The following is a 144179-nucleotide window of genomic DNA, read 5'->3' on the forward strand; positions in this document are numbered from 1 at the left end:
TTATTGATTACTAATGTCCATGCCCTGCACTCAGCTTTATCCCAGTCCGGGTCCCCTGAGGTCCATCGTATTAATGTTAAAATCCAGGACAGAACACAATGTTTTTCTCCTGCTTCTTTCTCTGTATTGAACGGAAATCTTAATTTCACAAAAACAGCATCTAGAAGTGGGTCGGGGGGGGTAAAAACAACACAAAGAGCTTATTGCGATGGATTAAAAATTCTGGCTGGATTTTCTATAACGAACATGAATGATGGCGCAATACAGCACCGTTCACTTTAAAGTCTGCTTCAAATCCAAAATGACCGTTTACTCAAGCTTTTGATTTGACGTTACTGGGAATTTACTGGACTGTGAGAAGTGAGTGCTCGGTATGGTGCTAAATGTGAATATGACTCCTGAATATCGATTGCCTATCGGTTTGAATTATAATATTTAACATCAGCCCGTGACCACAGCCTTTAACATCGACTTAAAGTGACGTCGGTGAAAATGAAAAGCCAGTCGCAAGTGGAAAATAAACTGAGCATGGACAGATTTGATTCGATGCTGAAATAAGCATTTTTTGGCTGACATAACCAATCTCTCTTATTTTTAATTAACTTCTTCCCTCCACCCTACCTGTTTGAGACCGCTTTGCGCAAACCTAATAATTCCAGGGAGATAAAAATCAACATTTTTAATCACTGGATGGTTTCCCGTGTTATGCAAGTACGTTGTTTCGTGTCCTTTTTTAATTCTGTTAGTGATATTTTCTCTCTGTAGGACAAACACGTGGACAAGATCTCTCAGCGACAGTGACAGTCCACCCTGTGACCGTGTTCTGCTTGAAAACAACAACCGCACGCCAATCTAGCAACTGTTCTGAAGCACCGTCCAGAAAAAAAAAGAGCAAAAGAGAGAGAGAGAGAGAGAGAGGACACTTGTCTCATACTGATGTGTTTCCAGTAGCACTGGATATACACTGTACACACAAACACCACCAGGCTCTAGGACCCTGCGGTATACTGAAGCTCTACTGAGAAGAGAGGGGGAAAAGTGGGGGGTGGAGTGGAGCGCAAAAAAGACAGTGGAGGAGGGAAAGAGAGATGTGGAGAGAGAAGAGGAGAGGAGGATGCAAGGATCCGCTTCGCTGCTGTAGTTTGAAAGTCTCGCCAAGGGGACTTAGAAGAGCATTGGTGGTATAAATACCCAGCATAAACAGGATTAAAAGAGCAACTACTGACTCCATCAGAGAAGTGTTGAAGTGAGAGAGACAAGCAGAGAGAGAGAGAGCATAAAGTGTAAGCATCAGGAGCGCTGTGTGCTGCGGTGTGTCTCTACACGCTCGCTTTACTATAGCACCTAACTTGGGAGACAACAAGCGTCACTTCTCAACTCTTTTACTGGAACACCATCCCATCTCTCTCTCTCTCTCTCTCTCTCTCTCTCTCTCTCTCTCTCTCCATCAGACACACTCGTACACACAAATGGAGGATATGTGTTGGCGCTGAAGTATTGCTGAAGTTCAAACTGGGCCACTGGATTCATCTGTTTTGCTCCACTCATTTGGTCGAGTCCCGCTGGACACGCACCCAGATACAGACACCACCAAAGAATACAGGATCAATGGAAGAGGTGGGTTTGGCTTTTATCTTTGTGTGAGAAAAACAGATTTGAATGTCTTTATCTTTAAATAATAATCATTTATTTTAAAATAAATGGTCATTTTTAGAATGTTAAAGAAATAAAGATAAATATTTTCATATTTAAATAAATTTTTACTATTTTTTTACATAGTATTATATGTATTAATTAATATTTAAAACATGAAAACATTTAGTAAATGGTATTATCCAAATATATATGTATACGCACTTAATAAAAATGAACATATTACATAATTTTAGTTTGCAAATATGTCCAATTGTTAGTTAATATACACATATATATATATATATATATATATATATATATATATATATATATATATATATATATATATATATATATTGCTAAAACTGTACCGGTATTGTCCAGTGTATTTCAATTGTACAGTTTCTTTAAGGGTGGTCTGTGTGTAAATCTTTATCTGCATTCCTCTCCGGACGTATAATATTTCATGTCACATCCTGGACGAGCAGATGTGTGGAACATTTTTCAATTTTGCTGTGATGTTATTCAGACCTGTGACCTGTTCTCTTGCTGCTCAAAACACACACAACAAGATTTCAAACAATCCTTTTGATTTTCCGTACACATCTGGTGCTTGTATCAAACAAATTCTGTGCCTCTTGTATGGCGTGCAATGATATTTCTAGCACTCATAACACACGTAAGCCTTGCCGTTATCATTGTGTCACCGACTTCATTGACACAAGGACGTTGTTGCTCAGCGTTACGTGGGGCTGGTTTGGGCAAGGACGCACTTTCTGCTATTGTTCGGAAGAACTGCTGCAGTTCCCATTAGAGAGAGAGATTTCTATTGTTAGTCACTGTATCTGCAATCCACTGTTGTGCCTCTGTAGTGATTCATGTAGTAGATGCTCCCAAGAGATTGCGAGAATAAATTAATTCCCATGTTTAGATACGCATCGAGACGGTTACAGTTCACATTTATTAAAAAGCAGGAAAAAGCGACACCCTCTATTCAGCTTGCTCCTCAACCAAAACCATTAAATTCGGTCTACAAATCATACTTCCAGATTACAATAAAAAGGAGATTATTTCATGACATACGGTCTTGTGAGTTATTATCCTTAAAGTCTCTCTGCACACCCTCTGATGCACGGATCTCACTACTAATCTGAACTGTCCTGTACAGGCGCACACACACACACACACACACACACACTACAGCTCCTGTTGTTTATCAGCGCTGTGCTGTCACATGCAGTGTGTTGCCATATTCCCCTGCCTGCTGCATGCTGGCGAGATAACCTTTTACTTAGCTTGAGTAATAAACAATTAGCCGGTGATTATGTGCGACATGTGAGAGGAATTCTCAATTGATTAAACGCATTCTCACAGGATCTTGCAGACAAGTTGTTGTACTTGCGTCTCTTGTATTGCCATTATGAAGTGCAAAGAAGCAGTTTTTTAGATTATTTCAAGTGTTAAATATTGCATGTGTTGCGAGTCAGTGGGGTGTGCGCGTGCGTGTGTGTGTGTGTGTGTGTTGTGGTCTCTGACTCAGATGATGGAGGAGAAGGCCAGTAAGAGGTCAGGCCACTGAGAGCTCTTTCATTCTTTGCTCTAGGTCTGTTTCACACTGCTTGCATATGAAGCATGCGAGATCGTGTCGTGTTTTCATATTGTGTAACCCTCACTGCGTCTTTATAACGTAAATCAAGTGATACTAGTATGTATTTGAAATACATTTATTTCATGCTAAGTATAGTACAAATACCTGATTTATATATTTATGCATATAATAAAAATTGAATAGTATACTTGAAGTCTGCAAAACCGGAACTGATTTTATACTTAAAGGGCCTTGATTGTGTCCAAATGAGATATGGTCAAATATATTTGGTTGTGCCGAAGTGGAACAATTGCAAGTATGCAATCTTCATCAACAGTGACAGTAAAAATGTGCGCAGTTTTTATGTCAGTTTTGAGCAAATATTCGCATATTTAAATACTTAGTATGTAAATCTTTTTTACTTGGGGTGACACTGACCCTAAACATTTCCTGCTCGTCGTCGAACAATTTCAAAACAGTTACAGGTGCTTCAGTCATTAAACGCCGCTGTCATAACTTGTTTTTATGAAAATATGGACGTTTTTTAGATTTTCAGTTATAAGTTATGAAGGGAAAAAGGGTAAAACTAGAAATATGTAAACCTAAATGTATACACACGCCACAGTTTTTAAATTCTAGTTTAGAAAATGATGATATAATATTACAAGAACTCAGGAGTTAAACTGTGAACAAATTCAACACGATAATGTCAGATGACTTTGATAGAAATGTATGCACTGAATAGCTGTCGGCTGGTAAGTTTAAGTACTTAATTACATGATACCAGTTTAGAACTTACTTTTGTCAGTTTGTGGTCTTAGCAATTAAAGAAAAACACTTAGCAAAACATGATCAGGTCAATGCAGGTATGTCCTACCTTTGTTATCCTTACTTACATAAACTATATTGACCGGACACACTAGGAAAAAAACTGCAAAAATTATTTCCGATGTCTGGTATGACTGTATATTTGATGGTATATTTGATTCACAGATTTATGGTGCGTCATTCATATATATATCATTCATACGGCGAGTGATGAAATAAGCTTAGAATGTAACTCTAATGCTAAGCTTCTACTAGCAGTGAATGCTGTAACCTGCTCATATCTGACTGAAATAAATGTGTCACATGCGCAGTGCAAAACCTAAGCTCGATCTCAAACGTGTTCCCCTATCACATCCAACTCGAGCATCAGCAAAATAAGCCCGGAGGCTTGTTTGGTTCCTTGATGCACCATCGTAAGCCTTTTAATTTATAAAATGCCCTCTAGCAGTAGAAAGCTGCTTGTGTAGTACAGTACATACACCTCGACGTGTACTCAACGTGCAGCTGGAAGTGTCATAAGAGCACAATACACCGGCAGTTCTGATTGATGGGATTATACTCCCTATGCACAGCACAGCTATAGCGTTTTGTGGCCGTCTCAGTTAACAAGCACTGGCATGAGATGAAGAGACCCGTCTCACACCAAATGAAAATGAAATGGATGTCTGAACCAGTGGCTGAGTCCGAAGCTCAACTGTCCAGTCAGCTGGAGACTAAACATAAATAAGGTTATTCTGAACTGGAACATCAATGTTATTATATTACATTATATATTAGTAGCCTATTGTAATTTCACAGTTGTACTTAAAATTATTATTATTTTTATTATTATTAATTATCGGTATATGTGATCTTGGACCACAAAACCAGTCATAAGTGTCATTTTTTTTTGTATTTGAGATTTATACATACTCTCAAAGCTGAATAAATAAGCTTTCCATTGATATGTTGGAATGGACAATATTTGGCCGAGATACAACTATTTTAAAAATCTAGAATCTGAGGATGCAAAAATCTAAATACTAAGAAAAACACCTTTAAAGTTCTTAGCAATGCATATTACTAATACAAAATGACGTTTTAATATATTTATGGTAGGAAGTGTACAAAATAACTTAATGGAACTTAATCTTTAATGAACTTGATTGACTTAATAGTATTGGCATGAAAGAAAAATGTATAGTTTTGAGCCATACAATGTATTTTTGGCTATTGCTATAAACATACCGCAGATTTGGTGATCCAGTGTCTCGTTGTAATGGGGCAAATGGGACGAGTGAAGTGTGGATCCATGTAAAGAGCTGTTATTAACAGACGTGGTCGCAAACAAGGGGTCAAACAATGGCAAATAGGTATATTGTGGGCTTGACAATAGGGTTATCCAACAAACAATAGTCCGGGCATGGCAAACAGAATCCAAACAGTAAGACGATAGAACAATGTAAAATACACTGGCAAATATAAAGACACAAATAACTGAGGAAAAACAAACAGGAAAAAAAATAGACTTACACAATGGAATGGCTCTGTATAGTTGCTGTCGCTGTAAACACAGACTGGATGCAGCTGTGTAATCAGGAGAGTGTGTAATTGAATGCAGGTGAAACCAATCTGTGCAATGGAGTATGGGAAATGAAGTCCAGGGCGATGTCTGCGTGGTGTGATAGTCCATGTGGTGAACAAATGGAAGTTCATTGACCAAATTCATGACGCTCGTACTTTTTTGTTTTACTTGTTTATTGAACTTTCAGTATTTTTTAAAAATAAAACAGGATACAGATACAGGGGGATGATGGAAAAAATATTTTTTAACCCAACCACCCTCCAGAAATACTTTTTTTTTTGTTTTACTGTAATATATTTTGCTATAATAATAATAATACACAGAAATATTAAACTAAATAAGTAATATTACTGTATTTATTTATTAATTTGGTTAATGTAATTTTTTTGTGCAGTTTTATAAACAAGCACCGCAAACGCTTTTATCGTTTTTTTTTTATTAGCAGAAATGTTGCAATGAGATATTTTCCCCTAAAATCATGGAGCCTTAAGGGCCATTTTTGGCCCGTTCAAACCAAGGATGATAGCTATAAATATAAAGATAGATATAGTTCAAAAAATCGTGATAAAAGCACCGCGAAACAATACAACTGAAATAAATTTCAGAATGATTTTTTTCACATTTGATGAACAATAAAAACATTGCCACCCAATCCAAAATTGAAGAGAATTTAGCGGCAGACGATATTGTTCACTGGCATGCATGCTAATATTTTTTACCTTTATAGTTATCCTTATTGTTATCGTTCTCGGTGTGAACGGGGCAGACATAAAAATAGACATTATAAATGTAATTGCTTTTTTTCAACGGCTCCACTGAACGTCACTTTTATTAATGTTTGTTCAGTCAACCTTTGAATTGCATGCCAGGTTTGCGAGATATCATAAGCAGCGAAGGATATCTGTGTTGACTTCAACCAACCTTACGAAAGCATCTCGGTCAACAGGATGTTATGCAAACATCGCATTCGGACATGGTTTGATGCTTTCGTACCGCCTGCGAAGGCAACATTTCTCATCGTTTGGACACCACAGCGACTAGAGCAACGTGCGCAAAGATTTCAGACGCGCAACCGGAAATCAAACCCAAACAGAAGACATTCGGTGCAATTAGATGAAAGAAGTCCATTTTTTATCTTCACTTGGCTCTGATTCTCTCTCATTCTTTATTGTCACCCGTATAGATCTGTCAAGCCCCGGTGCCCTTTTCTGCTCCCAAGTGGATCAGCAAGAATAATGAGATGTCCCATTATAAACAGATTACAGATAATGAGAAAGAGCCGCACACATAGACGCAGAGAGTTCACGGCTCATAGACAAACATGTAAAGTCTGAAGCACACATCAGTCTGTGGAAGGGAAATGCCCCTACAGCGTCTGTATGTTCACTGTCTGTCTCCCTCTCTCAGGCACAGCTGGTGTGGGGCAGAGTGGGGCCTGAGGGATGAGAGAAATCACCCAGCTAAGATATGTGCAAATGGCTCCTCTGAAACACTGACTGCTCGTGCCAACTCAAGGGAGAGAAGGAGAGAAGGAGAGAAGGGGAAGTGACAGGGAAAAGAATGGAGGAGAAGGCAGGGAGGACAAAAGTACCAGGGAAGTACCTGGAATCGCCGGGTTTTTTGATGTATGGCCGTGGTAAAACGGTAGCTTTTGGACATTTACGCCTAAAAAAATAAATAAATAAATAATGCAGTCGTCTTATATCAAACTTTATCTGCTTTTTTTGCCCTGGGAAGGCAAAAAAAAGTGAGTTGCCACAACAGAGCCTAAAGATCGCTTTTAAGCATTTTCGGCAACAAATAAAGAATTAAATGTAACATTACAAACCCCTTGTTTTGGTCAACAAACATTTTAGCTCATTTAAAACATTTAAAATAAGATTTTAAAAAAGATTATTTTAAAATAGATTTGTTTGGGTTTACCGTGACGTCTACATGAATTTAATAAATATATTTATGATAGATTTATTGAATAATTAAGTTTATCATGTTCTATTTGTTCTTTCTTTTTCCTTTTTGTCTTCAAAGCACAAGTTGTTACATATTTTTAAATGCTTTAATTTTATTCAAATATTTGCTGACAAAAACAAAGGTTTGACATTTTGCCATGTTACATTTATTTAGTGGCGTGTCTGTCTACATTGGTTGCGGCATGTTTTTTTTTTGGCATAATTTTAAATGTTTTAAATGAACTAAAATGTTTGTTGACCGAAACAAGAGTTCAATGTTAGACTTGTTTATTAGTTTGTTGCTGAAAATGGTAAAATGCAATCTTTTTTAAAAGTAGGCTCCATTGCGTCAACAATTCTGTGATAGTATCACCTCATTCATTTACATGTATCCATCAACTTTTATCCACAGCGACTTACAAAATGCATTTAAAACACGAGATAAAAGCGGAATATAAAAACAGAGCACAACCTCAACTGACCCGTTTACATAGAAAAACAATAGAGAAGGAGGTGCAATGCCAAGCATGTCTTATAAACCGCCTCATGCAGTGAAAACAGCATCGCTATACCATTGTATAGATATAATACTGTAACCCTGGTTACAGAAGCAAGAACAGTCAGCTAGAAAGAAAGAAGGTAGGAACAATTGAACTTGAAAGATGATTGATAAATGAGCTCATTTCTAAACACACGCACAGGATGCTGGGATGTAAAAGCATTCCTTTTTCCATTACAATGTCATTTAGGGAGGAATTATGCATCTTTCCATCCTGAGCATAATGTGACACCGTTGGGCTCGAGGAACGATTGTGCTGGAATTATCGAGGCTCGCTTATATAAGCAGAGACGTACAGCACAGAAATGACAAACGAGACTTGGGCTCATTAATCTCCAGAGCTACATGAAATATGTTTTCGTATGGATCCAGTCCTATGGACTCAGTTAATTTCTGCTTTAATTAGCAAAGCGCAGCTGTTCTCTACCATGCTTCATCATGCTTCAGTCACGGAGGGTATAGTGAAGGGTGCTGCCTTTCCACTCAGAACGCCATCTCTCTTGTGCTATCAGTGCAATATCTGTCGTCCATCGGCCTGTTCATTGGCACTTACAGTAGCTGCTTCCTCCTGCTGCCGTTTGCCGAGTCTGGTCCGCATCCTCTTCTGTTTCGCATTCTGAAAGATTAAGACGCAGAAATGAATAGAATATTAGCAAATATGTTTTCCTCTTGAAAGCGAGTTTCCTGTCTGAACTTAATCGGGGAACATTGCACAGATTAGTCTTTAAAATTAGTCGTGTTGTCATAAATAAAGGTACAAAAGCTGTCACTGGGACACTTTTGTACCTTTTAGGTCCTAATAATACGTAATAATAAATACTGATACGTACTTTTATGTAATAATAAATACTGATATGCACCTTTAAGGTACAAAAATGCACCCTTTATGTACAAAAGTCCATTTTAAAAAGGTATCACCCAAGCGACAGCTTTTGTAAGTTTATTTATGTGTTGATAATAATAAGCATGATTTCTGAATAATCTGACACTGAAAAATGAGCAAGCAAACAAAAACTACACTCTTAAAAAATAAAGCTGCTTTATGATATCATAAAAGAACGTTTTTGTATTAATGGTTCATTTAACATTTAAAGGGTAAGAAAGAGATGGTTCGAACGAAAAAATGATCTTTATGGCATTGCTGTGAACCGTTTAATCACCTTTATTTTTAAGAGCGTAGAAAACAGATCAATTGTACTAAAATGCATTATTCACAATATTACTGTTTTTACCGTAGCTGTGTTTTTTCATATAAACTATCACGTTGCATACAATTAATAAACTTCAATTAATCATCCATGTTAAAAAATTAAAACACTGCAATAGAAATTTTGACAGAATGAATTGGTGGTAAAACTTGAAAACAATGAATAGATTACTTAAAAATGGTAACCTAAAGAACCCGGTGTAATTTAGTAAAAAATACCACATTTAAATCCACGGTGGATGCACATTATCTGTGACCGTTTTTTTGGCTTTCAAAGCACATTTATAAAAGGACCCTGAATTTGTGGGTTAAGCTAGAATAATGCTGAACAGGCTAAAGGAATCAAATAAAAGACAGAGGTCAGTAATAAACAGCGCAAAAAGAAGATAAAGTAGCCAGAGTTGTAAAATAAAGAAAAAAAAGAAACAGAGCAAAAGAGAGTGAAGCAGTTCTCTGTAAATGTGCTGGTGCTGATTTGCTGTGCTGTCCTTGTAGAGCTCCGTCCAACTGACCGGGTGTTTTATGTGTGAGGCAGAAATCAGAAAGGGAGGCAGGCTTATAATGCAGCTGACAGCAGTCCTTTTATGGAGACTGGGGTTGGGGGGTTAGCAATAAAGCTAAGTGCATCTCCTCTGGAAGCAAGCCATCGTGGCTTAAAGAGATAGTTCACCCTGAAAATTAAATAATGCCATCGTTTACTCACCCTCGCATGACTTTTCAATTCAGATTCAGATATTTAACTGAAATTATTTTGTTATTTAATGTTGTTGTTGTTTATCAGAGCCGCTTTTAAAGCAAAATCAATATATAAGCAGTAACACAGCGAAATATTATTGCAACTTAAAATCACATATTTTCTATTTGAATATATTTAAAAAAAAGAGGTAATTTATCCCTGTGATGGCAAATCTGAATTTTCAGCATCATTGCTTCGGTCTTCAATGTCAAATGATCATTCAGAAATCAAGCTAATTTTGTGCATTAGAAACATTATTGTGATTAATGCTGAAAACTAATTTTAAAGAGGTTTTTTTGGGGGTTATGGTTTCAGTTTTGTCATTACAGCAATATTTAAAATATATTAAAATAGCTTTAAAAAATGTGTATAGTCTTACTGCATGACCTGGTCTTAATTTTCATGGGTATATTTGTAGAAATAGCCAAAAATACATTGTCAAAATGATCATTTTTTGTGAATTATATACCATAAATATATGATTAAGGACTTTATTTTGACAAAATTTTGTCAGTATTTAGATTATTTTGCACCCTAAGATTGCAGGTTTTCAAATAGTCTGCCATACATTAATGAAAACCTTATTTATTTAGCTTTCAGGTGATAATGTATACATCTTTATTTCAAATATTCGACCCTTAAGGCTGTTTTTTGCGTTCCAGGGTCACATATTATTATTATTTTTCTGTTACAATAATTGGTTACATTCAGATGCAAGCCAAAAAAACGAAAAAAACTTTTTCCACATAAAAAAAGTGCGAGTGGCACGAGTGTGAGTAAATGATGACATAATTCTCATTTTTGTGCGAACTTCCCCTTTAAGAGCCATAAACAATGTGAGTGTGTGTGGGTGCAGGTCTGTTCATCTCTTTTTCCTGATGTTTGTGGCCCTCTCCATCCTGCCTGTTCTCCCGTGCACTGCAGTAACGTTGATGTCAGGGAGAGCAGGGATCTGCTCCTGAATTATCACCCTGGCGTTCCGTCTGCACTCAAGAGCACGACCGAGAGTGGAGGAGGAGAAAGACAGGAGAGCACAGCAAAGCAATACGAAGCAGAGTAATGCAGGCTTCAGCACTCGCAGCCACTATCCAGACCACCATTATGTTGGCAGATCTGCACTCGACCGGAACAGTCTCATACCGTGCTCCATATATCTTCATGATTCTCTGTGCGGTAATGGATAGTGTATAAAATCAGATGCAATTCAATTTTGCTCCTGCTTTATTGATCTAAGTGCACCGCTATAGAGTCAATTTCTTTCTTCATAATGCCACTCTATGTGCTGCTGCAATCAGATTTCCTGTTTTACTTTCTATTTGAGGCAAAGCAGCTGGCTATAAAACAGTAGGCATTGACTATTTTTGATTGAGAATAGTTTGAAATATTCCTTTGCCAGTGAATACACAAATACGAAACAGAAAACTGTCTTTAACCAGAAATGACTCATCTGCTTTGCCTTGAACAAAAAAAAAAACCTCATAATGATCTATGAGTGGGCAACCGTATGAATCACTTCATCATCTCTATTTGTCAGCTTTATTTTTCAAAGCTGCATTCGTGCTGCATTCAAATGTTTCCTACAGTGTAAAATAAGCATGTATTTGAAATACATTTATTTCATGCTAAATATATTACGAATACAACTGTAATATATGCTTAATAAAATGAATTAGAACAACTTACTTCGTACTTATGTGAGGAAGCAATGCCAAAACCCAACTATAGACTATAGTATATTTGAGTGTATTGCAAGTATACTTCAGGTGACTTTAAATATCTTGCATTTTAAGATATTATTCAAAGATTGTACAATCCTCTTCAATAGTCACATTAAAACACATTTTAGATTTAGTGTTCAAAAATGCGCAAGTAGCACTCCAAAATAAAAGTTTAATTATAGTCTTTTAAATCAGTAAGTAATGTCATTGAATATGTTTATACTTCTGTAACTGTTTTCTATTGCTATAATTATTATAAGTCGGCATCATTTACTTAATCTCATTCTGATCAAAGATACTCATTGAAAACATGCTCTGAAGTCACACGGTAGGTTTGTGGGAGGATGAGACAGTAGTTATTCACCAAAACAATCTTGCTTGATAGATGTGGCCACCATTCACTTTCATTATACGACCTTCTGCCGAATGTTTCACAATGCTTGGCTGAACTATCGCTTTACTTCATATTTATTTTACACTCGCTCGCACACTCACACACTGCAGAGGACAAATGATTGCCTTGAGGAAATCGTTAAAACCTAAATTCAAATGAAAATGTATTTTTTTCTAACGCAGTATTCTTGCATATCATTAATATTAAGTATGCTGGATCCTTTTATCAAAGTTTCCACTAACACTTAGCAGAATCGGTTTAAAGGATGCGAGGTGAATCCTAAACCTAAATCCATTTACATAATAAATTAGAAAATAATCAGCTGTGCCTCAGGTAATCTCCAGCAGCTACATAATGCCACTGACAGAGATGATTTCAGGTGTGTTAGACTGGTGCAGACAGGCATGTAGAGGACTGATCGAAAACAGCGTAAGGTTAGCAATGAGAGACAGACGCTCACCTGCACCAGATGCCTATCGTTCTGAGACTGTCATCCTGGTTTTTTAGGGGCTGACTGACTGACAGGGCGGCCCCTGGGAAATGTGACAGCAGATTTTGATCAGTCTTTTTTAGACTGAGACTCTTTAGCCAATAACGATTGATCAAATAAAGGTCTACATCAAGTGTAATGTCATAGAAATGGAGACTCTAGACCGTCAAACTGCACTTTTTCCACCCTTAAAGGTCACTGCAGTAAGGGGACTCTACTCATAAGGTCACTCTAAGCTCAAGTGAGTAACTGAAGCTCTTCACGAAAGCCTCATTTTATAATGCTGTTAGTGAAATTTTAGTGAGTAATTGGGACTTTTATGATCATCTGAATTATTTTGAACTTACTCAGCTTTCTCGAGCGTTCAAATTGGCTTTGTTTGACAGTATTCTCAAGCTTGCAGTCACAGTGACATCACAAAGCCCCGGAAAACAGCCAGGATCCTCTTGCTTGCACAGGGAGAATGTCAGACTATTTTCCGCAGGCTCTGTATGACATCACTGCGCCTTCCTTGATTATTACGGCGGAATGGGAGTATAGTTCCTTATCATATTGACCTAGAAAATCACAGCTTTTCATTTTCCGCCGGTCTTAGTACACAATATAAAAATTAGCAAAACTCTTTGGTCATTTTTGAACGTGATGCTACTGGTCTAATTGGATTCAGTTGTCTATGCTAAGCTATGCTAAAAGTTCTATTGCCAGACCCAGCGATTGACTGAATTGATTCCAAAACACTAAAACCTAACTCTATTCCCAATAAAAGCGGAGTGTTCCTTTAAGTATCTGAATATGATAATTCTATAGAGTGTCTACTGATAATGTATTTTAAGCAAGCAGTCTGAGTTACAGATAGAAAATTTAATTACACTAATAATTGTGTTGTCAAATTAACATTCTTAGTTAAATAAAAAGCGCTGACGCTTAAGTAGCAGGTATGGTGTCCCGTAATTATAAATTGGCCACCCAATAATTAGAAATTGTCCACCAAATATCTGACATTCTTTCTCTGCTCTACTGCTTTGGTACACAAGGGTTTGTTTATTGTAAGGATGTCAAAAAGGTTTAAAAGTTATATTTTTAGTCCGTTCTGCCTCAACGGTCTAACAGCACTTGTCAATGTCAAAATGACTGAGATGGACAAATCAAATCAAAGTAAGCAGGGTTTACTGTTCAGAGAAACAGGGCATGTCCTGTTGAAAAAAACAACGTATGCAATTATACCTAACATTCCCTTTACCGTTCTGTTCCTTTAAAATGCCTCACAAAACGCTCAAAATTGTCACACTGTAAATCTGTTCAGCATACAGCGGCAGACAGTTACAATAAAACCAAGATGTATGTACATGACAAGATACACATCACAATATACAGTGCATTCAAGAGCAATTAGTTTATTAAACCAGAGGCTATTGTGGAGAAGAAAAGCGGTCACCAGTTGATGAATAATCAAGATGGCTCACGTCCTGATGACAAATGAGTCTGACTGACAGAATAAACAAATTGAAGGGCATATCGTAGAGGGAGGACGTCACCACATCATAAGCTCCATTTCACACTGACTATCTTATATAACTAGGCATTCGTCCAGGTGTTTACATTGGAAATATTTTATGAATACACCGCCTGGAGCCGCAGACCTCTGCTGGACCTCAATTTCCCTCTGGCGATAGATTCAGATGCCGCTACCAAGGCTTTTTGGGTGTTTTTAGGTGAAGGCCACAGGGATTTGTATGCAGAGCGAGTAAGTGGACTAGTTGACGTGAAACACGTCCAGAGGGTGTGCTCTTGAGCCGTCATGGCCATCTAACATTTTTAAAAAGAACTTGGGCCGCTGCCCTCCGACTGCGGACCATATTTCCAAACCAACGAGCCTTCTGCCCTCTCACTGATGCTCTTTGCCTTTGAGACAGGCGCGCTCCTGGAATAGACCGCTTAGAAGTGTTCGGAGACAGATGTTGAGTTCATTAGTGTCCGTTCCTTGGCACATACTATCCTGCCACTCAAGCATTGTAGCAGTGCTGCCTTATAAAATAGAGACACTTGGGGATCACTGGGCTGCTCTGTGTGCACTGAAGCTAAACGCTCTTTCTGACTTTGTTCTCTTCTTTTGGCAGCACAGTCCAAGTACCTCCATGAGAGGTGAGGGGCACCGGACACGACTCTGAGACACTTACACAGCTGGGAGAGCATGGCGCATTAAAGATACAGGTCCCCACAAGAGCTTTCTGGTCTCAGCTAGTGCTATAAATCAATAGCCGCGCACTCTGATTTCTTCATCAAGAAATTTCTCCTCAGCTACAAACAGAATGGCTTTCTTGAGCACTTGCTGACCAGAAACCGCACTCCAGAGGATACTATTTTTGTGGACGTCTGAAGTCTATTTCGCACTGCGGCTCTGAAAACCCACCGGATGACTAAAACGATATATTTATATATATGTGCGCATAGCTGATAAAGCTGATAAGTCTTTCAACCACCTGTCAATGTTCTTTTTTTACGCTTACGCTGACACTTCCTTCAAAGCTTCTGGCACTTCAGAGAACATTCCTATCAGCTTTGGACTGTCTAAATCGCAGCTATTTTTATTCCACTACATATTTAGATAAAAGTCTCCCACTACAGAATTCTGTTGAAAACATTTCATCTGAATGAGTGAGAGCAGAAGGGCGTTTCACGCTTAAAATCTTCACTATTTCACAACCTGTCTACAGTCTGTTGCTAATCATGGTTTCCCATCATCAGAAGTGACTTCCATTTTTTTTCATGCAAAATGAAGGCCATTAGCATATTTATGGGCTGAGATACATCCAATCGTGCGCTACATGGATCTTGCATTCAGTCATCGAGCAAAGAAACAAATAGCTTCTGACATGTGAAGGAAATGGAATATTCAAAAGCTTTTCGCATTTAAACACATGGACTAAAATGAAGGAGATGGAGGAGCACACGAGTTAGTTTCCCTGTTAAGGTTAATGCTTGTATCTGTGTGAAATCAAACAAAAAACTATTTAAACTGTTGTTACTGCTTTCTTATGAAAGACATATTCGGAAGAGTAAAATTGTTGGCCCTATCAGCCGGAAAGCATTAGTTGATGTCAGATCTAGGTCTTGGAAAATGGAGAATCTGGATGAGCTAGAACATCCATTGTTGGGTGACAGCAGCCCTAAAAACTCAAGTGGAACAGGCTCAGGTAGCGGACTGTTTAAAAGCATGTTGATGAGAAATGAGGAGGACAAAAGACTGCCCCCTCTGGACTGGAGGAATTACTGCAGTTCTACAGACATTCAACAGCAGCAGTTACTGGATCCATGTTCATTGCCTAGCACTCTAGAGACCCTTTATCCTCCCACTACCATTTGGGCCGCTGCTGACTCCCTGGGCATCCACAGTAAGGAGTATCTGGAAACCACTTTTGTGGACATTGGCCCTGGTTCACCATTGGAAAGGAAGTTGCTGGCAGAGACAAGAGATGTCCATAGTGTATCCTACAGCATAGAAGATGGGGATGACCTTTTGCCAGACTTTGAGGTAAGATTTTTCCTCAAGAATACAATACATGAGTGTTTCAGAAAATGTTTACCCTATGTTCTTTGACCCTGTGTTAAAACACATGTAAATAAATACCGAAATGGTTTATGCTCTCTATCGGTTTTAAACTGGGTTATGGGTAACGAACGATTCATATTTTGGTTTTGGGAGTCCCCAACAACAAGTTGAAAAACATTTTTATTGTCTTATGCATTTATTTTGACCTTAATTGCTCAGCGACTCCCAAATGATTTGTTTATCAAATCATTTTTCCAAACCTAATCTGAAGTGATTGGTCAGATTGATTTTATTTTTATTTTATCATGCCGGTAATGTCTGATAGTATGCCAGCGTTGCTTTGTGTATGGCGTTACCGGGAAAACAGTGATTTTTACTGCTCGAAAAGCAGCACCTAGTGGAAAATAATGAAGTTGCAAGACAATTTTGCAAGAAATATGCAATATGCTAATGTTTCAACATGAAACAGCTTGAGATTTCTTTAAAAAACTTGTTTCGATGATTCAGAGCCGACTCTTTCTTTTCAGAGACAATAACGTTATACACAGTGCACTTTGTATGATGGATGTTTTCATTCACTTAGAGCTGTTATACACACTACATGAAAGTAAATGTTGAAAAATCCATAATAGGGGCATTTTAATGAAATAAATCACATTTTTAAGAAATATTGAGACACAATAAAAACTAAATGTATAATTTCTTTAGCTAGAGATAGAGATAGAAGACTCACACACACACACACACACACGAACACATAACTACTAAAAGTGAAGAAAAGAGATTTTAGTTGTGTTTTTTACTTTTTATTCATCAAAAAAGTAAACCCAAATAAAAAGTGTTCAGTTAAAATTCATAGTTCTGAAGGATCACGTCGATGAAGAGTGGAATGATGGCTGTTGAAAATTCAGCTTTGTCATCAGATGAAAAAATTATATTTAAGAAATATTCAGTTATTTATATTTAAATTTATTAGTAACAATATCTACAGTACCAATATACTTATATACTTTCAGCCTGTTGTTTTCATCTCGATTTGGTCTTGCCAAAAATCCACCAACGGTGGCAATGGCTGCTTGTTAGATTTTCTTGCTTCCTTTCATTTCCTCATTGTTGTTGCATCTGAACTCTGCGGAGAAGACATAACAGAGTTTGTGCCAAGTCACTCTCTGTTTACTGGCATCGCAGTTGTTCATTCACAGTCCAAATCCTCATAGCTTCCTGCATCGGAAAAATAGAAACTCACCTAGCCGTTAAGCCATGCATTTTCTCTAATGCTCTGGATATTGCAGCACAAATTCAAATGCAGTACAGTCAGTGATAGGAGAATGAGCTTTTAAATTGAAAAATCAAAAGGCATGAATAGCAGGGGGGATGTTGAGCGCGGACACTGGCCTTCAAACCCAGCATGATTATTGAAAGCTCTGTGTCCACTGACGTGTGAATAATAATGCCACTATGCTGATGAGCTCATGCCAACTTCTATTTCATACACCAGCAAACAAGATCTAGGCCGAAACAGCAAAGATTCAGATTACAGATTCGACTTGCCCTCTAATCATCTTGAGCGATAGCTTAAAAAAAGCATTTCTATACCTGCATGTGACAGCCGAGAACAAAGTATCAGGCTATTTATGTCCGTCAAAAAAAAATCCGCCGCGATTTATGTTGCGCCGCCAACAAAACGTACTCAGACACTTAGCATTCTGCGTCAGAGCACAAAAGCATTCCTCTGAAAAGCGGCTTGTCACATAGCACAAACACTCAGTCCCTTTAAAAGAGCACTCGAGGTTCTCTCTGTCAGCACTGATTACACATGCTGTCATGCCATCAGCGCTTTTCATCAGGAGGTCAAGTGTAAAACTGCTGCCATTGAAATATTTAAAAACCCGTTCCGAGCAGAGGCAGGGCTAACGAAGAGAAGAGACGAATGTGAGGTCGGAAAGACCGGAGCGAGTGACTGCAGTGTTTTATGAGGAACCTGCTCGACTATGACACAGCATTAATAAAATATCATTCTATTTAAATACCAGAATGCGCTTAAAAGTGACGCGGGATGTGGTAACATGATTGCGAGGCTACTCTTTTAAAAATGCATAGCCTTTATGTCATTTTCGGATGGCTGTGAGGTTTACGTATCATTTAAAATGCCCCGTGAGATGTCAAACTTTCATTGGTGACTGTAAAGTAGATTTGACAGGAACCTGGGCATTGTTAAAGATACTCTGGCTCGTCAGCCTCCATAAAGTGCTGGGTGATGGATTATATAATTGGATTTTAGTAATTAGGTGCTTGTGTTTATTATGTTAAAATACTCTTAATCAGATTGGTTACAATTTAATGACTGAATGATTACATTACATTCATAAAATGGTGGTAAATCGTTCATAATTGACTGATTCTCCATAAACTATTTGTGATATACACTTCAGAAAAAGTGTTTGAATGTGGAAACATCAAATTCTCCAAAACCGTTCGCCAATTAAATTTCATATTTAGAATAACCAATGAAAACTGACAACACATGTCTTGTAAATGTTGTTTCTTTTGCTCAAACACTGAAATATGTTTCTGTAGCAACCAATATTCTAATGGCAGCTGCATAGATACGATGACTTTTCCTTTTAGTGATTGGCTCTTTTACTGAGAAGGCGGGGCTTCTTTTGATAAAGCGGCCATATTGAACATTGCATTTTTTCCTATTTAGAACTACAAGTTATTCATTTAATAATCTCGGTTATTAATTGATAATCCACATAATACTAATTTTATTGTTCTCTGCTTCAAATATTTACACAAAATACGCTTTTACTTTTTTGATAACTTTTAGGGCTGTTTATGTATTTGGGAACTATAACTGACATATCTTGTTACCTTCATTAATTATTGATTCTGGAAAACCTGACAAAACCCCCCCACAAAATATTTAAAACCTAGCTCTAGCTGTTTTGATGAATGCTTTTTCATTGAACCGCTTTGTTTTTAATATTTTATATATAATATTTATGTTTAATATTTTAATATTTTAATAAAATACATATAAACAATTTCTATTCAAATTATAATTATATTTAAATCTATGTAATAAACACCTTATGGTAAATGTAATCTAACCTAACATAGATCAAATTACAGACTACAATTTAAATCATTTAATTGGGAATTAGTAACAATTTATAAGTTTTCTAGTCTAGTTTTAAACTATAAATAATTTAAAATCATTAAAGTATTTTTTTTTTAACTACACTGTAAAAAACTTCAATTTTTCAACTTCAATAACTTGTTACCCCACTGCCTTTTTTTTTTTGTTTAGTCAACTAAAATATTCCAGTTGTCACTTAAATTAACATTAAATAACTTAAAATTTCAAGTGGAAACAACTATTTTGCAACAGGTTAAAATGAATCTGTAGTCATTTATTTGATCTGTGATTTAATTTTTATTGGAATGCATAAGACCTAATGCTATGGAAGTGAGTCTGCTCATATGGCTGAATGGCCACAATGTAATAAAATGTGATGAAAAATATAGCAATATAACATTTTGTCATGCTTCCCCCCTGTGTTGAAAAAAGTAGTAGTAGTTGCATCATGCTTTTATTGCTGAAAAATAATCCTGACTGGGTCATATATATATATATATATATATATATATATATATATATATATATATATATATATATATATATATATATATATATATAAAGAGAATAAAAAATATCATATCAGAATGGAACGCTTAGTAAGCGACCTAAATGTTTCCTAAACGACCTAAACGATGGCTAACCGCTTCCTTTCTTTATACATTTTACTCCACGAATGCTTTTTGTGTAGAGAAGCAGTCAACTAAGTACAAAGTACATGACACACATCTGGAGGACGTGAACACTACGGTTGTAGAGAGAGCGAAACGAGCAGTTGTCAGACACAGTCCTAGAGAAAGAGACAGAACACCGCTCTTTTTTTATTTTAACATGAGTCAGAATTTGCCTGTAGGCAGCACTATAGTGCACATTTGGCATAACCTCATTCAGTCACATTATCTTACAGGAACCAGAATAACCTGCAACAGATACATTTATACAGCACAGCAAAAGTAAATGCAAGTCATCGCCTTCGTTGGATAAAGCCTAATTACATTTGAAGTTCACATGTTACAAAAGCTATTTATATAACGTACAAATTTAGACTAGTCAGGTTTAAAGTCAATTTTAGACCCCTGAAACTCCCAGCAAATAAACATGCAGTCAAATAAATGAATGAAACGTTTTAGCCCATGACAAATGTCATTTCTGACCAGTAAATCATTTCCATTGACATTACGTAACCTCGACTGTGAAATGTACCGCAGGACTCCTCCAGTGATGACTTCAGTGATACAGACAGCGAAAGCAACTTTCCCATCATGATCCCTCAAGATTACCTGGGCCTGGCTTTCTTCTCCATGCTCTGCTGTTTCTGGCCTCTGGGCATTGCTGCGTTCTACCTTTCCCAAAAGGTACGGGACAGTATTTCTTTTTCATTCTCTTGGTCTCTGTTTTACGTTTCTTATAACCAATCGCTAGGATGGCACTTTCATCTAATTGGAGCTTTTTTTATGTGTTAGAAATTCAACTCTGACAGAAGTTTAATGTATTTATTTTCTATTAGCCTACGCGCTTTCGTGAGACTTCGGTGAGACTCTTCAGAACAAATGAACAGCGAGAACAACGCGTTTCGAGTGTTTTCAAAACTTGAAAATGACACAGGAGACCGTTTAGCAAACACGTTCTGCCAATTCGCTGAAGAAAAGAGAACTGAGCGAAAATAATGATTAATTCACAAATTGTTGGCATCGCCGGTTCAGCTGTCAGAAACACAGGACACGTGCATAAAGCCTGCTGAAATATTTGTATGGAAAACGCACAGTGCGTACAGCTGTACGGCTACAGGAACCACTGCCAATCACTGTCATTTTATTCTGAACATATTGTTCTAGCGGTTTCAACAATGTTTGCATATCAATACTTCTCAGTAGGAGTCACAAGCGACGCTTTAATGCTTGCGCTGATCTCTCAATAGACTCCTCCAATCTGACTGACAGCACTATTGTCATTATCCTTTACTCATAACCTTGCACCGTTTGTGAGTAAGAAAGAATTCTGATGTCATCCATGTCCTTCAGCGAAATATTATGAAAATGGCAGATGATACATTGGAGACAACAGTTAGGAATGCCAACTAATGGAGAGGACAAGAAAAAGGACACAACCCATAAATCATACACTTAGAAGTCATTATATAGAAGACTGTAGGTCGCAACGATTATTGTGTATTTATTGTGTATGCATAAAGACACACTCATACAGTGTATATTTGGAACAAAAAATAACTAAATATATACACGCATGCATGTGTATTCATATATGCATAATAAATATGCACAGTGCACACAAAACTTTAATTAATTATTTGACAGAACTAGTTTTTGGACTATGAAGAACCAAATTGGTAACACATAACTGATGTAATCAGATTACTAGTAACTAGTAAAGGAACACATTACTTTACGAAATACCTCAGTTATGAATACGAGTATGCAAGAGCAACATAATGCATTACTCTCCATGAAAAGTAATGCAATGTCATTTTTTTCACGCAATATAACGCATCTTTCCCCAACACTGCAGTTAGTTATTACATAAGACCTGTTGATACTTCCGTGTCAAAAGGCCAAAAGGTCAGTTGGACTGAAAGTGACAGAGATTAGCAGTAAAGGCAAGTGCTCTTTTAAGGGCGAGTGTGGACATTAGACAGGATTACGTCAGGATTTGCAGGATTATGCCACCAGCGAATCAAAGTTCCACGCATAAGAACAACACGGCACTTGTATTATTACGCTTTGTCTCAGACGAAAACTTACCGCCTGTTAAACAAAACTCAAAACAACAGCTTCTTTTTCAATAAGGAAAGCTGTAATCTGATTTGCTATCTAGGCTTTTTTAGGCTTATTTAACAACCTTAAAGCGAATGTTATTATTCTATTCAAGGCCGTTTTCGGTGGACGAGGCACTGCAGATGTTCAGCCTACACAGCTGACAAGACTCTGATCAATGGATTTCATTCAGACTTTAATTAGTGTCATAATGAGAGGCCTCAGGTGATCGATTTCCAATAGAGCATGAGGTGTTGTCTGAAATGAGGGTATCAAAGTTGAAAGGAGAAGAGAAACGGAAAGATGGTGTACTGACAGAAAATGAGCAGGCCTTTGACCGATCCTCAAGACAGCGGAGGTCATCATACACTATATAACTAATGCTAGCTTTTACCTTCCCTTCTCTCCACTCCAGACGAACAAAGCATCAGCACAAGGAGATTTCCAGGGTGCTAGTGCGGCGTCTCGCCAGGCTCTGTGGCTCTCTATCCTTTCGATCGTGTTCGGCATCGTCACTTACATCTGTGCCATCGCTGCCCTGATCTCCTATCTGTCCGGGAAGCCACCTTAAAGACTACTGTATCGGTATCTACTCTCAATTCTTCCAGAAACGCACCTCCCTGGTTCCTAATTACACAATCCGCTGCTCCTTACATACGTACGTTCATCTTCACCTGTAATAAGTACATTCATTTTGCAGATACGCCACCTTCACGGCTGTCATATTAGATTTAAAAAAATGCAAAACACTACATAGTTTCAGCTGAAATCTTAGTATTTGGGTCAAACACATATGACACCCACTTTAGAAAGAGAGACCTGCGATCTGCCTTGGCGCTCGCGTCGAAGTTGGCAGGGGAGGGAGTGACTGAGGCCTAAGGGTTTGTTAGAAGGGAACTAGACAAGGGCCGCGAGATCAGGAGATCACAACGGACTTGGCTGCGAGACAGCGGGACGCGTCCACCGAGACGCATGACTTAAACGAACTGGGTCATTTTCTAGCCGAGCTCCGAAGCCGGTCATCGTAATTCACTCTCCAAATTGAAAACACCAGAGTAAATGACTTTAGAGCTCGGTCGGAAACTGCGAGGTAGGAAACAAGTACAAGTTCAGGCAGATACTGCAAATATGAGGATGCATATCAAGCACGCACAGGCAAAAGTTCAATGCGATGAGGGAAAGACACACGTATATAAGCCGCAGCTTTCACTGAGTCATGCTGTTATGAGAAGCTTCTCCCGCAGAACTCTATTCATAGCTTGATAAATGTAGACTCTTCATTTTCCACCTACTGTACCAACAAACCGTATGGAGACGCTTCATACGATTCAGCCGAACCATGCCTGCAAACTCTGGACTGGTGAAAAGGTGGTAAATCGGGACTCGGGCCACAATGCTATTTTCTTATTTTTTCCTATCATTTATTAATCAATTTAAGATGGAAAAACATCAGAACAATTTGAATTGCTGAAAAGAAAAACAATGGCACATAGACGTTTCATACATTTTGTGGGTCATTTCATGTATCAAGCATTATAACATAACATTATTCATTATAATTATGATTCTTTCAGTAACCCGCATTTGCCTTTGTGGTGTCGATCAGCAAGTCTTTGCATAAACTTAGCACTTAAGAACATTTTCACGAACTTGGATTTTATCTTAAGAAATTTCTCCGCTATCTCACGACCGAATTGTGCATATTGCTAATTCTTACCACTTCACTTGTAGTTTTGTATGATTTTTGCAACTCGTAAAATACGTATGATTTAGGAAAAACAGCTCCACAGTTCAAATGATGAAGCCTTTTTAAGGATTTCATCCTTCGAACCGCGTTTTTAAGAAAAGGGATGAATCAAAATGATAAAGTTATGTAATAATATAACTATCCTGAACAAAAAACAGCAAAAAGGCTGAATGAAAATTCCAATTATAGGTGCCGCTTATGAAAAGCAGAAATTCAGCGGTTAGCCCTGTACACAAAGCAGATGTGCTTTTTAAACACCACTGCATTGACATTATGATGAAAAAACTGTCAAAAACACTCAGCTCATGTTAAAGATACATTCAGTTTTGTGCCAAAGCATAGAGTTTGCAGGTATGTAAACATCTTTAAACGACAAGCCTGTAATTTATATTCATCCTGAAGTACGGAACAAATAATATGTGTTATTTGTAAATGTGAAATAAAGAGTATTTGCCTGTCTGGGCAGTTATTATCTTAAAGCTGCATTCATGCGGTTGAAGGCGTTTGTATTAAAGCTAACACTGTAGTCAGTGACTTTCTACCACTAGGCACTTTTTTTTTTGTAGCGCTCTACTCTGTACTTAAACCCCTTTCGCGGGCCTACATTTCCCCTGATAACCTCGCAGGTGAGTGATAAGCAGTGCCAAACACAACGCTTCGACTCAAGCGCTTTAGTTGCTGCTATAGGAAGCATCTCTGACACGAAACACATCACCTCGCATTCATGCACAATTAATGGCGCTACCTTTTTTTAAGCAGTATATTCACTTACTTTGCAAATGTTCTGTTCATTAATTTGGCTGGTAAACTGTTAACAACCCATACAACAAACAGATACAGACCGGTCTAGAATCGGTATACAAATGCACCCGGGATTCGCTAAACTACACAATATATAAAAACCTGAAATACACTACCGTTCAAAAGTTTGAGGTCAGCTTTTGAAAGAAATATCAAGAAAGGAGACGTTTAACCGATCAAAAGACATTCAGTTAATGCTGCTCTGGGTAAATGCTTTCACAAAAATATATCTATTTGCAACATTTTAAAATATAATTAAAGGCCATTAAAGAAATGAATAAAATTTTAATATGTCCAAATAGATAACATTTATTTCACACTTTAACAGATCTCAGTTACTAATGAAACCAATGTTGTGAGGGTGAGTCTTTCAAAAACATCATAAAAATCTTACAGACCCCAAACATTCGAAAGGTACAATATCCGTTACAGATAAAGTCTACATTCAAATGCTAAGTGCACAGTATTACAATCAGAAAACCACATGTGATTTAAAGGTTGAAATGTGCCCCGTTCCAAAAGATTAAACCACAAAACAGCGGTCAGCATAAACTGCCTCGGCAGGTGCCCTTCGAGCTCCCTGCAGTTAGAAACTGGGTCACATCATGGTAGGAAATTATGTATTAGTTTTACAACAAGCTGCCCCGTGGAGCAGAGGAGAGGAGCGATAGCGCAGCCCCCTCCGGTAGGCTATCATCTCCTGTGTGGGACGGCAGAAGAGCACCGCAAACAATCCTCCAGCGCACGGGTCAAAGTCTCGGTGCAGGAACACGGACCAGAGAAATCCTCTCCTGACGTTATTCCAGTCCTCCTCTACGTTAATCTTGTGCAAATGTGTATGTAAATCTTGCAGGTAACCGTTATGGACAAATAAATGCACTTGATTGAAAATTTCGTTCGGTTTTTCCTTGCGGCTGCATTGATGTTGTGGAAAGAGCTTACATGTTTTAATGTTACTCATTACAATACACGTCTCTAGAGGAACCAAATGGAAGATCAAGCGCAACTGCGGTGAACAGCAATTAATGATAATGCATATTAATATACTATGCAATTTTCTCACTGACCCAGCTCACGGAGTCTAATGGAAATCTGTATCACTTTTTCATTTTGAAAGCTACGGTTCCCAAGACAGTGCTCAAACGTGCTTTGGGTTTCACAAAAAAACAGCATTGTGGTCTATTTTATTTAATGAGTTAGGCTTTTTTTTTTTTTTTAACATTTGGCTATTTGTTAGCTTTTTATGAACACAAACTATAACACCTGGGTAGCAAATGGGTAACTTTTCATTATTAGCACAGCATAACAAAAAACACGTTTTATGATGTTTTGGGGTATTATGTGACTATGAAAATTAATATGTAAGCTACAAAATTAAATCCTGAAGTGATAATCCATCTTGGGAGTAATAGAATTGCTCTGATAAGATTTGTGGGCAAGCACACACACACTATAATAATAATAAAAATAACACATAATAGAGATATATAGATATATATATAGCACATATACAGAGAGAAAGAGAAGAAATGATGATGCAAACTCAGTAAAAATCCCAAAAAGCGTTTTTATTTTATCTTTGAATATCGTCGTTTCACAGAATCCCTATAAAACTGGAAAATCTGTTCAGAAGCCTTTTGACTGATTGCGATGCACTGCTGCAGCTGTGTAGGAAGAAAACACATTTATGTCACTGCCTTGTAGAAAATTCAAGCAGGTTATGAAACGCACACAAGTACCTATGTATCATCTCCACAAACAGAACATTGAATCACACGCAAGAATGAAAAGCCGCATCCGATCTCACCTCCTGGACTGAAAAAGAGCCCGTGGTTGATGACATCAAAACATTGCGCTCAACGCTATCAATAGCAAACGTTAACAATGCTCGACTTTCCTGGAGAAGATAACATGAAAGACACAGATCAAGAGCTTAACCTGCACGCTATGCTTTGTCGCCAGCCGTGGGCAACGGGAAATGCGGTGTGTACCTTTTCCTGCCGAGCCGTAGGATCGGTGATTATCTGGCCCTCTTTGCTAATTGCACAGGTCACACTGCAAAAAAGGTGGCTCATGGGCAGCCCGGCATCCATTAGAGCCATACAGGCGGCATTCAGGCAACACGACAGCAGCTGACGGTTAGATAAGGACCCAAACTGTTGATGGACACGGCGAGAATCTGCTGCTCAAGAAACATTTCTCGTTATTAAAAATGTTGAAAAAAGTTGTGTAGTTTAATATTTGTGGAATATGCGGAAAATGGGATACATTTGAAAGATTCTTGGATAAAAATGTTAAAATAAAAAAGCATTCCCTACTGAAAAAAAAAAGCTAACACTTGCCTAGGCTGTTTGGCTGGTCTTAGCTGGTTTAGGCTGGAAGTAGCTGGTCTCTGAGCCTGACTAGGCTGGTTTTAGCTGGTTGTACCAAGCTACCAAGCTAAGAAATGTGGTTAAACCCCTCTAAATCCAGACTGCCGACCAGTTTAAACCAGCTAAGACCAGGCTGGTCTCCCAGCTAATACCGGCCAACCAGCCTAGGCTAGTTTCAGCAGGGTTTGTTTAAAAAAAATTTATATATGGCTACTTTTCATTAAATTAAAACAGCCTAAATGAAAAAAAAAACCCTATGATTTCTTTGCTGAACCCAAAGCTAACTTTGAACAAATTAAATCTTGTAGTTGTTCAGATGAACACACTCATCGCATTCATGTTTACTCGCTCTCTTCTGCAGCGAGCGATCAACCGAGAGTGGTCAAACTGTTTTACTTAAATGAAGACGCACTAGAAGTGGTTTGGCCGGTGTTTAGGATACAGAGCCGTCATCGTGGATGACCTGCAGGATGACCGTGACGGAGGAGCGAGGATGAAGCGTCAACAGAAGCGCGGCCTCGCACGTCTCGCGCACGCACTGCTCTCGCGCGCGCTCGCGGACTCCTGGTCAAACACAAGAACGTGACGAGAGTGTGAGTCTGTGCCACACCGACCCCTAGCGGGGAGAACCGGCGGTGCAGGTCGACAGGAGCGTATGAATAATGTAATTACCGAAATGAAAAACACTTATTAAACACCTGCTAGGAATATTAGTCATGCGGTTACAGTCCGTAAAATGTCATTTTAATTTTTAAAAGCTGTTTAAACCATTTCTGTGTAAAAACCTTACGACTAATGCATGTCATATAAGCAAATGAAAGCAAATAAAAACATATGCCACAATTGTGAAATGCTAATTTAGTAGCACGCTTTCCTGAAATGTAGTTTTAAGATTCTTTCCCATTTCTAAAACATTAATATTTAACTTATTTACATTATATGTATTACAGTATCATTTAATATATATAGTCACAAAATGTATACATTTAAATTCTAATTCTTACACAAGGAATTTACTGTGTGTGTGTGTGTGTGTATAAACAGTTAAAAACAAAAAGGAGAAATCCCATTTTAGCATACTTATCAATTCAAATTTATTAAATTCATTTTATATACAAAGTGTCTACTTTAATATTTAAAATAACTTGTGAAAACAAGTGAAAATAAAACGTCAAAATGTAAGTGAAGCAATGTTCATAACAACGTTTGCTTAACATTATGTAAAAAAAAAAATACTCTGACTTGTACATATTTAAAATATATGTAAAAGTGATCACATAAAATAATTATACTTCTTGCTGACAAATTAGTAAACCTAGCACGTTGAAAGATTGGTAAAGATTTAGCATTACAGTTAATTAGGTTTTGGGGGGGCTTTTATTAATATCATTTAATGTTTCAAAGATGTTTTGGTATATAAACAGCGTTACACTGGTAGGTGTCTTCTGTAAATTATGGTAAACATGCATGATTATTATTTTGATTCACTTAAATATAATTAAACATGACAGATGTCCGTGTAAGCTGTATTAATGTTTTTTTACAGATTTAACGGCTGAAAAGCATTTTAGTTAAAAAAAAAAACATACCCGGAAGCCTCATTTTAGGCTGGATAAGAATCTCTACAGTAGCTCGATCATAGATTTCCTTGCTAACTTTCACTTCAGCTGGTCCATAAACTCCTGCCAGGATACTGGTATCACCTGAAGACACATTTATGAATACAGAACCATACGAAATATAAACAGATTTCCGGACTTGTCAGTCAACTACGCGCCGAACAAAAGAAACAAATCTGTTGCAAACCGCCATAAATACCTTGAACAAAAGTGGAAGATCCATCAGGTTTAGATAACAAAGTCTGCTCACTTCCATATTCTCTTAAATTTAAACAACTTTGATCTATCTCCATCATGGTCCCCGTGCACAATCCTCTCGTCGCGCTCATATGTGCGTCATTGTTTTGAGCGCGTGATAATGACGACATAGTGGTAAACTATCGCAAGGACCAAGTTGCCAGAAAGCCCCGTCCAAATGTACCAGGTGCTTAATTATAGTTATACGGAGGAATTTGTGTTCAATAAAATGCAAAATGTAATTAAAACGATACATTTCCCAGATAAAAAGGTAAAAGGTATATCAAAAATGGGATGAATGTTTGTGTTGGACGACATTGTCCAGCAGGGGGCGCGCTGCACGGGCTTCTCACAGGCTGGGCATTAGAGGCGAGAAGAGACGCAAGACACGCACTTGACGTAAAGATGGCGGCTGCTAGAGGTTTAAAGAAATTATACGGAATCGGGCTTCACGCGATTCGACAAAATGCTACTTTAAAAACAACAACGTTTCTTCAACGAAGAGCGTTTCGCGTGAATGTAAGTTTAACACGTGTTCGGTTTGCATGTTGTCCGCGAGTGGACTTTCTCTTTAGCAAAAGTTGCTAATCAGATGTATGAACCGTGCAGCTGCACGAACCTCAAAATATCGGTGGGATTTGGATTCTACATTTACACCGATATTAAACACATTAACGAAAGGCGCGATGTTAGTCGTAAGCTCATGTGAAATCCTTGAATGCTCGTAATGCTTATGTGCCTATAGGTATTCCTCTTCTGACCCAGAAACAGTAAACAATTGTGTTCGAACCGACTGATCATGTAACATCTAGTAATTGTTTTGATGTAATAATTCCAGAGATCTCTGTGTATTGTTGTGGGTAATGGGCTGTTCACCCTTCAGAAGGCTGTAGATTTGTACTGAGAGCCGATTGGCTGGTTCTGAGGGGTGTGTGGAGGAAAAACACAATTCTAATTCCTGCAACCATGTGTCACTGAAATATATTCACTCTTTCATATCTTCCCAGCATTAGACGATCTTGCACAAAACGCGTGCATTAAGTATGAGTATTTTTAAATCTTAAATCCAGCAGCTGATACAAAGGTGTGCTTCAATAAGCAAACCATGCACTTAAAATATTGTGACGTTTACAGTTTTACGCATTCGTTTTCATGAAAAGCGCACTAACAAATTCTTCTCAAAGGTGCATTTATTTTTAAGGCATTATATTATATGCATGCTTTACTGTGTTTCTTAATTTTTAATCTTGCCTTTATTCAATTTAGCACTGCTTTTTAAAGGATCAATATTTCCCTCCTTACCTCTTGTTTATATTTCTGCATCAAAATCATAAGATGACCTGCATTACCTTTGAATCAAAATAAAGATCTCATCATTAGTAAAACTTCCTGGTCAGGAATTTGCTATAAAAAGTCTTTGAGTGATTGATGTAAGTTATATAAGTTTTTATTTATTAAATAATTTATAGTTTTAATAATTTTGTTTTGTCATTTTTATATATATATATATATATATATATATATATATATATATATATATATATATATATATATATATATATATATACACACACATTTTTTTTTTTTTTTTTTTAATATATTAGTTAAAATATGTAATCAGATCTCATGACTTTCACTCCCTGGCCTGATCCTCTGTGTCCGTCTCCAGGGAGCTCTTCGCCAGCAGCCGTTTGATTCTTCAGCGGAGAAACCTCAGTTTCCCGGGGCCTCGGCGGAGTTTATCGATCACCTGGAATTTATCCAGCCCAATGTGATCTCAGGAATCCCTGTGTACCGGGTGATGGACAGGCAGGGCCAGATCATCAATCCGTCTGAGGATCCTAATGTGTGAAAACTTTTATGGCGCGATGATAATGTGTGGAAGTGGTATTCCCAAGTTTTTACGCGGCTTTTATTTGTCCGTTTCAGCTTCCAAAAGAGACGGTTTTGAATTTCTATCAGAAGATGACATTACTCAACACGATGGATCGAATCCTTTATGAGTCTCAGAGGCAGGTGAGGGGTTCAATGTAGGTTTATTCCATCATAAAATAAAGTTAAAATGACATCTCAACGTTTATAACGTTTAAATTTGGTTTGCTTTTGCGTTCCAGGGCCGTATCTCTTTCTACATGACCAATTACGGAGAGGAAGGCACGCACGTTGGAAGCGCTGCGGCTCTTGAACCAACTGATTTGGTCTTCGGCCAATACCGAGAAGCTGGTGAGCTTGTTCACACAAGCCGCAATAGTGGCTCTCGGTGCATACACACTACACATACAAGCCTTGTAACTTGCTTAGGTACGATTGTAGTCCCTCTTTGCACTTTAACAAGAAAAGGGTAAGAAAAGCACCCCCGATAACCATAGTGGAGTTCATCATAATGTTAACAAAAGAGATGAAATCTCTCACTTAGGGCTGAGCAATTAATCAAATTTCTAATTGCAATTACAAATACAGATGCCAGAATTACATCACATTACATTACGCTCATAGCAGCAATTAATGTTATTCTGTTCGCTCGCTTATTGCTTAAGATGTATTATTTTCTTTCTATGTAATATCTTAATGGTTTTTGCGTCGTATTAATTGAAGTTTTTATATAGCATTATCAGTGTTTTCCACAGACTTATACTCAGTTTGTGGCTGCATATACATTGCCTTGCGAAAGTATTCATACCCCTTCATATATATATATATTTTGCTGCCTTATGGTAAACTGCACTCCATACACTATAACTGTACAGCAAAAAAAAATGTTTTTTGTAAATTTATTAAAAATAAATGAGTGTATTGCATAAGTATTCATACCCTAAACTAAATATTTAGCTGAAGTATCTTTAGTTTTTTTTTTTGTTTGATGCGAAAAGCTTTGCTCATCAGCAATTTGTCAATTATCTGCCACTCTTCTCCTCTCTTCACCTCTCAAGCTCTGTCAGGTTGGACGAGGGCCAATGCACATGTTCAGGTTTCTCCAGAAACATTTGATTGGGTTCGATCAGGCTGTGGCTGGGCCACTATAAGTCACTCTTGCTGTGTGCTTAGGATCATTGTAGTGTTGAAAGGTGAACTTCTGCCCAGTCTGAGTTTCTGAATGCTCTGGACCGGGTTTCCTTTAAACCTATCTCTATATTTTGCTGCACTGAGCATTTCTTCTACTCTGATGAGTCCCTCAGCCCCACAGCATGCGGCTGCTGTCAGCACACATTACTTTTGGGACGGTACTCTGCAGGTGATGAGAAAAGCTGGTTTCCTTCAAACATGATGCTTAGAATCGAGGTTAATCAGAACAGAGAGTCTTGTGTCTCAGAACCTAAGGGTCCTGAGGTGCTTTTTTTTGCAAATTCCGAGTGTTTTTTCGCGTGTCTTAACTGAAGAGAGGATTGAGTCTTACAACACTGCCATAAAGCCTAGATCAGTGAAGTGTTGCAGTAATATTTGCCCTTCTGTAAATTTCTTCTACCTCCACAAATGTCCGTGAAGCTCTACTAGAGTGACCATCAGATTCTTGGTCACCCCTCTAACCAAAACCCTTCTCCATCAGTTGCTCAGTTTGGCTCAAGTTGAGTTTAGATCAAGAAAGAGGTTCTTCCTTGAAGGTTTCTGACGACTACATGCTTCTGTTGACCCTTCAGTGAAGCAGAATTTGTTTCTGAACTCTTCCACAGACGTGTGGCTTGGCACAAACTTATTTCTCAGTTCTTCAGGCAGTTTCTATTCACTTTAATGTATGGTTTTTGCTCTGATATGCATTATCAGCTGTTAGACATTTTATTAAGCCTGTGTCCCTTTCCGAATCATACCCATTCAGTTGCAATATGAATGCAATATGCATTCATGAATGCTCCCGAGCTAAATATCAATTGTCCCAGATAAGGGTATAAATATTTATGCAATGTACTTATTTTAGTTTTTTTATTTGTAATTTGCAAACATGTTAAAAACCTGTGTTTTTGCTGTACAGTTATGGTGTGTAGAAATTATTTTTATTTATTTATTTATTTTTTTAAAGCAGTTTAACATAAGGCAGCAGCATAACAAAAGGAGGGAAAAAATGAAGGTATGAATACTTTTGCAAAGGCACGTATATGCAAATTATCTCTCTGCCAGCGGGAGGCACTGTTGAAGTGGTAGATGATGTTTCCTCTGCAAAATGAAATGAAAATGACATCCAGAATTCTATAAAGACAGCCGGGTTCCTTTAGAAATACAGTGATACAAAAACATCCGAACCGGGTTTCGATTTTGAAACGTGCAGGGCTCATGTTCAACAGAGTCAAAGACTTTTGAAAGATCTATTTGTGGCAGTTTTGATATTGTGGCCAGCCACCACAAATAAATCAATTTATGGGAAATGCTAGCAATATAATACTATGCACATTTTTACTTTTTTATTTAAAGAAGAAACCAATCTGATGTGCAGTTCAGATTTTAGGCTTAATACTGTAGAAAAGAGATGCGTTTATTCAGTTGGTTTCAGCTTATTTTCATCTAAAAGTATGGCATGCGTTGCTTCAAGCAATGGTATAAACATTATTTAGTGTAAATTGTGATGGCCGTATTTAAAAATCGCAAGGGAATAATCAACAGTTATGATTTTTGTCATAATCATGTAGCGCTGCTCTTGACTAAATCACTTTAGTAAGAAGAAACATTGACTTAACTTGTATAGAATGTTTTTTATACATTTGATTACTTTATACAACATTTCTACTGTAGTTACTTTGTTCTATCACTTGTAATTAGTTTATTATTTAATTGCTGACAGTTCACCTGTCCTCAGTAAACTGTATGAAACTGGTGACAAGAATATATTTCTATATTTTATACATTTATTAACATTTTCTTAAACACAAATGTGTATTTCCTGAAATGTTCTAGGAGTGTTGATGTACAGAGGCTTTCCCTTGGATCTGTTTATGGCGCAGTGCTACGCCAACGCCGATGACCTTGGCAAGGGTAGACAAATGCCAGTTCACTACGGCTGCAAGGATCTCAATTTTGTAACCATCTCCTCACCGCTTGCCACTCAGATCCCCCAAGGTAGGGTGAAGCACAGTAAAACAAGAACAGCCTTCATTTTATATAGATGTGTCACTTTTTGATTCATTTAATTTACTAGTGCTCTCAAAATAATTATCCGCGAGTAACCACATCCAAAATAAAAGGTTTGATATATATAATGTATACATGTTCTGTGTATATTTATGGATATGTAAAGACCCACACATACGGGACATATTTTGAAAATACATACATGTGGGTCAAAGACGTTAAGATGTCTTCGTCACAAGAAATTCACAAAAGCGATTTTATGTCCGAGAAAACTGTCTTTCAGTGTTACACAATATTTATGTAAAAATTCATATTCTGACTAAAATCTAAAAATATAAGAATATAAAACTGTAAAAAAAAAAAAAAAAAAATATTTATATTTATATTTATATATATATATATATATATATATATATATATATATATATATATATATATATATATATATATATATATCTTACTGACAAATAGGCAAAACCTACATTTAAAAAAAAAAAAAAAGTTAACTAGTGTTTGGGGTGAAACTAATCTTTTAATGTTTAAAATAGATTTTTCTTGCAAATATGTCTGATGAGTGTTAAACTGAAGTGGAAAAGGGGCTTTAAACAAATATTAAAAGGTAACACTTCATCTTTGACCCACGTATATATTTCTATTCATATACTTTATTATATAATCTAAATATATTTATTATATAAACATAACATATTTTGCTGAATCCTATACATAAGCATGCGTGCGTCTTTATACGTACATGATTAATAAACGCAGTACACATACATATTATGTTAACAAAAACTTGCGATTAATTGTTTGGCAGCACTTGCTAAATGAAGGTGTGCATTTCTCTGCGTCCAAAAAAATGAGAATAATAGCTTTGTGTCACTCGTGCTGTAGCTGCCGGGGCGGCGTACGCGGTCAAGAGGGAGAACTCAAACCGCGTGGTGATCTGTTACTTCCGAGAGGGGGCCGCCAGTGAGGGGGACGCACATGCCGGATTTAATTTTTCTGCCACCCTTGAGTGTCCTCTCATATTCTTCTGCCGCAACAACGGTTATGCCATCTCCACACCGACCAACGAGCAGTACAGAGGAGATGGTATCGGTAAGCGTGCGTGTCTCCCATGTGAGCTTCTGCGTTTAATTTATCTAAAGCTTTCCTTCTCTGTCCGCAGCTGCTCGAGGTCCAGGATATGGACTGATGTCGATACGCGTCGATGGAAACGATGTCTTCGCCGTGTACAATGCCACGAAGGAGGCACGACGCAGAGCGGTGGCCGAAAACCAGCCCTTCCTTATCGAGGCCATGACCTACAGGTAGAGTTTATGCTTATGCAAAGCTCGTGAGTTGAACTAGAAAGCAAAACACCCACAGAATCGTATTGCCTGTAAACAGCCTATGAGGCACAGCGTTAGAACTGGAGGAGACCGCTGGGGTGCCGTTTGGGCTTAGGTCTATTTTTGCTGTGCGTATGGGTGGCAAACTCAGCAGAAAAGGCCGCGAGATGCACTGTAAACCTATTTATCAACACAATATTTTGCAGCGTAGGCTTTTATGAAACGGCATAAAATGCGTGGGGGAGGACTACTTGCCTATTGGTCGAAAACCAAAAAAGTTTCTCACACTGAAACAGCGTTTTCGATGCAGCGAATTGTTTTTCATCCGCAATGTTTAAACAGATTATTTTCTGTTGCATTCTTTACGTAGGTTTGATTTCTTGAGTCAAGTTTCTGAAAAAAAGCCAACTTATAATATATGACCGTTGTTCAAGGGACAGAAATACCCAGAAATAATTTAAAAAATCCTTCAGAAATCATTGGAATATGCTGATTTGGTGCTAAAGAACAAATCTAATTATTCGATTTTAATAATAGTGTATTGTTTAATGATTAATTTCAGTATTTTCTTTCTTTTTTTTTTGAAAGAATACAGCATTAAAAAATAGTTATTTGAAGTTAATGTAAATGTCACTTTGATCACTTTATTTTATGGTTAAACCTATTAGCATGCATATTACTAGAATATTAGATATTTATTAGTGTTATTTAAGCACATAATAATGCCTTATTCTACATCTCTAATCCTACCCAATACCTGAACTTAGCAGCTATTAAAAATACAGATTTAAATGAGTAGAATTCATTTTAATAGATGGTTTCAACAAACCATATGCCATCAGTTAAAAACCTTTAAGCTTACATTAGGTGTTTTTTTTTTTAATAAGTTATCGTAAAAAAAAAAAAAAAAAAAAAAAAAATTAAAATGATTTCTCTACCTACTGCTGCACTCAACAACAGACCTCGCATATATTTGTGCTTTTTCATGCTCAACGGTCCAACACATAGTTGTTGATTTATTTCTGTTTTATCATGTTTTTCCAGCGAGGCAGGAAACATCTGTTGAAAAGGCTGTTAAAAGTCACAGTCAGTAGTTCATCCAGATAAAGAGATACAAAGAGGGGAATGTTTTCAGGCAACTTTTAACGTCGATTGCGGTCTCTTACGTGCCGCAAAGCATTGGTTGGAACTAGGGCAGAGATCAAAGACAGCTTCTTTTTAGTTTAAACTTAGTTCAGATTTAAACGCCCATCTTCCCCAATAATTAGAATATTGCAGTGAAAAGCAGAATGGAAAAAAATGAAAAAACAAACGCTGCTGATTCAATTACAGATCTTACTTTTTTGACATGTTATGATGTGCTGCACACAGAACTCTGGAACTGATTTTTACACAACTCAAGCGCATCTTTACCTTAAAATTTAGCCTAGCACGTGAGACGTCGTTAGCCTGAGTGCTTATTTCGCCTTTCGCCCAAACATTTCCCGAACACCCTCAGTGTTACGAAACAAACAAAGGGTTTATTTCCTCTCCCCCCCCCCTCCAGGATCGGTCATCACAGCACTAGTGACGACAGCTCAGCGTACCGTTCAGTGGACGAGGTCAACTACTGGGACAAGCAGGACCACCCCATCTCTCGCCTGCGACACTACATGACCGCTCGAAGCTGGTGGGGCGAGGACGAGGAGCGGGCCTGGAGGAAGCAGTCGCGAAAACTCGTCATGGAGGCCTTCGAAAAAGCCGAGAAACGTCTGAAACCCAACCCCGAGCTGCTGTTCACCGACGTCTACGATGAGATGACTCCTTCTATAGCCAAGCAGAGAGAAGCCATGTGGCGTCACGTCCAGCAGTATAAAGAGCATTACCCACTCGATCTCTATGAGAAATAATCCAGGAGCCGTGGACACGTCCGGGAAGTTCTTGCACATGTCTGTTTGTTTGAATTGGGTTTTTGTTTTTTTCTTCCGTTTCTACGTTTTTATTGCATTAGAAAGCACAAGTGGCGAAAGTGTTGTTGTTCTGCATATTTGCCACTAGAGGCCTCCGTACTGTCATTTTGTGCCTTGGAAAAGGATGTGGTGGGTCTTCTACACCGGCCTAATGTAGCAAATTGTTCTAACAGCCCTTAAATACAGTATCAGTACATTGGCATAGTACTATCAATCTAGTCACTACGGTACTTTATTTAAAGCATGAAAATCGTAATGATTCCATACGTTTTTTTGGAACTTTATGAAGTGTCATTTTTAAGTGTTCTTCATTCAGTATCTTTGCAATATTGGGTTTCACCATTGGTTTGTCGTTTCTCCACCAACAACGCTAATATTCAGTGAAGGTGATGTGATTGTGTGTGTTATTACCCTCAAACCTTTCCACTCCAAAACCAGCTATTAATAATTATACTGTTTCCGTAATAATAAATGGTTTGTGTCTTGTTAAATCCCCCCCCCCCCCACACAGATGATGATGATCATGATACTGTTAATAATGAAATATTCTTTAGCTGCGATTTTTCTGATTGTTAATGAACTGAGCAAACTTTGTGTGTGAGACTGACTCAACTGTTACATGATGACATGATGATTGTCGTGTTTGAGATCTGTCTGGATTAGCTTTAGGGGTTTGTAAATTGTATTTTAAACAATAAAAAAAAAAATGCTCACAAAATGTAATCACTGATATAGCGATGTGCTTACTGAACATAGACTATAATAAAATGTTGTACTGTCTTGAGGCCTGTTTTATGGAGAGCACGGTGAGTTTAAGTATGTAATAACCGCTGGCTTTTCAAGCGTTATGCAGACTAATAATGTTCAGTCTGTTGTGAAGAGTTCATTATGAACGAGGGTTGAACGAACTGGTAACTTTAATGAAATTGGAGGTCAGTAAAAAAAATATATTTTTAATATGAATCTTGGTTGTCAATGTCAATATAATTTACATATATTATAGTTTATTATTATATATATTATATTTTATAATATTTCTTAGTTTTTTGAGGATCATGTGACCAGCATTGGGGTATTATTATTATTATTATTATTATTATAATGCATTAAAAGATACCATTACTTAATGAATTAATAAATGCATTTATTCACTTATTTTTATTACATACTTTTTTATCTAAAGTAATGTTATAAAAATAATGTAATTATTACTTTTGAGTTACTTTTTAAGTCTGGACTTGGCTCATTTGTTTTTAAATTATAATTTGTCATACATTTGTTCTTCTACAAATGTAAAAGCACTTTTACACCAAAAGTGAAATGAATAGCTTTGTATAGCTGAATTGGATGAATGAAGGTCAAACACAAGGGATAATAAAACGGTATTAAGCCATATGGTCCATGGTTTAAACATATACATGTATGTGTCATGTAAGTATTGTAGGTTTGCATAATATTCAGAATTTGCATCTGACTGTTCTTATTGATTTTGAGGAACACTTTTTTTTTTTTTTGCAGGTGAGAAGAGTAAAGACGTGTTCACATTTAGTCAGGAACTACATCATGTAGCTCTTCTGCACTTACGGTTTCTCTCAACATGGCAACAAAAGAGCTGTCAGTCAAGACGTCGGAAACAAAGTAAGTGGTGTGATTTCTTTGACAAATTCGCTTAGATTAAAACGCTACTTCGCTAGTTGCCTTAAAAAGTAACCTGATTACACAACTCTCGTCTCTTGTTATGCGTTAAACCCAACACTAGCTCCCTTTCCGGGAACCCCGTGACTCAACCCTAATTATACAATAATGTAAAACGCAAATGGTAACCTCAGTTATCAGTTTTGTCCTGTAGGGGATGCAATCGTCACGATCAATTTTTGACCCCGTTTGTATGTTACATTCAGCGTGATATTATTAAACTCTCCAACCAATTACACTCACGCAAAGGTCAAGACTGCCAGAGTCCGTTTTTAGGCAATTTGCTCATAGCGGTTCAAGCTCCCTCCCTCCATTTATCACTCAAGTAATCACTGACCTTTCGAGGGGGTCGGATAAATTTCATCCTCTCCTAACGGCGAAGCTAATGTATTCGTAGGTTTTTATATATAACGATAACAATATCATCTGCGTTTACCGCCACTCAATGAAACGTATACACAGTAGGCTATAGTCAGAATTTGAAATACTGATTGGTTTCGAAGAACGTACTGTTCAAGTTAGTATGTGCCTTAGCTGTGGGTCTGATCAGCATAAATGACGAGTACAAACAGGAACATCATGCCCAATTTGATGAAATCTGCCACAACAACAGCTTGCGTCTGACTGTTAAAGACCACCAGCCTGGTGTCGGGCGATGCAACGGATCTTGAGAATATTTTCATAGGCCTTGACATTTTCTGTGGCGTTCAGAAGCATGTTGTTCTAATGGCTCTTTCGGATATATATTGGTTTTCTTCTAGCAACAGCATATTAAAATTTCATTCATGTCACATGCTCCCCCACTTACAGCTGCTGGGTCTGTGTAAAATGGAGCCCCTAAAGGGACGCGGCCATGGTAAAAATAGGAGGGGAGGAAAATTATTTTTAAATGGTTTTGCATTTCACGGGGGAGAAGAATTCCATAGTTTTGCTAGAGAATGCATATTTTGCGAGTAAATCATATAAAGTTTCTCAAGAGAAAACGCTAAAGTGTTTTTTTAATTTATTTTTTTAATTCTCTGGTTTCAGTTACCTTCAATAATTTTCAAAAATTGATTGCTGCCAAGTCGTTCCCGTTATACAGAGACTTTTCTGTCTCTTTGATGTGTTCGTATTTATAAGAAATGGCTGAAATTCTATATTTAAGTCTTACTTGGTACTGAAACAGAGATAATAGGTATTAAAAATGCAATTTTGTATTTTACACACTTTTTTATTGATATACGCATTCAATTGTGCTGTGCCACAAGAAATATAAACCATGAAATGATAAATTAAAAGGCTAAACAAGCCTTAATTATACATATAAATTATGTAAAACTATAACTCTGAATATTTTAGCATGGATCTGATATGTTCATGAACAGATCTGCTACGCTGCTGCTGTTGATTACTGTTGCAGTTCCACACTGTTAGTACGTACTTTCTCACCTTCCAAGTAAGCGTCAACTCTCACTCTTACCATTTTCTTACCATTTTCGTTTCAATTTTTCAAATGTTATCCTGCTTGTCACTCGAAAATTTCCACCCTGTTAGGCTATAATATGGAGAATGTTTCTTTTTTTCTGGTCAAAAGCTGTAAAAACACCTCACATAGTTATAAAAGTAATTTTTATCTGTAGAAGTTTAGCTGCGAATTATTTAACTCAAAACGTTCCACCCTGCTGAGTTTGGTGAACCTAACAGGGTGGAATCTGCATAATCTGCCGATTTGAATGCGACTGAATAAACTGAATGAATAGTAACTATTGTATATCGCAAATTTCTCTCTCTCTATAAATATATATATATATATAAAAAAAGAAAAAATAATTTATTGTTAGAGTTACATATAGCTTGTTAGTTATTTTAAATTTCTTTCCCTTTTTTTAATACCATAGGACACGTCAAGGACCCATATACAGAGAACGCAAGCTTGGAGGAAGAAAAACGACCAACCACCAAGGTATGCGTGGAAATATCAATGCTGTAATTCTGTTACATAGGTAACAGAGATAACTGTAGCTATAATATGGATTAGTCTGTATTTGATTTATAATTTATACAGTTAAGGCAATAAAGTGTAATAACTATGTCCCTAACAGGGTTGAATACTTTTAATAGCCAGCGTCTACACAATCTTCTCATAATTTATTTGTTTGTTTATTTTTTGTTATTAGGAAATCAAATATGTTTTCCTAATAGGTAAATGTCATTGGTAGAACGCTAAAAACATGAAGATGAAGCCAAAATGTCACTGAATGCCAGGAACGACCCAATTACTTTAAACATTAACATATTATGAAACAGTATTCAAATGTGACTGGCCCGAGCTGCTTTCCAAGAGGGAGACATTTTGCACAGTTTTTTTTTTTATCGCGTCGTTTGTGTGTTCACGCCGTTCCAAACTGTAATACGCGGCGTTGAGCGGAAACGGAGCGGGGGCCTTATTGTTTTTTCATTTTTATGCAAACCGAATCAATTCCGTGTGATTTGCAGAGCGGCTGTTTCAAAGTAATGGCGGCCCGTGTTTTCTTTTGCTCAGATGACAGCTCGAAACAGGTTTCACTTGCCAATGAGAAAATATAAAACGTGGAGTGTAACCAAACGGGGTTGACGTATCGCTCGGCATGCATTGACTGGTAACCGGAACTTCACTCCTCTCCAAACATATCCGATGCTCCAGTCCAGCTTATATACGCTCCGCTCTGTGATACTGCATGCAATTACAAACAATCCGCTCTCTTCATTGGGAAATGACGGCTTTGTTGTGAAAGGAAATTATGGAACAAAATGTGCCTCCGAAGAAAACATCGCAGCTGAATGAAAGCGTTTTTTGAATTTGACAGAATGACTGAAGGCTCTACCAACCTAAAATGCACGTCTTTGAAAACAAATCATTACAGGTTAAACATTTTCTCACTTAAGGCAAGATGCCACTGGTGGATACGCTAAAACTGACTTAATAGATATCACCCCAGCTGATTATTCACATTAGACAACTTTTTCAAATCTAATTAAACGAATGTTTGGTGTAAGTGATAGTATAGAGATTTCTAGCTCAGTGCAGGAGAAATAACTCATATTGAGAAAGCCATTGAGAGATGTAAAGGTTCAAACAGATTGAGCATAATAAAACAAAGGTTTGCTTGGTGTCTTGTCCAAAAATTCTGTTATTATTTACTCGCCCTCAATTAGTTTCTTTGTTCTAACCAACACAGAGGAAGATATTTTAAAGAAGGTTTATTACCAGGCTGTTGTGGGTCACCACTGACTTCCGTAGTGTGGAAAAAAAAACCCGCTATGGAAATCAACGGTGACCCAAAACAGCCTGGTTATAGATACGTTCTTCAAAATATCTTTCTTTGTGTTCATGTAGATTTGGAACTGCTCGAGGGTCGAGTAAACGCTGGTAGAATCTGCATTTTACTATTCCTTTAAGTGGCAAGAAGATAAAGCTGCGGCGAAATCGTAATGGATACCCAAACACACAATCAATGACTCAAAACCCGTTCTTTTTTTTTTTTCCTAACACATTTATTATTTTCTGACATTTTTATTCTCTTTCGTTCTGAGATGACCCGTGGAACAAAAAAGAAGAACATTTACAAGAGCAACATGCAGAAATGTTTCGTCTTGCAAGTAAGAGAGAAGATGAAGGTGGGTGTTTTTCGGGCAAACATACTAATTTCAGCAAAAGCACTTAGTGGGCAATATGTAAAATCTGATCACTTTTACAAAAATAGATGAGCAAACAGCCTGGCGTGGTTTCTGGATGGTTATACAACGATGCCGGTGCGGCTTGGAATCAGATTCGGAATCAGGAGAGACGTCCTTGATTACTGGAGGCTTGTGTGCGCAGGTCATAACCTACGTCAGTTTCGTCAACAGCTTTTTAATGAGCCGCCTGTTTGTTAGTCCATCAATCAAGTCCCAGTTCAGTAGCAATGTGAGGAAAAACAACAGTGGGGCCTGTGCCGTTTGTGAGCTCAGCCAGTGTTTCACCAAATAAGAAAGAAACAGACGTAGGCGTTTTATATTCGAGCGGAAGTTCAGCCTCATAAGAAAAGGCTTTGTAATGTAAATAAATACATAAATATATCAATATAGAATAAATACATAAACCTCGTACAACAGTTGTTTTTCTTCAACGATACATTAAGCGGGGATTTTGTGGCAGCGTCTGACACAAAACAGATGCAGCTGTGAAAAAGAAACAGGCTAGAAGGCAGTTTTTTTGACGAATGAATTCACATGTATGTCGTCTTTACGGTTCACTTTGCTGCGCCTCAGCTATCGTCTCCGGCGTCTACAGCAAACAGCTTCACCTCAGCCTCACCGTTTAAGCAAACAAACGGGTGTCGTGGTAATTGTCTCGCAGTGTTCGTGTACATGCTCTGGAGGCGAATGCGGAAAGAAGGGATGAACAGAGCGCCAAAAGAAAAGAACGACACACTGACGAAACGCGAATCAAATAAAAGCCATCGCAAGAGTCTCCAGAAAGACGCCGTTGCATTTCAGACATTCGAAACGCTAGAATAATACCCCCTTCTTTTTCTACGGTTTTAATGGACCGAGCCTGCTAATTGCACAATAAAAGAAAGATGCGAGTCTTTCAGTTTAACGACGGTCCCTTGTCCTTCATTAGTCTGCGTGTGCATTGTTTGGCTGCTCTGAAGGCCCCCGTGAGCTCAAGAGGCTTTTGAAACTGAGTAGGGATGCGGTACTTTGCTAGCCGTAGATAAGAGCGCGGAGCCGTGTGTTATTACGTGTGTGTTCACTGAAGACTTTGATTCGCACAAACTTCAGAAATTACAAAGAAACGAGGAGTCGCTTTTACTCAAACGTCCTACAGCCATAATCCGTCACGTCCCAGAAGGAGGAGGTTGCGTTCCCGAAAGTTTGAAAAGTTTTATCCCATTAAACATGTGCCACGCACCCTAAGCCTCGCAGCTGATTGATGAGCTAATTATGGGTTGTTAAAGAGACAGTACCAGAATTACTAACCCTTTCGAATCTTTCGGCGACACCAAATGAAGCGAGAATGAACCGGCAGGGGAAAACGTGAGATCCTGATAATGTCAGACGTATGAACTATTTGTGCTTGGCCGTGTTTTTTTTTGTTTTGTTTTTTTAAACACTGCTTACGTATAGCTACAAGTAACGCAGCAAAACCCCACATCTACCCGTAAATGCTTTTCCAGATGAAACATGAAGCTACTGGAGGGCTTGCTTGCTTTCTGGCCTTTTTTTTTTCTTCACTTTTTGTGCTCAGGGTTAAGAAGTGTATGCATTTTTCATGATAGCGAAGTGTTGCATTGAACTGTTGCTTCTTTTAAAACTAAAAAAGAAGCAACAGCTCATTTTAAGCCAGTCTAAAGCCTCACTTTCGATACAGACATGCACACTAGAATGTTTAAGCCTTGTATAGTGTCTGCGAGACTAGAGTCTATTCATTTCCTCACACACGCGCTTGTCTATTGTTGCTGTGTCTCTGGACTTAAAGGGATAGTTCACCAAAAATGAAAATTCTCTCATTAATTACTCATCCTAATTTCATTTCAAATTCCTTTGTTCGTCTTCGGAAAACAAATTATGAACTGTAAATAGCGATAGATTCTGTTTACACTAACTGAAAAATACAACTATTATGTAAGCGCAAATAGCATTTTCTGCTATTTATACTACTTGTTGCAGGCGGCAATTATCTGCACCTCAGTATTGAATTACATTATAAAATTATGACAACTTATTGAGTGTACATTTTAATTTGAATTCAAATTATTTTTTGGTTTGGAACGTCATGGGGATAAGTGATTAATGACAAATTGATTTCGGGGTGGAGTAACTCTTTAAAGCTGCCTTTTCATTGTAAACGCACTTGTCCTCCAATCTGTAGTTTAAATAAACTGTGCATTTCTTTGCGAAGCTGTTATGTTTCTGTAAAGGAGCGTCACACCGTAAGCATTTACTTTATGTTTAATGAACAGCTGAAAACTCTCACTTGCTGAAACAACATTACTTTTGGAAAATAGAGACAGCGTAAATAATTATATTTATTTCTTCAGATCGTTTGTTCTACAGAAGCAGGAGGTATTTAGGAGAGATTCTTTTCGAAATATTGATCGTTTACGTTCTTCTGTTTGGTTTTGTTCTGTTTTTTTTGTTCAGTGGATCGCAGTGCCTGTCATGAGAAATCAAACCTACCAACTATCCCTTAAAGGATAACTTCAGTCAACTTTATATTGTTACAATAGTGTTTTATATGTAAATATACATTATTTGTGCTCTTTATCCATGTTATGTCCATCCTGACATTCATATACTGTCTGCAAAGTCCTTTTGGATGACTTAAAAAGTGTTATCCGGCTATTAAATATACATATCCTGTAATAAAACTGAGAATTTCAAATGTTACCCCGCTGCTTAACTTTTCTTTTTGTTGAGTCAACATGAAATTTTAAGTTACTTATAGTTCATTTCAGTGACAACAGGAATATTTTAGTTGACTAAACTAAGAAGGGATAACAAGGCATTTCAAACAATTTTTTTTCTCTTACAGTGCAGTTTGCTATGCTAGTATGTAGGCTAACCAAAGCAGACATCAGTGGTCATTATAACATACTTCAAATGTCATGTAATCTTTTCGTAGCGATTGTAATCGGGTGCTATATATTCTTTAAAACTATGCTATCACTAATAGAGGCCTTAATTTTTCATGACACCGGATTTCATAAATGATTGGACCGTTGCGAATGAATTTGGGTCTGTAATCTGACGTAAGCAGTGAAAAGGCGGCTTTAGTCTTTAGTCTAATGCTAATCAGGCCGGATTTATGGTAATATTAGTACAGGTTTTGTGCACATGTAATGTCAGTGATGTGCCTTGAGTATTCTATTAATATGCTTTTAGCGAGCAGACATTTTGTTCGTTCCGAATTCCCAGGTGTCTCAGTATTAGCTTCATTAGTACAGCAACATGTCTTCATGACAGATCCCCTCTGCAAAGCCCAAAGCTACGGTTTGACATATAAATACATCTGAATATTTACTGAGGCAAGCTCTGTGTTGTTCTCGGAGGCTAACCCAATTAATACCGAATGCTAACACGTTGAAGCCCTACCCATCCATCTCCTTTGCTTGAAACCACCGTGAACGCGTGTGAGTTTTCATGGACGCTGTAATAGTAAACTATGGTTTCTTACTTTAAACTGAAGTACAAATACAGTAGTTACATTGCTTGTTCTGTTGAATGCTAGATCACTTTATTTTAAAGTCTCTGATTGTTCATCTTTAAGTTAATATTTACAAAGCATGTCCTAACAGGAACAATGGACACACAGGAACAAATTCAAGTGCTATTCATATCATTTAGGTCTTAGTCATGAGAACCGTGTTACAACTTTGTAATCGCTAAATCCAGTATAGCAGCTAGCCCTGGTATATGATAGAACTGGTTTAATACGGCAAAGTGACGCTGAATTTGAACTGAGGCAAAATATCAGTAGTGCTGTGCTAGCAAGACAGTAATGTAAACGACAAAAACTTAAAACACACATCATGTAAATAAAAAAGAAGACATTCCCTTCTTTATGTTTCAGTATCAGTCCGTTAGACGTGAAGGAACATCGACGTTCATAAACGGATGACCGTTTGCTCTTGGTCAGCCTTTGAGACTGTTGCAACCATTTTTTTGTGTCTCTTCTTAATGCAGAGTTTATAAAATCGTGGAGGTGAGCGGTATTATCAGTTCTCAAATGTTCTCTCGTCAATATACGTCTCAATTTTCTTTCTGTTTAGCGCCCTCTGGTTTTGTTCTTGCAAAATACTGATGATATTGCCTTAAAAAAGACTAATCTGTGCTTTAGAATAATAGGTCCATATTGTTGAGCTTGTTTAGTTGTGGTTTACAGGAAAAAGCATCCGAACTGTTCAAAAATGTGGTAGTAGGTAATATCTCCCTGCCATCCCCCTTTTGGGTCCTGCTGGAAGCATCCCTGTAACACAAAGTAAGAGTAACGTTCAGAGGTACATCTGTACAGAGAAACACTTCTGCTGCTTAGCATGGCTCATGTCCTTCAATGACCCCATATTTGCTCGGTGAAACCCAAGATGATTAAGTCGGAACAGATTGCTTTTTCATTACCAACACTGAAGCAGATGTCAGATCTCCACGTTTGGGTCTGTAAAGCCTTTCTTGCCTTCGTTCACCAGCACAGGTTTTTCCGTCCGTGTGTGCCACACAAGAATCTGTAATTAAAAAATCCAAACATTGTGGTTTTATGGAGTGGAAAGAAGAGAGTTTGATTTGGTAATGACGAACTGTTCTTCTTAGCTAGGTCGACATTATAGTCATAGTCTGGATCTACTTGTGCATATTTATTTTAAATGACACTGAAATAGCAATTTATACCCCTTCTATGAGCATGTTTCTCATTTCTGTATGACCATACCAGGTGCCGTTCCTGTCAGCAAAAAAACGGGAATCTGATGCTACAATTTGTACAGGCTCACTAAAATTGGAAAATATAAAAAAGTTGCCTGGTCTGATGAGCCTCAATTTCTGCTGCAATATTTGGATGGTAGGGTCAGTATTTGGTGTAAACAACATAAAAGCATGCCATGGATCCATCCTGTCTTGTATCAACAGTTCTGCCTGCTTCTAGTGGTGTAATAGTGTGGGAGATATTTTCTTGGCACACTCTGGACCCCTTAGTACTAAGTACTGACCGTTGTTTTTATCCTCCACAGCCTATACCTGAGTATTTTTGCTGACCATATCCAACCCTTTAAGTACCAAACTTGTGATCTCTACTTCCAGCAGGATGTCATAAAGCTCAAATCATCTCAAAATAGATTCTTGAACAATGAGTTCACTATACATAGTACATTACACTATACTGTGTTTCCAGCACCTTGTTAAAACCAGAGAAACCAGAAAGAATTAAGGCAGTTCTCACGGCAAAAAAAGTACAACTAGTACTATAAATATGTACACAATAAAGGGGTTAGAAATAATATATATAATAATTCAAATCCATACTGAATTGAAACTACATGAAACCAACAGGAAGTACTGCCGGTCTTTGTGCCTTTTGTTTCTTAGATTCCTGTTCCCTGTCCTTATTTTGTAGTTGTGTTCTTAAGCACTCTTCATGTCATTGACTCAACTGTTAAAGCTGTTCTTTTAGTTAAGTCTTGTTTTTAGAATAGTTTGTAAGTCTGTAAGTTCACTTTTTGTTCTATCATCTGCTGTTAGCCTCCTCCTACACGGTAGTGCTCACAAACACTCACAGATATAAAGTTTCTCCTCAGCAACAGTGTACCATCCACAGTACATCTCCAAATTTAGCATGGTGGTCCTCACGGAGCGTAGAACATCTCCATTAGAACATCTCTCTGGGTAGAGATCTGAAGTACTAAAATATACATCAGCTATAGCTACTGTGCGTGTTTGTCTACATGTGTTTCGTGGCAGAGAGATAAGAGACAATGTGTGTTATATATTTTACTCTACCTATTTATGCTATTAAGATAGTAATCAGTACAATAAATATGATCTGCCTCATTACACTTCCAGGAAATGCTTGTTAATGTCTAGTGGTAGAAACACTCATCTTTTCCCTTCCACTTCCCTTGTTGCTGTCTTTTAGAAAACACTGTCACTCTGCTCAACGCCTCATGAATAATTTCTAATAGTGTTGAGATGGGTCTGGAGGCCCCACTTCCACTTGAGCAGCTCACGGAGGTTAACAGTCCCACTTGAAATAATGGTGCGTCTGTTGAATTCCTCCAGCGGATGCAGTTCACGGAATCTCATCTTTTCCAGAAACAAGATGCGACGTGTATGCAGGTGTAGTTATGCACCTGTTCTATTCTTTGGGGTAAACAGACATCGAGTCCACGAGTTGGTTTTGTTTGCCTCCAAATGGTTAAATTTTGGTTGAGTACCATTTTAAATAAAGCATCCCTAAGCTCAGTAACATCAATTAATACATCGATTAGTCATGTATATTTAGTCATACATATTTTTGTGCAATTGTATCATGCATTTACATGTATAAGATTTTTTTTTTTCTTCAAAGTGACTAATGATGAATGCTACAGCAGTAGTGATTCATCCTGGCAAGCCAGTAATGTGAGAAGTGCCACAACAAATTGTTCCAGAATTACTCAGAAAGTACAAGCTAGTAGAAAGAGCGAGACACTGTGATACAACAGTGGGAGAATAGTATTTTTTTAATAGTTGTCCTTGGGTGTTTTTAAGAGGAGAGATTTGGATTCAAGTACTAAATGAATAGTTCACCCATGAAAGCATATTCTTTATCTAGCCTAGTAGTTTGTCTGAATGCTCAAAACTTTAAGAAAACCACCGGGTCTCATTCAATAATAACAGTGTAGATTATTTGTGCGTACTGGAGAACATCTTATAAAACATTTCCACCTGCTTCACTTAACCTCATTAAATCCAATCATTAATTTGGAGTATTCTAAATGAGTAACCACTGAGTTTAGGCATTCATACAAAACTTTCATAAACCATCTTCATGCAAGGGCTTTCTATGAACAATTTCCTTTACAGCCTTTTTTATGAGGGCAGGTTCTAGTCTGTGAGTATGTGCGGAAAGTGTTTAAACGCAATAAACATCCAGATTACAGACCTCTCATTAGCAGCTGAACATAAAGGTATCTGCGCTGTACAGAGAGACCTTGCAGATTGAGATATAATGCAGTCTTCTTACTGTTTGATTGTATATGATAAAACATGTTTAAAATGAAATATCTACGTATACAATTGATGTCAGGTTTATGTTGTTTTGATTTGTTTCATGACTTCCCAGTTTCGTTTTAAGTCAGTTTCAATAGTTTTTTTCTGTTCCTGTGTCTTGATCTCTCTCCTGAGTAATTGTTAATTTGAGTTATTGTTAATAAAATTTTTACTGCTGCAACTACATCCTGCTCAAACGCATCCTCAATGCTTTACCCCTATGTAAAGTTGGCGTGAAACAGAAGTTGTGATGGTCTTTTCTTCCCTGGTGTGACCTCACCTGTGAAAACCAGGCAAAAGTTGTATAATCTTTAATCTCTAATGTGTTATTCAATCAATAAAAAGAGGGAATCAATTGCTGCTCTTCAATTAACAATTTTTACGGCTTTAAAGGAAAAGTTCACCAAAAAATAAAAATTACGGCATATTTTATACTATGACTTTCAGACGAGTTTTGAAAAAAAATATCCTGGCTCATCCAAGCTTTGTAATGCTCGAGGACAGCGGCCATTATTTTGAAGAAAACCCATCAATCTGCTTCAGAGGACTTGTGATATCCACCCTGAAGGCGTATAGGTTAGTTTCACGATGCATATATCCGATTTGTGGAGCTCGAAAGTAATGGCCGCTATCCACAAGCATTGGAAGAGCCAGGATACATTTTAAAAAACCTTTTTCAAAAAGAAAGTCATATACACCTATGATAGCTTGGGGCGTGAGTAAAATCATTTTAGATATTAATTTATAGATTAATGCCTTACTGATATTTTAATTTACTAATAAAGTTACACAAATAATTTCAGTGAACTGACTCGTTAATTGTTTCTTTAATCAAGCTCTTGTGGTTCCCCCATTTGCTTTCAATGTTTTTACGCTTTTTTAGACAAAAACATTGTCAATAATAAAGATATCAAAGTTGTATTTTCTTTACATTACTTGCAGCAGATGATTTTATGTAGAAATCACGAATACTGGTTTTCACAGAGGTGGTCACAAATATCTGAGTGAAACAGCATCTTAAACAAGAAAAAATGTAAGGCAGGACTTGGTTTTGTAATTCAGTCGTTCCCAACGTTCATTAGTGGAGACTCCAAGACCTTAAATCGTAAAGGAGACAAGCAAAATGTGCCTCTAGGACCAGGGGGGGAATTTCCTTCTTGTACACATGCTTTGTCAATGAGATCAATTGTGTAAAAAAATCAATAACGTATGTTATGTTTCTCCAGAGAAACTGCACATAGGTTATTGGCACATAGGTATAGAGTCATTATTGGCATAGTCAGAGCAATGTTTCCTCACCTTAGTGCAGTTGGCCGCTTTGGGTTCCAGGTCATTGAGAGTGACCAGCTCTCTGAGCAGGCTGCTCTCCTGGTAGCCTCCCTTCACCCCTCGCAACTTGAAGTAGGCCTGAGGCTTAAACAGAATGAGCCGCAGGTTGATGGCAAACCCTGCCATGTCGATGGCGAAGGGCCGGTGAGGGTCGAATACTGTCTTCCACCCGTATACTTTTCCTGCTGCATTGACCTTTGGAGACTCGTATCGTAAACCTCCAACAAAAGCTACAGGCCACACTGATACTTTACGAGTTGATCGCATCTGCACAAAAGAAAGAGTATTTGTTTAGTATTTCATTATTTTACAGTATTTTCGATCAAAAATGCTGAACAAAAGTGACTTCCTTTAAAACAATAAAGGTGAACTTTGCCGCATCAACGAGTGATTCCCAAAAGCTAGTTTTAAATGCGTTTAAATGTCCTGATGTTTTTAAAACAAATGACCTGAAATGTACTCTTATATAATATAATCTATTCTATGTATACAAGGAAGTCAAGAATCAAAAAACTGTATTCAAGGACATAAGCGCAACCGTTCAGGAAAGACAACAAAGGCCTGATTGGCTCCTTAGGATCATGTTTTGGACACTGTAGTGACTCAGACACAAACAAATAGATCTTAACAGCAGGAATTATCCTGAGCAGGTCAAGGGATGCGCACACAAATCAGAAGCGAGACAGTGAAAGACAGAGAACAAGTGAGAGAGAGGAAGAGAGACAGATTCTGCTTTAATCTTCCTGCTTCAAACACTCCCCACACTCCTACATCCAAATGCTTTGTGTGCCGCCCCGAGCAAGTGGTCCACATCATAAAAGGAAACTGCCTAATGAATAGTGAAGGCTAGAATGGGAGAGTGAAGCTGTTGTCTTTATACCCATAATGCATCGCCCACTGTATCCAAGGGAAGCTTTTACAAAGAACCACAAAAGGACTGAGGATGGAAAGAAACGCTGTGCCTTTTTCTCATTTACGAAAACCACTCGCTCTCTATATGCTTGTTAAAATAAATAAATAAACTGATTAAGACCCAGCTAAATGTAAAGGGTGGTTTTGCTGACTGAACTGTTACTGGCTGTCCACATTGATCCAAATGTAGCTCCAGGTAATTGACTGTGACTCTTCTTCACCATATCAGGCTTTAAGTGAACAGTCCTGGCCAAAATGTCACCCTCTATCTGATTACTTCCGCAGAGACTAATATTATATTGTGCCACTGCCATTTTTTATTAAAGTAAGAGAGGGACCATTTATGTACCTGTTGGTGGAAATAAAAACAAGTGGAAATGGGAAAGTGTTGAAAGGGATGCATGCTCGTTGCAGATTCAGAATGACATTAATCTTTTCTAAACTAGCTGTCATTGGGGAGGGCTGCTGAAGCTAGGCTGCCCTAGTTTAGCATAATGAACGGCTGTTTTCTGCTTTTTGCCTCCCATTTAAAGTGCCTTCTGCTAAATTCTGAACTGAAGAAAATGTGAGAACCTATAGATGGTTGTGAGTGGTGGACTTATAACTTCCTAGAATTTTTATTAGGGTTGCAAGGGGGTGCTATACAATCTGCGGAACAAGATAGAAAAATGCATTTTGTTTATGGCTGTCAGAATTAGCTGAAAATAATTTAAATACACAGTATTTTTTATATTGAAAAAACACTATGCCAGTAAATATGAATTTATTGTTTGCAATGCTTCTCTTTAGCCTAATACACCTAGCATTGACCTTTTTTTTACTAAAAAGACAGTCAGCTGAATACCACTGTTAAGATATAATATTTGAACGATTTGAATTGTCATCAGTCAGGGGTGGGGTGATTTTATAGCAGTTGAAATGCAATCAGCCGCTAATGAGATCTTCTTTCGCTATATGTGCTCTCTTTCAGAGGGACTGTTTATAAGCGCTGTCAGAGAGGCACAAGCACATGAAGACGGCGCTCGCGGAGCGTGGGAGTATTGAACAGAGTTATTTTTGCTGCTTTATAGGCCTTGAGAGGTTAAATACACACCTGCGCGTGTTTAGGTCTTAAGTGAAATCAAGCAGCTGAGAAAGAAAAGAATTTTGGATTCAGACAGCTCTTAAAGTGATGTTTCTTCTGCCTGCCATTCATGTTAAAGGGCTACTTCACCCCAAAATGAAAATGTGGTCATTAATTACTTACCCTCATGTCGTTCCAAACCCACAAGTAGCCTTTCTTATTTCTTTTGCTGTAGTTTTTGTCCTACTACTTTTAATTAGTCTCTCATTCTTATTTAAACACCGACTGTTTAATTGTCTTCAGTGATCTTCATTTTTTTTATTTATTTAGGCTAGCATTAGTTTTTGTTGCATAGCCTATATTGTTAGCGCGGAATAAAATGACTCGTACCGTGACAAGGTGTTAGTCATATCGCCCATCCTCAGCATCGAAAGAGCAACAGTAAATAAGCAATTTACTTATGATTTGTATTTATAGTATTCAAATTTTTCATCGCACACTGTAAATGATGAAATTACGATAACATTTTTGCAAAAAAGTCCAATGAATGTGAAGTTCCTGTCTTTTGAATTTATGCTGTTTATCATGTGACCAAAAGTGATTGATGTCTGTTTGTTTAGTCTGTAATGAATCAGTCTTTCCATCAGTTCGACCTTGGTAGAGGTGGAGGTCAGTATTGCATTACAAGATTAATTAGCCAATCACAGCAATGTAGAGACACTAGCTTCTTTAGTGTGACAATTTCCTGGGTTTTGTGTGGTTACCCCACAATATATTTTTTTTTAAACATTGCAGTATGTTTTGTTTTATTTTTGTACAGTAGTCATCCATGCAGATGACTCATTATTCAGAATAGGACATGTTGAAATGATTCTGTCAAGTCAAAGTAGTCACAGAGGAAAGAGAAAAGTGGTCTGTGTCCCTTGAGCTCAGAGCACTTACAGCGAGTCAATAGTGTAAAAGTAAGCCAGGAGAATGGGGGTAAAAATACACAGCATCTGTAAATAAACCCTGTCATTCAGAGTGCCTGCCTAAGCATTTTTAATAAGAGCTTAATAATTAATTCACCCTGGCAGGAATGGTTGTTTTAAACAAGGCCAAATGCATAATTCATGAACTGTTACTATATCTTCATTTTAAGAGGTAAAAGGGATTACCGACTCTTCTTGAGATGTTTTTTCCTTGTGGGTCACTGATTTTAGGCCACACAGAGCTATAACTCTTCTAAGTTAGATAGGATTGGATAGATAAGATTTCTATTTAAATACATTATATATGATGCATTTAATATTTAGAACAAGCGTTTTCAACAAAGTCTACAGACCATAGGGGATCTGAGGGCGGCACTGCAGGGGGTCTGCCAATTAAGGCTTGATCCCAAACTAATTTGTTTAAAAATTAAAATATGCATCAAACAATGATATAATATTAAGTTAGCTTTCATTACAGCTAGAGATAGGAAGCCAGTCTCTTCCACATGAAAATATATTATAAGAAAATTTAAATGTAATGAAATGACTCTACAGATCAACACCGACTTATGTAAACAAATATTATACGTTAAAATGATACAATACTTTTTTTATTAAAGACCAGGTTGTACAAAGACCAGAGTTGTACAATCTGCATCTTACAGTGTCTGTCCATGGAAAGTACCGTGCTACTGAAAGTATGTTAAGTAGGAATATTAATCTTTTAAAATATACAACCCACATATATCAACAAAAAATGGCAGCTTTTGTTCTCCCCTAATTATAGTCTTGTGTCTTTTGTTGCCAGTGTTTCAGAAGTACGTGCCTGATCATTTTTCACCACCCACCATCAATAATTTTTCATTTCAGAGCAGCATCTCAAAGTTCAGAGAATCTGAGAGGTGTTTCGTGTTAAGAAAGTCCTGACAGGAAGAACATGAAATATTTAGAAAATATTTTGAAAAATGTTTCAGCTGTTTTTGTCCTTGTGATGAAATATTATCTGTTATTCATACAAATTGAGCATTTTGCTTTAGAAGACTTTAGAATACTGGTTGAGGCATATGGATTATTTTTATGCTACTTTTAATGTCTTTTTTGGACTTAAAAGTCTGAAGTCCCATTGAAATGACCAAAAGCAGCTGAAACAACATTCTACATACTGATTCCAATAGCAGGTACCGATCAGACAGTAACAATTAAAAATCTGCTGAATTATACTAATAAACCATATGCATCCCTGTGACCAACCACGTTCCATACGCAACAATCTGTACAGATGAAGTTTTTAGCTTCGAAATTGCAATTTTTAAATTCTTGCGTGCAATAATGATGTTTATATTGATAAAGGGTCAATTCATTTAAATATTTTAGCATTTTAAAATTGTCATTCTTTAAAAAATGTTATTTTTTGTTATTTCAGTCAACGTTTCATTCAGAAAGTAATGTTACGTTGACTGTCCTCATATAAACACATTACACAGTGTAAATAGGGCGCGCAGAAAGTGAACACGTTCATTTCTAGTTTTGGTACTTTGTAATTAGTTTAGTAGCAAATAAGCTCATTGTAAATGCATTGTGCCCTTTGTTACTAAGCTGGTTTGAGCCACTACAGTCATTTAAGCATGCAAAATGACACAATTAAAATAACATGGTATTTTTGGTTCATGGAACCAACAGTTATGGTGAATAGGATACAATAATAACACAAACTGTTAATGAAACGTGAAACTGCTCCAGAAAAGAATGAATATAATAACTCCATGCAAATCCTTCTCAGCTAACAACGCAGTACCTTTTATGGGATTTATTGGTACTATACTTTTATTTTACGTGTTGCATAGATTCTGCTCTTTTTTAAACAATTGTACAAATGGTGAGCATGACAAGAAAAAAATGCCTCGTGCATTTGCAGAGTTGCACGTGCAGCTGTGGAGCCAGGCAAAAGGGGTTAATGAAGTGATATTCAGCGAGGTGCTGCATGTCCGCTATGAACACGGTAACATCTGGCATGGCACGGTAGTTCGCTTTTTTTTTTTTTGAGGTGCCAGACTTTTTATTGCATAGGTTACAAAAAATAATAACTGAATAAAAAACACTGACTTTAAGCCTGTCAACATCTCATCTGACCGCAGATACTGAATCGTGATATCGCGTGTTTCTCAGGCACCTGTCTGAAGTGTTGACAGCTTTCATGTACGTATTTTTAAATAAATATAATTAATTAATAAATATATCTACGGTATCTGCCACTAAATATCACAAAAACGCAGATATTCTTCTAGGTCGCTCCCTGCTGTTAGCTTGATTAGTACGGAGCACGTTGCTAGCACATGATGCCACACACTGCACAGCCACAGTGCGAAAGCATTGCCTAGCAGGAATTATAAGTAACACCGGGTCAATTGTCATTGATACACGGTCTAGAAATGCATTCAATATCGACGTCGATGCCCGACACAAATACAGGATCGGAGTAACCCTAATAATTACGCCTGCCTCAACTCACCTCCTCAAACAGCTCCAAGCTGTATGTATTATCATCGTCTGCAAAGTAGACGATTCCTGTCTGGCTGTTGTTGGAGTTGAAGGTCTCCCGTAGCCATCTCAGAGCCAGGTTCCTCTGCATGGTGCCACGTGGAATCCTGGGATCTCTCGTGTCCCCTCGCAGCTTGTAGTTCCTTGGGGTCTCCACATTGAGGTGTGTGTAGTTCAGCCCCGTTTCCCTCAGAAGCCTCGTGACCAGAGGAGTTCTCCTCTGAGAGTCTTCCACTAGAATCCAGTGCAGGTTGGGAACGTGGAGGAAGGTGTTAGCCAATCGCGTGAGCTCGGCCTTCTGCACTGGGCGGCTGTACGTTGGAGTGATGACGTGGATGGTGGGCAACACGTCAGACCAGGGCGGAGGTCTTGTGTAGACGTATTCTGTGCGGACCACCTCCACTATGTCCTTGTCCTGTGAGCAGTATTCCTTTGAGTCTGTGGCTGGGCCCGTCTCGTGCCTTGTCTCCGTCCCATCATCTGCCAGACAGAGAAAGAGAATTAAGACATTAGCACACCCCAGGGCTGCTCTCTTTATGTCTGACGCATGCCACAAACCTTAGAGGAGTACCTGCTAGCCGTTGCCGGTGGATGGTTAGACGCTCTGGTATGATTAAGATCTCTTTTACTAGATGGTGACAGACTGGAGAGGGTGAGAGCGGGAACCGTGAGATCATTATACGGTTACTCCACAGGGGTAGAAGGCACTGATTCAAACCCATAAAGCACTGGTTCTGCATGATCTGCTCTTGAATTCTTAACGGGATAGTTCAGACAAAAAATGAAAATCTTTTCAAACCTGTATGAATTTCTTTCTTCCTTGAAGCAGAAAATGACACATTCTGGACAATATCCTGGCATAATTATATTTAAAAAAAAGTCAAAACGCATGTAGCTTAATGATGCTAATAATATCACCAGTAATGTCAATATGGCTCACTGTATTCATGGGAATAGTATTTGGCATCCAAGTTGTGGTAATGTTTCTTCAGATGGCAATTGACTAATGTTCCTGGGATTTGAGGATTATGGTGGATGGGCATGCTGATCAGATTTGGGTATTTCTTGAAAGACTTGGAATGCAGCCTGAGTGGTCTGATATACTTGCAATAATGCTTTTAAAAAAATGTTATTATGGGACAGAACAAAGAAAAGGAGAGAAGGGGGCCTTGATCGGCAAAGCACCCAGAGCCAGGACTCTTTTGGAGTACCCTTTTTGCCTGTGTCATCCTACAAGGCTATTTATAACAGCGACTAAAACAGAATGGGTTTTTAACAATAAATTATTAAGGCTGTGCTTAAATCTGTTTGTTCCAAGTTTTATGTTCATACAGTGACGGCAAACTCTGGGCCAATGGAAAACGTAAGAGGGCAATGGGTTTGAGAAAGGGGGAGATCAATTAAAATAATACTCATTAATCTTAATAAACTCTTTAAATTAATGTAAAAAATATCAGCAGTTCACATTGTTTTGGAAAATTCAGATTTTAGAATAGAACCTGTACATGTTTAGGTAGAAATGCGCTTTTGAATTTCAGTGTCTATGGGAGAGATCACCAAATTAAGTCTGAAATCCAATTCTAATTAAGCACCAGCTATTCAAGGTCTTTGCAACAGCTTGAAACAGCCAGGCAGTGTATCGGAGAATGTTGAAGTTAAATTCAGCACATAGACTGAAGAGCCCTGGGCTGCATTTCACTAAAGGCATTTTAAGCCTAAGAAGTTCGTGAAAATGATCATACCACTGATCTTAATATTATGGTCCGTTTCCCAAAAGCTTTGTAACTTAAGTAATATGTGAAAATCATTGTAGTTCTTTGAAGTAATCGTAAAGCCCTGTGTAAGAATCATGAGGTCACATGCAAGACAATCGGCAGATTACACCTTTAACTTCATTAAAGTGAATGTGATTCCAATTAAAACTTGATTGTATTTTATTGTAGTTTTTTATTTCCATAATATAATTAAAAAGGGCACAAAACAAGCAAACAAAAAATTATGACACATTGAAAAAATAAGGTATAAACTGAGAATAAATAAATGAGAAATATTTATATGGCTTTTTAGAAAATGATGCATATGCTGTAATGATACAGTAATACAGCAGTTACCCTAGTTGCACCTGTACATGAAGCAGTGCTGTGGTTTTGGGCATTATAGATTTTTCTGAAGACAGACTGCTCTTTTCAGAGATAGAGTACACCTATATAAAGACACCCCCACACACAAAATTTGCAGGTATGTATAATATTGAGAAGTGTCTAGATGTAGGCGTTTGATTAGGATGGTGTGTCCAATCCTGCTCCTGGAGGGCCAACTTCCTGCAGAGTTTAGCTCCAATCTGCGATAACATACTGTACGTGCTAGTTTCTAGTAATCCTTTTCAAAACTGGTTGAGGTGTGTTTAATTGGGGTTGGAACTAAATTCCCATACCTTCATGTCAGTTTATTGACCGCAAAGGTCAAAGGACAGCAATGAGCTTACAGGAGGCCACATTGCAATAAATATTCTGCAGTGTGCTTTTGGCGTCTGTATAGTGATGCACAGAGGTCTTGGATAAGCAGCAGTATCAGATGGCTTTATAAGACTGGACAACATAGATTTAGAACTGGTTCGAAATATATTGCATTTGAGTGCTTGAAAAGTTTATATCACTTTAGTTCGGTTCGGAGCTTTTTATGACACAGTGATCAGTGCATTCTTTCAAATGTCTTATTTTTTTTGTTCCAGGGAAGAAAGATTATATTTACATTTTTGGCTGAACTATTCTGTTAAATCTCTTAAATGAGCAAGCTGGAATGATATTGCTGAAACAATTAGTGTTACCAAATATCTTTTTTTTTTTCTAGAATATTTTCACCAAATGATGGTGTGGGCAGTTCCAGCACATTCCTGCTGATAGCTCATTAAGGGCAGAAATCACGATGGCATCTCACATATCAGATCTTTATCACTGTTCAATTAGTGCCCTGCTCTCACTTCAGACATTTTAGCACCATTAGATTAGCACACTCCATTAGCAGTCCAGATGTTCACTGCCTCCTAGGCATCATACAAACTCAACGTTAATTGCTTCATGATAATTTCTATGAATACACATCTGTAAATCTCCACAAGCTGACAGCAATGACATGCATATACATGCATGTATAGATCTTCAAATGCTGGGTGTCGTATATCCCTGTGGGTTGAGCTAGAGGTGGCCATTGGATTGCCCCGAAAGCCCCATAAAAAAACAGGTTACATATACAACTTGTGTATGTGATTCATCCACTTACATAAGTGTTTTAATGTAAGTGCTAAAATAGACATGCAAACTGGCAAATCTGACTTAAAGCCACCAGAAATGCTCCTCAGAGGGTGGTTTTATTGGAGAAATCTTCTGCAGCTGAATAAATGAGAAGCTGTTGGGTAATTTCATTGGAGTCAGTGGACTCTTAAAGCGAGGCACATGAGCTGAAACGCAGCTAATGCGTTAGAAAGTGGGATTTGTGTTAATCTACATGAATAGTTATTTTTATATCACATGAAATGAAAGCAAAACACGCTGAAAGACAAAGTATACTTAGTGAACTAAAGTAGATGTTTAGAAAGTTTGTATTCAAATATGTATTCAAGTGGGAAGACTATTATTGTTTAGCAGCACTTTTATAATGCTCTTTTAAATATAATTTTGCAGTAAGAATAACATTATGCAATTTTATGACTAGACTTCCTAAATGTTGTCATTTTGATTGAGAGCAAAATTGGCGTTGACAACATGTAATATGCATAAGAGAAACTTGTACCCTTTCGGATGGCCAGCAGGGGGGCAATTGCACTTTGGTGCCACACAGTGATGAGGAGGGTCCATGGTAACACAATCAACACGATGGCAAGAATATCTCTTCTCTTCGGCATCTCCAGGATTGGTTCTATGCCTGGTCATTACCTGAGAGAGGGAAATGAAGAGAGTCAGACACTAAGAGAGAGACTATATAAGTGGAAAGATATGTGGGAGCCTCATAAGTGTCAGGGAATTAATGTACTATCTGATCAAAATGACTATCATCACCTTTTATTAGATTTCAGCTCCATGTGGTCAAGTCAAAAATGATAAACCATTATGCTGCCTGTCTCAGATCTCTGGTAACACTGTTTAATGACTCCAGAAGGACCTTAGGTATTTTTATTAATGGTTTGCTCAAAATATAACTTGCCAAACATCACACATAAAGTATTCAAAGCCTTGACATAAAACAAATAGTAAATAATATCTTTATTGATTTTGACACTGTCTTAACGACAACAAGTCCCGGTTTAGGTCTGACGATAACAACTCAACCATTACTTGTTTATGAATAGCTTTCAAAGACGAATTAATCGAAAGGCAAATTTTAGGCAAGTTGACTAAATAATTTGCACACGTTCATGTTATGTACCACGGCGTCCCGCAGATCACACGCAGACAAACATATTTACCGCGGATGAAAACTAAAAATTAATTAATTCCATTTATTAATCTTTAACTCAATTAAAATGGCGGAACGAATTATAAAATTCTGGCCGCGCTTAAAACGAGGGCACGAATTTTTGATTCGTAGCCATGACTAAACTAAAGGACAAATTAAAAACAACGAAAAGTTGGATATGTCATGTCGAAAAATTATTCGTTTTCTGACTATGTATAAATATTAAACGTTTATCTTACCCAGCCCACATCTTAGCGTCACCGCGTCGCAGGACCCGAAGCTCGGTTTCTGTAAACAGTAAAAGCCCGCCTTTCTTTGATTTGATTTGATTGGCCATCTCAGTCATTTTGGCATTGACGATAACTAAACGTAAAGAGCTGTGCTTAATAGACTGCAGCGGGGCAGCGTTAATAACACCAATTTAGTCCCCGTTATTATTTCTCGGTTCAGAAACAAATCTCACAAATCACAGTGTGTCGTCGATTCTCGCCTGAATAAAACGCTGGACTGTGAATCACTTATCTAACAGTTTCGGTGGTAGACGATTGAAATCAAGGTGAAGACGATTGCATTTGCATCGACGCCGTTATGATTGATGCGCTCGCGGCGCACTGATTGCCAGCATCATATTTTCATAAACTTGTTTCAGTATATTGGCGAAGATGTCAAAATTCATGTCTGGCAGTCGTGAATACTCTCCGAGGAAGCGAGAATCGGCTGTTATACATATCTTATTTTATTAGCAGTCTTAAAATCTCCTTAGCCAGTTAGCGTTTGTATAATCTATTTTTATACTTGTAGTACCGTATATAGTTCGTAAATACCGTAATGTCAATTAATATTTTAATGCCTGTAATGTTAAGCTTGCACCAGTAGGTGGTCTTTTGGTGTTATTTATTTCTACGATGTGTTATTATAAAATTATTAAAGCGGAAAACCTAGCAATTTAGCAACCACAGTCACCTTTGAGACTCCACATAATGTATTCCTGTGCTATAAGTAGCTTATTCTGACTCTTTGGACAACAGCCGGGTTGAGAGCTGTGGCTATTTGTGTTTGGATGCGTCCTTTTTATAGCTTTAACTGTAACTTCTCACCCTTAGTTACAAACGGCGGATGGCCACGAGCGTGAGGTCCAGCTGTGACGGCCGCATGCTGGAGGTCATCCACCACGCTGTTGGTTCCCAGAGCATCCCATGCTGCGGTCCGAAGGTCCTAAAACACAAAAAAACAGACACCTCTGATGCACAAACTGCGAATTTCTGTCTGTTCCTTTCAGAGGAGACAACCACAAGGTATAGTTGACGAGACCATTATTTCGTTGTCTTTCTTCCACCTCCTGTCCGACCGTTACAGTGATAAATGTTTTCTGCTCCCAAATTACAATATTAATTCCTAGTAAAGCAATCCGCCGCTGATAAATGAATGCTTTTGCATCTGGAGCGGCATTTGTTTGCTCTCACTCTCCTTTAATCTCAGTGGTAACATTTGCAATACAGGAACAGATGAATTAGCTGTCAGGTGCCCTTTGTGCCAAACCCCTTCCTAAGAGAATAATAATTCTGTTATGAAACTATTATCACTGAAACCTGTCCAGACACACATATGAAAGCTGGGTATGATGATGCTGTGCCTTGAACCAAGCCTGTCTGTGTGTGTAGGCTGTAGCACAAATGCTGGTTGACTGCAGCAGCGACAGTGTATTTTTAGCTTCTCTGGAGGCAGAAAAATTGAAGAGAAGAGAGTGAGTTGATTTTTTTTTGAGAGCAGCATGGCCCTTGTCTTTTCTTTATATTAAGCAGAGATATAGGGTTAGGAGTGCATGTGGCTGAAAAACAACAGTATATCTAACGAAAAAAAAAATTTCTTAGTAGGAATTATATAATCAATAAAAGAAACATCAAAAGTCAGCATTAGGGTCTTCGTATCATCCTCAAAGGGTTTATTTTGCAGTAATGAATGGCTGACCGTACGTTATCTTATTTGTTACGTGACTACTTGGTAAATAAATAAATGCACATTAAATATTGATACAAGTGATATTCATTTATTATGTGAGATAAGGGGGACAATGGAGTGATATGAGACGTATAAGAGAGTAGTTGCCAGCGACCGCGATCCGATATACGGTTTAGCAAAAATTATGACACAGTCGACCAATCAGAATTGTTTTTTCCAATGCAATGAATGTAAATCTAAGAACAGAATCAGTCGAATCAAAACCTGCCAAACAATACATTGCGTTCGCATTTGAATGTAATTTCAGACATCATTGATCTTTTGTTATATTGTTCTTCGCTGTGACTTTCAGGCGATATATGTTTAATCGCTTTATGTTCACTTATTATTATACTAACAGCACATCAGCCAGTTCAACTCACTGCAGTCCATCCGCTTTTGACAGATAGATTTATCAAGTGGAGGGATTCAATATTAAAGTGTCTCAAAATGCAAGACGCTGCGCCTCCGTCTCTCAGGCAGCTGTGCGCCACAAGACACTTAAACAATGTAGTGGGCCTGTGTAAGTGAAATAATGCTGCTCCCTGGAAATCACACAGGCTCTTCACGCACAGACCAGCTGCACTCTGTGTGTGTACGCTGAATTTTTTATTCGGGGTTAGTGACCCAAGGAGACAAAAGGACAAGGACAAGTGGACATGTCGATGCCGAATGGCTATATACTGATCAAAAGAAGTTAAGCAAAAAGGCTTATGAAAATCTAAATTTCAAAAAAATGTTTTTAAAAATTAAAAGCTTCTGTCATCATTTACTGGCCATCGTGAAATAGTGTGAGAAATATTTTCTTTTGTATTCTGCGAAAAGAAAGAAAGTCACGCGCGGGTTTGGAATGGCATGAGAATCAGTAAATCATGGCAGCATTTTTTTTTAAGTGAGATATCTCTTTAATCTCATCCATTTTAAATCGTTAACCTCCCGAGGTCAAACTAAATTTCAAACGTGTTGAGTATTTTCTATTAATTTGATAAAGTTTAGCTCTACAGCTGTATTACTGTTACAGAATCTGACATACAACAACATAATATTTAAATAAAATATGTAACATAACTATTATTTTAGCCTGTTGCATTTCCAGCGATACATTTTAAACGGTCACACTTCAGTTTAAGGTCTTCTTACTGCAACCTTTAAATAAACTCTTAATTTTCTTAATAGATAATAAGGTACTTGCTAAGTTTAGGTATGGGGAATGGTTATAGGATATAAAATATGATCATGCTTTAATAAATAAACTGCCAATATGTTAGAAAATGTGGGTATTAATTTTAAATAGTCAAATATTTGTTTTAAAAAAATATAATAATTTTTAACTTTTTTATTTCTTACATGTCATGCTGTAAATAATGTTCAAAAAATGTCACTTTTTGGTATGTTAATTTTTTTTTTAATAATTTTTTTAAATTATACCTTATTACCTTAATAACAATTAATAAGCATCAAATTAGAAGCTTATTGAAAAGTCATTTTTGTTGGCACAAATGTCACATTATTATTATCGATGTTGTTATTATTGCTATTATTATTATGTGTTTTTTAAATGAGTTTATAATTAAACATAATTTTTCATATTATGTAATAAAATGCTAGTTCAGTAGGTTACAGTATACCAAAAATGTGTATGATTTGAATTGTTAGATACGGTTGAGGGTAAAGAGCACTAAGGTGGGCCCAAGTACAAGGAGCAATATAGAAACAAAAACAGCTGCATTTTTATGCTAGGCTGATTTTATATTGGTAATAGTAGTTCTGTTATTTGTGCCTCCAAAATGCTTTAAATATAGTATTTCTGTAAAGTGGCAAAAGAACAAGGTTAGATGGCCAAATAACACGGTCTGAATCACTAAAATCAGAATCAGTCAGGATGGCCTTTACAATGTTATGCATCAACCACACTTAACCAGCTGTAAACAGAACGCCTGCAGGTCCATAACTACTATCCCGTTGCGATAAGAACCTGCCAAACTGTTCTGGTCTCTCATGGTGCTAGAGTCACTCACCTCAGTCAACCTCCCACCAAGTTTGAAAAGCTGGCACAGTGTCCATCACTTACAAGAGGATTTGGAGTTACATGGCTCGGGGATTTTTAATCTCAGTAATGAAAGATGGAGTTGATAAAGCATCTTTTTGTGAATGCTGATATTTCTGCTGCGAATCCTCTGAACGAGCTAATTGGAATGCACTCCCAGACCTGAGAGCACGGAATACAGCACACCGTATTAAAGCCGCGTCCAGCTCATTTTCTGTCCCTGCTTATATATTCACTCATTTCCTGACCGCTGCCCCCCGCTTTGTACGTGTCCCAGTAATGACTTAGAAAGCTGCTAAGAAAGGTGGCCTGACAGGTCATTATTGATATTCACAAAGCCCATTTACCTGATGATCTCTGCATAGATGGAAGACAAAAAAGTGCAAGCTTGACACTACTATCTATCTATCTATCTATCTATCTTATATCTATCTATCTATCTTATATATCTATCTATCTACCTAGCTGTCTATCTATCTATCTATCTATCTATCTATCTATCTATCTATCATTTGTCTGTCTGTCTCTCTATCTATCTGTTAGTCCAGCCCGATACATATTGTATAAGGTACTAAATTTGTACACATTTGTATGACCTCACTTGTAGAAATGACTATTTTACGAGTTGCCAGTTCGTATGAAATTGTACGAATTACCTACAACTAACCCCTCCCCTAAACCTACCCATCGCTCGGGTTTAGACAAATTGTACACAATCATATGAGTGAAGTCATACAAATTCGTACGAATTAGCCACCCCGTCAAATACGTACAAATTGGTCGCGAGACTGTGTTGATCTGTCTATCATCTATCCATGCTGTCTGAATGCCCGTCTAGCTGTCTATCCATCCATATCTCTCTCTCTCTCTCTGTCTATCTGTCTGTCAATTCTTTTGTCTGTTCATCTATCATAGTTTGCCAATCTTTCTTTCTGTTTAATCAGACCTGTCTAAACAGTCATTACCATTGACAGGTCTGAATGTATACTTAAGTCTGTGTGTTTTCTACAAGTTGTCGATGAAGTTCTTCAATATTTATTCATAAGTCCTAAACAGCTCCATCATAGCCCTTAGTCAGCACTATGTACACAGATTTACATCTCCGCATTTGTATGCATCAGCTCTATGCTTTCTCTGCTCAGTGTTGTTAAATAACCTAATCAGGCAGAAGGAGACGGGAGGAAATGCTATTCCCGCTTTGATTTAGAGGAGAGTATTTTTTCAGTAAGGGTAAGTGAAGTAGGTCTAAGCCATTTGCACAGAGATAGATGTGATTGATGGCGAGAGTCCTGTCTTCTGCGTACTAGCTCAGCACTGACGAGAGATTCAAAGGCTAGCCTCGGGCTGGCCATGTCACACTGAAAACCAGCACCAAGACCTGTCCTCCTTCCACCATTCCATTTATTTTCAGTTTGCAGATTGCAATCTGAAGGGCCAGCCACAAAATTCAGGCTGAGGACAGAGATAGCAAAAGCTGGAATTGGTGCCCAGACTGATGTGGATTAGTTACGATGGCTCTTTTGTCGATCTGACATATTTACGAAGCCTCTGAGCCATATTAATCAACATTGTGTTTATTAACCCTTTTCAATGCATGCTGAAAAAAACAGCACTTCACACGCAGCACTGCTTAAAAGAAAAAAGAAAGAAAAATTTTTATTCACTTCAGAAAATGATTTGTTGCCATATAGCAAACTTTTTGGTCTCTGCTAATTAGACTTTAAGAACATAAAACCCTGCGTAAATCTGCTTGCTTTTCACATGAGACTTCTGATAAGCTTGTGTGGTCCAAAATGTAGATCAAAGTCTAATGCGCAGCTTGTCTCATGTTTCCAGTTTTTATTGAATTTCATTTCTTTGTTCCATTTTCAGATGCTTCAATAAAGCAGTCATTTAAAAATAATGAAATATAGTTTATCATTTGCTATTGATTTACCACTGTTACATTGAAAGCACTAAAGTATGTACCGTAATATCCCATTACACAGGCTTTTCATTATAACAGACACTGGCCCTGACCCTATACACTCTTTTCAGTGGTCCTTTGGAGAGGTTAAGGTGCTATATGGCACCGTTACTGTGTAAAGAACTGGTTGAGCACCTGTATGGTTCTTCAGCGGTTCGTTGGGGTGGTAAAGGTGCTATACAGCTCCAACGCTGTATGAAGAAGCCGTTAAGCCAGCCATGATTTTTTTTTTAACTGTGTTTGCACTTGGATGGGATTAATGCAGAACACAAATTGCAAATATGGGTTACCATACTTGCTTACTTTTCATTATTCTTCAAATTTTGCTATTGCAGGACATTAAACTTAATTTACTAATTGCAGAAAATTGTCAGGTAATATATATAACTTTTATTTAATTTTGTAATTGTACATCAGATTATATGTAGGCTACATACACACTCACACACACAATCTTTATTTTTATTTATTGAATACAACCCTGCTGGAAAAAAACTGCAGCCTAGTCTTAGCTGGTTTAAACTGGTCAGTGAGTCATCTCTTATGGTTCTACAAAGCACCATTTGACAAACAATCAGTGCTAGATAACACAAAAAATGGTTCCCCATGATTACTAGCCAAAGAACCGCATTTGGTGCTATATAGAACCTTTTTTTAGAGTGTAGGCAATATATGCTTTATTTTAACCTTTGAAGACTAAAAAGACTCATACGAACATGAACCCTGTTATGTTCATATGGCTCATACGTTATGGGGTGGGCTGTCCGTGTGACAATGTTAATATACTAATGCAAAGTATTTCATTCATCACATGGTCAAAGGCCATTAAAGCACAATTCCGTGCATTTTTCCCTAACAAGAGCCTTTCAGCTGAACAAAGCTGTTGTGTGGATGCTGATAATAGCCTTCCAGCATTGATCTTCAGTTCACTGATCACAGCATTTTTAGTTGCTAACTCAAAAGTTAATCAGACTGGGAGAAAGCAAAGAGTGGAGGCCGTCTAATGAGGTAGATGTTGAGGAATTCTCACTCTTGGGACTTTTCTGAGTCACAGATTCCAATAATATACACGGACATGCTGGAAACAGAAATTCAGAAATATGAATTTGATCTTTGCTAATTAAACCATAGGGAAATCACCTGGGGTTGAAAAGTTTGGGTTTTTTTTTTATCCTGAGCTTTTTACCCCCCAGATGGAAACTAATTTGTGTGGGTTTAATAAGGAGAGAGTGGATAGGTGTATATTCCTGTCTGAAACTAGGCCAGGTGTAACATTATTTCTGTTAGTACCAATCATAAATACATAGTAAACTGATGGAACAGTTCACCCAGAAATTAAAATATATCCTTTCTGAAGCTGCTTGTCTTAGAATTCACGGTAACTTCATAGATAAAACTAAACAAGTAAGTTATAATGAAAGCTGGTTTGTTTATTTTTTTTTAATGGTGAAAGTCATTGAAGAACTACACTTCCCCTTAAAATAGCACTATGAATCTCCTATCATCCAAGATAAGTTACATGACCTTTGAAAGCTGGACAGGAAGTTCGCACTCTCTGAAGGTCAATTAAATGTCTAATACAAGGTCTGTTCTCTGCTAGTCTCCTTTGTGTTGTCTTGAGGCATAAACTACCTGGACTCATGGCATAAACGTACCTTGGTGCACTTTTTAGTGAAACATTAAATACGTACCAACAAGTACATATCACTGCAGTTATATCATGACAATATAATATTAACATGCTGGGATAGACGTTACAGATGGTAGGCTTGTTTGTTGGCTTACAGAGTACAGTAGCTGTTATGTAGCTAATCCTCAGTGTCAAATGATCTTTCAGAAATCATTCTTATACTGATTTCTGGCTAAATTGTGCTGCTTAATGTTTTTGTGGAAACTGTGACTGTAACTTTTCAGAATGGAAAACATTGCATTTATTTCAAATAGATATATTTAGTTACTTTTGATCAATTGAATGAACTTATCGTTGAATAAACATATTAAAATCTTACAGATTATGTTGTGACACAGTGATAAACCAGTGTTTCTGACACATGGGTTAATAACAAATTTATTTACCATGATAGGGAGAGACAGCAGCACATTTGCTGACATTCCCCATTTGTCAATAACAGCCACAGGAACTGTGAGACCTTACTGCACCAATTAAAATAATTTACACCGCAACACACAAAATGGTGCCCTATGCAATTTTCTATGCAAACATCAATACAACTCTTGCTCTCTTAATTGCATAATTACTCAGACTGATGATGTGAGGTATTCTGCCCTTTAGTTTGCAGTCTCTTGCTCTGAACCGTAGGTGTGCCACTGTATACCACAGTAATACGCTGATTTACACTGATGCCACGAAGTAATTAAAGTATACAGCCGTTAACACCATCTCTGTTGAACCCACTAAAACATTGATGACAACACTAACTAGAGAACAGAATTTTGTATGTATGACAAAACGTGCTTATGAATGGAGATATTCTCTGAACGGATATGCATGGACTGTGATGCAGTTTCTTTCCATGGGCAGGGATGCCAGAAAACAACCACTGCAAATGATCTGCGAGATTAATGGAAGGAGACCTTGTTTACTGGGTTATGGCTTCAGAATAGCCCTTTCAAAGTGAAGCATCCAGCCAAAGCGTCATAAAAACCCTGCTTTATATTCTTGGACATTATTTTGCACTGCTGCATATGTACTATAGATACGAAGAACAAAGACGGTCTCTGATGGAGGCATGCCAGCGTTGCTGCCACCAGGGACTGCAGATCCATTTGACCACAACTCAATGCATTAATTTCCACATCATTACATCCCATAAAAACTGGCCATCACATTCTAGAAGTAAATATGCAAGTAAAACTGTCATTGTGTTACTTGCAATATGATTTCTTTGAAATATGTCTGTTGGAATGTACCGCAGACAACAGATGGAGGATATACAGTTATAAAACAAACATATTTAACGCAATCTTATGCAAGCAGACCGCTTTTCTAGAATGAATGATTGATGCAATAACTCATAATATATCAATCATAATATAACAATAACACAGTTGTGTGAATGGTTCATTAACTCATTTATAAAGAGAGATACTTTTGTTACTATATGAATCAATGCTTTTGAATGAATTGATTGGAGCGAATGATTCAAAGACTCTTTCATATAGACTGCATTTATATATATATATATATATATATATATATATATATATATATATATATATATATATATATATATATATATATATATTTTCCTATACCATCTAGTAGGTAACAGTATTAAAAAAACGATTTGTGAACACAACTGACGCTAGAAATCACATGACAATGACAACCTGACAAATGTAATAGGTCTAGATTACATTCATGCCATACACATTCAAACTGTGTATATAGAACCTCAGTTTTAAAACTTGTGAAATATATATACAAAAATAGTATAGCATATGACTTTGGATGCAGTCGTACTGACTTTCAGTACTGCAAGAATCAGCATTTTTGAATTGTAATGAACACTTTCGTGGTCCAGAAAAGTATGAAAGACATCGTCAGAATAGTCCACCGGCCATCAGTGGTTCAACTGTAATTTTTTTGTACGGGAAGAATTCAAAAGTAGCACCATTTTAGAGAGTAACGAAGACGAGAACGAAAACAGCGCATCCATGTGTTGCGGCTAACGTTGAGGTTGAACCACTGATGGCAGTATTGGATTGATGGAGTATTCTGACGATGTCTTTCAAACTTTTCTGGACAGTGATATTATATATATCTGGACTCATCTTAAAAGTGATATTTACTCGGCAGTCAATTGGATAGACACAAGCCTCCCGGTTCATATCTTAAATATCTTAATTTGTGTTCTGAAGACGAACAAAGCTTTTACAGTGTTTGAAACTAAAAGTGATTCATCACAAAATTTTCATTTCGCATAAAACATTGCATAAATCAATCAATGGTCATTTGCCCAATTTTAACTTGAATGTGCTTTGATATTTTAAAATAGCTTGATATATCCTCAGGTCATGACAAATCAAAAATGGTTTAGTTAATGCAGCATGTGCTCTACGTTCTCAGGTTATTCAGTGTGGTTCAACAGTAGAGGTTATGTCCTTGAATAAGGGAATGTAATACAGCAGACATTCCTTCTGACCTGATAGGATTTCTGGTCTCATCTGACATTTTCTGGCATTTTACAGACAGCAATACACTGAGTGCTTACTCCAAAGTCACATTTTAATGTACTCGGCAAGCAGATTAATATGACAGAAGGAAAGAACTGCTGACACGCGGGTATGTTTGGTATCGGCAGCAGCAGAGCTGCGGTGTCAGTGATTCAGAGCACAAGGAGTGACTTTGCAGAGAAACCTGACACCTGGCTGGCTTCTTAACCCACTGTAGCTGCACTACCAGTGTCATCATGGCACTTGAACAAGCAGAGAGTGAAGATAAGAGACTGGATACAAAGCCGGAGAGAGACAGAAACAGGTGCAGAGAAGAAACAGCAGTGAGATATAAATAAATAAACGGACAGGTCTGTTCTGATAGGATTGAGGACAGCAGGGAAAACACTGCGTAGTACTAATAATGCAATTCAGCTAAACAAATAATCAAAGAGACATTTAAAAGCTTATTCGGTGGACTGCTACACATTAATAATTTTTCTTTGTTGGTTAGGGCTGAGAGTGTATTTGTACAGCGCTTCCCGTCCTCCGTTCTGCTAAAAGAACACCCTCAATTGCTTAGTTTGGGTTCTGTTGTTAACGTTTAAACTCAAATTTTATTACAATTATTATTTATAATGTAGAAGTTAGACCATTGATTGTATGGGTAGGGTCACAACAAACCAACTCCAAAAAAAACTAGCACTAAGGTAACCAGACATGCCAGAGCTGTGGATTTTCAGTGTGAAACACACACACACACACACAGACACACACACAAAAACTAAAGCCGCCTATCACCCAGAAACCCCCTAATATTGCCCTGATTGCTAAATCTTCAGCAAAACAGCACAAGAAATCATAATGAATGTTACTTAAAATGTAATATTGTGTGTTCTACATGTAGTGTTATATATAGTGTTATAGACATCTTTCTTTTTGGGTGGATAGGACTGGGCAATATATATATATATGCATTAATATATCAATATTTTACTCTTTTACTTTTACTCTTAATATATCAATATTTTACTCTTCAGTAAAGCTGGTTCTTTAGTGATAAATAAATCTCCATCACTCCATCTCCATCTCCATCTCCACCAGTGGAGAACCAGAAACAGCGAGGGTTAGTACAATTCACCAAAAAGTTTTTGCACACATTGGTTCTTTTAAGTCAATCAAGAACCAATTTAGTTTGAATCAAAATCAAAATCAGGCAATATGTGCTAATTCCCACATTATTTTCATTTGCCTTTTTTCATTTGACTTTTTCCCACGTTATTTTTTTTCCTTTTCCTTTTTCATATGCGATTCTAAATCATTAAAGATTATTTATTTATTATATTTCTTAGAACAAACAGCATAAATTCTGGTGGTAATATCATTAACAGTCAAGGAGAGATATGTAACCTCTGACCAAACCATTGAACTACAAAAACGCTGGAAAACACAAGCTCACACAAATCTCTGATACTGTAGGTTGAGTGGAAGTGAGTGGAAATTCAGCCATTGAGTAAAGCAATGTAATAAGCAGACTTAATCGAATTGTGGAGGTCAAAGATGCCATGAAGGTGGCTGTAATGAGCTTTATATTCACTCAAAGGTCTAAAATGAGTTTCTAGTGAATTTCTGAAGGTTGAAAGAGGATCCTTTGACTGCCCGCATCATATACCGTATACACAAATAAGTTATTGATAGCTTTTTGCTTATATGTACACATGCTTACAGATTGCATAATTGTTCTCTAGTAATATGCTATTTTGATTCTTGTGTCTAATGTGTTTATTTGTAAGGATACAGTGTCTCCTCTTCTGAGTGAGCTAGGGATGCTGTACAGTATCTGCCAGGGCTGAGATGAGATGAATGCTTGCATGACCATACAGTGTAAATCTGCCTCGAGGGTCTTGTAGAACAGAACAGCTTACGTCCAACAAAGCACACTCATTATGACAAATAATGGCCCACACTTCAAGGAACCAATCTAGTCTGTCGTTCATACATCTGTAGGCCTAGTTCTTATACCGCTGATCTACGCAGCCACCCACAAAGGCAAAAAGGTTAATACTTCTCTCACTTGTAATGCTGGCGTTTCAGACTGTTTGATTTGGGAACGGGATAAAATACATGAAACTGAGCTGAATTCATTCCCATGAGCCGAGGGACAGATTGAATAGAAAAGATTGATTGCTCTTGCGCTGTGTGAGATTAAAATTCATCCTTGACTTAGCTGTGTTCCATTTTTTCAAAGTTCCAATAAAAATTCCTTAAGCTCACTTGCGAATTAACATGTTACCGCTTACGACTTTGCACACAGCTACAGGGATATTACACAACATGGGCACTAGTTAAAATTTTGTTAAAGGATAGTCTGGCGAACTGCAAGTCATCATTTGAAGGCAAGTAAATGACTGCAGTGTTTTGATTTTGGAGTAACTGAAGTTAAAGGCTATTTTGCGCATTCATAAATCTTGCGTGCTATACTGCGCATTATTGGACATTATACAACTTATAAAACAACAGTAACATGTGTTTTTGTCTTTTTTTTGCTGTTATTGGAAAACAGAACTACCGTATCACATTAGGGAGGACCACTATCGTGTACTGCCTCAGGGCTTCCAAATGCTAAAAAGTTGGGCATCCATCTTGCAAATCCCCACAGAGGATTGTAGAAATCTGGATTTATATTTTTCAGCAGTGAAGGTTCTTCTCCTCCCTCTGGTTCTCCCCGGGGCCCATCATACTGTAACACAAGTTCTTCACTAGAGTTGTTTTTCCCATAGATTTTTGGAGCGTCTCCAATTCCCTCATTAAAAGAAATGCTAATTAGCTTTCCTCGACAACACATTTTAAGTGTGCTTCATGACCTCATTCGGGCTCAGTTGGAGTCTTTTCTAGAAATCTAAGGTGAATTTGGTCAGTCTTTCCATTAATCAGAAATAAAACAGGTGTATAGTAATATTAACATTCTAGTAACTACTTTTAACTAACAGGAAACTCTTAATAAATTGGAATTAATATGCTCATTTGTTCCTGCGCAGTTTTTTATTTATTATGGAAAAGCATTCTATTTTATTATGTACCAGGCAATGCCTTTTATGTCCTCATCTTCCCTTTCCCCATTAAAACCGCCCATGTCACTTCACAAATATTGCAATCATGTCTATGCATATAAGCGTTGAGTTTGTGTTGCTATTTGCATAGCTTAGCAGCTGTGTGCAAACGGTCTAGGATCATGTAAATGGCATATGGAAGTACTCGCTGGTAAACGCTCCACACTGGAAATGCTCTACAATGATGGGATTACTCCAAAGAGCAGAAAGAAACACACGGAAAAGAGAAATAGATTTAGTGTGGATTTTCTACACACGCTTTGGCTCATTCGCTTGCATTACTCGCAGCCATACAAATGCTAAAATCGTGTCACATAAACAAGCCACAATGCCATGGGTTTGTCTCAGCCGCTGTGTCGGACATTCATGGATTTAATTATGAGTTCGAACTCAAATGCGAACGAATCAGTCACGCTCCCACACAGCTGTAAGTAGACTCTTTGGAGTATCTCAGCAGCTATAATTGAACACATGCAAGATATGAGGATTTTCTGATGATATCAGATCAGTCTCAGGCGCAAAGGTTACATCCTGTTTCAAATGCGGACGTATCCTATTGATTTCCTAATGAGCAGATAAAGAACAGCCTTTTAATAGATCTTGTTCTGGGTTTACAATGGAATGTTTTGCGGATGTGTGCCACCCCTCATCTCGGCTGGGAGAGAAGAGCAGATATTTTTATTCTTTGTAAAACTTTAAGGCTCCATAAAAAGCATTAAGAGATGAATTACTGTTCCAAATTGTGAGAGGATTTTAACACACAAGGCTGCCGAGGCGCATGGATGTCAAATCAAACTCTTTGTTGTGTCTGTAATACAGAAGCCTTCAGGAAAACAAGCTAGTTTCTTCTCTTAACATACTGCTCCGAGCGTGGAAATGGATGGGCTTAAGTGTCTTCCCAGAGAAATATAAATTATCCATGTGTCGGGGTTGCTAGGCTTCCTAGGCCTGCTCACATCTGCCTAAAACTGATAAAACCACGGGGTGATAAACCTTTTTTCTTTTCAAGAAGATATCAAATAAGTATTTTTTTTCTTCTTATTTACTTAGAAGAGGAGGTTGTTGTTTTTTTCCCCACAGTTATTCAGAAAGCTCTTGTATAATGAGAGATGTTATTATCACTGTGGGTGGGATGTATGGGCACATGTCCCTCCTTTTGTGCTGGTGCTGATGGAGTCAAACTAATCTATTTTACAGCAAATCTATTTTATACAGTTCTGATGTACTCTCAGTTAATGGGCCGCGCGAGTAAAATGCATTATAGTCAATTGCAATTTGATTTTGGACACAAGGTACATTCATCTGACATTATAAAATGATTTTGAATATAGTAAAGAGCAATGTTAGTACATAGAATTAGGGAAACTTATAGTAAAAATATTTGTGCATTTAAAATCTATCTATTTATCTACTGCAAATTAGTATTTTCTAATAGTCTTGTAATGACACTCATAAAGACCTTTTAGTGAGTTTTGTAGCTATCAATTAATGTAAACTAATGTTTAAATACCCGGCGAGAAGGTTAATTGTGTATTTACGTCTAAAAAGCAAAGAAATCAGCTTTATTTTGCATTAGTGTAATTACAGATAGTTACATACAGGGTAGGTTGACCCTAATTAGCCAAGCAATTTCAAAGTCATTTCGGTAACACTTTTTTTCTGGTGCTAATTAAGCACATATTAATGTCTTTTTCTGCATGACCTTATTCTACATCCCTAATCCTACCCAATACCTAAACTTAATAACTACCTTACTAACTATTAATATGCAGAAAATTAAGAATTTATTGTTTGTGTAAATACTGTATCTGCTAGATGGAATCCTGGAAAATAACTTATTTTATATCTACTTTGCCTACTGTTGATTGCTTTTGTACTTTGCTTTTGTATTGCTTTCAAGCATGTTAACCCCTATAAGATGTGGGTGGTACAGAGTGCAAAAGTAAGGGAGGCACAACAGCTGCTAGACCTCTGGTGTTAATTAAGTCCAAGAACTGCTGATCAGTCCGGGCTTCTCTTGAGCCGCGCTCTCCCTGCAGGAGCAGGATGTGCCACTGAAACACTGCTGTGCTGCAAAGGACAGCCTTTCCATTCAATTCATCACATCTACAGCCTCCCGGTGCTTTCAGACCGTGTTTGTGCACTCTCGCATGTTGGTGTGTGTTTGTGACAGCCATTGTGCTGCATTATCTAGAACCGCAAGACTCCTCTGACACTCATTTAGCAGTGTTCACAAGCAGATGGGAGACGCATGACGGCTGGACTCCCGGATTGATCTGAGACATCCGTCCATCCGTACCGTTAGAAAAGGAGGCTAATTTACTCAGGATTGTCGCAGTTTCTGCTTTTCAGGTGTTTGCCAACCGTACATGTCAGGGCTGTGTCTTTTTCTGTGTCCCGCATCACCAAAGACATTTATACTGAGACATTTTCACCTCATTTTCTTTTAGTTTGTTAATATTAAATGATTAACCACATCCAAAATAAAAATATTCGTTTACTTAATATAAACTATATTGCCAAACGTATTGGCTCACCCCCTTCCAATGAGCAGGTTTGACTGCTTTAGTAATATTCATGAGTACAAATCTTGATGGTAAAGCATATAATGATATTCTAGGGAATTGTGTGCTTCTATTTTTACAGCAAGAGTTTGGACAGGGGCCTTTTCTATTCTAACGTGACAATGTACAAGGCAAGGTTAAAAAATAAATGACTGATTGATTCAGTGTGGAAGAACTGGACTGGTCTGCATGAAGTCCCTAAGCCAAAAACGAATCATTAATTTATTTATATTCATATAATTTATATCATATATAAAGTGTTAGATTTTTTCTAAAATATATACATAATATATTTGTTTGTACTGTGTATATTTATTACGTGAACAAACCCTTATTTTAAATGTGATTAATCACTATTAATCACTCCTTTAACGAAAAGCACCGGTTTAATTAAAATCTTAACCTTTAGCTTAGGGAGATTGACAGAATCCTATCAAATGAACAGAAATGTTTGAATCTGAAGGTCATTTTTTTATTTAAAATAAAGTACTCTTATAAATTGCACACAGTGTAACCACTAACATTTCTTAAAACTGGAAATGTGGCCCGTTTTGAATTAACGTTATCTTGTCTTCTTCTTCAAAAAAACAAAAACAAAACAAATGGAGCTGGCATGAAAGAACATCTTGTCTCTTTCTTTTAAAGGCGAGCCTGTGTTTGTAGCGTGTTTCCTTGTAGTACAAATTTTTCTTCGCCCAATCAGACATGTGTGCTGGTTTCATCAGTCCAGTCAATTTCAGATTCAGGCAGCCCACATCCACATACATAAAAATCATCCATGTAGCCTCTCTGGCTCTCCCCTCTTCCCACATCTCAGATCGCATTAATTCATTCTGCATTCCAAACCATCTGCGACTTTCACCTTGCGTGTTTTACTCACCCCTAGACCCAGGCTAAAACTCTCAGGTAATAGCAGGCCACACAGACTGTTGAAATCAAATGATGTGTGCTCTCCGCCTAGATCTATTGAGTTTCCAAACCCATTCTGAAACTGGAAATCTTGAGAGAGCCGACAACCCTAGCAAAGCTGCGACTACACACAACCTTGTCGTACATTTGTTTCAATTATTTATTGCGGTAGTTTGACAAACTATGCACTCGCTCGCATAGACACTAACCGAATCCCTAACATGCCCGAGTCTCGCTCTAGGCGTTTTGTGGCCCAAACAGTAGCATGACATCTCTGGCAATGCCCCAGTTCCTTCACGTCACGTATAGCCGCTTTCAATTTAGTCTCGAGCCCATTTCAGATACAAGAACTCAAGGCAAGAAAGATCTGTTTTCGTTCATTTCATTCTGTTATGCTGATAATTAAAGTAATGGCCAATAATGTTTGATGAAGCATTTCATTTGCTCTAATAAAGTCTTCCCTGCGTTTTCTTTTCCACCAAGTAAGCACAAAAGCCCATAATGACTGTAATTGCACAGGCAGAACTGAGGCTCAGAGCAGCTAAGGATACTCACAAGTAATAGTGTGCCCTTTCTCCCGCAGCCAAAGCGGACACTTCAGTAATCCAGAGACTCAATAATCCTCGCGGACCGGGGGGGTCGAGAGCGTGGAAACGGAGGATGAGGATGTGTTTCTCAGATTGCCAGGGGACGTCAGGGGCTGTGAGAGGCAGCTGCTGGCATCCAGACCACGTGGGCAGTCACGTCCTCAGCGGGCGGCTGTGGAGACAAGAGGGGTCATCTGTGAGCGAGAGAATGGCTCATTCTCATCTTCGGACAAAGGCAGGCATTGAGAACCAGGGGATGAGGGAAGGGCATGTTGGAGTAGGCGTCATTCATTACTAGAACTAATTTATGGTGGGAAATATGGATACACATAAATGCGTTCACACTGCAACCTAAACCGGTTCGTAATCGAAATCGGATGTTTCGCAGCTGTGTTCGTTTAGACAGTGTGTTCAATCTTGCGATGTACTGAATCAGAGGTAAATTGTGTGTGGCATATTACGTGTCCCAAAGGATGAAAAAAATAGTTTAAATCCATTCAAGCACATTTTTAATAATGTTATTTTAATTAAACATTGTTATTTTGATCAAAATAACATTATTATAAATGTGCTTGAATGGATTTATACTTTTTTTTCATTCTTTGGGATGAAAGTAACACTTAATATGCAACACAGTTTACCTCTGATTTGGGTAAACCTTACATCTACTTTTAGTTTGGATTAGTGTTGCTGTTCAACATATAAACAAGAAAACTAATTTGAATCGGATACCAAAATCAGATTGTAGCTGCCTGAATGAAGCCAATGAGTTTATTGATCGCTTTTCTTCGGTCACACTTTATATAAGATGTTATTACATGTAAATTAATCATTTATTACAATGCACTTACTGTACACACCATATATTTTTATGTAATTTCACGTTTATATCACCTCTGTAATTTATTTCTATCATAATTTTTTTTATTAATAACTAACCTAACTGTATTCCAAAAGTGCAAAAAAAAGTGTGACCACAATAAGTACATTGTACTTATTTTTTTGGTGTAAGTACATAGTAGTTAAGGCCACCTAATATATAGTGTTACCTTTACTTAATTTTAGTGAGTCCATTGCAAACATTTTTTACAGGAGTTTTTTAAAACCCTCAGAAAGAGTGTTTTATCTGCACCCGAATCTCTTTGACACGCACCTACATTATAAATAGAGTTTCCTCTAGCTCCAGCTTCAAGGGAATCAAGTTTTGAGTTGGATTTCCCACCTGCTGTTGCCTGCACTCTTTGTTGGAGGCTGAATACCTGCTGAAGTCTGAGATCTTATTTGAAGCTGTCCATTTATATCCATTATTGATGAAGGTAGGTATGTATTCAGTGTCAGTTAAGAAAGTTTTATGTATCTGGCCTTGAGCTGTTTATTGATCTAGTCTAATAGGCAAAATCACACGTCTGCTTACAGATCAAAAGAGATCGAGTGGAATTAATTTCCTTTAACAGGTTATTGGCAGGCACACAACAGGGGCATGTGTTCTAATAATGGAACTTAAAACTTATTCAAAAGATAAAACACGTTGTTTAAAATGATGCTAAAGCTAAAGTTAAAACCCCAAGAAAAGATGTGTTTGTGTTATTTGGCTTTTAGTCCATGTCCTCAATCTGCAATCTGCGGAATATGCTATTTACTCCAACAAGGTTCCATCAATTTTGTGCATTTAAGTGAATCTAATCCAGATTCTTAAGGCATTACACGTATGCTCCTTCCATAAAGCCTGCTTCATATATATTGTAGCAGTGGTTCTCAATTAGGATTGCAAAGGGTTGGAAAATTTCAGATAAAATTCCAAAAGCCCTAAATAAAGAGAAGTTGCTCAAATAATGAGTCAAAATTGTATTTAATTTCAGGAGAGCAGATTTAAATTTGCATGACTTTTCCAGTCATTTGTAATTTACAGGATCGAGATGAAGAATAATGAATGACGAAGGAATACGTTTTACTCATTTTCAACATGATGAAACAGTTGTTGTACCAGAAAATAATTATACATCATAAAAATGTCCATGCAGTTGTAATGCTACTTTACAAACTCTAGGACTAGGTCTGAACTATGTTTAAAAATATATAATTAGTAGATTTAGTTTTTATATCATATATGCAATTGCCAAATGTGTCTGTCGGGACAGGACACGTGACAAATGTGTCTGTTACAACACGTGCCTTCATATTTCATGCAAAGCTATATTTGTGACATTGTTTTTCATTTACACCATATTGACCATTACGTGTGTAATACACATGCTATACTCAAATCGTGCAGTTTTTATGTTGGCTAGTTAAATGAAGGGAAATAAATCTCGAATGGTCGAAGGTTCTAAAAAACATCGATTTTATTTTATGCCGCGTGTTATGAATTTTAGAGTTACGTAACTAGAGTACTGCATTCTTAGCAGCGGATCCCAGAAGGTTGTTAAACCAGTGTCCTGAGAGTCACTTCATGTGCTGACAGCGAGAGATGTTTGACTGGATGTGACCTGTGATGGATGAGGGGATTAGTATTGATCAAGTGTGCAAGCCCACAGACACGGGGGATGAATCAACAGTCCATTGCTTTCTGTTACAGTGTATTCGTACAGCCCCCACTCCACCCCGCAGTCAACGCTACTTACCACATCAACCGCACCATAAATCCAGCGGGAAAGAAGCCTGACATTGTGTTACTCGGTAAGAAGTGTCAACCTTAATATCTCAATGATGCTCTATTGCTCTCGGACCACTACACACATCTGCATATCGGAAATGTACAGGGCTTATACAGTCAGTGTTTGTCTCCATGGAAACTACACCTATAGCTAGTATGGAGGGAATCTGTGGAGGAGGATACTTTGGGGAAAAAATCTAATCGCTACTACCGTTCAAAACTCTTGGTGGAAAAAAACAGTTTGAATGTATGGCAGTGTAAATTCACAGCGTAATTCTGAATAAATATTTGAAATGTTGCAGTTAAACACTGCAACGATCCGGTCTGGTTTCAAGTTCTGTTACATTTACAAATCGCGAGGCACTTATTTCTGGCGGTGGTTCCTTCAGACGTTTCTGTCAACAGACACGTTGGGAATGCTGATGTCAAAATTGCATGTTGCGCGCGTTTACACTGTGGGCGGAAAAATACAAGAACGCACTGCAGACAATGGAGCGTCTGCTAAATGTTTAATGTGCGCGGTAAAGTGATGCTGTTGATAACGGCCGGGTCCACGTGTGCATGAAGACATCTGTCATTTACAGGAAAATTGGTAGGTTTTGCACTGAAAGAGAATTCATCGCCAATCTTAGTCTCATGTTATGATTAATTCAGACAAACCCACACGAAGTAAATGGCTCTTTATTCTGCAGTCCTTTGCACATCAATAATTCACTTCTGGCTAAGTTCCCAACTTGTCTCTATAAAGTTTTGGAAGCTACCATGAAAATGTACCGTTTGTAATTAAATGCTTTAGTCTCATATAGTCTTTTTGAAATGTAACGTCATATTGATGTTTGATATAAAAACTATATTGAAAGAAATATATATGTATAGTTATATTTGTAACAATGAATTAAATTGATCAAATGTGTCAATAAAGAAATTTATAATGTTCACAAATATTTATATTGATTCATTCATTTCATTAACATTGTATTCATAAAATAATCCTGTATTATTGTTTTGCCACTCTGGTGTACAGATCATTGATATAAACAGCACTACAAGTATGAACAAATTATCTTTAAAATAGCTTTAGGCAGGCAGGATTATCACTCATTTGATGCATTTTTCCACGTCATTATCATTTCTGAAAAACGTTGTGAAGCTGTGAATAATAACTGTGATGCTCATCGCTAAATACGTTTTTTTTAATGTTTGTGTTAAATAAATGGAAGAGATGACACTTGACACTTACTCACTTTGACAGCAAGAAGCACATTCAAAATAGAATAAACATATTTGTTGAATAGCATAGAACTGGTTTAAACTAGTTTCAACATCGGTTGCTCTACTTTGTTTCACAGTGGTGGGAACGAGAAGCATCTCTGCGTCCTCCAGCTGTTGGGAGCGACTGGATACGTCACTAAATCTAAACCAGTCATCATTTTGCTACTTTCTATTTTTCACAAAGCTATGGAACAGTGCCATGAAGGGGAACTTCAATCACTCCAGCTGCTCACGGAAGTATATTTTGTTTAGAAATGGCATTTGGTTGCTTAGAGGTCGAGGAGCTTCACCTTATGCACTGTATGACTTGTAGACTCAATACATGTTGTTGAGGACCACCTGAGGAGGGTTTTCAATACTCTACACATTTACAGTGGAAATCCAAAGGACGCAGGTGTCCAAACTCTAAGGATCGGATCGCTTCAATGCTGGATTCAAGAGGTTTGACTAGTAATACAAATGCTGAAGTGTCACGCCGTCTTGTGTTCTTAACCCCAACACGTGACCCAGACCACAGCCAGGGAACCCGTCTAGGGTTAAATCCCTCAGGCAAAGCTGAAACTTTCTCTGTGCTTCCGTAGAAGGAAAACCCCCTTTGAAACGTCCTGCAGAGAAAAAGAGAGAAGTCCGCTAAAGCTTGCCGGCTGCGAGGGTGCTGATAACAGCCGTATCTGGATATAAGCAGTATCCTTGGTCAGGCTGTGAGTTCTGGCACACCTGTGACTGAACTGCACTCACTCGTCTGGTACATGGGTTTCCACAGGAATGGTTCACGCTAAGCCAGTGGAATAGAACGCTTGCATTGGTCCTGTGTAAACAGATATGCTGATCCATGCGGGATGTTAGCCAGGTAATAAAGCTGGACACCAAAAGAAGGTTATCACCAAAACCTTCGCATGGGCTTTTAGCAGGACGGTCTGATCTAAGCCTGCGCTGTATGTAGAAATGACTGCATCACGACTGAAAAAATATTATCTTTTTTCTAAAGGTCAAGCTAATGTTTTTCTTTGAGTGCCCCGTTTACAATCCACCATTTATTTAAGACATCTCAAAAGAGTATTGTGTGTGTGTGTGTGTGTGTGTGTGTGTGTGTTCCACGGTTTTAAAGAACAGTCATACGGGTTTGAGTGAATTAATAATGCCAGAATTTTACATATTTAAATGAACTGTCATTTGGTGTGACAAAGGAAAATTCAACTGTGCTATTATGGAACACCTTGAATATGAACCACAATGTTTAATTCAATGAATATGAACTAAAAACTTGAGTGCACTAGTGTATGAAAGATTGGTTCAAGTGTACTGCAAGTGGTATTAAATACACTTCTTAAATACAGAGATAGTATGTTAAAAGCTCATTTTAGTCCCAAGCGCAGTAGAGTACATTTAGTTGATCTTAAATGTATTTTAAAATGTACTAATTAATCATTTTAGTATATTAATGTGTCCCTATTATGGGTTATAAAAGGTTTATATTTAGGCTTTGGGAGTCCTAAACAACAAGTTGACATGCATACAAGGTCAAAAAACACTTTTTATTTTATAATAGGCATATTTTTACTTTATTTCTTCATGAATCATGAAATGATTAATTCATCTATTCATTTTTCCAAACCAGTGATTGGTCGCTTTCATTTAAAGCAGTGTTTGTGAGCCTTTAATTTCATTCAGACCAGATTTAAAACTTCTCAGGTGTGATTTTTCAGGCACACTTTATTTTATTATAGGTGACTTTTGCCTCAATAAACTGTTAATGTGATGCTTATTAATAGTTAATAAGGTAGTTGTTAGGGATTATGTAGAATATGTGATTTATAAGTACTAATAAACAGCCAATAGGTTAATAGGCATGCTAACAACTTAGTGAGAATTGGTCTCGATATTAAAGTGAAACCATTTTTTCCCTCTCCTATACATTCTGTCTTGCAGTTTTGTATTTTTGGGATGATAATAGTGTCTAGCAGCTTTTAAGAAGCTATTTAAAGTAACAGCCTTCCCAGTCAGCTGCTGCATTTCTTTACTAAGAAGCGCACATCAAAGAGATATCGTCATAGCGCAACAGACGGAAAGAGTCCAGACCTTTTCAGCGCATGCTTTTTTCATCTGGAATAGCTGTCACTCAGCTCTCCAAGTCACTTTAATGGCAGCAGGAATTCAATTAATCCCAGGAAAAGTGGAGCAGGGGTTCATTTTCAGCTCAGGCTGAAGTTGCTTACAGCAGCTCTGTTTACCCTGCCTCTCTCATTGCATTTTGTCCTGGGCACTACGCAGCCTGAATACCGAATACGCTGACCATCACCTGTGCCTGAACTCAGATTAACCTAGAGAATCGATGTGCTGGTGCCCTGCCCGGATGCATTTTTTTACGAGGCGCAACTGTGAAGAAAATATTGGAAAATGATGGTTTAGAACACACGTATATCTCGCCTGAGATGTTCACTGTATCTATCTTATAAAATACTTCATACTTTATGTAAACTTCTAAAATAACCTGGTTTTGCATGTACAAACAAACTCAGCGCAGAAAAATAGATAAGGGAGGTTATTCCACCTACCCATGAACACCTACACTCACCTCTCTCCTACTAAACATGCTCTAGATATTCCACAAATGGAGTGAAAGTTATCTCTTGTGTATTAACTTGACACTCTATAATGCTACACGGCTGAATATTGTCTAGTATGATCACGGTGGGGGTTGTCTGTTAGAGCCAGAAAGATGGTGCAGTTACAGTATATTTTATATAGTGTAAAACTGAGGTTGCATTATAAGCATGTAATAACCTAAAATTAATTAATTTGGTGCAGTATATAAATGTTATTAAAGTTGTAGTAACTTTACTTTAGGGTCTTTTAACTAGTTGCTTAATAGCATTCAGTTTACTAGAATATTACAGATTTATCAGTAATTAAGCACATATTAATTCCTTATTCTTTATTCTAGATCCCTAATTTTACCCAATACCTAAACTTAATAACTACATTAATAACTATTAGTAAGCAGCAAATTAGAATTAAAGTCGTAGTTAAGTGTTACCGTTATTATATTGTTGTTTAAATTATTTATTGTTATATTATATATTTAAAAAAAAAAATTATATAGATCCATTACACCAGTATTGTACATACATAATGTCACCAAGCCAGCAGAGGAGCCCTGACCTCTGGGTGATCTGCGATCACTCCCTCTGCTGCTACTTCCTGTCAGAGGACTATAAATACTGCAGCAAGCCACTCAACTGCAGGTTGCATTGTTTCGCCTGTTGTATTGTAGTTATATCGTTCGTGGATTATTGTCTCTGGTTTTGACCCTGTCTGTATTCTGATTCTCTGATTGTTTGCCGCCTGACCTGACCTCCGCCTGTCTCTGGATTTTGTTATTGCCTCACCTCCTATATATCTGTTAGCCCTGTTCGACGCCTGCCTGTTATGACCATGCCTTCGTTTAATAAAAGCCTGCACATGGATCCGCAAGCCTCCAGTGCCCGCGCCTCGTGCCAAGCCTCCAGTGCCGCGCGCCGTGCCAAGCCTCCAGTGCCCGCGCTCGTGCCAAGCCTCCAGTGCCCGCGCCTCGTGCCAAGCCTCCAGTGCCCGCGCCTCGTGCCAAGCCTCCAGTGCCCGCGCCTGCGTGCCAAGCCTCCAGTGCCCGCGCTCGTGCCAAGCCTCCAGTGCCCGCGCCTCGTGCCAAGCCTCCAGTGCCCGCGCCTCGTGCCAAGCCTCCAGTGCCCGCGCCTCGTGCCAAGCCTCCAGTGCCCGCGCCTCGTGCCAAGCCTCCAGTGCCCGCGCCTCGTGCAAGCCTCCAGTGCCCGCGCGCCGTGCCAAGCCTCCAGTGCCCGCGCCTCGTGCCAAGCCTCCAGTGCCCGCGCCTCGTGCAAAGCCTCAAGTTATCCCACCCTCCCACCCTTGCTACACGTCGTCAATGGATCCCAGCAGCCCCTGCACTCATCCTCCTCCCTCCACCTGGAGCTCGTCACGGGTCTGCCAGTCTCCATCGCCGCCGTGGGTGAAGGATCCCTCGCTTCACCGTCCCGCCTCCGAGTCCCAGACTCCACCTCGGCTTGTAGACCCGCCGGCTTCCCTTAGGCTCCTAGCTCCCTCCTCTCTACCGTGCTCCGTCATTCCACCAGCTTCACCAGGCTCCATCGTCTCTCCGGCTACGCCTTGGTCGGTCGTCGACCATCCGTCGCCTCAGGATTCCACTCCTCCAGCTTCGCCTCGTCCCTCCATCCCTCCGGCTCTGTCAGGCTCCTCCCTTCCCCCGGCTCCACCTCAGTCCTCTGTCGCTCTGGCTCCGCCGCGTCCTTCTCGTCCCCCGTCTCCGCATCAGTCGCCGAAGTCTGCGGTATCGCCTAGGACCTCCAGCGCCGCTGTGTCGCCCCTGGCTCTTCGCTCTCCGCCTCCGCCTCCGCCTCAGTCTCCCCGACCACCTGCTCCGCCGCCGTCGGTCGGCTCCATGGGGTTGATGACCGTTACCTCTCCATGGCTCCTCCCTCCGTCGGCTCCACCACTGACCATCATGGCTGGGCTCTGGATCGCCTCCCGCCCCAGACTCCTCCCGTCTTCACCCTGGCTCCTCCCACCGTCTCTTCCTCCCTGGTCTCAGTGTGCTGACTCCCTCCCGGAACCCCCTCCCAAGCTCACAGTTATGTTTTGTGTTGTGGAGCGCCAGGAGTCGCTCCTAGGAGGGGGGCTATGTCACCAAGCCAGCAGAGGGAGCCCTGACCTCTGGGTGATCTGCGATCACTCCCTCTGCTGCTACTTCCTGTCAGAGGACTATAAATACTGCAGCAAGCCACTCAACTGCAGGTTGCATTGTTTCGCCTGTTGTATTGTAGTTATATCGTTCGTGGATTATTGTCTCTGGTTTTGACCCTGTCTGTGTATTCTGATTCTCTGATTGTTTGCCGCCTGACCTGACCTCCGCCTGTCTCTGGATTTTGTTATTGCCTCACCTCCTATATATCTGTTAGCCCTGTTCGACGCCTGCCTGTTATGACCATGCCTTCGTTTAATAAAAGCCTGCACATGGATCCGCACGCCTCAGACCGCTCATTCGTGACACATAAGTATTAATACATTTGTTTAAAATTATTTTTATGAGCACTTTAACAAAAACAATTTTTAGTTTTTTTTTATATCGTGTATCACAAAAATTTACCATGTTGTTAAAAATTAGGCATCATACAAGCCTGGTTTATAATAACATTCTTATAGTATCAGATGAATATATTTACATATCATATTGATTTTTAAACACTATTTCCCCCCAAAAAAGAATTGTATTCCATAGTATGCAAATTAACTGCACTAGTAACAATTTACATTTAGCGTTTATAAATGCATTTATTGACACTTTTTAATATTATATACTATATTATGCAAATGGCTATTTATATTTATTTAATATATTTCAATTAATTTTACATACTGTATCACAGTTTATAATATGTATGTGTGTGTGTGTGTGTGTGTGTGTGTGTGTTTAAATATATTTTAATTTAAAAAATAGCATCCCTGAAATTCCTCAGTAGAGATAATCAGAGTAGCTTTTTAATGTATAGAAAATGTACATAGATATAAAAATTTTCTATTTATAGTTACGAATTAAATTCATATCCATTGAAAATGTGACCACTTCAGGTAATATGACATGACCTTCTGCATTTACATATTACGCACTGTGGTTATAAGGTTACATCCTGCAAATAAGAAGTACTACTGAAGCAGTCAGGCAAACAATGAGAAATCCCATTAGCATGCTCCAGCAATTGAATTGAATGAGGATGGAAATTGCATGTGGCTCCCTGAGCGACCTGACTGGATGGTTAAAGAGGTGGTGTTCATTCTGCAGGGAGCGAAAATCACTTTGCCTGCCACTGTCTGCATGTCAGTGTAATTACAACCACATGGGGACGAGGGGTGGACCGTGATACCCAGTTGATTATGGCCTTAATAATATGCTGGAAATGAGAAGCATTTCGCTGGGTCTCTGGTGTCCAAACCAGAGCAGCAATGTATGTATGTTTTTGTATTCGTCTTGCGAGATGGAATACAAGCTCCACATACTGTTTTCCAAAAGCTCATCCAGGAAAAGGAAAAAAAGAGAAGAAACAAATCATTCATTTGGCCAATTCACAAGACTAATTTTGGCTTAATATGCACCCAAAGGCTCCGAATTTGATCCATCTCCAAAATCGCACCTGTTGAAATTCAGCTTCTCTCCCACCCCACTCATTCCTTCTCGCTTTCTCGAAATTTCGATGCGTTTTTTCAAGAAGCCTATCCGAGCATCTTCCAAAAGAGGCATCTGGGGGCCGATCGCATTCAGCCACAGTCGTCTTCCGCGCTGCCAAGCTTTCCGCAGAAATCGCCGCCGAGGGTTTTGTCACTCCGTAGCCACTGGATGAGTGGCAGCCCTCTACAACTCAAGCAAAGCCCACATGATCACACACCAACAAGTTTGCGTGTGCGAGAGAGATAAAGAGAGAGCGAGAGAGGAGGAGGCACGTCTCGTCTCGTGTTTAACACTAAATGAGATTGCCTGCATCTGCTCCCTCAAGAACCCTAGGAAATAAGACGGTCCCTGTCACTTTGTTCTTTTCTTCTCGCCTCTGTGATGTTCCACTTCTGCAGTCTGGGGAGAGGAGTTTCTGACAGCCGAGAAGGTTTCGGTTTTGTGCCATTGGGCGCCTGCTTAATTGTATACGTTTGAAACGAGCACCATACATTGTGTGAGTCGCTGCTTTGTGTATTATGCTCTCCCGTCCTAAGAAAGTATGGCTCTGATCTTTACAAGAGACGCCCATCTGTCAGGGCACTTCATGTTCTGAAGATTAAAATGAAAGCGCTTTTCTCTCCTGAGAGATGTTACCGAGTCCTTCAGATTTAGCATTTCAGTCATGTTAACTAGGTTGTATTACTCTGCTAAAGGCGATCGCTCTCTCGTCGTTCTGTGATCACGCATGCATGTGTATTCTCCCACATGTTTATTTTACAGATGTACTCTCAACCACCGACTGACTTTCTTTATTCGGATCTCACTTTCAGGTCTTCAACGCGCTGTTTGACGCCGTGAAAACGCTAAGATTAGCCTACTGGATAGCAAAGATTTTATTCCAACAGAAACGGGGCATCGTTTTTTAGAATCAGGTTTGCTACAAAAGACTTAAATGTTAGATTTCACAGATTCGAACAGAAAATCCTGTTAGCTTTAGCCGTTAGCTCCTGCTTGTGGATTACACGGATAAACAACGCATGGCGAACTTGTAGTTGTCTCTGCGTGCTGGGATAGAAGAAGAAGATGGTGTATCACTCCAAACTTCACACACGCTTCACCTTTAGATGACATTTTTAGAACATTTTTGCTTAGAGGAGCTGTTTCAATCAGACTCTCATTATCAGCGTGGACAAGGCCGCCTACAGCATGATTTTTCTTTTTATAAAGATCCCTCTCAGGGACCCTTGCACGCATCTTGCCTTCATAAAACACATCGACTGATCCAGCATGTATGCAGCTTGAAAGTCTGAGTAGATGAATATTTCATTAATGTCAACAGTCAATATAAAAACAAACAAACATTGTTTTAACAGTAAGGTCCAAATATGTGAGTAAATAATGCTTTTTTTATTGCTTTATTTTCTGATTAATCAAATGGGTTTTTATTTGTATTATTATTATTAGCTGTTGTTGTTATTTTAGCATTAATTAATTCATTCTTTATTGTTTTTTTTCACCATTTGTAACACAGGGTCTGGGTTTTGGTTGGGTGTCCTTGTCTTGTTCTACGTTTTCAAGTCTTTTATTTTGTAGTTGTTTCACGCTGTCAGTGTCTGGCTTACCTTGCCCTCATGCATCTCTGCCTGGCTCGTGTGTCAGGGTCCTTTATGTCTTGTGACCCTCATTGTTTAGTTTAAGAAGCCCCATTCTTGAACTTGTTGTGTTTTGAATATATAACCTCTGTTCAGAGTTATTTTATGTCTGTTGTCAAGCCGTAGTCAAGTCAAGTCACTCTGGAGCACAAAGCATATTATTTTTTAAAAATGTTATTTACCTGATTTTAAATATGATTCACACACCATTTTATAATAATAAAATAAAAAAGTTTAATTTAAGCATTCCATAGTAGTTTTTGTAAGTGACAGCATTTTCAAATATTTATGTGTAATTTATTACATACATTTTATAATAATAAATAAATGTTAGAATAAAAAATCATTTAATTATATTATCAAGATGGTTCTCATTAATTAATAAATATTACATTTGTCTTAGTAGCTGACATTTTTCCCTTATGCATTAAAGACAGTATACTGTAAATATTGTAAAACAAAAAAAAAACACCTTTATATTCATAAACCTTTATTTTTCATAAACGTTAATGTCATTACTTTTTTTATTTGTTTACCTACACGTAAACTGTGTATAAAACGAATATGTCTCTATACCAAACTTAAAACTGCGACGTAATTGTAATAATTGATGTAAAATAACGACGTTCATTAACAAACCCATAGAAACACAATCTCGTTCTATACCTCAAGACGAACATATGCAAGTACGGAAGGTCAGCTGACATTTTACTGCAGACTCTTGTTAGTTTAGAGAGAACATCGTGGAGACGCAGTAGCTCAGCTACGGATGCAGGAAGGCAGCGTCTTATATTTGATCTGCATTGACGTGGATCCATGGGCGTGTGGGGGTGGCGGTGAGGGCCTGACAGATTTCCACCGAATGTGAATTCATATTTACTTTTTCACAAGCGAATGAAACAGGCCTTCAGACCGCGCACGTCTCGAAGATCCTGTAATCCTACGGCGGTCTTGCTGGCTTTGGTGAATTCAGGCTACAATTAACACAGCGTGATTAAAAAAGCACACCAGGGAGCCTCCGCAAACAAGGCAGAAATTGCCACGGAGGCAATAATTTTGCACAGATTATTTATTCCTTTCAGCACCCTGAGCGCTTAGGAGAAAATCAATAACATATGCAAACACCCGACCGAACACCAATCGCAAATCACTGGCTGTGAAATATACACAGCGCAAAGACAAACAGAGAAATGAGTTTTGGTCACAGATGGAGCTGTAACAGCAGCCTGTAGGTCCGTTTCCACACAGACCTGCCCTTCAGCTCTCAGAAACCAAGCAGCCACGTCAATAGCTAAAACGAATCAGAATATTGACTGTTCAAGGTGCCCCGGCTTTGCTTAAAGATATCTTCTGGATTGTTCGCGTCTTTTTCTCTCATATTGCAGATTCTTGCTTACAGCAGCATATGAAAATCGTTTTTATTCGAAATCATTTTGAAAGCTAGAAATGCTGCACTAGAACAGTCTAGAGCAGAAATCAGAGCAACAGTTAACACTGATAATGCAGTCATCATCAAAATATCCCACACAAGGATAATCTGGATCAATATTTTACAATAAAATGCATTACACCTTTTAAAAGTTGAATTTTTTTTATTGAAAGACCATGGCTGCATTTATTTCATAATAACAAAGCGTCAATATTGGAAAATATGATTACATTTTATGACATCTTATGTCAAATTGAAATGTATTCCTGTGATTAAAAAAGGATTGTCTTTAGTGTCTATTGGACATTCAGAAATATTGAGTATATTGATTTGGTTAGTGTGGTTGTGTTTTGTGGAAACATGATTCAGGATTCTTTGAATCCAAAAGAACAGCATGTGTTTAGGTAATAAAAAATATTTCTAGCATAGTAAAAGCCATGCTTTTGATCAGTTAAATGCTTCCTTGCTAAACAAAAGTATAAAAAAAAACCCAGAAATTTTTTTTTTTTTAGTCACATGAACCTTTCGAAATCATTCTAACATACTGATTTGGTTGTTATTATTATGTAAAATATATATGTATAATATTTCTGTGGAAACATGGCACATTTTCAACATAAACTTCAGGGGACGGTATTTATTTTATTTAATTTTTTTGCAATAAAATGCTGTGAAACAATGAAGAAAGAAAGAAAAAAATTATATATTCATAACTGTTGCTCTTTTTTTAATCAACATGCATCCGCCTGTGATGCAGGCTTTATGGCTAAATGCCACATAACTCTTTATACTTGTGTTTTTGGTGAAACAAAAGGGTATATCCTGTGAAGTAATATTCGCTGGATTAGTTTATGATTGTATGATGGATGAGCAGACTATTTCTAACAGTGAATGCTCATTTAATCTGCTAAAGAGACAAGGCGCTTACAGAGGGACGGTCGGCGTCCAGCTCTTCACGCCAATTGACTTAGCATAAAGAAATACTTTTGTGACGATAGACAGTATCTTCAAACATAAACTGTTTGCTATTAGTTAAAGGCTCATGGCTGGACACTTGTTTTGTCTCCTGACTTAGAAACGTGAGAAATGGAGACCGCCGAGGGTATTTTCAGATATCTCTTTCTAACCGCTGGCATCTACTGACAGTGAGACAGACAGCGAGCCCCCCGATTTAATAAAGGCATCTACTGAAAACTCTATTTTATTCACAGCTGTCTATAAAATTAGCTCCATCGCTACGTTTACCTGCTTGAAATGTGAGACCCAAATTGCTTCGACACAAGGCTGCACAGTCTGTCTCAGCCGCATCTGCCATACTCTCAGCAAAATCGTGTAAGTGGCAATTTGGGCCTTATTGAACTGAGCTAAAAGCAGGGTAAGCTATTTGTCATGCTGTACGTAGCCCCAGACAGCATTTCAGGGCTTAGGGTGGCTGTTTTATGAACTAGTATGGAGGGCATAAACGGATCAGGCTCTGTGGTTGCGGTTGAAGATTCTCGTTCCGTGTCACCCTACGACCGGTCACTTTACATCTTTGATCTGATAGGTTCTCTGTATGTAAGGCATAGAAATTAGAGGTTAAACTGCAGCTTTCTAGAGGTTAAGACAAACTGTACATTATAGAAACGTGGGGGAATAATTGAATACTTGTAAGAATATTACGTTATAAAATCTCACAAGATGATCCTGGAAAAAATAAATAAAATAAATATATTTTGCTTAAATGTTAGAAAATATGGTTTAATACCACAGTTTTTCTTATTATAGTTGTTGTTTGGTAACCCTGGTAATAATCATATATTTAAAAAAAAATATATAAAAAATAAAATAAAAATATATATATATATATATATATATATATATATATATATATATATATATATTTTTTTTTTTTTATGAAATATTATTTACTTTAATAAAAAACAAATATAATGAGAATGTTAAAAAGAAAGCCAAATTTGAATAGTAGTATTAATACTGTACTTGCATGTTGGCAGGAGCATTACACACACACACACACACACACACACACACACACACACACACACACAACAATCATTTATTACTTTGAAACATTACCACTGTTTTCTATTCTTTGTTAGACTTTATTTGAAATCTAAAAAATGTTAAAAGACATCAGATTATTTTAGGTTCATATGATATTTGAATTAAGTTTTATATCATATAATAATGTGTACACTAGAAAATTATTTACATATTCCCCATGTAATTATAAAAGATATATACAGTGTAAAAAGATTGAACTGAAAAGTCACCATCTGCAAATAATCTTTTATGTGGGTTCTTAATAATCCAGAAAATCCTACACTGCAGATAAAATTATACGGAAGAAAATACTGTCGTGAAATTACAGATTAAATTATGGTGAGAATAGTTTTTGTTTATTGTTGTTGTTTTTTTTTTTGCATTTTCCAGCAAAGTGCCAGAATCGTGAGCATTCTCAAATGTTGTTTTTCTTTTGAAGATTGGTTTAAGAGAAAGAATAAATGAGAATAATATTAGATGACCTAAAGCATTACTGAAGATAACACTTCTCTGTCCTTTGCAGAAACGGGGCTATGCTGTCATCTGTGTCTGTATCCACAGGCTTGACATTGCACTGCAATCTAACAAGCCATTACCCAATGATCCCTCCTCCACAGGCAGAAGACACAGGCGGAGGTGCTCTATATAGACTCTTCATCTACATTACCGGGGCCCCATTCGAGCCAAAAGACAACACATCAACGAAAAGCAATGTCTCCCTTTGCTTTCCAATTCTCTGTAGCGTCCTCCCTTTTTCATTGTCTTAGCCTGTAACCTGAACACCAGCCCTGATGCATTTTACTTCAAGGTCATTTCCATTTTCTCAATCTGTTTCTCAGTGAATCTTCTTTCTGCAAAGTGAAAAGAAAATAACCTGCAATAACACAAAAGAGAGACTATCTTTGTTGCACACCGTTTTTTTTTGCAAAACTGGATGAAAGGAAAGAATGGTCAGATTTACGGTATGCGATGTCAATGTCAAACAACGACATCTGCCCATTGACATAGTAGAAATCTTTTTTTTTTTTTTTTTTTTTTTTTTTAGAGAGAAAAAGAATCCAGTATGTCATATGTGTCATGATTCACCCAGTCTGAAGTCCAGATGGATGAGCTGATGCATTTTCCCATGCAAACACCCACACTAACAGTCTATCTGCTCAAACTTTCATTTTTACTGAAGTGCGTTTTTTTTGAGACATGCTGTCATGTTTTTACGTTCATTAAATTATGTTCAAATATTTATTTGAAAACCTGGTGTTTTTATGACGATATGTCAGCTCAGTTCATTGATTTTGTCAAGCAATCTTGAGAAACATAATATCTCATTAAATTAATTTTGTTCAAATCTAATCAAAAAGCATCTCGTTTTCTCCTCGAACTTCAAAATGGTCCAACATCGTTACGCTTAACAACACAAAAGGCATCCATAAGTGAACGCTTTACACCTTTCCAACATGATCATGTAATGTGCAATGTCGCGATTTTTTTGCACGCCATTTTTTTTTCACGTTGCAAAACTGGATAAAAGGAAAGAATGGTCAGATTTAACCTGACGAGCATTGGTTAAATTGTATGTATTTCTTAATTTGTTTTAGAAACAGATCATTTCGTTAGATAAGACCCTAATTTCTCTGCTGGAAAGCCAATTAGCCAACTTAGCAATTTTGTAGCATGATTAGCAACTTTTCCACCCCTTTTGAGACTTTTTTCAAAAGTTTAGGGACAAATCTGGTGACTTCTTGGACAAACTTTGTTTAAGTTCTCATCTTGCCCAATGATCTATATTCATCTTGTTATTTTAATTAGTATTATCTTAATTATGAACACACCCGAACTACAGTTTTAATGTGTACTTGTTTAGCCTCATGCGTTGAGGAAAAATGTGAATACAGATCAGTGAATATGTCTTTGTGATGTCATCTAGTGACATTTAGCTGTCAGTTTTAGCTACTTTCAGTTGAAAGGAGTTGGCAGTGCTGCCTTCAACCCATTGGTCGCCAATGAAGCCCAGTATATGCAGAAAAATCCTGGGAGGTTTTCCTCAAAAGCTTTCATTTCTTTTTGACTGAAGAAAGGAAGACATAAAAGTCTTGGATGGGATGCAGGTGAGTAAATGATCAGCACCATCATTCTGGAAGTGAACTAATCTTTTAAAAATTGATGTAAGAGTTCTGTGTTTACAAATTGTCACAAAGTTAAGAGCTCACGCTTTTTTTTAAGAACTGACAGGATTTTACTAAGCATATGGTTAATACGCCATCAGTCTCACATGTTCGTCATTGAAAAAATTTAAGGTGTTACAATCGCTACGAGTCTCCTTTACAAGAACATGGTGCATCCTCCAGGTGCAAATGAATATAGCACGGGCACAGCCCTTTGTCTGATAGATGCTAACGGCAAACTAATTGCTCATGGCTGTGCTAATGACGCCCAAACAGGAAGTCTTATCAGATTTGTCATTTCCCTGTCACTCTCGTTCGGATCATCCCAACTTATTCATTTCGGCAGCTTTTCTGGCTCTTAACTCTCAGCTCAGCCTCCTGCTATCTGGATAACACACTCTGCTAACCTCTTTCTGAGCTCCTCCTGCTCTAGGACACCCAAACATAGACAGAAAACCCTGTAAAACTCTCTCCAGCAGTTATATTTAGCAGGTCTCTCAGGCTGTACATCCACAGCTAGTCTGTTGTAATGCCTGAATCTGCTTACATGGTAAATGAGGATAAAGCCTGCATGCCAGAACAGTCAGGATGGTTTGGCCAAGTACAGACAGAAGGTGGTAAATGGACCTTCACAGGCTTATCCACACAAGAAATATCACACTAATGGTGGTGTTTTTCAGAAGTTGAGCTTCTGTCGCTATGCCTATGAAACCCATTGGTGTGTGCTATATGGTGTGTACGAAAGTCCTCTTCGCATTTTGTGTGCAGCACTGTTTTTACGTACATTACTGCACGTTTCACCACAGTTTCAAAGAAAAAGTTTTGCTAAAACACAGAACCCTGACGCATTTTTATTACGCTGATATAGATATGTACGGTCGCTACATGTTAATGCTCTATCATGTTGGAAATATACCCTACACCAAATCCAACCCTAAACCATGCTGACAGTGTTAACAAATGAAAAACATTTGTTGATGCCACCATGCCATTTCAACGTCCTTCTATGCAGATTTGAAGAACTGTAGTTACATGGCATTCAAACTGAATCTCCTCAGTTCTTAAGTACGTCTTCGTACCCATAGATAGCTGGATTTGTGTGATGCTAACATTCAAAAGCATCAGTTTTTAAATCTCCCAGCATGTGGTTTTAAAGTCATAACATGATATTCTTCAAGTAATTGTTTGAAAAATGAACAGTTTTCAGGCAGAATGTTAATTCCTGAACTTTCTAAAGCAGCATGGTTCATCTTCGCAGTAGTACTACTGCTTTATCTGGAATCTGATTTAAATGGATATTTAATTGTGTTTTTCAGCTTCTTGGTGTGATTTCACTTGGAAAGTGATTGAGCAATAAGGAAGAGGGAGGTGTTATTGATCATGTTTGACACCATGAAAGAGAGAGAGAGCAATAAGACAGGAGTAACAATTAGTCATGCAACTGGGGATTTTATCGGTTGATTACTGCTTCAGCTTCTCACTGCATAACTATATGTTGCAAGGAAAGTATAATTGGCCTTTTTTCAGTATTAGCTATAGTGTTGTAAATACATATAAATCTGTGCAAAAGTCTAAGTTGTAAAGTTGTTGTATTTTACAATAGTTTTCTAATATCAAGGAATTTATTTTTGTATGTATAGACCATTAATTCAATTGGTGCTTCTATTCTGCAATGTTTTATAATTTAATGCAATTTGAACCAATAAATACAAATTTAGCAAGCAAACGTTATATTTTATTAATTACCAAAAAATAGATTTTTTTTTTGCATTTTATTGTTCTATGTGTAACCAACACATTTATTTTTTTCGCGTTCACAATAATGACAAATGGAAAGGATTAATATTTATTAACACTTTATCTTAAAATAAAGTGTAACCTTAATCTTAAGTTGCCCTTATTGTGGATTTAAAAAAATGACATGTGTGTTTCACAGCTCTAAGCTCCTGCTATGTTTTAAATCTAAAAGTGCACAGCGTATAACGGTACTGTCCTTCAAAAGAAAGAGTTCTCAAGCCTTTTCATGTTGACATATCAAACATTAGCATATTGGCCGGACACTTTCTGGTCCTTTCTTGATGGGCTGGACGAAATTGCCACTAGGTGCTGCTTTTGGAGCAGTAAAAATAGACATTTCCCCGGTAATGCTGTAAAGCAGCACTGGCTCACCATCAGATATTACAAGCATGAAGAAAGGAAATTGACCAATCGGCCCAATCGCCACAGATTAGTGTCAACCAAAGGAGGGGTTCGATAAATTAATCACTGAGTGAATCGTTTGGGAGTAGTTGAGCAAGTAATGAAAAAAAAAGCATATTATTAGACAATAAAAGTGTTTTTGACCTTGCATGCATGTCAACCTGCTGTTGGGGACTCCCAAAAGCAAAATATGAACCTTTCGTTACCCATAATTGGGACTCTTTAAGTGTCTCCATAAATGTTTTTCGTTCGCTCCCAATTAGTTTGTTAATTTATGTTCATTCTATTTCATTTCATTTTAGTATTTCAATTTTTTTTCTAGGCCATCCCGACAGTTTGTATTATTTAAGGGCTCTTGCTTCTCTCTCTTGCCTCATTATAACAGCTGGCTTTGAGACTTTTCATGGCAGGGACTGCAATAAATGTATACCTAGATAGTGTCTAATGAAAATCAGGGGGACATGTTGATGAAGAGGAAGATCTGTTTCCTCGGCTCTCACTGACATGCAGGTTTTTGATTAAAAGCTCTGCTGCAGACTCGCAGTCTCAGGAGACGCAGCGATACTCTGCAAAGCATCTGGCTTGGCTGGCTCAATTCGCACCAGAACCCACACAGCAGGAGGCTCGAACAGCAATTTAGGCACATTTTACATTGAGAATAAAGAGATCCTGACAAAGTAATGAGCAAATAATTCTCGTGGGCAGAAGGAAAAAAGCCGCACCAAGTGACAGCTATAAAAAAGAAGTGCTTTTCTTTGTTCTACCGAAGCACAACAGCACCGATTTGGTGACTGGCTTCCATTTGATCGCAATCAGGACATCGTTATGTTTAGCTCATGCCGTGTAGCTGCTCAACGTGGACGGGCGAACTGGTACAAATACAGTATGATGTCTGTTTCCTCCCATCCTGCGTGTGTTCGGCGAGACAAACCACGCATGGCCGTTGCTGTGGAAACAGTAGGAACAAATCAGTATTGCCAGTCAGCAGCGCAGTGCCAAGGTCTCGACTCGGCTCAGTGTGTCCTGCTCGCCCTTGCCTGGGATCTCGTCAGAGCCGGCATTGGCAGGCAGAGCACTCCCGGATCAAAATCTCATAGGACCCCGGGCCCCAGAAGGACTGCTGCGAATTGGCTTGAGTTGAGCTTTTATTGCACTGGCTTCATGCTGTCTTCGGTCTGATTGACCTTCTCAATAAGATTTCAGATGTCTTTGTACAGATTGCGTGTTTAAACTCAGTAGGCCGGAAGAGCGAGTGAGCTAATTAACTAGAAACAATGAACTGACCCTTCACTAAACTCCAGCCCCCTTGGTTACTGTTCCTCTGACGGGCTTTATACAACGTCTCATAGGAATGAAACCAGCAACTTAAAGTGTATTAAAATGGGCTCAATAAGTGGTAGAAATTGAATGGGTATTATTCTTACGTGGGCTGGAATATAATACAAGTGTGATATAGTGAAACATTTTTGGCAGTAGCTTGATTAAAACTGTGGAAACTGTTTACTTTGTTTGAAACTATCCAAACACACGTAGGATTGTTTTGTTAAGCATTTTTGATTGTGCTGGAGAAGCACCACTTGAGGATAAAATTTAATATTGCCAGATTTCTGTGGAAAACATAGAGTTCTTGTTCATGTTATACATATACATGGCTTGTAGGATGCCTCACCCTTCAAAAAAAAAAAAAAACTAAACTACATCAATCATTTTTATTTATATAGCGCTTTTAACAACACAGGTTGCAACTACAGGTTTAACTACATCACCATGAGTTTTGAGTCATTAACAAATAAACAAAGAAAAAGCATATTTTTATTCATTTCTGAATTTAAAAAACCGAGTGTCTCTACTGAAAATTTGATGTTGTTAAAAAAAACATATTTTTCAAAAACAAAAGCGAAAAAAAAGTAATGTTTTTTTTAAATAACGTGAAATTAAGAGAGAAAAAATATACATTTATAAATTACTTTTTAATCGATTAATCTTAATTCATTTTTGCAGACTTGCTAGACATACTAATGCTCTGAAAAGTCATTGATGAATAAGTTACTAAGCAAGCAGTCAGAAAGATACAGCGTTATTTTGAGAACGATCCAGCTGTGGTTTGTAAATCATCGTGTTTCACATACATCTTCACTCTGAAACATGAGAATAAATGTGTTTGCTTACAGTCTGCGATCGATTTCGTACCAACTGGTTCAACCATGTGCTAATTTACCGAAAGCCAGGGGAAATCATAAGCACACATTTTTATCTCGCAAGCGCGATATCGGTCCTAATCTGCAGGATACAAATTTAGTCTGTTCATCTGCACTAAAGCTGCGCACGCACCGAAAGCGACTCTCGGCATTAAGATTACATATGGCCTCCTGGAAGCCATGTTACACTTTCTCAAACGAACTGCCTGTACAATACAGATGGAGGCCTTTAATTGGCCATTGTTTTGACAGTCTCTCTCACTGAGTTAGGCTGATGAGGACATCTCTGTGTGTGCAAACGCCTCCTCCGGAGGGCTGTGGTACGCAGGGACACGAGTCACAGGCTGAAGCAATCTGAAAAATGTGCCCTCTCATTGCATGATGCTGAACAACTATTAGCAGCATTGGCCTTCTCACATGTGTTTAAAATCTCACCAAAAATGTTATTTTAGCTCAGCGGTATCGAGCGGTGTAAATGATTGTAAATGAGAACGTGTCCCTTGCAGCATTAGTCTTTTCTCTCGCATCTCTGTCTAGTGTTCGGAGGTGATGATTCACCCCCGGTGCACAGAGAGAAACGGCCACACACCGATCAATTACACACTGCCTAATGGCTGCCTGTTCCACACAATCTATGCCAGTAATGTCCGTTGCACCGATGCTTATCTAAAGGATAAAACGTCTCTGTCTGATAAGGTGAAGGTCAGTTATAAAATGGTTTTTGAGATTTAATGCAACAACAAAATATCACAAGGCCACCTTTTAAGGGGAGAATCAAAGTTGAAACATTAAACCACTTTTATTTTTGACAGTTTTTCACTGAAACATACACCCCATTTTTTTCTAAATTGTTTTGAATTTGGACAAATAAAGATTTTCTATTAGAACCTATTTGGACATAGAATGGAAAATGCCTATACATATTGTAATTCTATCACTGTCATTTCCATCACTTTTCAAATTGTGTTTTGTGTTTAATGGCGTTCTGTTAAATTCACAATGGAAATAAAAGTGGCTGTAAAGATACAATAGCTGGCAGCTTTCTCTTGCTGAAGTTAATTTCTTAGCTAGTGCTTAATGCATCCTACATACACACAATAACAATATTATTTTTATTTCTTAACATCTTCAAGAAGTCATAATTGTTTTCCTTACTTTAAAAGTCTGTTTTTGGGACAAGAGTACAACAAAAATACAAAATAGTTTTATTTTAAGTAAACCCATCATGCTAGAATTTTTATAATTTTTTTTTTTTTTAGCTTGATTTATTTGATGAAAAATACAGTTACTGTAGATCTGAATATGAGTTTTTTATGTAATGTGTATATGTGACCCTTGAGCACAAAACAAGTGATAGGGGTCAATATTTTGTCGAGATACAACTGTTTGAAAATCTGGAATTTGACTGTGCATATAAATAATAATTTTAATAAAGTTTTATTTAATATGAGGTTTTATTATATTTATGGTAGGAAATTTACAAAATGTCTTCAAATTAACATAATTTTCAACTTAATATTATAATGTTTTTTGGCATATAAAAAATATATTTTGACCCATACAATGTATTGTTGTATTCTACAAATGTCCCTGCTACTTTTGACTGCTCTCAAAACATCCCCGGGTTATTAACGGGTTAGTGGTCCCCAAAATGAAAATTCTACATGGTGATGTAATTTCAACTGAAACAAGAAGACAGGGTGGGACATATCGAGCAGCCCGCCCCCTTTTTAAAATAGCCAATAGCGTTTTGTTTAACATTGTTTAACTCTAGCCTGAAACATTCAGCTCAATAAAGCTGCATTTGACAGCCACAATCTAATATATTATCCCAGAGGTTTAATATGAAGCTCAAAAAATAGTGATTACTAAATAGAGACAAAGTCCAGTCAGACTGTGAGCGCTGGCGCGGTTCACTTGACAAAATGCAAAACCAGACCTCATTTGCCCCAAATCTAAAGCATATTTACACTGCCTGAATCCCCTATAGCCTACATTGTGCACTATGTGCCATTCACAGTACAGAAAATACTAACACTGTAAACAAGTGCTTCAGATTCTAGAGAACATGTGATCGGACAAAAGATTTGATGAGAAGCTGAAGTACGATTTGTTTTGGCAGAAGTGCGCTTATATCTTCTAAATGTGATTTTTGTCACTGTTTTGGAGCACATTGGCTTATAGGTAACCTTAAGACTAACATATTGATACTAACACCCAAAATTCTTCTTTCAATTACAGGGGGACTTTTAGTACACTCCAAAATGGTGGAAGACCAAACTCTGGGGAGAAGAATATAACTCAAAAATAACTTAATGTGCAGTACGGGTTTGGAACAACATATGGGTAATTCATGACAGAATTTTCATTTTGGGGTGGACTAACCCTTTAAGTGCTGAGGAAGCACCATTATATATCATCAGAACATACAACTGAGAAAAGAGATCAGTTCATGAATATTCATCTACAGCAGCATGGGTTATGAGCAGCGAAAGGAGATATGGGAAAATCGGTAAAGTCAATGTTGTAAAAGCTTAGTTAAGAGGTCAATACGTGCTTCATATATATAGCACATCACTCTCAGGACTAAGAACCCTCCAGAGTGAAATAGCTCTTATATAATTTGCTGATGCGGCTATGGGTCAAATGACCAACGTCACTCGTAATGACTGTAATAACCTGAATAATCTAACCTGATATGAAGCCATTTGTAAGTTTATTGATTCTACATTGAATGAGGTCTGCAATTTCATGCTACATGCTGTCTGGCGTGTTGAATAAGAACTAATTGTGGTCATCTTATTTGGATCCTTCTGACTTCTCTTGATTAATCTGATTAAGTGCAATTGTTTGGACGATTCTGATATTGACTCATATGATTACGAATGCTAAAATGTCCTTGCATCCTCTGCATTACCAAAAAAAGAAACGATTTTTCAAAATTCAACCCCCCACCCCTCTCTGGTGAAAGCGAAAACACACTGCTAACGTCTTATTCCAAAATCCAAGCTACTGTTTGACTCTCAGTCACCCAATAGTCTAAAATGAGTCATGCTTCCTGTCTCAGCCTACCATGCAGCCCTGATTATCCTCTTAAAGTGCCCCAATTGAAGGCAGGGAGGTTTAATTGGCTATGCAAATAGTTGGCACACCAGACTCATTACCTACGAGTATCGCAGTAGGCTCGCGATGGGAGGATGACTAAGAGACAAATTGGCGTTTTCAAGCCTCACAAGCTTTTTCTCCCTAAATACAAAGACTCTAGATAGACTGTGGTGGGAGAAAAGGAAAATCAGCCATTCTCTTTGTTGCTGGAAGAAGTGCTGGGTCCTTGTTTTGTGATTCCCTCTAGTCAGAGTTGGGTTTTGTACCTCATTTAGAATGACTGCAGTGGTGTAAAAAGCATGGGACCAGCACGGGGAGTGCAGGGAATCCCCACGCTAACTCAAACACTCGCTGTCTTTAACACCGAACATTAGCATGTCAATAACAGCACAGTATGTTGCCGAAGACATAGGGGGATTAGTTTAGTACAGCAAGTGGTTGTCGATAAACCAGGCGCTTTTTCCTCTGGATTCCCACTGACATGTTTTCACTGCGGACAAATCGATTGGTTTTCTGTTTATCTCATTTAGCATTTATAGAACAACTGAACAGCGTCAGAGCCCATACACCGCTTGTCATTAAACCACATGAAGCCTTTCGGTCAACAAATTCTTTCAAATAATTTCGCAAGACCATCCAGTGGTCTCGGCCAACTTTGTGTAAACTATACGTTCAACAGTAGTGATTTGATGCATAAAAAAACGTATTTTTTTTTCAATGACTGCGCATGGTTTTCAAACCAGCAATGGTGGCTCACTTCTCGGGAGAAAAATTACCACCAGCTGCTCAATTCTCCTTTGTAAACATAATTTGTGCAACTGATGGACTTTAATGAGATTTCTACAACATTCATTAAGCTGCAAAAGCCATTTCAAATGCACATGTGCCCCGCATCTCAGCACTGAGAGACTGGACACTAGACACCGGTAAAAGTCAGATAAAAGATGTTAAGTGAAGTTGAACAAATTAGAGATGAAAAGTGGCACTTCACTTTGTAGGTATAAAATCGATAGCCAGCTGTGGAGTTTAAGTTGGACTGTAGTTTAACCTGTGCAATAATGGAAAACAGAAAAAAATATACTAGCATATTTTGCTGTAGCATAGTTTGGTCTGTGTTGTATAAAGATTTTATGAACCTCCTGCCACCCGAGTGTTTTCATCATCTTTGCTGACATTACAAAGCAGAGACGCATAGTAACTGTTGCTATGCTTTCCAGGTCAGTGAACATTTTGGTAGTGGCACCCTTTTGCAAAGCTTAGATAGATAGATAGATAGATAGATAGATAGATAGATAGATAGATAGATAGACAGATAGATAGATAGATAGATAGATAGATAGATAGATAGATAGATAGATAGATAGATAGATAGATAGATAGATAGATAAAAAGTGCACCCAGTTACATTTATGCCATAACACCAGGTACAATTTTAAAGTTTAAAATTAAAGTCAAATTTGAAGTTGTGTGGGAACATTTTGTGTGTGAATTCCTATTAAAATTACTGGATTTTACCTGCAAAATTTCACTTACATTAAATGTAAATGTGATAGCACTTTAAAAGAAAAAAAACAAACAACTTTTTCTCAAACGCCACGATTGCAAGATGCTTAACATGCTTATTTCAGTAAGGAAGGAGGTTTACAGATCCGCCAGCCGAGCACAAGCAGCCCTGTTTACTAGCTATCCGCGTTTGTTAAAAAAAAATTCATATGGCTGCTGTCTACTGGCTTCGTCTTTCCTGCATCACATAATCCATTCTCTAATCACCTCATTTTTATAGCTCAGCATCCTTACACCAGAATATCTGACTGCAGAATACCGCCACTGACCAATCAGGGTGAAATATTCCAGAGAGCCATGTAATAAAAAAACATACGATCTCAGGGCAGTGTGAGAAACATCAAGCCAAGGCAGAAAATAGTCCTCTGTGAATAAATCTTAGTAGCATATTAAATTGCCGTTTGAAAGGTAAATGAAAGTGGCCAGTGGCATGTCTCCCAGTTTCAGAGATTCACTGCTCTTTCAGAGTCAAATGATGGCGAGTTTGGCTCAGATCAGCTCAAAGTGAATGTGGAAGCTGCTGCGAGCCCTTCTGGCTCATAAGGATATCTGCACACATTACAAATGTTGTAAATTTTGCCATAATCACTCTGATGCATAACCCATTTGGGTTTGCACAATATCCATCTTCCTATATTTGATATGCCTCTCAAACTTTGCCATTGTTCATACTGAATTAAATTTCATTTGCTGTATATATTAGGGGTGCCAACATTCTTTTTTTTGTGATGCTGGCCTTCAGTCCCAAAAAAAAGATCCTGTTATACAAATATGAAACAAATGTTATTTGTACATCAATGTAAAGACTGAATGTGAAATTATTGTTGCAATTGTTTTTATGTTTTAGCATATCCACATTTGAGTAGCTCAAATGGTAATGGAGTCCCTACCGACAATGTGAAAGAGCGCGATTTATATCAAAGCTAAGGAGACTGAGGTGGACTAAATCTGGTAATTAAAGCCCAAGGCAAGAGTATAGTGTCATCTTATTGATGAAGCAGTGTTTAAACTCTGGTTTAATATCTTGTTAAATCGTTAACATACTAAATGCTATCTAGTTTCATCAGTTTGTCTGTCAGATACACGCAAGGTCCGTTACAGGTCACGGATCCTGTTCAGCGAAAACAAAACCCAGAGGCAGCTGAAAGCAGCATAGTGTCGCATCAGACGCTACCCAGCCTGCCAGTTGAAGCTGATGTGATCTGCAACGTTCTGGCCAGATTATAACACAAAAGAAGAGCAGTATTTCCTAACAGCATGCTCGACAGCACACAAGAGCTTTAAAGAGCCTATCTGTTACTACTTTAACTAGCAGGTCATTAGAGAAACTACTACAACAAGCAACCCGATGACAAACACAAAACCTCTTTATGCAGTTCAAGTGGTTTTGCTGCACAATGAACATCGTTTGAAAAGGCAGGTTTGTTGCATTGTTATATATTCAGTTTCACAGAGATGAGATAATACAACATGTTGATTAGAAAGAATTACTGCGGCGCTAGTAAGGCCATGAATAATCAAATGCTGAATAACACTAATAATAACATTATGTCAATTGCTTCTCACATTGATAATGAGAAAATATTTCAATTAAAATACATTTTAATCAGCTGAAATATTGCAATTGTTAATTAAACATAATTACACATGGTATAATGCAAGAGGCCAAACAACAACGTGACTTCAATTCAGAGCTGAATTTCCCAAACTGCAGCCAAATGGTTAAGGCTTTGCTGTGTCGGTCCTGTTTCGTACCGCAAGAAGGACATGTTCTGAAGTCTCAAATTAAATATGAATGCACTTGGTCTCCAGAGATGAAATGGTCATGGTCACTATGTAGTGGATCTGCGGGATTGGAAAATCCGATTGGTCTCAGATATTTGACAGCGCTTGTATCGTGAACACAGCAGCAGCTGCTGTTGAGGGACTGGGGGCTGCTGCCAGACGGAGCGGCACAGGTGGGGAGGGGGGCTATGTATTACTGCTGTTCCAGAGGACGCACACGGAGGACAGATACTTAGCAGAATTAGATTTACTAAAAGGAGACTTTATTGTTTTTAAAGGTCATTTGCTTATTATCCCCTCATGGCTCTTGGTGCTCCTTTGCATTCTCATCAAGAACGCTGTAAAGTACACAGTGTCTTTATAGACATTTATATGGTATGGTTGAGACTTTTCAGTCAGGATTTTTGCTCTGAACACCCCCCACTTAGGGAAATCACTCATTTTAGAGATAGTTCAGTTTATCCTGGGGTCCCTGGTCTCTCTCTCTCTCTCTCTTTGGTTGTTGCATTACGTGTTTCTTCAGGATTTCATTTAAGCTACTTTTAGTGTTGAAAGGTTTTCATTTTTTATTCAATCTATTTATTTATTTATTTTTATGTTTTGAATGCAAGAACGTGACCGGTATGACTCTCTACTGACTACTGTGGTAAACATGGATTATAGAAATGTCTTACTGCTGAAAACGAGCAGAATTAGCTGACTGCAGAATCAGAAGTCATTAACTGGTCAGGGGGTGTGAGCTGTTAATAATTAAAGCATTGATTTAATTGCATATTTATTGTTAATTAAATTTTACCAAGGTAACGTCAAAAAATTATGAGTCTTAAGTGGATGGGGTATATTTGTTGCAATAGGCAAAAATGTATTGGTAAAAATGATTTTACTTTTATGCCAAAATCATTAGGGTATTAAGTAAATATCACGTTCCATGAGGACATTTTGTAAATTTCCTACCGCAAATATATCAAAACTTAATTTTTGATTAGTGATCTGAATTACTAAGCATTTCATTTGGACAAGTTTAAAGGTGATTTTCGCAATATTTAATTTAATTTATTTTTGGCGCATTCAGATTCTGCATTCAGACGATTTGCTTTTTGTATACAGATCATAAAAGGGGAACATTTTTAAAAATCAACAATTCCGTATAAAACGGATGGTCATTCCAAACCTCAATGACATTTTCTTAGCATTAAGAAAAATGTCTTAGTGCTTTTTCCATATAACGAAATCCGGTTCGCTCGCTCTCACTTCCATTGTATGGATAAAAACATAAAAAAAAAAATCTATTATATTCCACATAAAAAAGTCAAACAGCTTTTGTACAGAATGAAGGAGAGTAAATGATGTCAGAATGTTCATTTCTTGGGTGGCCGATCCCTTTAACACTTTAGCAAGCGACGGTAGGCTATTAAAATAAAAATCACGTCGCTTTTGTTATGTCTCTCTTGCCTCCAAAATGAAATATGCCATTTACTTTTGTCAAACACATGTGAGGTGTATATAAACAGCGTGGTCCTGGACCCCTGCCATCCATGTGCTTCAGAAAGGGGTCCAGAATGCATATCAGTCGTCTTGTGACGGTGGTTAGCGAAGCGTACACATTCACACATACACGCAATCATTACCTTCCATAACAGAATTGTGCCATTATTGTACAGCTGCCAGACATCATTAAGAAAAAGGTGAGCCATATTCAGCTTGAATGGATGAAGTTGTTTGGCACATGGAGGGTGGGCGGCCACGTGAGACCCCGCTGAGGAAATATGGCTTGGCATTCTCACTTTAGCTTCCTAGCTCTTCTGCTACTATGAGCCGAGCTCTTCCGGGGGTAACAGCTGCTGTCCCTGGGGGTGTTATGGTTCAGTAATGGGAGTGTGTTTGTGTGTGTGTCTACGGCTGCACGACTAAAGTGGGCCAGAGATGGCAGCCAAACACAAGCTCAAAGCCCCGCAGTGCTGAATTTGAGAAGGCAGAATAACAGCCCAGCCTGAGGCCTGGCAATCTGTTTTCCTGCCTTTTTCCTCTCTTCCTTCTTCCTTATTCTGTTTCTCAGCTGTTCATTAGCCGTCCATTGAGATAGAGCTATGGGTGTTAGCGCTCCACTTCGGGCACCGCGAGCTGGTACAGAGCAGATCTGGCCGTAGCGGTGTGTAAGTCTTTGTGGCAGCGTCGGGATGAATGAATAATGCAGCCATGGTAGCGTCACTCAGGGAACAATTGTGCTGGTTAATATTCATGGCATGGAGATTCAGATGGCGTTGTGAATCGCTTTACAGTCTTTCAAAAGCTTAGAGTCCTCAGCAAACTAACCGTGCCTGTGCGACACATGTGGTTTTTATGTGGGTTTTCCTGAGCGAAACGGGACATAACACTCGCGGGTTGAATCAGAGCGTTTGTCTACTACACGAACAAATCGTACACATGTGAGCAAAAGAGGTTGAGAGTGTGAACTTGTGTGAAAGTGCACACGAGTGTGTGCGTGAGGGAGGGCAAGAGCGCCTGCAGCAAGCGGCTCCAGCTTACCGTGCTTTGAAATGCCTACGTCAGAGCTGTTTTCAACAGAAACACTGCGAATTTCACCCACAGGACTTTTTATTTTATTTCTGAAATCTGCTTTTGAATCCCTCGCAGCCGCACTGATTTGTCTGAGGAGTGGAATGATATTGTTGGCTTGTGTTCTTTGCCCCTGTCCCTTTGCTGCCCGAGAGCTCTGCGATCGAATGAGCTTTGGTTGGTCATTCAGTGGTTTTTTAGATTGCTGTGCTGAATATTTAGTCAGAATGTCTTTAATATTGCCGAAGGTGTAACACAAGCCATCAGCGCTATGTACTGACACCACAAAGCGAAGCGCAGGCTAAAAATGTTTGAGTGGTTCAAGAGCTCCCACGAGAGAGACAACTTAACAGCATCTGGTAGTTCATCTGGTAGTGTAGTTTATTACGTATAATACATATACTAATTATATATTAATATTTCGCACATCTACTTTCTCTTGCAAACGAGCATAACTGTGTGACTTCATTATTTTATAACATTTCGCATAGACGCTATTTTAGGTGACGTAGACATTAACTGACGTAGAAACGACCCGCAATAATAATTCAACGCTGGTTAGTGTTAATGTTGTACAGATTGTGGAAATAATCTGTAATCGTTATAGATTCCCAAAATAAATCTCTTGAAAAAGAAATATGATTCGACAAGATCTAAGATTCATTCGAAGGTTGGTGTCCGTGGATGGAAGAAGTTCTCGATAATCACTACAATCTCACATCCAGGTCTGTATCCAGTCTGATGTAGAACAGAGCGCCTGCTTTTTATGATCCAATCAATTACCAGTTCAATAAAATCAAGTTGTGCCCCATTTATCCCATTGAAAATCCTGTTTCGCTAGGGAATACATCTTATTAGCCAAGTGAAATGGGTTGCGAATGCCGTTTCATGTTAACTGCGATGTCCTCAATGATAAAGGACAGGACTTTATTACTTTCTGTGAAAATGTTGCACAAATTGTGCAACTAATATATGTGACGAACTCATCGTTTTCATCCCACAGTTGCTAATTGTCTGTTTCTTTAATGGCACAACAGGCTCATTTGAGCTAAACTTTCCAGTAAGAGTTGCCCAATCTGTTCCTTAATGTGGAACTCCATCCCATACGCATCCTCATAGATATTGCTACTAATGGCTTCATTTTCCTGCCCTGGAGCGGCACCGTTCCTGCTCTTATGTAATGATTTACGTATTTAGCTACGGTTGTTATTTCTTCAGCAGCTGGCGGAATTGTGTTTTACACAATAAAAGAGAGCGTTGATGGCACCGTTTTTTGTTAAAGCTTTCTCCATCTAATTAGCATCACGCTTTTGCTAAGCATTGTTCCCGGGGTTGTTTTTCGGCATGCGGGGTTTGTTTTGACACTGGGTCAGAAGGGGGGAAGGGCCCTAAACTAAGCCGTTAATGACTGAACACTAATACCCAGGTGTAGATTAGAAGTGGCAGTGCTGCACGGCCGTAGCAGTACACTGGCATTAGTGTTGACACTTCTTTGTTACGATACGTGTGTGGTTATCATTGCAGAGCAGATAAGACATGCATGTTAAAGCGCCACTTATTCTGTCTAGATGCAAGCGGATATAAAAACGAACCTGGATTAAATATCCTAAAAGCGGCGAGTTGCGAATTCCTATAGCTGCGTAGATTATTGTCAAGAGATCCAACAGTAGCAAAACGGATCCATACTGAGCATTGACTCGTGAATATATATACACAAACACGACTGCCTCCCAAGGTTCCCAGCTGGTGACTTGAGTCTTTCCAGCTGACACCACGGTGCTCTTTGAGCTCTGTACGGATTACGAGTGATTCTTTTCTTCAGGCTTGCCTCAGGTCTCTGTCACAAGCTCATCTCCGTGTACATCTTAACATATGCATGGCTTATTCTCCAGGGCTCATCCACGCAGCCGTCTCTCTCTCTCTCTCTCAGTCGTGAGATAGAAACAGCAGTCTCAGCCTCTGCTGTTGCTCGTCACCACAGAATTTGCCTTTTTGTGTTGTGCTCTATCACAGATTAGACAAAGAAGGTTTGTCCTACCTTACGTAGATGCAGTTATTTCCACCACATGCTGCTGCATGCTTCATTCATTAAAAAAATCCCTCCATCTCTCACTCTTCGTCTTTGTGTGTCTCTCTAGATTTCTGGTCTTCCTCTTCTCTTCTTTGTTTTTGGTCAGAGCATCCCTGTATTTGTTTGTGCTGTGGCTTTTGGATCAAACTGGAAACACGGGCTGTAATTGGGGACGAATCTGCCGGTAGATCTCCCCCGTTTTCCTCTCTTCGCTGTCAGACGTGCTCTCACTCAAGCTCACAATCCGAGAGAGAGGGATGTGGGCAAGACCCTGCGGTAATGGTGTGATAATTTGCTTGGTGGTTGTTCTCCGTCTCTCCCCCTGATTTCTCTGTCTTCATTCAGCGTGGCGGTCTTGGCTGAGTCGGGCTGTCAGAACGCATGGAGACACATCTGTGAATGTGTTTATGTGGCTCTAACGTAGCCTCTTCGCCGAGGCAGAGACCCCCTCCTTGCTCAAGATGTGCTCACTAATGGCATGTACCATTATGGCTCAGAGCAGGGTGGGCTGCGAGGGAAGGAGGGGGAGAGAGAGAGCGTGAGGGGGCAAGAGGGGGAAAATAGGCTTGCTGGACAAATTGAGTGGTTCTGTGCTTGAGTGCATGTACGTTTATTGTTTGACATGTTTTCCTGTCGTTGTACGTAAAACAAAACAGGGGACATTTTGCTCCGCTGTAATTTATACATGAAGATTTTGCATCTTACTGCTGATTTGAATTAATAGTGAAGTGCACACATGTTTGAAATATGCCCCGCTGTTTACCCCCAAAACGTAGTTATTTATTTACCCTCACGTAATTCCAAACCTGTTCGCTTTTCTTTTTTTTGTGGAATAAAAGAAGATCCTAGTGAAAGCATAATAAGTATACAATTGCAAAGTGCTTATTAATAATTAGCAAACTATTTGTTTGTTAATTCAGTTTAAAAATTCATACATTGCTGTGTAGTTTGTCACTTTAATTAAAACATTATTATCATTTAATAAGCCTATTTTAAAGAATTACTGTTTGTTTATCACTTGTTAGAGAAAAGGCGTTGTTACCTTATATTTCATAAAAATACTAAATTGCTATTAATTATGTTTTTTAAACCCTATTAGGCATTGATTGTATAATAGCAAGTGTCCCTAATAAATTAAGTAATGATAAATGTGTATCATAAATATTTATTTTTTTTTTTTTTTTATTTTATTTCTTTATTATTTTGACGTTTTCATGAAGCATTAACATCAGACTATGGCTTAAAATTAGACTGATCTCATTGTTTATATATTTAGATATTTGTGAGTAGCATTTATAGGTTATATTATTGATCACAAATTCAATTCAGCCGAATAATTCCACAAAATAGCTATAAACTAATACTTTGCAAATGATTTGTAAGTACTACCGTGTACTTATTATGAAGTGGAATAATTTTTTTCTCCATGCAAAAAAAGTCAGTGGTGTCCAGGTTTTTTCAGTAAATCGTTGAGTTTCATTATATGGACAATTTCCTAAATGGATTTCTTAAAAATGTCTTATTTTGTGTTTTGCAGAAGAAATAGAGTAAGGGTGGTTTTGAAACAGCATGGGGGGCGAGTAAATGATAAGAGAATCTGAATCACGTCACTTAAAACCATGATCTCTATTATCGCATATATTTATTCTTCCATTTGAAATTTCTGCACGTTATCGGTAATATGAATAGTCATAAAAAAAATGATATAGATATGTATAGTATTTCCAAGGCATGTAGGACATGACGCAAGCATTGGCGAAATCAAGGGTTTGAATGTAAATCGCTTTGAAAAAAAGTGTCTGCTGAAGGAAAAAGTGTGTGGTTTGACTTTTCGAGAAAATCTGGCAGTTAAAAAAAACAAGCTAAAAAATCCACAAATGTACTGCCAAGTAAATAACACCGTCAAGATCCAGAAAAGTATGAAAGACATTGTCGGAATGGTCCATCAGCCTCAGCGTTTTAACCGTAATGTCGTGAAGCTACGAGAATACTTTTTTCAGCCATCAGCAATCCATTAACATAATATCCTAGAAACACCTTAGCAACCATACAGAACACCCTAGCAACCACGTTACCGTGCACTCCAGCCATATCCCAGTACCAGAATATCACAAGACAAGGCTATATTTAATTTGAGACAAAATAGCACCAGTCATATTTTCTTCAGAAAACCTACCTGGTTTCTATATTTGACTCTTTTAAATGTCATTTTATTAAAGCCTCTCTTTCCATCCTCCCTCGAGAACCAATTCTCCGTAGGACTTTTCCATCTGGGTTCGTTTCCAAAAAGCCTAGCAACATTTTGGAATCGTGTGGGAATATTAAACATTCGGACGCGCGGGCCAAAGGCATCAGCACATGTACATTGAACAGATGGATCTCTGTCTCAATCTGGAGAGCACGATCAAATATGCATCCGTGTCACCTCTAACTCTGGCCCGGCAAAGCCCTTTCTATTGTGTTGGAAACAACTGATTTATATACTGATGAATAATGTATAGGCAAAGTCATTCAAGCTCAAAGTAATTAATCATTTAGAGGGGAGATCAAGCATTCTGTTTTACAGCTGATGGTATGAAAACACAAGGGAATTTATGTCAGAAATGTATTTGATTTTATGTCGATACATTCGCGGCAGTTAATCGTAATAAGCGGATGATTTAACAAACCCGCTTTTCGATCACGCATTAACATTAATTATGTACTTCCTGACACGTTTTAGATGCAGAAAGGATACAAAAGCCGGGGCCTTGCTGGGTCGATGGCGTTTGGATAAATATGTACAGGGCGAGCGTACGAACCCCTCTTAAAGCGATGGGTCAGCCCTGTGGCGAAAGAACATTCAGAGCTCTTGGAGTAATGCGATGGCGAGACATTTTAAATAAACATTAGTTTGTGGTGTACCACCCGCTGACAGCATGAGAGCATAAGACAAGTCAGTGTTTGTGCAGCCTCACCCAGAAGACGAGAAATTATTCAAGTGTGACACAGAGGATGATTGTCAACAGGCGCCGAGGTCAGTCAGCTGTAGAGAGGGAACCAGTGAGCACTTAGAATACAAACAAAATGTACAAATAAGATGAATTTGAATTCAATTGGCCTTGTCCCACAGGATGATGAACATTAATTGGAGATTTAGTGCGGCCTGTGTTGCACAGGTAAAGAAACAATTGCGTATAATATGTATTTGATGTGAATTCTGATTCTATTTATTTTTCATTTATTTGTTAGTACATTAATCAAACATTAATAGTAATTAAAATGACACACTCCTTCATTTATTTATTTATAAGCTGAATTAATGTGTTTTAATAAACTTTGTAAACAGTGTTCATTTATTTGAATATTTATTACATTTAATTTTAAACTCGTTCATTTTAAAATTTGCATAATGGAAATTGATTTTTGTTGTAGTGTTTTAAATATTTTAATTAAATTCATCAAGGTGTTTTAGCTTTAAATCGCTGCTTCCAATGATTTAGAAATAAATATTAGGAAATGAGTAATTTTTGCTAAAATAAGATGATATAATTATTACTGCGAAACGATAATCACATTCAAAAGAGATGTTTTCATAATAAATGTGTGTGTGTGTTCTGTATACTTATTATGTATATATAAATACAATGTATGTATATATGTTATATATAAGATATATTAAGTTTACCAATTCGATCAGATTGGAATTTATATAAATATATATAAATATATACATGTAAATATGTTCAAAATATATAAAATGTGTATGTGTTTGTATTTAAATATAAATAATAAATATACAAAACACACACACATATGTAAACAAAAACATTAATCATGATTAATTATTTGACAGCACTAAATATAATATAATAAATATAATATAATATAATATAATATAATATAATATAATATAATATAATATAATATAATATAATCCCCTGTTGTCCTCACAAAATCCTGCAACATATTTTAAAAGAACAGTAAAAGTTCTTAATCAGTGCATATTTCTGTCCTGATTCAGACGATACAATTTTTTAACTAATATTATACATACTTCTAAAATGGTGCACATACTAGATATGCATGGTCAGCTCTCTTTCCCATTTTTTTAAATATATTATTCTGTGATATTTACTAAGTTGGATGACCTTTAATTTAAGAATTTGCCTTTTAATATTAAATGCTATGTTAAGCTTAGACTTTTTATACGGTGTCTTAAAAATCTCCTTAATGTAACAACTTTTGTCAGTACACTTTCTTTGTGCTATTTAGAGGTTTCTGATGGTGAACCGACAGAAGAACTAACAATCACAGAGGGAGGAGATGATGTCAGTGAAAAAGATGAAAAGCCGCTGAAGCATGCGCTCAAATCCAGCAGTTGCATGTTAGATTCAGCTGAAGGGCGTTATGCAGTATTTTGAGGGTGACACTGCTGTGCTTTTCAGACCTTCCCAGTGTGAGTCAGAATCTGTGGGCATTATAAGTTGAGCTACAGCCATAAACGTCCCAGTAAATCACTTGTGAAAAATGAAAGTGAAGCTTGGATAACTTTAAAATAAAAAGAGGCTTTGTTATTTGATCAAATATGAACCGCTCTGAACAGTCATTGTATCAGGATTCATTTAAAGAGACAACTTTTTTAAATTAACATCAAAACTGCATGTGTGCCACATGGCTTCTATTCAGTTTTGTGATTGGAAAGAGTTTATATGAGAGGTGTGTTTGTGACTCTGTCCCGAACATTGGTGACCTGGGTCAACTATGACCGAATTTGCCGCTGACTAGAGAAGGAAGGATAATTCACAGTGTAATTTTTGAAAACAAAGTTAGAATGACTGATATTTAAAAGAATATTTCACCTAAACATTTTAAATGAAAGAAGGCTTAAAAAATAAATACTGTCCCTCAAAGCCCAGGGCCTGGATTCTAAGGGCCAGACAATGGAGGAGGGCTCCCCAAGGGGGAAACACAATTTCTACCGGAAATAACGTGGTCACGATTTCTATGGCCGGGAAACCAACAGAATGTGACTTCTACTGATTTTTTTTAGAACGGGGAAAAAAAAAAATGTGTTGGCTTCATGTGGATGAGTCCTTATCTTCATCTTGGATGGAGAAGAATACATCGGGTTTTAAAAACACATTGAAAGTCATTTTAATGATGTTTTTCCCATCGCAGTAACATTAATTGCTGTAACAGTCCTACAAGGTTGGGAAGGTTTTGCGTGAAGGAAACAAGTGTTGCAAAAGAAAAACCACTCACTTGTTGCTAATTCTTGTATTTTGTACCTCTTTTTATAGTAACAGTACATTGATTACAGCAGGAGCTGGGGACTGAGTTACATCCATTGCACACAACGTCAATACACAAACCTTTGCAGACCCTGCTAGTGTCTGATCTACCAGAACACTCAAATCCTTGTAGGATGTTAAACAAATCAAATTATTTATTTTACAGCCATAAATTACATTCAAACCTGTTGAACTGTTAAACGTAATTGTTAAAAACCTTGAAGGAATTACTTAAGCTTTTGTATTTTGGAAGCAGTTGTAAGATTGCTAGGGTGTTGCTAGTGTTCGCTATACGCTGTTGCTAGCTAGGTGCATTGCTAAGGTGTTGCATGTTCTCGGTTGATGGATAAGTGAAAGCAAACAACACATCTGCACAGAAGAGCACTCAAAGGTAAAAACAAAAGACTCTTGACAGGATTCAGGGTCTACTGGAAATTGCTCTTGTGTCAAGAGTGAGAGATGGAGGAGTCCGTTTGTGATGATTATGAGGCGTTGGGATGATGAATAGATAGGTAAGAGAGCCAGAAAGGGCAGTGTCTTTGGCCTTGGGCTTATATGGCTTCTCATTATTGAAGGGACAATGTCTTTTTCATAGACCGTCATTGTCTATGAAAGCTCAAGGAGATGAGTGACAGCCAATAGCATGTGCAGTAACTTGTGTTTTTGTAGCAAGTGAGCTGGAGCTATGTCTAAATGGAAATAATATAAGCAATAAGAGAGTCACTAGATATACAAGCCGGGCGCATTTATCATTTTTAGCACAAATCAATATCCTTTTTGCATAGTGTACATTTCATAGATTACAATATTAGAAGATCTAAATTAACATGAAAATCATCTTATCTGTATCAGCCAGAGTTTTAATATTAGTGCATTTATGAAAGGAATCATTAAATGAACCTTTACCTGGAGTTAGTGTGATAACCAGAATAATTAAATTCTCATCCTCAAAGTTGCAATGTAAAGTAAGTCGTAACAGATCAATCCTTCCCTATTGTGAGTGAAACAGCCTATCGATTTAAGGCGGGACTTAGTTCTGTCGATTTTTGATTGGACAGAGGCAGATCTGAACGTGAGCTTGCGGTTGATTTCAGTTTAAGCTGACTAAATGCTTGGAGATGTCCACATCGCTAGAAAGAAGTCTACGGTTTCCCTGGAAAAATCAAGTTTTATCATTTTGATCAAAAACCTCAATGACATAAACAAAGGAATGAATGAAACACGCAATTTAACATGCAATAACATGCATCAATAATATGGACAAACAAATCCATAAACAAAATATGGACAAATCTTTAGACGAACAGCATCAATTATTATTTTAAACACAGAATAATATAAAATGAACAAATAAGCAAATTCCCAACTTTAGATGTTCGGCTATAGATTTAAAGCTTCAAAACATTTGAGTCCTCTGGAGGAAGAATGTCAGCAGTCTGGTATAAAGGACCAAAGATGAAGGACAACTCTTACTGCTAAAGAAAAACAATGGGGTGCACATAACTGAAGCACTGAAGCTGCTGAACAAAGGCTAAAAGTCTTAGAATCCAGACCAAAGAAATACAGAAAAGAAGCAGAAAGAGGTTGAAAGAATAAGTGGAAATATAGGAAAAATATATTTGAGAGAAAGAAGAAGAACCCACCAACATGGAAACTCCTGGCAACATATTATAAAAACGTCTGCTGTTTGTTTTTTCTCTTAAAATAAAAAAAATAGGAGAGGAAACAACAGTATCTGTTTATTTATTTATTGATTTTGATTGATTGATTGATTGATTGAAAGAGTAAAAGTACAAAAATGACAACTTTTGGCATTTTTTAATAAATCAAGATTTACATACATACTGTATATGGTTGTTAATATTCCACAAGTAAAATACAATGACAGTGACAATGAAAATCACATCCCACATCATTATGGGAAGACGTGCACTCTGCATCAAAGGGAACAACAAACAAGACAACACTAGTGCAAATTATGCAGCAAACAAAGACTGAATGAAGAATGTAAACAATGATTTATTACTGTTATGTATTCAGCACTGCAGAAATGTTCTCTCTGTGTGTGTGTGTGTGTGTGTGTGTGTGTGTGTGTGTGCGTGTGTCGTGTGTGTGTGTGTGTGCATCATGTGACGCTGAAGACTGGAGTAACAGCTGCAAAAAATTCCTCTGACATTGTAAAATACACAGATGAGCCAATAAATGATGACCTATCTAATAACCTGTTGAACCTTCTTTTGTCCACAAAACAGCAGCCACATGGCAAGGTAATAATTCTGGGGTATACCGTAACGTCAATATTATTATCAAATTGTAATACTTCTCAATATTATTTTAATTTCCTGTATTAAATAAATGCAGCTTTGGTGAGCAAGCAACCTTTTCAAAAAACCATATGTACTGCGTACATATTAACAAGACAAAGACAAAATTAAACTTGATGTAGACCCCCTGCCGAAAACTATGATTTTGAACCCGAAAACTTCAAATAGGAGGCTTCACATCTGGTGAAAAACGATCCTGCAAGACCTCAGTATCTACACAAGAAACAACGGCAGACAAACCTGACATTGTAATCATAGACAAGGAGCTGAAAATGTCAGCGATGACAGCTGTTACTGCTTTAAGGTTCCCGGGTATCAAAACAAAGAAGAAGAGGAATTCATAAAACACAAGCACGTCGGAAAGTTCCATTTCACGTTTGTGAGATATTTGAATTCAGACAATGTAGATTAAATAAAACAAAAGTCTGGCAGCGTCTTTGATTTAGGATAGTCAGAAATCTGAAGTGAACAGTATTTCTCTCTGCCTTTATATGTTTGATGATGTCAGGTTACTATAGAAACAACTGAGCGAAAACACACACTCCCAACTGCCCAATTGTAAACATATATTTCACACAAACCTTTTATCGGGCTCACAATCAACAACTTCAGTCAGAAACATTATGCGAGTAAAGAAATTGAAAGCCACCCTATTAGGGGTCGTTAACATGTCGCGCCTAAAACGCGTGGGAAAAGTTAAGCACTTTTTTCCCCCAAAACGTTGGCCGTTTGCGCTACCGTCGCTAAGCAACCATGACTGTGCTTTTCGTAAAGACTCAGAAGTTTCCCCCAAAGGATAAATGGATTTCCAGCACTAAAATCGTTTGCTACTAAATTTACTTTAAAATGGCTACCCCTTTACAGCTTTGACTAATATTGCTATGTTTATCAATGTTGTCAGGAGAAAGGATGATTGGGTGATTCTTGTCACATGACCCGTTCTGGAAAGTTGAAATGTTTCAACTCTATGCGACGCAGATGGAAAAACCGAGTGCGACGCACCACGCCTCTGCATTTGAAACAACGAGCCTGAGCGCGCAAAAGACGCCAAATGTGAACAGTCTCTCAAGAGACTGAGCAAAGCTCACTTCTGTGAAAAACATTCTAAGGTCATCGTCTACCTCAAGTCTCAGAATACATTACAAGATTCAATAAATAGACTGTTGTAAGAAGAATAAAGAAGCACTCTGAATGCATGTTGTTTTTAATTATTAAAAAATGTAAAATTACATAGCGATAAGGCATCAGAACCACTCCAGAGAGGATGTTTACAATGGTCCATAATGCGTCCATTGGTGTGTGTGTGTGTGTTTAATCTTGTTTAATTGTAAACTAACATAGGCAAATCTTATTCGCCTCTCTGCTATATAAACTCCTTTTGCAAAGGAAGAGTTAAATAGAGAAGAATTAAAAGTGAAATGGAGAGAGAGGATTAAATCTAACCAAAAATCATTTGAATTGCCTATTACACTAATGATGATTACCCATGACACTCTCAAGTGCTGATTATCATTAGATCGTCAGCATAGAGACACTAAAATGACATTCCAGACATATGAAATGAATGACAGGGACAAAATTAGTGGAAGCAACAATAACAACATCTTCATCCAGAGGAGGAAAGAAATAGACCAGTCACTGGGATCTTATGTCCAACAGAAACGAGCTCTTTAGAATGATCTGTAGACTACAAAATACTTAAATAAGAAAAAACCTAATAAAGACACATACAAAAAATAAATTCACTGTCTAAGAAAAGATTTAGTTTCATGTATCTTGTGCTGCCACGTTTCGCTAACATTTATAATAACTACATAAAAATTATTAGGATTCATTATGATTCCAACCTCCGTAATTACAAGCCATTCAGAGATCCTCACACCACCTACACTTTACAGCTGCAGCTGAGTTTCACATTTTATTTTTGCCTCATAAAGTATTAGTTCTCCAAATGAGAATGTATTCACCATCAATCTAAGATGTAGATGAGATTCTTTGCGGTGAACAGTCGATAGAAACATCACAAAGAAGCATTTTAGATAGAGAGATGATTCATTTAAATGTAAGTACACAGTCATTCAGGCCACCTGATATAAAGTGGGACCTGCTCATTAACCTTTTCCAATCATAACTCACCCTTTGTTTTAAAGAAACCAAACCAAACAAATATTTGTTGTTTCCATGTGCCAGTGTTTGCATACAATCTTCACCACCCCTCTGCCGCAAGTGTGCTGACCGTGTGGAGGCTCCTCGTCCCTGCTGTCTTCCTCCGGCGAAATCTGACGTTTGAGTAGAAATCTGTCAAGCCCAAACATGATCACCGAATAACAAGCTAATTTTTAGGACATAAATCTCCCTGGTGGACAAGTAGCCAGTACTGCAATATGATGATTTTATATGCATTTGATACTAATATTATACTCTCGGTCTGGTTCATCTATATTCTCAATCTTCATTAAAAGTGACTCATTTGTTGATTTTTTTTTTTTTTTGCCTGAGTCCTGAGTTTATTAGCAGCTGTAGAGGAAAGATGCAAGAGGAGGATGAATAATAACTCTTTTACCTTTGATGGTTGACTCACGATCGTTTTTGATGAAACCTACTCTCAAGGATAGGTAACGCTCATTTAGTTTCGTGACATAAATGACCAATCACAATTCAAACTCAAATGTTTTAAATAAGGGTGGGCATAGGTAGGTATATGGCCAATATCTATCTATATATATCTATATATATATATATATATATATAATGTGTGGATCTTGACTATATCATGGGGCTGTATTCTTTCTCTGAGATCTTTAAAATGGACTTCTGAGCAAGAATATGTTCCGATCAGTTTACATTTCTAACTGACTGGTTTGGGTTATCATATTATCTCAGAAGCATTCAAACTTCATCTATAGAAAACACCTAAGCCATATGATGATGAATGCACACGGCATAAATAAAATATTTTGTTTATTAAAAATATAAATTGCTGTAAAGCAGAAGGTAAGCAGACGGAAAGGCAGAAGTCATGGTCATGTAGCCAGTTTATTGGGTGATTTATGATTTGGAGCGAAATATGCATGCACTGTTTGTTGCCTAACTAACCCCTGAGTACAGAGAGACCGTGTAGGGCATGTTAAATGATGCAACTTTATTTTCAAATTTTACATTTATTAACACGTTAATACACTGGCTTAATTTTAGTCAAAAAAATAAAAACAACAATTGTACATTTTTGCTTTCTGTTGTGAGGTCTGACAATTCTTGGCCGACAAAATCAATAAAATATGTAATGTTCCTTCAGTGCTCTACACTTGTCAATGTACTAAATCAACACACAGTGTTTTTTTTTTGTTGTTGGTTTTTTTAATACGTAAGCACAAAAGGCCAAAGTTTAGTCAGGCCAGCTGAGACATCATCTATTTCAAAAATGAGTGACAGTTTTTCTAAATTGGCAAGCTTTTTGAAATGCCTAGTCCAGGAACACAAAGCTGTACAAAGAAAATACTGGAGAGTACTCCAAATCTGAATGACAGCAGGAACATTTAGGAAAATTACTGCTTTCCTCATGTGTCCCACATTCAAATTAGAGGCAGAGAGTGTCTCAGTAATTTAGCAGTTTAAAGCTGTCATGTGAATGAATCTAAAATGTGTTTTTAATAAAATAACTGAATAAAGAGAAAAAAAAAATGATATATATATGATATATGATATGTATGAGATGTAAGCTCAATCATCAAGGGTGATGATCATTTTTCCAATTTGGATGATCTACACTTTTTTTGACTGAAGTAAATACTCCATTTTCTCAGCAAAATAAAGCCTATGAGAAAAAAGCATATAACAGTTTTTTTCCTCTAATGGGTATTTATGAAAGACTTACTTTAAGGGATATATCACGTCACATTCACTTTTGTTTCACCAGTGCATTGACGAATCGGCCGTCTGAAGAAAAGACGTGCTGTCAGATTTCGCTACGGTGGCTCATGAATTTTGCTCCAGGACACTTGTTTCTCCTCATCCACTCGTAAAGGAGAGAAATTACCTCAATCAATCATGTCAGGGGCCCGACTGAGACCAGACTTCATTAGGTCAGCAGCTTGGACACCAATCATACTTATTTTTTTTATTTCCATCGGCTCCTTTTTAGGCTTTTCCCCTCATTCAGTCCTGTAAAACGCCGCAGCTCCTGATGCATTGCAGTGATGGTCTCACTGGTCATTAAAGTGGAAATGAACAAGAGGCCTGTGTCTGAAGCCTGTGTCAGTCAATATGGATTTCTTCATGGAAGCTTCGGTTAGGCTGTGCAGAAGTAAGAGGTGTTATTGAATGCCAGCAGGTAGCCATCCAGTTGGCTATTACACTCACGAAATTATGTCAATGGTCAATTCACATTTAAGTATAACATACACCCTAAAAACTGTAATACGCACCCTATGAGAACATTTCCAATGAGGCTGCTATTTCCACAATGATGGTGTGTTTTCATCCATATTTTTAGTCTGCGTCCCACCTCTCATCATCTCTTTCTCTCTTTCGCTCAGAGTCTGTGCGTTTCTCTCTCCATTCTGTTCTCTCTGCTGGTGCCAGCATGAGTTCTGGCCTGGGTGTGTTTTTGCTGCTCTCTTTCCCGACAGCTTGACAGCGGGAAACTGACCGTCATTTTCCCCCTCAGCAAACAATTTCCCAGCCCATACTAAGCCCTGCCAGCTAAACCCTATGGGTGCTCTCATCTTTACCTTTAGAGACCCAGTATAACTGCAGCTTTCTGTCTTCTGTTGGCATTTTACTGATTAAAACAGGAAGTTTGGGGAGGGACACAAAAGGTGTTTTTGTTTTGTTTTTTTTGGTTTTTTCAGTAGCCAGTACCCTTTAGTTTGAGTCACAGTATGGACCATGTTCCTTTCTAGAATGCAACGTTAGTCATTTTTGGACTGTTTTCCCTGAAAATAAAAACTATTTTAAATTAAATGCATACACTAAACTCGTTCAGCTTAAAATAATTAGTAACCTGGCTGCTTTAAGATGTGTTAGGTAAGCCAAGGAACATATTGTGTGCACACAGTTCTTTAAACACTCAAAATGAATGGCTGAGATGACAAACTTTAACCAACTTTGTATTTCAAATTGAATTTTTATTGCCGTCTTGAAAGATACAAATATAAAATTTTTTTAATTTTTATCATTTTTCTTATCTTCATAAGATAATATGTTAACCATCTTAATTGAAATAGAACTGAACTGTGTAACTTGAATTCAGTACTATATTAAAATGGACATATAAAATTACATATTGCGTATGGCTAGATGTAGCTGAGCAATGTAAAACATTTATCTAAAAAACTGTATGGAAAATAGCACACAGAAAAAACCTTACCCCAAAATGATATGGTTCGCTATTATTTCCTATTTTCTGCCATACAAATACATCCACAAAGTCATATCAAGAAATAAAAATTGAAATCATATCAAGAGAATATCACAGGACATCAAATGTCAAACTTCTAGTACATAAAAAAATGACATGTGAAAATAAAATAAATATGATCTGTCAAAATAACCAGAAAATGTACGGGTTTATGTAAAGTAGAAAAGACGTTCCAAACTGCCAAAAGGAGTTTAACAATATTTTTGTAATATCCAGCTATACAAAAATCATGGCCAATCTAAATTGTCTTTAGGACCTCTATTTTTGGGTGAACTATCCCTAATAATCACACTGTATAGTTGAGGGTCATTCACACATATAATTACGTATATGTGAAGTCATTGCACGATTACAGTACATCAACAAACTAACTAAAAAAAAAACAACCTTTTCAACACAACCAGTTCACAGAAAATAATCAGACTTTGCAGTTTACCCGAGGTTCTGGATTACAGGTATATTATTGTAAATAATGTTCATTTTCTTGCACAGACCGAATGTTTCGCTTTATGAGACCTCAATACATCATTAGGAGCCACAGGTATTAATTGTATGCTGTCTGTGTATGCTTTCTTTGTCAAGATGTTAAGCTGAATGAACAAATTCCAACTTAAAACGTTCCTTTGAGACAGCTAAAATGTATACTTCACATGTTAGTTGTTTCGAAGGAACTTTTTAAGTTGAAATTTGTTCATACAATTAATACTTTTAATCATTTTGTATGCGATAAAAGCTTTTTTCAAAGCCAAACGTAAATCTGACTGTATTTGATGCATATGTATGCATTGATGTTTTGATTTGCATAAAATAAAGGCGTACGTATTTAATCTTTGTATAAAATTCATCATTATACAAAGTATGGATTAATCTCACGCAGCATTTGCATGCTGTTTGAAGCTCGCAAGTCCCACTGACTTTCAGAATATTAATAAAAGCAGATAAAACATCTATTTTTTTGTCATGCGCAGAAGAAAGACAGTCATAAATTTACATTTATGGCAGACACTTTCGACCGACTTCGCATTTTTTAAATAGTTCTCTCTTTCCCTGGGAATCAAACCCATGCCATGATGATGCCAGTCACCAGAGCCGAACTGTAACAGGAAGGCTATGGGTGCCGTAAGAGAGAGTTTTTTTGGTGAACTTTTCCTATAAATGCTTTGTGTGATATAAACGAAATTGTGACGCGCATCTTTCATCTCTACCCACACATATACTACTTTTCAATTTTATGTTTATATTCTACGGGATTTCTTCAGAAAGACCTTTCCACGCTCTCGCTAATCAGCTGTGGATTTGATGGCTCATTAGACTGTGAAAATGTCATGGATCTGTCTAGTGACAGAGTGCTTTCTCAGTGAATGTGACAGATCTGCTGATGCGGCTAACCGGAGGCTCATACCTCAAGTGCCGAAACACAAAAATAGGTCGGTCTGCACCATCCAGTCCTCTCTTTCAACTCTCTTCAATAGCCTAATGAGCTGCTGTCCTTTAGCTACACAACGTCACTCACGTGGGTTTTCTAACTGTCATACTTTGGTGCGCCTTCAGCTCTTTGCTAGCAGTACAAATTAAGACTCTGGGATAACTGCACTGTACACTCAAACATGAGAAAGATGATTTACAAAAATTGTGGCAACAAAGAAGAAACAGCATTCAGACAAAATGAAGTTATTTAATCTTAAAGCGCCCGTGTTTGAAATACTGCAAAGTTGCAATGCATAACTTATTGTCTCCCAAAAGAAAGAATCGACTCATCTGTAATTTGAATCTCACTTCCACGAATGCTACCAGTCATGGAGTAATATATTCCTATGTACGATATCTTCCTATGTTCTCTTTTGGCCGGCGGCGATCAACTTGCCCTCAATGTGTAGCTTGTTTGTGAGGTTAACGTCACGTTGAGAAGTTCCTGTGCCGTACTCGGCGAATGCAAATTTGTTTTATTTTCACTTCCAAAGGAGGAGGCCGCAAAGAATCGGTGCTTCTAATTCATTTTTTCCCACTGTGCCGTAGCAGTTCAGCCCCAGTCTTTTTTGTGTTCCCATCATTTTACTGACGACTGCTTCTCTAATCTCGGGGAGCTCAACGCGGGATTCACAAAACGCTTGCTCTTGAAAGATGGCTCAGTACCCTGTTTATCTGGACCAGCTGGCTCCACTGAAGTATGATAAATAATGTATGTTTATATTTTCAATCGAGCATTCAAAATATGGAACTATGGCAATGGGTTGATGAATGAAACGAACGTTAGCGACTAATAAAACGACTAAACCTATTCTCATTAGCTAATGATTAGTCAACTGTTAGGAGGCAGGCAGTTAAAACATTAAAATTATATATAGAATATATATTAGATATATATACGCACACACACAGACACAGACACAAATATAATGAGGGACTCACAAAACACTAAAAATAGCTCAGTACCCAATTTATTTAGACCAGCTGGCTCTACACAGTGGGTAAGTATGATAAATAATGCATGTTTATATTTTCTATCCAGTGTTCAAAATACAGAATTATGCCAGTGGGCTTGCTGTTACTCACTTGTGCTATACAGATGCGGTAGACCAATCAGACAGAATGGGAAAGGGGGTGAAGAAGGACATGAATGTTAGAACAGCTTTAAAAAAATAGTTTGAGAGTCATGTTGGACAATGAGGTCGTATTAAATGCATATTTTGAGGAAACAGTTTTTTTTTAATTGCATGCATGTAAAAATGTTGTAGAAGACTCTTACTGTCGTAGAAGAACTTTAAAAATGGCATAATAAAAATGAAAATATTTGCAAATATGAATGCTAACACTGCAATGAACGTCCTGAGTATGACGAACCCTCTTCCTTTGTAGAAAAAATACATCATCACAAACTAGTAAATTGACTCATTGGTTGCCAAAAGTGGTTTCAAACCATACGATAAATAAAAATAAAACCGCTTTTACAATGATACACAATGAACATTTTCCAAAGGCAAAGAACCTCATTTTGCCCACCCTTGTTAAGAGCTGAGGCAGGGTTAATGAAATGACTTTTGTCAGTGAAATGGCTAAATGACATATTTTTAAGAGTTTCAGGCCTTAATTTTGCCATTTTTATGGAAAGTGGCTATTAGTGTTCCAGCGGCCCTGTCTCTCATAAGACCGCAGACAATACTGTATCTAGGTCATCTTATTCAGCTAATCAAGCAAGCAGCCATTTAACCTTTTGAGCCAGACTTATAGTGGTTTCTAAGCAAACAGGGCTTTGGTTTTTAATTTTGAAGCTCTGCCTTTATGTCCAATGTAATTTCAGCCACAAATATGGGATTAGCCTTGCAAGGTCGCTTTGTTTGCTTTGATATTTGCAAATCTTGTTGCAATATTACTCACTTCAGATTCAAATATTCCTCTCTGCTCATAGCAGATGAGGAGAAAAAAAGACCAGACTCTTTTCATTTTTAACATAATGTTTCTACATCAAGTTTCATACACTATTCTGAGTGTAAAAGTACTGAACTTGGCATGCAACCAAGTTTGGATTGTCAAATGAGGGCTAATGGGACTAATATAGCACCATTTCATCCCCCCACACAAGATAGCTTTTCCCACATGCCCCTGAGAAGATAAAGACTTGGCAGAGGATGCTAGCGGCCAAATGAATACAGGAGCTGGGGGAAATAGTGATGTTAATGAAAGCATTTTGGACAAAATGGCATAAAGCCTCCTTATCGCCACTGAGCGAATAATGTGTTAGTGTGACTTTGCCCTCAGCGAGCAGGCTCTTTTGCTTTCTCTCCTGCAGATCAAAGTGTAGGATCCAGGAGACAAGCAGCTCTGCTGCATACAGAGCGCTTGCTGGAGAGGGACGGAGGGCAGCAGCAAAATAAAACAGAAGAAGAGATTACTCAGAGCACAGATAAATGAAAAGAATAGAGGATGAGTCCAATGCGACTGCAAACAAGAAATGATTTGGAGTACAAGTGCAATGGCTTTGTTTGTCCTCTTTCATTCTGCTTGTTTTGAAATATGTGTGACGTGATGAAGGGAGATGCTTACTGAAGAAGCTTTCTGAGCCAGAGCAAGTAAAAAGGTCACAATGAGCTAAAACAACGCAGATTTTTTACTTTTATTCAACTGCCCTACATTCGTATACTGGACTGTTACATTGTGTTGTCATTCAGTTATTTGGTAACACTTTAGAATAGGAAATCCCTTAATCACTATATTATTCACTTTTCTTTCAGTAAATTCCTAATTAATGAATAGTAAGGTTAAGTTTAGATATCGGGTGTGATTAGGGCCGTAAAATAAGGTCATGTAGAATAAGGCATTAATATGTGCTAAAAAGTGGAGCATTCTGAACACACTATTATTAAGTTATTTTTTAATTAAATTAAACTGCATTTTATCTACAATAACCATAACTAATAATGAAATAGCAATGCATTCATTATTTTATACATTATTTTAGACAATATTTACAATTACAGTATGTTTTAATAAAACAATATTTTATAACAATATTTTATATAATGTATTCATATTTAACATTTTTTATTTAAAAGGTTACATTTGCCAAGGGCAACTGTAATTTTTTCTTTATCTTTTTGCCCACAAAAATTGTTCAAATTATAATTTCGTAGTTCTAAATACAGTATTGCAGCACAGCTGAACAAACAGAAGAGTATAAACAGTATATAGTGTATAGTTTGTTTTCATTCAAATGACAAAAGAAAGATATGCCCAAATTGAAATATACATCTTATGTTGATTCTCTTTTGTGGCATAATAATTGTAATTTAATGTGGGACACGAATTAGTATAATTTACCATCCTTCACTGATCTTTGAGGATAATCGGCATTCTCAGTTGGACAGTAGTACAATTGGACAGTATCCATCTAGCATTGCAGAAGCATGCTGGCCGAAACAGAAGTTATATTACAGCCAACTGAACTGTGAAAGGCAAGTTTTCCATGCGCATATGGGATGATGCAACTCCAAAACACTCTGGTCAGTTGAGAGACAATCAAGCATATGGGCTGAAGGTGAGGTAGGGGTCATAAAGGCACTAGAAAGTTTGGCTTTGCTCCACTTCTAGAGGGCAAAAGAATGTGCTCATCTTTTAACACAGAAATAAAAGCTAATGTTTAAGGCTTGAGAACTTGTTTGCCCGGAGAGAAGCGCAGCACACGTATAAAAGGATTGCAAAACTTGCTCTCACCATAAAGCTGAAATATTGGACATGATCAAATTCTGATTCACCAGTAGCAAAATTATCAAGCAACTTAATATGTCGTGCATATTGCAGACAGATATGAATAATTGGTTTATGAAAATAAATCATGATGAATCTCATACATTTCAATTTCCTTTTAGCCTTAAGGGGTTAGTGCATATGAAAAAATCTATCACTGTAACGCAAGGGCAGGTACATATGAGCCATTGACTTCCAGTCCTCTGGGCCAATAAGCTCCGTCCTCGCGTCCTTTCTGCTATCTCTTGCTGGGCGTAATAGATAGAGGGGGAAATATCTGACTTTAAAACAGCATCTCTTCTGACACTGAGCTACTTCTTCGTTGTTTTATACGATATGTTGGGATTAATCATTTTCTTGGTTGATAAACTGTTTTCATGTATCTTTTAAAAATAAACTAAAAATAACATGTACGTAACATTCCTTTAAGATTATATTTAGTTAATTTTTTTGCCACTAATACATAATGTTTTTAGAACGTTGCAGGCTTGTTATTAAAAAAAATAAATACAGTGGTGCATTTCCCGATCAACATCGCTGATTAACCACCATAGTATTATGCATTTTTGTTTTAGAAACTAACTAGCTAGTTATGACTGTTTAGCCATTCATGCATAGGAGCACTTTTCAAAAACAGCATTTAGAATGGACGTGCAAAATTACATAATTAAAAGGCATTTTATATTTATATAAAATTGGAAGGTATAGATAGTAATGCATGTTAGCTTGCTTCTTGCGCCCAAGAGCATATTATTTAAAGCCTATATATCTTACTAACAAGAAACTATGCTTGTAACCATATTTCCAAAGCTCTAGTTCCATCCACGTACGTTTGTGACATTGATTGTTCGTTTGAACTATGTTTTCGGGAAACGCCGATTCATTGTACTATGCTGGTAACGGAGGAACTTGCAACCATAGTTGGCTAACGATGCTTTTGGGAAACGCACCCCAGTCCGATAAACAAACGGAAGAGCGGAAGTTAACTTTGGGCATGAAACTGCGCCAAGCGCATGTGCCCGATGAAACTGTCCATTAGCTGTCTGGTAGCATACGTTTTATGATATCAGAACTTAACGTTAAGGATGGAAATAACCCTTCTTTTCAAATAGAGAAAACAGTTACAACTAGACCTCATTTCTCCGTAGCTACAGAATTAGACTGCATACAATCCATTGAGTTTCATTTCTATATACAGACATCAGAATGTTGAGTTCAGCAGGAAATACCTTCGATACCGCTATTGGTTTTTCAGTATACATACACCCCAACAAAGCCAGTAAACAAAGCCTGATAGATTTGCTTACGCAACAGAAATGCATGAAGTATATGCAGTTCAATTTCCTGTTTTCTTCCATATTCATCAGAGGAACTCAGCAACAATGGAGCATTCTGGGCCAATCCCTCCTGATTAAGCAGAGATGGCACAGTTTCAGGGGCTTAAAGGAGAGAAAAAAAAAGACAATGAATTCCAAAGATCATATGCATCCTTTCTTTATGCACTTCACAGGGGTTAATCCACGAGCCAGTCCTTCATAAAACATAAGATCTGCTTAATGTCTCTGAACACCGTTTGCTTCAAGCCATCAGGTAAGCTAAAAGGATTCTCACAGCTGCGCTCTACGATACGAATTATTTTCAAGTTGGCACCCAAGACGAATTAGCCACGAAGTGATTTTATGCAAAAAATGTAATTAATAAAAATGACCGACAAACCCATTTGGTCTTAGCACTACGGTCCTATTGCAAAGTTGTACATTGTACGCTAAATCATCTTTGTATTTCCAGTTATCTTTCCGAAAAACACAGTTGCTTGACTGTGAAAAGAAAAGTTTTTATTTCGTTTTTTAGAAAAGGAGTTAAGATGACTACGCAACTCCGTCGCCTTTTATTCTTGGCATCTAGAGAGTGTCCAAGGCCTGTTTTATATCAACATGCTTTGTTTAATCTGGAGGAAAGGCAGATGGTGCCTCTCAATTAATATTTAATCAACACAAGAACATTCATTGGTATCTGTTTTCTAAAGGAATTAAGATTACGACAACATCCTTGTCTGGAGCATTGAGACGAGAGTATTATATTGTTTAACCTTCGTGTCAGCTTTAACTTCTATTGATTTTTTTAACTAATAAGGGCAGATCGAACACATGCATCCGTATCTGTGTACTGTCTCTGATCCTTATATAAAGAATATGATTTTACTCGTATTGATGTGTATGTAGGTCAGTAATGGTATCTGTTTTATGTGGAAAGATTCTGTTAAACTTTCACCTTCTCAAACAAATGAATAAAAATTTACATACGTACACAAACTTTGTGAACAGAAAGAAAGAAAAAAGATAGATAGATAGATAGATAGATAGATAGATAGATAGATAGATAGATAGATAGATAGATAGAACAGTACTGTATTTTATTTAAACCACCCTACCTAATATATACTAAGTACGTTTATTGACAAAATAAAAAAATACAATCCCCCATAATCTGCCGGCATTTTGAAATCTATGTATAATCTCTTTTTGAAAAAGGTTTGAATCTGTTATTTTTTAGATCTTTGCAGACAGATGGCGGCTTGTCCATTAGCTGTAATCTCTTGCCGCGGAGTGGAAGAGCTGCAGATTGGGATGACACAGGTTTAATACTGTGAAATCCAAAGGTTTTAGTTGTACTTTAGCGATGTTGCACATATGGTTAAACATCTGGGCTGAATGGTGAGCAAAACAAATGAACACTGTGTGCTTTGAAGCCTCACTCTTCAGAAGCAAGCCAGACTCCATACACAAACAGAGAGGTGCTGCAGACGACCCCAGCTCTGACATCACATAGCATGTATATCACTCTCTTTCGCTTTCTGCCAAATATGTCAATTATTACAAGAGAACGCGGTCTATAATACAGTGGAATGTACAGTAGATGCGCTATATTGTAAATAAACATTGAATTGAGAGGCTATTTAAAAGGGACGTTGTATCGTAAGATGTAGAAGCATCATTTTTTTTTTGTCTTAATCATCTAGGGTTCAGATGAATACATGCTTGTGTTTTATTGTCTGCCATTTGAACGGCTTACAAAACAAACATGCCCTGCTTGAAATCTGACAAAAAGTGTTGCATCTCCATTCATCAGAACGAGAGAAAATTCTTAAGACGACTTCAAAATAACAAAGCTTATGCTTTGTGTTGGATTTCAATATTATCATGATAAGTTTAGGAGTGACTCATCGCAGCGTGAAAAGATCAGATTTGTTGTCAAGTTCGATAAATAATGTTTCTGCTGTTGTTGTTGTTGTTGTTATTGGTTTTCCTTGTGAATGCAGTAGAAGTACAGCCTATCATTCAAAAGTATGGAATCTATAAATTCGTTTGAAAGAAGTTTGGTATGCTTATCAAGGATGCTTTTGTGTTAACGAAACAATACAGCAAAAACAATATATAATATTGTTTTAAAATGCTATTTATTGCTGTGATGACAAAGCTGAATTTTCAGCAGACATTGCTCCCGTCTACAGTGTCGTGGGATCCTTCATAAGTCATTGTGATATTTGTCATTGTAAAACAATTAACATATAGAGTGGATTTCAACTCAGGTTACTCGCATATAAACATCATGCTGAAGTTGTACCCACAAAGCATTATCATAATCATCTGGTCACTCCGATCCATGCATATACCCAGCCCACCATCAAAAGCCATTTGCCATTACCTTTGATATTATCTTGATGAAGGTCATGAAAAGGTCATGTTGTAATATCTTAAAGCCTAAAGGCAAAAATCAGCGCAGCAATCATGTACATAGTGGTTTAAAATAGATCAAAGTTCATGACCCAACAAAGCTGCCATCATCAAATTTATCAGTTTTATCACGGAAATGGATGAAGCATAACCTGCATTTATAGCGCTTTAAGAGTGTGTGAACCACTTATTAAGTTCCAGCTCCATATAAATAAAAAGATTATGTAGATATATAAAACTGTTTACTGTTTGAGTAAAGTACATCAGAAAGTAAATCGAAGGAAACTGTTATGAAAAAGGTTACCCTGAGAACCACAATTCATATTTGGATTATACCATTTGATTATTGTGAGCAGTCACAATCGCTCAGTTAACTTTGCTTTTGTTTTATTCTTATTAAAAACTGCAAAGTCTGCTGCTTCACTAGATGTGTGATTCCACAAGCATTGCATCTTCTTATCTCTGAATTGTCTTGGGGAAGAAAATAGACACAATCTGTTTGATCTCTGTAAAAAAAAATGGGCAATTGTAATACAAAAATGTACATGGTATTTCGTTTCAGGATTATACTGTTTCAGCAGAATAATCAGGGCCAGCCCAAGCCTTTATGGGGCCCTAAGCAGAATTATTTAGGGGGCCCCCAGTGCCGCCAGTATGACACAAATCTAACACAACCATGATCGGTTTTGTTTGTTATAGCGTTGCTTACATCATACTATGGTATGATTGTACTCTTCCGTAATTTTTTTTATTGTTGCAGTGCGGTCAGGTGTTAGTTTGCATTTAACATTCAAAGCCTTAACGTATTAAATGCCAAATTAATGTGGTGTACTGAAAAGCAGCTGACAATGCGTGGTGGCCGCGGGGCCCTAAGCAGCCGCTTAGTTCGCTTATGCTTTCGGCTGGCTCTGAGTTTAATAAGTAAAAACTGAATAAAGGAATATTGGCACTGGAAAACATGGAGAGAGATTGTGTATTTCTTTTGTGAAGGCTGATATTTAGGGAAGCTGAAATGAAACACAGGGAGAATAAAGCCCCCCTAAATAGACCTACAATCAGCTATGGCTCCTATCCAAAGCAACTTACAAAAAGTGCTTTAGCTTCACATGTGACTGTCGCGATCAACAGATGGTAAGCACACCATTAACATAAAAAGATTAATATCCGCTAGGAAAAAACGCTTACTGTACAAACACAAATAAGTGCTGCTAATAAACAAAGTACAGCTACAATGAAAGCAAATAAACACTTAAAATCACTTTTTTTGATTAATCATTGTTGAAAGATTTAGGCTTATATAGGACTGAAGATTGACAAACAAGGATTCTGTACATATTTGTTCAGAATAATCAGCCAGTCCACATTCGTGTAATACATGTATGTCATCAAACCGGTTTTATTGGCAGTTTTCTGTCTGAGCTACTTGTAAGTGCTGAATATAGTTCCCCGAGTACACAGCAAGAGGGCAAATTGGTGGCATAATGAAGTTTTAAAACGTGGCTGATGAGCTTTATAGTGAGTCTGGAGGTGCATTATAGCACAACAGACCCGATTGTGTGTTGTTTTCTTTTGCTAAGAAGCTTTTGCTTTGTCTGCTTGTATGTTACCGATGAGTGTCACAAATAAACATCCCTCCACTCATTTCAAAAAAGACATTATTATTATTCCAGAAAACTCCCCCACACATCTTCATCAGCACGCTTCTATTTATTAGATCCGAGGAGCAGAACACAGAAGCTTTATTCTAAACATTCGAAACCCACAGCAAGTGCAAACAACAGGTTTCAGAGTTCATTCTTTTTATATACGCAACAATATATATTTATATATTTCATTTTTTATGCAATCATCAGCTGCACATAAAAACTAAAACCTTGATGTTACACCAGACGCTTGTTCAGGCTGTTGATTTGCCACATGATAAATACAAACTCAAGCTACACATTCCCCTCATATGACCTGCTTTATCTTCCTTTTTGAACATCTAATTATTCTCTCATGCCCGGTGAGCACATTATTCATTGTTGTTGTTTATATTGTTAGATATGCAAATTGAAGTCAGACATCAAAAACACATTTGGATCCATGAGGAAGCTAACAAAACAATCTTTATTCTATAGGCAGGTAACTTATACCTTATACTTACAAATTTCAGACTCATCCTGAAAATAATCCATGCACATGTATTTATTTAGTTTAAAATGAATTGTGTATTAATATTATAAAAAAGCTGGAGTTACTATGTATATCTTGTGATGTAAATTTCTCTGCCAGGCCACAAGATCATATTTATGGACATATTGATTCAGCGTCAAGAATGGGCGAACCGCAAGGTGCAATGCATTTGGAAAGAAAACCACAATTCTTTCACTTTTATTCAAAGGCCTTCATAACTGCTCTTGTTAAATGACTCCCCTTTTCAGAGCCAGCGGTTCTCAGGAATATTGATATTTATCTGTGCAGGCTGTCTGTAATGGTACAATGCAAATAGCTCAAAAGAAGAGAAGAGAAGATGGACGAATGCTTGGATTAGTGGGGGGAGAAAGATTTAAGCTGTATAAAAGCCGCACCAAATCAATAAAAGCAGAAATGTAGAAGGTGTTTGTAGCCAAAACCTATTTCAGCAGTTTGATTTTTAATATCGAGCCACTGTTATTGTTTAGCTAAACTACGGCATTTCCTTATTTGTTCTCATCACAGGTTAATGGAACATTGTGGCATCGAGAATTTGATCAGATTTTGAAGAAAGCGAAGTGAATTTGTTTATTCATTAGCAGTATCTAGGACACATCTCAAACAGATCAACACATTTGGCATATCGTAGCAGATTTTAAAGAAAAAAAAACATAAATGTGCCAACACGAGTAGAGATAGAACAGCCTTACTAATTAAAAAAATCAAGCTCCAGATTAATGCAAAACAATAGAAACAAGAATAAAGAACAGAAATTGAATGATCGTGACATTGAAATCGAAATAATTATTGTTTGTGAGGGTTTGATGCAGTTTGTGTCTATCAACAGCGATCCATAAACCAAAACTGTAAGCAAGATACAAAAGGCTTGTCTGTGAGCTGACAAATGAATTATTGAGGAAGACAGATAAATGTGGAAAGAAGATGCCATTTATGACCCCGTTATGGAAATTTCACTATTTACTGCCCCGAATGTGGCTCTTGTATGTTCAACAATGACATTTGAGCAAAACTGATTGAGGTCTCAAGTGCAGAGAATTCTGATTGGTTCAGTTTTTCCTGAATGCTAAAAAAACTAAAAAGTGCACCACTTAATATGACCTTATAATGAGCACCACATTATTATCCTCTCTCCTGAAGCTGTTTGTAAACACTTAGGCCAAAATGGATATTTTACCATTTACAATTTGGTTGGCTGTATTAAAAAGTGACGTTTGTGTTCTTCAACCCAGTCTCATGTAACCCATATCTGAACAATGTCATTTATTAAAAAAGAGGTGTAAGCGGATGAAAATGTACAAATAAATTTGCATTCAAATAGATTAGCTAACATATAGTTACAGTACAAACTGCCATGAAAATGTTAAAATATTTTCTCTTCATAGCTTAATATAAATTTCGTGCTTGGTTTGAAAACTTTTCTTTCTGGCGGTAATAATAGTACAGATACTACCACTAAATCATTGCTGTACGATATCAGTTTATAATAAATATATACAATTTATGACACAGAATGCTACATAATATTAGTAACAATACTGATTATAATAACATGCATAAATACACTGAAATGATTAAGTGGGCAACTTCATGCCATCTGTGTTCTCTCTATCGTGTCAGAGGTGAAGTATATCCCACTGTAAACTACTTTGTTCACATCATACATCTCAGCCAAGGTATACAAATTCGCCTCCAAACAATCCCATCAATCAACTAAGAGAGCCAGAGAAAAAAAATGGCTCCGTCCCTTGAGAGGAGAATGCCAGGCAGGCAGATGGATCTGGCTGTCTGACACGCCGTGAGGGAGATGGAGACCCTCACTCAAAAGAAACAAAAAAAAGCTCTTAGCTCTGCGGCTTAAACCATATTATGCTCGAGGGTTACGGTAGACTCCATTATTACACTATTGCACTGCTCTCAATCACAAACCCATGCAGAGAAGACCACAAGGGAGAGCGAGCGGCCATGGTGCGATCACAACATCGGACTCTTTCAAGAACCTTTCAGCGCTCTTTGCGAAGATGGTCAGAAGCAATGCGGTTCAGTCTTGCCGAGGCTTTAATGGAAAGCAAAGCCCTTAAATGAGCACTCAGACTGAGGATGAACTTAAAGCCTTTCCAAAGCGTGACATTTCAGTAGAGTAGAGCTAGCACAGAACCCAAGCAGCCTAATAAGCAAATAGGATTTAATGTCAGGTAGGCTTAAGGGCTGTTTTCAGTGGGAGGTTTGCCAGTATTCCTGCTTGACCTGCTGATACTACTGGACTGACTGCTTTTACATATCCAACCATCTCTCTAGTGTCCGGCTATGCAGCTCAGCATTCGGTGTCAACTTTTGTTTTCTAAGCAGCAAATATTGATTTAGTGGCAACTTTGCAGATAGAGCATCTGTCTGCTATTGTATTCCCTTGATCGCAAGTCGGTCTCAACTTCTGCCTCTATTCGTTGCCTCTGTGATATGTGACTCCACAGTAAGTGACCTATGTGTCTAGAAATTCACTTTTTAGACACCACGGTTACTCGCTCGATGAAATATTGAAACAGTCCTCTCACGTCCTCTGAGATTACAGTTACAGACTGCAAAATATTTCTAGTGAGTACAGAGAAATGCCATGAAAATGATATTTCAGCCATAAGCAGCAATGTTCTCACTGTTTAATCCCATTAGAACTGGAATAGCTAACAATGAAAATCCTGTCATCGTTCTTTAAACTTTGCGAGTCACAAATGAAGATCTTTAGAATAATGTACTAGCTGCTCTTGAATGAACGCATGAATAAATGAGTGAGTCAATGAACTTGCATATTTTAAATCCTGTAAACCACATTTATGATGCTGACACTTTCATATTAATCAGTATCAATCAATTTCAGTTAATCGATAACCCATATTCCAATTAATTAACTAATTAAGTGGCAAGTAATTACTCAACATGTTACCTTTTGTATTTCACAGAAGAAAGTCATAAGGATTTGGAAAATATGAAGGTGAGGAAATCCATATATCCATATATCCATCCATTCTCCAATCCCTATAGAAAGTATTTAGACCCTTTATCACATTTTGTAATGTTGCACAATTATGCTAAAATGCTTCAAATTATTGTTATTTTTTCACATACACCAGCACTCCATACTCCAAAAAAGGGTTTGCGATAACATGCATATCAGAGCACAAATGAAGCAGTCAGATCAAAAGAACTTCCTGCAGAGCTCCGAATAAGGATTGTTTAGAAGCATGTATCTGCTGCATTTACAGTCCCCAGGGACTGGGAAACCGTTCGGTGTAGCAGCACCATCCAAAAGAACAATCACTAAGCACACAGCCAAGACAATGCATGGTGGCTTACAGCAGGACAACTCTGAGACTGCCTTTGAGTGGCTCAGCCAGAGCTCCAACTTGAACCCAATCAAACATCTCTGGAAGGATCTGACAATGGCTGCCTGCCAACAGTCCCCATCCAGTCTGACAGAGTTTGAGATGCATAAAAAGAATGACAGAAAATCCACTAATCCAGGGGTAATTGTCGTACCCAAATAGACTTGAGGCTTCTGCCAATGGTGCTGAGTTAGGGGGCTGAATACTTATGCAATGTGCTGTTTCAGTTTCCTTTTTTTTATTGTATTAATGAATTTTGTCATTATGCATTTCTGGAGTAGCAAAAAAAATAAAATAAATAAAAACAATATAAATAACACTTAAAACCTCATTGTAGAGTACGCATTGTATTACCAATTTGGTTTTCTAATTTTGCATGATGTCAGTTCATAATAAGTGATATTTAATTTATTTGTTTGTTGTGTAACAAGGGTTTTACCTAATTACTTTAAGAGATACAGATTTAGATTTTTGTCCAGATTTGCTGCATTCATATAGATAGAGAGATAGATACGCACACATACATAAATCTTTATTTTGTTTGTCTTTTTTTCATTTTGGGAGAGCTATAGGTGTATAGGCAACTTGAGTGACAGTGACTTGAGCAGATTAATAGACTTCATCTCAGTGAGATCAATTCTGGGTTATTGCTGCACTCCTTTGACAGGCATGAAATTAGATTTACAGTAATGGCCATCAAAATTATAGAAATGCAGTGCTTGAAGCCATTGTTTTTTTCTGTAAAGTCCAGGTTCACATTTACTGAATGTGAATTTGAGAGCGCACATTGCTACTGAGTCTTTTATTTGCTGGTAAGCAACAATATTTGCTCATATAGATGGAATATTGGAATCCACAAATAGAATCGCATTAACCTACTTTGTGCACCTCACTTGCAGAGGCACTTTAATTGCTCTGTTATGTTCAGGCAAAAATAACGCCAAAAGAATCTACTTTAAAATGGACATAAATTGACAACAGCAAAATTGTAAAGCCACTCTGTTGCATACCGCTGAAAATGTCCGTCTCATGAATTGCTAAGCCGTAAAATGTATTGAATGCACCAGCAATACCGGGTGGGGGGCTTTATGGTAATACAACTGAACTGTAGTATACAGATATGCATATGTAGGACACAGAGCCTTGGGAGGAATAGAATATGTGAAGAAATGCGGTTGAAGCAGTCCTTTTCTTCCACTAACTCTAATAGAATTTGAGATGCAGGCCTCACCAGCCAATAGAAGGACAGCCTCTCTGCTGTACGCCTGAATAACAACACAGTAAGTACTGCATTCCCCATAAGACACACCAGAGAATTGAAGCTGTGTTACATTCTTATGCTGTTATACTACAGCAAAGCTAGTTTGACAGATACAGTGAATAGGCTGTCATACTAAACCTGTCTTGCCCTTGTTCTGAATGTTGTGAATTTCCTTGTCCGCCTGGGTATATTAATATAGACTGGAACTGTACGCAGCTTCTAGTCTGCATCAGTGATTCACAAATACTGTATTTTCTGAACTGGAAAAGCTTTCTGATTTGCTCTTTGTTAAAACGATTATTGCAGAGACAAGGCAAAAAGACACTTTTAAAGTTTGATTTCCATGAAATATGATATTTGAAGCATATGCCTCACTGATGAATAATTATCGTTCAAACTCGTAACAGAACATAGATAATCAGACCCTTAAAATTGTATTTGATGGTGTCGCTTGATGCTGTCAGATTGATTCTGCAATATTAGATATTGTTATTATTTCTATTCATATCAGTTCATTTAAATGTTACCACATGAAGCACATTATTAGGTTACCAGTCAAAAACCTTGAACTCTTTATTTGAGGTTTTTAGGGTTGGCCTGTAGTGCAATACGATTTAAAATATACATACCATACCAATACTAATACCATGCGTATATGATTTTTCAAATGAATGTTAATATGTATTGAAAAAGTCTTTACACTTAAATGGTTCATGAACTCATAACCCTCATATCCTGAAGGAGGGAACAAAGACGTCACATCTATATAAACAAATTTGGGGAACCCAGTTCGTCTGTACTTAGTGACCAAGTGAAAGGGAACAAAAATCCCTTGATCTTTTGACATATAAGAAGTAATTTTAATGTAAAACCATTTTGTAATTTTCAGAACTCAAAGCTTTCTCATTAGTTTAAAACAGTTTATATTGAAGCCAGACAGGTTGTAGAATGTGCCACTATACATGAAGATCAACACCTGCTTCTACATCGCTGCCTGATTAGTCCCACCCACTGATTCACACACGTGATGTAAATTACAAAAAGAGGCAACAACACAGAAGTCAAAAGATAAAGATGCTCCGAAGATAAGAAGACGCTCTTAAGAGCCAAAACTGTGTTTGCATCGCTTTCCTTCTAGTAAGACTTCCTTCTATTTTTGATAAACTTACAGACTGCATCAGTACAAACTGAATCCTTTCATTTTACCGCGGACCACCCAGTTGACTATAATGGATCCAACAGTAATGCAGCAACATACAAGTGTGAGTAACTGAGTGGTCACTATTTCTTCGTCTGTTAAACAGATTGTTTGATATGAGTATGCATTTTTAACCTAAATCACAGCAGCGTCCATCTTTGAGGAATGCACACTGTCAAACATACACAAGCCAAGCGTCGCAGCGGTCATTTCATTTACTTACTTTACGTGACAAATGCAACAAGAAAAAGCTAATTGTGACAGTCTTTACACAAAAATTGAAAGTCTTTATTGCGCCTTTCATGCTTGCCATAAAATTGGGGGTGGTTGCCATGGAGACCACCGTCTATAGTACAACCTTTAGCGGCTGGAAAGTGTAAATGTGCTTGTGGGAGAGAAAGGAAAAAAGCAAACCTGCCTTGTCCTTATTATTTTTCTTTTTCTATTAATATATGTTCAATTGCTTCAAAAGTTGTCATTATTTTTGCACTGTTCTGTTTATTTAATTACTGTCTCCTTTATTGTTTGAAATGGTCATGAAGCACACTGAAACAACGGAAGAGAGATGAGTGTGCATCAGCCTCTATAATAAAAGCTGAAGTCAGGGAAAATCTGCACATAAAAGCCTGCGTCTCTCTTATAGCCTCCCGACTGACCTCAAAAACAAATGTGCTGAACCTCCAGAGAGCCCAGCATGTGGGGGTGAGCAGCGGAAATGACCCCAGTTTGTTTCTGGAGAATGACATGGTGAGAGCGAGTGTCCTCTGCAGCTCGTTGAATAAAAGATGGAGTTTTCTTCGGTGGAGATAGCTACAGTAGGTTCAAGCTCCATGAGTCATCAAGGTGCTCAGACAATTTGTTGGTGCTAGTCTCAAACATTGGTTGCTTTATGTAGATATTCAAATTAAAACAAATAAACCGTAAGAGGTTTGAGAGGTGGTACATTTACATTTATTAATATACCTTCGCATTGTTTTCTTGATGTGACGTTTATTTGCTATTTAGTTGTGTTATGTGTTCATATCTCCTCCAACAGCCTCCGTTTAGCGCTGCTTAACCTGTTGAAGAGTGAGAAAGAAATCTTGACACTTTGTGAAGAGCTCCACTGTGGCCTACTTTCACGGTGATAATAATGCTGAATGTGAATGAAATGAAGTGGATATAGTTTGAAAATTGCTTGCATATTGAAGGAGTATTTTTGTCGGTCAAACAGTGTGTGTGTGTTTGTGTGTGTCTGTGTGTTTACCTGGTAAGCTCAGGAGGAAATTGATTGTGCTGATTCTATCTCTTGAAGTCACCTAATAGGTTTCTGTAATTTGTCTCAGCTGGCTTGGTAAAAAGAGAAAAATCTTGCACATTCCTGCAGATATGTATTGCTTTGCAATTATTGTACGGCGCCTGGAAAAAAGACTCTTTATCACAAGCAAAAGCAAGCATATAGCAATTTTAATTTGGGGTCAAAATCAATGAAAGATCTTTCACCATTAAAGAATGCCTGTGAGTTCTAATTATAGGCCCGTTTATTATGGCAATCTTATCTAATGAATGGGGTCAGCTTTTCCCTGAATCTGGCGCTAAGAGGGCTTGTAACTGCAATTTGTGCTTAGGCCTATCGCATCAGAAGTGAAATTCAATAGAGATCCCATTTTCTATTGTGTGGTCTTGACTAAGTGGCAAATTAAGTGCTATATAGAACTGAATTTGTGATAGTTTAAGCAGTGCACCTCAACGCGCAGATGAAAAGATGAACGAAACAAAACTTTGATTGACAGCTGAACAAAACGAATGAAAAAATAAAACAAACCAAAAATAACAACAAACATTTAAAAAAAAAAAGCATTTTTTGAACGTATTCTCACATACGTTCATAAGTATCACACCAAAGGCTCCACTGGGGGAAAATGTGGGATTTTTGCTTTCACAAAGTGCAAAACAAACACCAAGGGTGTTGCATGCCAGAAACAGTAAGAAATACGTTCAGAAATGACAGTAATGTGTTTGCACCACTGAACTCTAGAGACAACAGTGGTGCGTACAGCCTTTTGTCTCATGAATTGGACACTAATGAGGCAATGCCTTTGCCAGTGGATTCTAAAGAGTGTTTATCATAACACTTTAGCATGGTCTTTCAGGTAGCAATACAAACATGTTGACTGAAAAGCTTTAGAATTCAGTTCAAATAAAAATGGTTTGGATCCTAGCCAAGCACGGTTTTTGTTGACATAGCTAAGCAGTCTGAGGACTTAAATCATATTTAGCTGTAGACAAGGCTGTATGTTTGTTTTTAACACTGGTAGAGCTATTTTACACATTTTTGTTGCCTGTCTATATACAGCTTCGCTGTCAATGTATCTTTTAGTTGAGAAAATGTTCAAAGACTGATTCTGACATGCTAACGCCTGAGGTTATGGACTGTAAAAGCGCAACATCCTGCTTCTGTGGTATAGTGAACCTCTCTCATATGACCAACTAAAGCTACCCGTGAACAATTATGCGTAAAGTTTGTTAAACTGCTTCTAGTCACATTTTTTAGATGCTATTTTTTTAGCACTAAAGCAGTCTTTTTGGATGCAATGTGATTTCCCAGTTAACACTAAAAGCTGATTTGATTCATTACTGATTTTAACCTATATCTGAAACACGGAATCAGGAAAGGACATTTATCAGTTAAGAATATGTCAACAAAACTGGGATTAATGCTAAGCTGCAATGCTAAGATCACATTCGGGGCAGAATCAAATCGAGGGCTTGTGAATTGAAATCAAATTAAAAACCTGCATCACTACTAAGCCCTGTTCACTGTAAAAAAGTAATAAATTAATTATTTAAAACCAGCAAAATAGCAGTTTGGCCAGGCTAAGCAAGAGAACAGCTAAATCAAATATTAAAAACCATCATGTTTTAAGCCTGATTTCTTTCCCCCATCAGGGCTTAACTTTG

At 37.7% G+C, this 144179-nt stretch overlaps 4 protein-coding genes across 9 annotated transcripts; 2 read left to right on the top strand and 2 right to left on the bottom strand.

Annotated features, from left to right (window-relative positions):
- The first annotated feature begins 1081 nt into the window (after positions 1 to 1081).
- tmem91 (transmembrane protein 91) lies at positions 1082 to 24357 on the top strand. Of its 3 annotated transcripts, XM_043216629.1 has the most exons (5): positions 1082 to 1283; positions 1452 to 1617; positions 14786 to 16200; positions 20569 to 20715; positions 22547 to 24357. In XM_043216629.1, the coding sequence occupies exons 3-5, from the start codon at positions 15787 to 15789 to the stop codon at positions 22700 to 22702; spliced, it is 717 nt and encodes a 238-aa protein (XP_043072564.1). In that variant the 5' UTR covers positions 1082 to 1283; positions 1452 to 1617; positions 14786 to 15786; the 3' UTR covers positions 22703 to 24357. The 3 variants fall into 3 exon arrangements, with proteins under 3 accessions (XP_043072564.1, XP_043072563.1, XP_043072565.1); XM_043216628.1 differs by having other exon boundaries at positions 1082 to 1617; XM_043216630.1 differs by having other exon boundaries at positions 1082 to 1617; positions 14791 to 16200.
- A 1869-nt stretch (positions 24358 to 26226) lies between these two features.
- exosc5 (exosome component 5) lies at positions 26227 to 29037 on the bottom strand. The gene is made up of 6 exons (XM_043264123.1): positions 28870 to 29037; positions 28641 to 28754; positions 27494 to 27615; positions 26671 to 26811; positions 26487 to 26576; positions 26227 to 26343 (listed from the first exon to the last, which is right to left on the bottom strand). The coding sequence occupies exons 1-6, from the start codon at positions 28997 to 28999 to the stop codon at positions 26248 to 26250; spliced, it is 693 nt and encodes a 230-aa protein (XP_043120058.1). The 5' UTR covers positions 29000 to 29037; the 3' UTR covers positions 26227 to 26247.
- A 232-nt stretch (positions 29038 to 29269) lies between these two features.
- Positions 29270 to 38028, top strand: bckdha (branched chain keto acid dehydrogenase E1 subunit alpha). Its single transcript, XM_043216586.1, has 8 exons — positions 29270 to 29426; positions 30577 to 30753; positions 30837 to 30923; positions 31022 to 31130; positions 33789 to 33950; positions 34860 to 35066; positions 35137 to 35278; positions 36846 to 38028. Exons 1-8 carry the CDS (start codon positions 29313 to 29315, stop codon positions 37186 to 37188), a joined length of 1341 nt encoding a protein of 446 aa, XP_043072521.1. The 5' UTR covers positions 29270 to 29312; the 3' UTR covers positions 37189 to 38028.
- A 4406-nt stretch (positions 38029 to 42434) lies between these two features.
- On the bottom strand, positions 42435 to 111677 carry b3gat1a (beta-1,3-glucuronyltransferase 1 (glucuronosyltransferase P) a). Of its 4 annotated transcripts, none has more exons than XM_043264651.1 (9): positions 111187 to 111677; positions 78280 to 78483; positions 62052 to 62169; positions 60292 to 60434; positions 57074 to 57145; positions 56474 to 56982; positions 50989 to 51285; positions 47068 to 47171; positions 42435 to 46918 (listed from the first exon to the last, which is right to left on the bottom strand). In XM_043264651.1, exons 4-8 carry the CDS (start codon positions 60401 to 60403, stop codon positions 47085 to 47087), a joined length of 1077 nt encoding a protein of 358 aa, XP_043120586.1. In that variant the 5' UTR covers positions 60404 to 60434; positions 62052 to 62169; positions 78280 to 78483; positions 111187 to 111677; the 3' UTR covers positions 42435 to 46918; positions 47068 to 47084. The 4 variants fall into 4 exon arrangements, with proteins under 4 accessions (XP_043120586.1, XP_043120587.1, XP_043120588.1 ...); XM_043264652.1 differs by lacking the exon at positions 111187 to 111677 and adding an exon at positions 110741 to 111157; XM_043264653.1 differs by lacking the exon at positions 111187 to 111677 and adding an exon at positions 108221 to 110710.
- Positions 111678 to 144179: the final 32502 nt, after the last annotated feature.

Source organism: Puntigrus tetrazona, chromosome 18, assembly GCF_018831695.1.
Source record: "Puntigrus tetrazona isolate hp1 chromosome 18, ASM1883169v1, whole genome shotgun sequence".
Classification (NCBI taxonomy): Eukaryota; Metazoa; Chordata; class Actinopteri; order Cypriniformes; family Cyprinidae; genus Puntigrus; species Puntigrus tetrazona.

Coding starts and splice junctions, on each gene's coding strand:
- b3gat1a (XM_043264651.1), bottom strand. CDS start 60,403: ATGCCGAAGAGAAGAGATATTCTTGCCATCGTGTTGATTGTGTTACCA. Junction 57,146..60,291: donor CCTGCTGGCCATCCGAAAGG/GTACAAGTTTCT, acceptor CACCCTCTCCAG/TCTGTCACCATCTAGTAAAA. Junction 56,983..57,073: donor CCACCGGCAACGGCTAGCAG/GTACTCCTCTAA, acceptor TCTGTCTGGCAG/ATGATGGGACGGAGACAAGG.
- tmem91 (XM_043216628.1), top strand. CDS start 15,787: ATGGAGAATCTGGATGAGCTAGAACATCCATTGTTGGGTGACAGCAGC. Junction 16,201..20,568: donor ACCTTTTGCCAGACTTTGAG/GTAAGATTTTTC, acceptor AATGTACCGCAG/GACTCCTCCAGTGATGACTT. Junction 20,716..22,546: donor CGTTCTACCTTTCCCAAAAG/GTACGGGACAGT, acceptor TCTCCACTCCAG/ACGAACAAAGCATCAGCACA.
- bckdha (XM_043216586.1), top strand. CDS start 29,313: ATGGCGGCTGCTAGAGGTTTAAAGAAATTATACGGAATCGGGCTTCAC. Junction 30,924..31,021: donor TTTATGAGTCTCAGAGGCAG/GTGAGGGGTTCA, acceptor TTTGCGTTCCAG/GGCCGTATCTCTTTCTACAT. Junction 33,951..34,859: donor TGCCACTCAGATCCCCCAAG/GTAGGGTGAAGC, acceptor CTCGTGCTGTAG/CTGCCGGGGCGGCGTACGCG.
- exosc5 (XM_043264123.1), bottom strand. CDS start 28,999: ATGAGCGCGACGAGAGGATTGTGCACGGGGACCATGATGGAGATAGAT. Junction 28,755..28,869: donor ATCTTCCACTTTTGTTCAAG/GTATTTATGGCG, acceptor ATGTGTCTTCAG/GTGATACCAGTATCCTGGCA. Junction 26,344..26,486: donor GCTCTTTTTCAGTCCAGGAG/GTGAGATCGGAT, acceptor CTTCCTACACAG/CTGCAGCAGTGCATCGCAAT.